Source organism: Muntiacus reevesi, chromosome 3, assembly GCF_963930625.1.
Source record: "Muntiacus reevesi chromosome 3, mMunRee1.1, whole genome shotgun sequence".
Classification (NCBI taxonomy): domain Eukaryota; kingdom Metazoa; phylum Chordata; class Mammalia; order Artiodactyla; family Cervidae; genus Muntiacus; species Muntiacus reevesi.
Window position 1 is genome coordinate 156,189,825 of NC_089251.1, and position 142,855 is coordinate 156,332,679.

Below are 142,855 nucleotides of genomic sequence, written 5' to 3' on the forward strand. Positions count from 1 at the left end.
TGTGTACAGATGAACTTGCAGCAACTGGCCCCTCCACGACACGGGCTCCAGCCCGAGTGCACAGGCGCTGCTCTCTGTCCCTGTTTCTCATCGCTCCCTAACCACAGCATCAGATAGTTTATCTTTTTTTTTATGCTATGATAAATGAAGCCTTTTTTCTTTCTATCACAGTTCCCAGTGGTTTCCAGACAGGGAGGCTGCTGGTTAACTACTTTGTCAAATTCTCTTTTATTTTGTACATTTTTTCCAGCTGCTTCTCTGTGGTTTTCTAGATATACAATGAAATGATATATAAGAAATCACTTTATCTCAGCCTTTCCCATTGTGGTACTTTGTTTCTTTCTTTTGACTAAACTGCAGGAGCTGGAGCCACCGCAACAGTGTGAGGGTGGCCATTGCATTGTGTGGGCCTGCCTTCTTTCCGATGTTGGGGGGGTGCTGTTTCCAGGGTCCCCAGGGTGCAAGCGTTCAAGCTGAGACAGCATTGATGACACTAAAGATATGCTCATCAACCTCTATTTTATTAGGAGCATTTTAAAAGCACAGAGTGTGTGTGTTTGTCAGCATCTACAGAGACATTATTTTTATCTTTTGCTCCACTAAATGGTGATTTATATCTAAAGACCTAGTATTGACCCATTCCTACTTCATTGGGAAAAAACACTTAGTCACTCACTAGTATATAATCCTCTTAACACACTGCTGGATTCTGTTCTCTGATTATTTATTTAGGATTTTCACACTGCTACTTATACATTAGCTGACAGCTTTCCTTTTGTTGATCTCTTTGGTGTCAATACTCTGTTTGCTTTCTTCCTATGTCTGCGATGGCTTAAACACTGTTGGAACAGACGGGCAAGTGGCACGTTGGGAGTTACCCTTTTCCACCCTGTACCCAAGTAACCTGGAAATGGGTCTTCTATGTGCAGATTTGGACATCAGAAGGTACAAAAACTATGACAAAGAAATTTCTATTTTTAAAAGCAGGTGAGATAATAAAGTCTAAATAGGAGTTTTGCTTTTGGTAAAATTCCAAGTTTGACTTGCTCATAAGGTCATTTGGTATCCAGCAATATTTGTTGATTAATTTGGAAGCTGAAGGCCAGATTTTAATTTTATTTAAATAACACTATGCTCTCAAGCTGCAATGGTGAATGGCCAAGAAAATGTAATTTATAAGCAGCCAAGCACCCGCTTTCCTGTGTCCAGAAAGCTGTAGGACTTGCCTGCTGTCGAGCACCGGGTAGTGCGTGTGTTGTGGACTTTGGAGAAGTCGGGTCATCGGAGGTTGAAGGGAGGCGAGAAGGAGACAGCTGGGGGCTGAGTCAAAGTGCGGCCAGTGAGCCCTGGTGGGCCGTGTGATGGGGAGGCCAGGCTGATGAAGCAACCGTGGGACTGAGAACTCGCAGTGACACCAATGACACCAAGCCCCTGGGTCTCAGAGGATGAAACATCCTAGAGCCACAAGTGAACATTTACAGCAGATTCTGTGAAACTCTGGGGGCCCTGCCCCCAGCTCCTGGTGCACACCAGGTAGCCCAGGGCTTGATGCTGGGCAGGCACTTCGGGAGGGGCTTGGGGATGACTCCGGCCACGAGGAGATCACTCATCCCAGAGGTGGCTTCTCCTTAGCCCATGTGGACTCTCTTGGGGGCCCTGACTTCCCAGTGACTCACGAGATGCCCCAGGGCTTGCCTGGGCATCCACTCCTGCCCACACAAAGCACTGAAGGGCCCCAGAAATCCCAGCGTGGACCTCGTGCAGCCCTTCTGCCTGGTCCTGGCTCTGAGTGGTTCCACCAACACAGAGAATATGAGGGAGGGGCTGCCACGCTCTGCCCTCTTCTGATAAACCTGGGTCGGGGGTGGGGGGGCTCCACATGCAGGTCTGAGCAGGGCCAGTGGCAGCACCTTGGACACACATGCCCGTCCTGATGGACACAAGCAGCCCGAGGCCAGAGCTGGTATCTCCAAAGAGAACCAGTAGGAGAAACAAGCAACTCAGTGTCCCTCATTTCTTCGGGCTCAAAGAAGGAAGTAACTAAGCAGACAGGGTGGGCTTCCCAGGTGGCACTGCTGGTAAAGAACCCTCTTGCCAGTGCAGGCAGATGTAAGAGATGCGGGTTCAATCCGGGGATCGGAAAGATCCCCTGGAGAAGGAAACGGCAACCCACTCCAGTATTCTTGCCTGGAGAACCCCATGGACAGAGAAGTCTGGGGGGCTACAGTCCTTAGGGTCACTAAGAGTCAGACACGACTGAAGTGATTTAGCATGCATGCACAAGCAGATAAGGCAGGGATCCCTGGAGAAAGAACCAGGCATGGCTTTCTCACATAAGAAGCCATTTTTGGCCCAAGTCTTTTGTGATCTGAGTCTGGACACAGTGCCTGCCTTCGAACGGTCTCAGTATTTAATGATCTTCATGAAGGTGGGGAACGCAGAAACAAAGGGAAAGCAGCCAAGAAGCAACAGTTCAGATAAAACAGTCCATTCCTCCTGTGGGATATAAGGGACAACCTGATACAGGCTTTGAACTGCTCTGCAGGAACCGAGGCCCCCACCCTGGAGCACTGAGGGATGATGCTGACCCTCCCGACCTCAGTCAGCCGAAGCTTTGTCCCAGAGCTGTGCTGGACCCTCCTCTGCTCCAGCTGCGTCATGAAGGTGCATGGGCACTTAGCTCAAAGCTCCCCGATTCTGCTGCTTTGGGAAGGATCCCTGGTGTTTTCCTGACTTGGTGCAAATAATAAATCCTTCCTTATTTTCTGGCACAATGCTCACCCGGAAAGGAACCCAGTTTGGGGGACTTAACAGAGGTCTGGTTTTGCTTCAGACCCCTCCTTCCCGCTGGGGGCTCTCGTCCAGGCACCAACACCCGGAGGAGGGCCGTGCCTCCTGTGGGGCCTGGGACCCCCTCCCTCCCTTCAGCAGCGTCTTAGTTCCACCTGACAGTACCAACTCTCTCAGGAGGATCGCAGCTGTGCCCCCAGGGAACCCCCTCTGGAGGGATGTGGCCCCACGACGGGGCCTGTGAAATGGTCCTTCTAACGGCTGACGAAGCCCACCCGTTCGTCTCATTAAGCCAGCTCCCTGAACTGCGCGGGTGGCAGACGTTCCCTGGCCGAGGGGCAGTGCCCTCGCAGTTGGCGCTCTCCCTGCGGGCAAAGACGCACCCTCAGACACCAGCCTGAAATCTGGGCAACGGTCCACTCTGGAGTCACCTGCCAGGGGCCAGGTGAACAAAAGCACGCCGCCACCCAGCTCTGATTCGTTAACTCCCAACTGTAGCTGCTCCACACGGGGTGGGACGGGGGAGGCACTGAGGGAGGGGGCCGGGACCGGGAGGAGGCCTGACCCCTCCCAGCCCCATTCCAGAGCACAGATAAAAGTGAAACCTGAGCCGGGAGTGTTTGTGTTGCCACCGCCAATCAAGGCCTCTGTCGTCATGGTAACAGGGACACTTCGGCAACTCGAACAGATGGTCAGTGAGCAACAGGCAGCATATGCCCCGCAGGCCGGCCGCGGCACAGATGGAGGCTGGGGGGCACTCCTCGGTAACCTGGCGTTTCCTCCTCTGCTCCCCGTCACGGGGATTAGCGCCGTGTGTGCAGCTGGGCCTCAGCTAGCAGAGCCGGGACGCTGGGCGGCCAGGGCCGGGAGCTGAGTTAACAGTCCTGCCCCTCCTGGACTGGTTCCTGCGGCCTTTCGAGATGGGGTGTGGGGACAGACTAAACAACTCCTGAAGCACTTCCAGGGCGGGGGTGGGGCAGACAGGTGCTTGTGGGGACTTTTTAAACTCAAGGTTGTGAAGCATGTGGTCAGCCACTTGGCCACTAGCTAGTGCGTGACCCTGAGATTCTGTGTCTTCTGCTGTTTGTAAACATTCACTGCATTTGGTTATTAAACCTCCTTTCTGGGAGGTTTAAGTATCAGCCTCCACCCTGGCCTACAGAATACCCCTGTGCCGGGGAGAAAGGGCCTCAGAATGGCTGGTGATGACCAGCATTGCGTTACAGCAATTGCTCTTCAGGGCGTACTGGCTACACCCAGACGCTGGAGATGCCTTGGGCCACCTGAGGCAGAGGCGAAGCTGGGATGGCCATGCGGGCCCCAGGGCTTAGGGTTACGGGGCACGTCCTCCTGGACAGCTCCCTGGGGCCCTCTCCACCAGGCCTGGGCAGCAGTCACACTGTCACCTGGCCCCGGGTCTCATCTCCTGCAGCCCCAGCATGGGGCGCACAGTAGCTGCTCATCTGTTGTTGTTTAAGTCTGACCCTGCGACCCCACAGACTGTAGCCTGTCAGGTTCTTCTGTCCATGGGATTCGCCCGGCAAGAACACTGGAGTGGGCTGCTATTTCCTTCTCTAGGGATCAAACCCGTGTCTCCTACAGTGGCAGGCATTATGACTGAATGAACAAGTGACCATCCTCACGGCTCCTAGAGCTATGCTTCAGGTAAAATTTGTGCAGATGATACTGAATTGAAAACGACGATCACCAAGAGAGACGTGCTGTGACTGAAGTAAAAGTTGTGGAAAGCAGACATAACTCAGGCATCCCAGCCACCGCTGTGAACCCACTGGGACTAGAACTCTGCATGGGCCAGAGGCAGGGGAACAGCAGCCGTCAGAAGGCCTGAGCGCTGCCGGCTAGAAAAATAAATGATAACATTTATTCCACGTAAAGAGGAGGCATGTGTGGTCCCCACGGAGGGAGGCTCACACAAAGAGACAGAGAGACAGGAGACAGGAGGGAGCTGAACACCCACCAGGCAATCAGGGAGCGTCCATCAACACGTGCTTGTAATACGCCTCCGTGTCAGTGATTTCAGTAAACTCCATCATACTAAAGCTTGACTTTAAAAGCATGCTATAAACTACTATATATTGGATGATAAACAAGATCCTACTGTATTGCACAGTGAACTATATTCAATATCCTGTGGTAAAGCGTAATGGAGAATGTGAAAAAAAATTCATATAAACATCTAACAGTCACTTTGCTGTATACCAGAAACTAACATCATTGTGAATCACCTACACTTAAATTAGGAGGAAAAAAAAGCATGTGTTGCTTTCTTACTGGTTTGTTTTAAATGGTTATTAGGCTTTGCAAACAAAAAAAAAGAGCCCACAAAATTTTACTAATATTCATTCATAAAAATGATGCAAATAAAATGCTTTGAACTCAGCAGCATGCGGGAGGAAGCAATCTTGGTGTGGCTGGCACTGGGGCGAAAGGTGGACAATTTCCCAGTTGCCACAGGGCCTATGTGGAGGGGAGCATGGCCCTCCACAACCAGACAGAATATCTGCCCCAGGGCGAGCTCTCCAAGCAGAAGTGAGGGCCGAGCAGGGCAGCAAAACCAGATGGATCTAAGGGCTGGGCTGTCATGGTTGATGTGCTTTTTTAGCAACAAACTTACCTGCATAAAAGTCTGAAGTCATAGGTGGTTCTGAATCAGTTGCCCTGGATCTCTCATGTAAACTGACCCATTGGGTCAGCCCATCAAAGGTCCCCGAGCTTGAGCTGCATTTACTCCAACTCGACGTGACCAGAAGACAGAGGGAGCCGCTGCACAGGACGATCACCTTCTGAGAACAGACCAGAGCTCATGTCCCACCTCCTTCCTCAGCTCCTGTGGTTGAGGTCGCTGCTGGCGAGGTTTTGGGGATGCCTTTTGTCTCCTTCTCTGCAGTGAACTGCTTGCTCCTCCCTTGCCCTCAGTTCTGATGCTTTCTGACCACAGGAGCCACGGAACAGCCTCATGCGCTGTGGGCTGTCAGGGCCGAAGGGAAAGAGCCGACCCCTCACAGCAGCCCTGCGGCAGCACGTGGCCTCTGCGGACATGGCCCCCAGCAGTCACCGACTTCTACAGGCCCTCCCGAGTCTGCCCGGTGGCTGACGGGCCTCGAGTGCAGAGGGGATGTGCGGCCGCAGGCCAGGTTCAGAGGCAAGTCCCCTGGAAACTCCTGGTGGCCCCAGCACCTGCAGGGCGAGTGGAGATAAAACCTGACCCCAGCAGCCCCATCTCAAGGGGCTCCGACACCTTTGCTGCTCAGATAGCGTTTCTAAGATTCAACTCTCCTGAGAAACTCTAGACAGCTGAGAGCCCAGGTCTCAAGCATCAGGGCTCCAAGGTCAGGCGTCAGCAGCCACCCTTCCAACGGCGCCCTGGAAGCAGAACACACCACACATTCCTCTGTTCCAGTTACTCTGAACACGTCCTGAGCCCCAGGTCGGACACTCCCTTCTCTCGGGCTACCTGGCTCAGAAGCAGCTTTGCACAGGCAGGAGGAGAGTCAATTCTTACCTGGACCCTGGGGACAGGGTCTCCCACACCAGTGTCACGGCGGCGTGGCTGCCCACAGAACAGCTGCACCACGCGTGTGGCCCGCCGTGGTCCTGCGCCCTGGGGCTCCGACCCCTCCATGCAGCCTCCTCCAGGCTGCCCTGCATTCGCTTTTGGACCGTTTGTTACAATTTATACCCTATAACTCTTCCCACGGTTCCATCTCTAGAGGTGCTAAAGTTGTCATTTCAGGAAAGCAATACAAAAACAGTTTTGTTGCCAACAATGAAATTTGAGATTTCAAGCAAAAATCAGAGTTTGGAGTTCTTGTGAGAGCCACAGCTGCCAGAGGCTGTCTACATGGAAGAGACCTCAGATGGGGCTGCCGACAATGCGGCCGGTGTGATTTGTGAGGGAGCACGCTGGCGTTTGGAGCCGCGGGACTCAGCGAGCCATGTTTTCCATGTGACCAAGCAGGTCACACACCTGTGCGCCCAAAGGGCAGGGCAGACCAGCGGCTGCCACACGCACTCACCGAGGTCCTTAGGGGGTTTGGGTTCCATGGCAGTTGCCTCCAGAGAACTGCCGCCTGCAGAGTTTGGGGCAGTTTCCAGGAAGGCTGTCGACACGTCTCTGAATAGGCCACAAGGGCCACCTGTCCTGAGCCACAGGCGTGCGGCTGGCCCTCCCCTCGGGGAGCAGCACGCTCCTGCAGACCAGTGGCCGTCTTTCCTAAACCCAGACACTAAGTGCGTCTGCAGAAGAGCAACTGCTGCTCCTCTAATCTTGGGGGGCAACACAGGGGTTCCACTGGGAATAAAACATGTTCTCATGTAGTTGGCGTATTGCTATTTTTAAATGAATTAATAAATACACATTTAAAGTTTTTATCGTTTTAAATTTCTAATACGTTAACCGAGAGTCCTCCAGTTTCCAGATGTAAAGGGGTCTAAGACCAGCAAGAAGAACTGCCCCTAAGGGGATGAGGGGCATGTTTCCCATGATCTCCATGCACTGGCTGGGGTCCAGTGAACCTGGGAGCCCACCGTGATGACAGCTGCTACTCTGTGAATGAGAAAGCTGTCAGTATCTGAACACAAGGTAACTCTGACACCTGTCCACACAAGCTCAGAAACACTGTCTGACAGCCAGCTCTTCATAATGTGCTGTGAGCACGTTCATGAGAGTCAGACTGAACCTCACTACACATCAGCCTGGATAAAAGCAACTTTAAATCAGCTTTAAGCCTTCGAAAGGTCCAATTTTTAGAAGGAATTATGCTGAAACCTAGAATATCAGAAACGAGCAAAGAAGAGAAGGATTTCTGAGGGGGAAAAAAGGGTATGACTCTTCGTGGAAGCCTTTTCAGAATGAAATAAAATTCTATAACCTTAAGTTGGTGATTGTCCTTTAGGACGTAAAAAATACTGCTGAGTCACAGCCCCTTCAGCCACTGCAGCACTGTCTTCTCAGAGGCAGCTTGTCTCGGGGCTAACACCAAAGCTTCTGAAGACGTCCCTTCTTTGGAGACGAACGTGCACCCCCCTCCCCTGGGCACACGTGACCTGCCACCTTGCTGCGCCTGGGACAGGAAGGTTGAAGTCACACCAGACGCAGATCAGCGGCTCAGACTGTCAATATCTCGTCACAATCGAAAGGCTTTTATCTTCATTTGGATCTGAAGTTAAGGGCTATGGCTTGATTCAAGCCACAGACAGATTGGTGGCCTAAATTAATCAAATTATCTGCTTTTCCTGTATTTCAACAACTACACAGATCAGAAAAGGAGAGTATATCTCATGCCATTTTACACAAACTTATGAGTCAGCTGCTAACACAGAGGGCTGACAGGATGATTCAAACCAAGAAACAGGTCTTGGACAGTGTTTCACTCTCGATGCTAGACGTGCCTCAAAGAACACAGGTTTAGAAGACAAGACGGTAGAAACAGCCAGTGATAAAGCCCATCAAACCTGCCCTGGACTATGAGTTTTACTGAATTCAGCAGCTCTAGTGGAGACCAGGGCCCACGTTTGAAGCTGCGGCCAGGGGGCCCGCCCCCTTCCCCTCACACCCCTTTGCCTCCAGCTCCCATCTCCAGGCAGAGGTGAGCTCCGACCTGCTGTCTGTGGAGGCCAGTGGTCAGCACTGGCATGTGGACCCTTCATGACCACCCCGTGTCTGGTGGGCCTCTGATCTAGATCTCCAGGAGAGGCTTTCCAGGAACCATGGACAGGGAGACCAATCTGGTTTGCAGAGGTGGCTGCTTCTCCTTCTTCTTAGAACATATGACTTACCCAACAGAGAAGGCTCAGGGTAGTTTCCCATCTAACCTCTAATGAAGCCGGCATTCACGATCTGCTTTCTCTAACCTCTAATGAAGCCGGCGTTCACTGTTTCTCTAACCTCTGACAAAGCCGGCTTTCACTATCTGCTTTCTCACTGAGAACTACACACCCCCTGCAGACCAGCGCTATTTCCTCAGGAGGCAGGCTTAGCTGGAGGCTGCTGGGCCCTGGGGACAAGGCACGAATCCCCGTCTGGAGTGTCACCAGAGACTGTGAACCACCTTTCTAACAACACAGGACCTCCTTGTGCACGTGGCTCACGCGAGGGAATGTTTGCCAACTGTAGGCTCGGTCACTTTCGTGTGATGGGGCTTCACACTAACTCTGCAGAGCCAGCCTCCAGGCCTTAACACTTCCCAAAGGGCTGCCAGAATGTCTGGGAGATGAAGCCATGGAAGAAGAGACATGAGTCAGCTTTTGCTAAAGTAACAGGGAGGCAGCCAGCTTGGCTGTCGGTCATGCTGGCATCAAATAGGAAGAGGTCACCGCCGGGCCCCCGAACACACCTGGCGGGCAGACTGGGTTCGCTCTGCCCACACGGAGCTGCAGCTTTCCCAGGGATGCAGCTCCTTGTCTGACATCACGGTCTGCACGGCCTTGAGCCTGCTCCAAGCTGGCGGGATGGGTGGGGTGAGGAATCCACCGGGCACCAAGCCACGCAGACACTGAGGACCTGGTGAGGATGTCTGGCCACCTGCGTGTTGCCTGCTGAAGCTTCGGCACTACAGATAAAACATAGACTCGCCTCACATGTGCTTTGTTTTCCTTTTGCAACTTTTTTTTTTTTTTTTTTTGTGAACCAGGAAATATTGGTTCCTACTTATTTTTCTTCTTAAGTAGTGACAGAGGCCTGGAAGAGCTTTAAACTTTAAACAAGAAGTTCAAAGAATGGGAAAAAAATGAACATAACCAAGTTTTGGTTCTGAAACCTGAAATCAGATTTATTAAATCCAAATAATGAGTATTTTGGGCTTCTCTGGTGGCTCAGCAGTAAAAGAATCCACCTGCAATGCAGAAGGTGAAGAGACGTGGTTGGATTGCGGGGTCAGGAAGATTCCCTGGAGGAGAGGAAATGGCAACCCACTCGTGTTCTTGCCTGGAGAATCCCATGGACAGGGGAGCTTGGCGGGCTACATGGGGTCACAAAGAATCAAGACATGACTGAGGGACACCACCCCGATGAGTACTTTAGAAATACACACTTTAACTGAGATGGACACAGCATCCCTGCCCCTCAAGTTCCACATGCACCTGCCGCAGAGGCTTTCGCCGCACGGCTCCGGGAGAAGCCCTTCTGAAACCCGGGCCCCAAGCTCTCCAGTTCAAGGAAGAAGCAACGAGGCCGCAGCCCGGGTGCTGAGGGGACGAAGTGAGGACGGCCCAGCACCCCAGCTGCAGGGAGCACGGCCGCTGGGCAAGGTCAACCCAGCCCCCGTCCTGGCACCACGGCTGAGCCTTGCTCCCTGCAAGGCCCTGACCCCCCAGTGCTGCCCATGTGGCCCCTGCACGAAGCTGACCATGCCGTTCCATAAAAGCCCTCCCCCGAGTACGGCCTGCGGAGAGCTGCCGGGGTTGTGACACTGCCTGCTTCGTAGTTCCCTTCCACACATAGGATGTCTCAGACAGAAAGCTGCTGAGGGAAGAGCTGCTGAGCCTAGAGAGTCTAATGTGTGTCTGCAAGTGTTCAAATAATGCTAGAACAATAAATTGGCACAGGAATCACCTTTTACTGCTTAAGGAAGAACACGTGACTTACAATTCTCTCCAACGGTGACAGAAGAGGCAGGTGTTGACCAGACCACCTGGAACACAAGCGGAGTGAGTCTCCCTGGCACCTGCATCTTCTGGGGCTGCTGGCCCTTCCTGCCAGGGCCTGATGGCTTCCTAAGTGGGAGGGCCTGGGCGTGTAGGGGGTGGGCGGGACAGGAGGGACGGAGGGTGAGGAGGCTGCAGCTCCTCCTCCAGGAGCATCACACTCGAGGGTGCGATCCACGTGTCTGCACATGTGCTTCCTGTGTCTGTGTGTGCTGTGCACATCTGCGCATGTGCTGCGTGTCTGCTCCACGTCTGTGCTTCATGTGTCTGTGCATGTGCTGTGCACGTGTCTGCATGCGCTACATGTCAGTGTGTGCTATGCATGTGTGTGCGCTGCACACATGCATGTGCTGTGCACGTCTCCATGTGGGCTGCATGTCTGTATGTGTGGTGTCTGCATGTGTGCTGCACATCTGCGTGTGCTACGCGTCTCTGTGTGCTATGCACGTGTGCGCTACACACATCTGTGCATATGCTGTGCATGTGTCTGCGTGTCCAGGCGCATGCCCACACCCTCCTACTCCACATCTTGCCTGACATCACTCTCCTCCCATGAATTGTGGAATGTAGTATTTTCATCATTTCTAAAAGTCATTTTGCTTTTTATTTCCTCAATAAAAATGTACTTGCCCTTCAAAGAGGGCGTGTGTGTACAGAATGTACAGCAAGCAGAGTTGTCACCTGTGCCTGGGATCAGGGAGCATGGGGAGCTAAGCAGAGAGGCCCGGGAGACCATGTGGCTGGTGGGGCCCGGGGCCAAATTCCTTGAGGCCGGTGAGCACCGAGTGTATGGTAGGGCTGGCAAGGGCCACACAAAGTGAGCGCGAGGGACTAACATTAGGCTGCTGGATGGACTATCGAGTCAAGGCTGTTCAAATCATGCCAAGAGTCACACTGGGAAGACTGAGCCAGGAGCCCACATCTGGAGAACCTGAAGGGCAACAGGAAGCGTGGTGGTGGGGTAGATGACATGAGAGCTCATTGGTTTTTCGGGGGGCGGGGGGAGGGGATGCTCTGTTCAGGAGACTGTTTCCACAAATGGTCACAGCAATACTCCTGTCTCCTATGCTCTTCCAGAAGCCCACTCCTTTCCCACTGAAAGTCTACTTCATCTCCACCTGAAGCTAGATGCCTTTCTGGCTACTTTATTGGACAGAATATGTCAGAAGAGCATGACTTACTAGGTTATAAAAGGTGATGTGGCTTCTGCCCGTTCTTTAGCTCATGGGGCACTTACCTTGGTATCCAGTTGCCATGCTGGGAAGAAGCCCAAACAAGCCCTGTTTGTGCACATGTCTGCATGTGTGTTGCATGTGCCTGCATGTCTGTGTGCCGCACGTCTGCCTGCACACTGTGCACGTGTTGGTATGTTGCATGTGTCTGCGTGTGTGCTGCACGTGTCTGCCTGTGTGCTGTGCATGTGTCTGTGTGCTGCATGTGTCTGCATGTCTGTGTGCCACACGTCTGCCTGCATGCTGTGCACGTGTTGGTATGTTGCATGTGTCTGCATGTGTGCTGCATGTGCCTGCATGTCTGTGTGCCACACGTCTGCCTGCACACTGTGCACGTGTTGGTATGTTGCATGTGTCTGCATGTGTGCTGCATGTGTCTGCATGTCTGTGTGCCGCACGTCTGCCTGCACGCTGTGCACGTGTCTGTATGCTGCATGTGTCTGCATGTGTGTTGCATGTGCCTGCATGTCTGTGTGCCGCACGTCTGCCTGCACACTGTGCACGTGTTGGTATGTTGCATGTGTCTGCATGTGTGCTGCATGTGTCTGCATGTCTGTGTGCCGCACGTCTGCCTGCATGCTGTGCACGTGTCTGTATGCTGCATGTGTCTGCGTGTGTGCTGCATGTGTCTGCTGCACGTGTCTGCATGTATGCTGCACATGTCTTGCTGCACGTGTCTGCCTGTGTGCGGTGCACATGTCTGTGTGCTCTGTGTCTGCCTGTGTGCTGCGCATATGTCTGTGTGCTGCATGTGTCTGCATGTCTGTGTGCCGCACGTCTGCCTGCACGCTGTGCACGTGTTGGTATGCTGCATGTGTCTGCGTGTGTGCTGCATGTGTCTGCTGCACGTGTCTGCCTGTGTGCTGTGCACATGTCTGTGTGCTCTGTGTCTGCCTGTGTGCTGCGCATGTGTCTGTGTGCTGCACATGTCTGTGCATGTGCTGAACCGTCACTTCACATAGCTATCATTTGTGTGTGTGTAGGGGGAGTGAGAACACTCTATTAGCAAATTTCAAGTATATATTATTATCAACACGGTTGCTGTGCTACACATCACATCCCAGGAACTCATTCATCTCATAACAGAAAGTTGTTCATTTTGACGTATACCTTCCCATTTCCCCAACCCTCCAGACCCTGGCAACCACCATTCTATTCTCTTTACAAGTTCAACTTTTTTAGATTCTACATGTAAGTGGTATTTGTCTTTTTGTTTGGCTTATTTCACTTAGCATAATGACCTAAAAGTTTATCGACACTGCCACAAATAACAGAATTTCCTTTTTTTAAAAAAGCTGGATAATATTCCTTTCATATATACACACACCATAATTTATTCATTCATTCATAAAATGAATGAATAAAGGACGCTTAGGTTGTTTCCATAACTTGGTTCTTGTGAATAGTGTGGAAATGAACGCTGGAATGGAGATGTCTCTTTGCAATACTGATTTAGTTTCCTTTGGATATGTACAGCAGAATTGTGACTTCTGGGTCATATGGTAGTTCTATCTTTAATTTTTTGAGGAAACCTCTATACTGCTTTCTATAGTAGCTGTACCATTTTACATCAACAACAGTGTACAAGATTCCCTTCTCTCTACATCTTCACTGACATCTGTTGTCTTGTCTTTTTGATGACAGCCATTCTCACAGTTTTAAGGTTGTATCTCCTTGTGGATTTGATCTGCATTTTCCTGATGATTAATAATACTGAACATCTTTTCATATACCTGTTGTCCATTTGTATGTCTCCTTTTGATAAATGTCTACTCAATTCCTTTGTCCATTTCTTCAATTATTTGCTTTCTTGCTAATGAGTTATAAGAGTTCCTTATATATTTTGGATATTACCTCCTTACTAGGTATGGTTTGCAAATACTCCAAACCATTCTGTAGGGTGGGTTTTCATTTTCTTCATTATTCCTTCAGCTTTTGTTTGATGTACTTCCACTTGTTTATTTTTACTTTTGCTGCCTGTGCTTTTTGGTGTCATATCCAAAAGAAAAAAAAATATGTCAAGATGAATGTCAAAGTAATTACCTACATTTTCTTCTAAGAATTTCAAAATTTTAGGCTATTTAAGTCTTTAATCCATCTTTGAATTGATTTTTGTGTATGGTGTAAGGGTTCAATTTCACTGTTTCATTATGTGACTATCCAGTTTTCCCAACATCATTTATTGATGAGACTTCTTGGAGACCTTGTGGAAATTAGTTGATCATGTATGAGGGTTTATTTGAGGGCTTTTTATTTTGTTCTACTGATCTATATGTCAGCTTTTATACCAAAACTGTAGTTTTGGTTACTTTAGCTCTGTAATATAGTTTGAAATCAGGAAATGTGACCCTCCAAGCTTTATTCTTATTTCTCAATATTGCTTTGACTATTTGGGGTATTTTGTGGTTCCATGCAAATTTTAGGATTGTTTGTTCTATTTCTGTAAAATGCCATTGGAATTTTGGTAGAGACTGCATTGAATCTGTAAATCACTCTGGGTAGAATGGACATTTTAACAATATTAATTCTTATAATCCATGAACATGGGCTATCTTTCCATTTATTTGTGTCCTCTTCAATTTCTTTCATCACTGTTTTATAATTTTCAGTAAACAGATCTGCTACCTCTTGGTTAAACTTACTTCTAAGTACTTCATTCTTTTTGATGCTATTATAAATAGAATCATTTTCTTAACTTCTTTTTTTGATACTCTGCTGTTGTCTTTCAGTTGATAAGTTGTGTCTGACTCTTTGCAACCCCATGGACTGCAGCACACCAGGTTCCTCTCTCCTCCTCCACTATCTCCCAGAGTTTGCTCAAATTCATGCCCATTGAGTCAGTGATGCTATCCAACCATTTCATTCTCTGCTGCCCCCTTTCTCCTTTTGTCTTCAATCTTTCCCATAATCATGGGTCTTTCCCAACGAGTGTCGGCTCTTCACAACAGGTGGCCAAAGTACTGGAGCTTCAGCTTCAGCATCAGTCCTTCCAATGAATATTCAGGGGTGATTTCCTTTAGGACTGACTGGTTTGATCTCCATGTAGCCCAAAAGACTCTCTAGAGTCTTCTCCAGCACCACAATTTGAAAGCATCAATTACTTGGCACTTGACGTTCTTTACAGTCCCATTCTGTTGTCAGTGTACAGAAATGCAACTGTTTTTTTTTGTATGCTGATTTTATATCCTACAATCATTTACTAGTTCTACTAGTTCTAACACTTCTTTTTATTTTATTTCTTGGGGGGGGGGATTTTTTTTTTTTTTTTCATTTATTTCTATTAGTTGGAGGCTAATTACTTTACAATATTGTAGTGGTTTTTGCCATACACTGACATGAATCAGCCATGGATTTACATGTGTTCCCCATCCTGAACCCCCCTCCCGCCTCCCTCCCCATCCCATCCCTCTGGGTCTTTCCAGTGCTCCAGCCCTGAGCACTTGTCTCATGCATCCAACCTGGGCTGGTGATCTGTTTCACCCTTCATAGTATACTTGTTTCAGTGCTATTCTCTCAGAACATCCCACCCTCGCCTTCTCCCACAGAGTCCCAAAGTCTGTTCTGTACCTCTGTGTCTCCTTTTCTGTTTTGCACATAGGGTTATCGTTACCATCTTTTTAAATTCCATATATATGCGTTAGTATACTGTATTGGTCTTTATCTCTCTGGCTTACTTCACTCTGTATAATGGGCTCCAGTTTGTTTGGTGGAGTCTTTAAGGTTTTCTATATATGACATCATGACATATGCAAACAGGTTTTACTTCCTCCTTTCCGATGTAGATGTCTTTTATTTCTTTTTCTTGCCTAACCACTCTGGCTAGAATTTCTAGTACTCTGTCGCATAGAAATAGTGACAGTGGACACCCTTGTCACGTTCCTGGTCTTAGAGGAAAAGCCTTCAACCAGTCACCATTATGTTTGATGCTAGCTGTGGGTTTGTCATATATGGCCTTTATTATGTTGAGGTACACTCCTTTTATACTTAATTTGTTGAAAGTTTTTATCATGAAAGGATGTTAAAATGGACATGTATGAATATAAATGTATAAATGTAAATATATAAGGAAAATATTAACAAAACTAAAGAGAGAGACAGATAGCAATGTAATAATAGCATAATATTAGTACTGACAATAACAATTGCTTTTAACAATGGGTAGTAGAATCATCCAGAAAGAAAACCAATAAACACTGAACTTGAACTGTTTTATATCAAGTGGGCTTAACAGACATATGTAGAACATTTTCATCCAATAGCAGAATATACAGTCTTCTTAGGTAAAAACAATATAATATTCACTAGGACAGATATGTTAGTCCACAAAACAAAACTTAAAAATTTAAGGCTAATGTTACATCAAGTGTATTTTCTGATAACAATGGTTGTTGTTGCTCAGTCACTAAGTCATGTCCGACTCTTCATAATTCCATGGACTGCAGCATACCAGGCTTCCTTATCCCTCACCATCTCCTGGAATTTGCCCAAGGAAAACAATGGTATGAAACTAGAAATCAGTAAGAGGAGGAAAACTGGAAAATTCACAAATCTGTGGAAATTAACACATTCTTGACCAAGCAATAAGTCAAGGACGAAATCAAAAGGAAAATCAAAATGTATCTTCAGGCAAGCAAAAATGGAAATACAACATATAAAAACTTAACGCAATAAAAGCAGTTCTAAGACTGAAGTTTATAGCAATAAATCCCTATATTAAAAAAGAAAGACCTCAAACCATGTAATGTTACACTTGAAGGAACGAGGAAAAGAACATACTAAGTCCAAAGACAGCAGAGCATGTGTGTGTGCACTGTTTCAGTGATGTCCGACTCTGTGCAACCCCATGGACTGTAGCCGCCAGGCTCCTCTGTCCACGGGATTCTCCAGGCAAGAGTGCCAGAGTGGGTTGCCATGCACTTCTCCAGGGGATCTTACCGACCAGGGGAAGTATTGGCAGGTGGATTCTTTACCACTGTGCCACCTGGGAAGTCCTCAACAAAGTTATTATGTTGGTGCTGAAGTAATCGTGGTTTTGCATTGTTGAACTTTGCCATTTGATACTGGAATATGTTCTTTAAATAAATGTGGTTATGTTATACATCATTTTAATGTGCATTTCTCACTTCATATTTTTTGCTAATGACTTATTACTTGCTGTTTATAGCAAAAACCACTACAATATTGTAAAGTATTTTATACTTATTTTAGACTATAGAAATGATGCTAGACATAAAGCAAATTTGAGCAATTTTTAGTTCAAAATGGCTCACAAAGCAGGGCAGAGAACTCGCCACAGCAACTCATTTGGCCCAGGAACTGATAAGGACTGGACAGTGCAGCAGTGATGCAAGGAGTCTGCAAAGGAGACGAGAGCCCTGAAGATGAGGAGCGCAGGGGCCGGCCACTGGGAGTTGACCATGACCAACTGAGAGCCACCACGGAAGCTGACCTTCTTACAGCTACACAAGCAGTTGCTGAAGAACTCAACATCGACCATTCTACAGTCATTTGGCATTAAGCAAATAGGGATGGTGAAAAACACGATAAATGGGTACCTCATGAGCTGACCGAAAATTTAAAAATCGTCATTTTGAAGTGTCATCTTCTCTTATTCTGCACAACAATGAACCATTTCTTGGTTGGATTGTGATGTGCGATGAAAAGCAGATTTTATACCACAACTGGTGATGTGCTTCACAAAGCCAAACTTGTACCAAAAAAAGGTCATGGTAACTGTGGTCAGCATTTACTATAGTGGTCTGCTGCTGCACTGATCCACTACAGTTTTCTGAATCCCGCTGAAACTATTACGTCTGAGAAGTATGCTCAGCAAATTGAAGAGATGCACCAAAAACTGCAATGCCTGCAGCACACACTAGTCAACACAAAGGGCCCGATTCTTCTCCACAACAATGCCCGACTGCATGTTGCACAAACAACATTTCAAAAGTTGAAAGAACTGGGTTATGAAGTTTTGCCTTACCCTCCATGTTCATAGCAGGTGAATATCAACCAACCACCACTTCTTCAAGCATCTCAACAATGTTTTGCAGGCGAAACACTTCCACAGTCAGTAGGAGGCAGAAAATGCATTCCAAGAGTGTCAAATCCCAAAGTGTGGAATTTTATGCTACAGAAATAAGCTTATTTCTCACTGGTAGAAATGTATTGATTGTAATGGCTCCTATTTTGATTAATAAAGATGTGTTTGAGCCTAGTTATAATGATTTAAAATTCATGGTCCAAAACCACAGTTACTTTTTCCATCAACCTAATATTAGCAAACTGAATTCAACAGTACGTTAAAAAGACTATACACCTTGGGCACCTGGAACTTATCCCAGGGATGCAGGGATGGTTCAACATTCCCAAATCAATCAACATGATATACCACATTAACAAAATGAAAATGAAAAATTATATGATTATCTCAATAGATGCAGAAAAAGCATCTGACAAAATTTAACATCCTTTTTCTTCACAAAGATCCCAATATGTTGGATGGTAAAATGCCTTCCAAATAATTTTTTTAAAGTGAATTACATTTCCTTATGAATAATAATACTTTTATTTTCATTTTAAAACTGATATGTGGAAACTTCATCAGAAGACTTAATTGCAGAGATAATATAACACCAAAATTAGAAAAAAAATCACTGCACTGGTTTTCCAAATGTAGTAAAGATTTTATCAACTCAATGGCTTTACTTAAGCTTGCTAAATGAACATAAACATTTTTTTATTAACATAAACATTTTACTGACAAGTTAGAATTTACTTATGACGGGGGAAATGATATTCATGGAAGTCTACTCTTCTAGTCTAAGGAATGAGAGATTTATTTTAAAGTTATGCAAATAAGCAACAAAGAAATGAAACTTCTAGAAGCAGTAGTGGTCTCAAATTAGCAAAAACAAAATGAACAGAATGTTAAAAATTCAGACAGGAAACCTACATATAAAAAAATCTATTTCCAAAACTGGGAAATAAGGCTATCCTACATGACTGCATGAAAAGTGACTAGGCATGCAGACGTCCTGAAAGAGGACCTGTAGGAAGTGAATGAGAGACTATATTTCTTTTTGGTGCATATTACCAATCGGGATTCTAAAACAAAGTAAGGAGCCTGCACACAGAGCTGTCAGTCAGGCTAGAGCATCAAGTGCAAAGATACAAACTGCACTGCAGTTCGTTTAGGGTTTATTTTGTTTTAATGACATCAGCTGGAGGACATGTCTCGTGAGTGCCAGCAAGCACGACTCAAGAGGCTCTCCTGGGTATGGGCGCAGCTTGAAAGTCACAGCAGCTCCAGGCCAAAGGGAGACAGCTGCTAACCTAATCCCTAATCTAGATTATTTTCAATTATCAAAATACCCAGGGGCTGAGGTCAGGACAATTTGGGGCTTAAAACTTCAATTCTTAGATTATGTGAAAATTCTTTCATGAAAAGAATGTCTCTGAAGTTGGATTCATTTAGAATATTTTTTAACAACAAGAGCCCTTCAGGGCTCACAGATAAAGAGCAACAGATGTCCTACTTGTTAGCGGCATCATAAATTAGGCTTCCTGACACTCAACTACTGCCTCTCTCTACAGTTTGCAGGCTTCCTGTCTGATGCCTAACGTGTGCTGAATCCAGGTGTGTCTTCACAGGCACAGGCTCTGGGCTGGAGCAAATTCTAAATGAAAGGGTGACCCATGCGTCACATGCAATGTCAAGACCATGCAGCCACCTCTCCCACCAAAAGGGTGAGAAGGAAGCTGGTACATCTTTCTCTGTGAAGACACAGTTGGAAACTTTACTTCTGGTTATAATTCATAATTAGTAAATAATTCCTGGAAAATGATATAGCTTATTAGACATCATGTCTTGAAAGATAAGATCATCTGGGAAATGCCCTCACAATCTAGTATTAAAGAAAGTGGGACATAATAAGATTCCAATTCTTTAAAAGAATCAACAGATGCAGACTGGCATGAAGATGTTAACCATGGCTGTTTGGGACGTGGAGTCAGGATGACATCTACAAGTAAGCCAGCAAAGGCATTTTGGAAGAAGGCTGAAACAGACACTTTTCCTCTTGATGTGAGTCTGGGTCTGGAACCCCCAGAGAGCCTCTCTTCAGATGACATAACTCTGAAGGATGGTCCAGAGGGTCCAGAGGCTTCACTCTGGTTTGACAGCCAGGCTCTGCGGCTTCTGCTTCTGTGCACACTGTTTCTGGAGGAAGCAAACTTACCTTGAAACCAAGTTGGGAGGTTTTAACATCTGAATTCTTTGGTACTTGATGTGAAAGATTTATGTTATAAAGACAGATGTTTTACTTCAATCTTTATAGAACTGATTTATACTGAAGATGTTAAGTGGTGGACTTACCAGAAGATGACTAATATCTTCTCCACTGGTCAGGCTCATACTGTCTACTTCCTGCACCAAACAGATAACAAAACAAAAAATAAGAATTAAATTTCTCTAAAAATAAAACAGAAAAAAAAGACGCATTTTTAAGTACGTACGAAAACAACATCTGAGTTGTATTTGGGCCAGAACTTTATTCTCTTTTTAGCTGTGGCCACCTGTCATTAAAATTTTGTTCCATAATTATTCATTAAAGTAGGAAGCAATTAATTAAGAGGCAGTTCTGTTGGTGGAAGGAAGCACTGTCAGAGCTGCTCCCCTCAACTCCAGGGCCACCGTCTGCACGGCGTCTACATGGCCACTGCTGCCAGGGATGTTTGCAAATGGCCCTTCCTGTGCAGATGGCGCCTGGGATGTTCTGCCAAGAGCAGGAAAGCGTGAGGGTGGCTCCCTCTGCAGCAGAGCCCAAGGCTTCCCCATCCCCGCCCTCGGGACTGCTGCCCACTTTCTGGCATCGCTAAGGTCAGAAAAGAACCATTCTACAAGTAAAACAGGTGATGGCTTTTCACATTTAAAATGTAACACTTCTCCAGCAAAAGGGATGGGCAGCCTTGTCACCTGCACCCCCCAGGAGGGTGACAAGAGAGGGTCACAGCAGTGGCCAGAATGAGGTTTCCAGGCAGCATCCTTGTTATCACAGATGAACAGAGGCAGCTTTACAACAGCCCAGGCCTCCTAGGAATCACGGAGAAGTGAAAATCTGAAGAAATCACAGGCAAATTTGTAGCTACTAACTGTGGAATTTAACACATCATTTCTCACCAACAGCACGTAGAGGTTAAACATTCTCACTTTAGCTGCCGGCTAGCATTTTAAAAGTTCCGAAAGCTTTGATGTTCACCCCTTGGTGAATAGAGGTTCACACCTCTGCTGGTCCCAGGTCCCCACCCCTGTCTCATTGGCTCCCAGCCCAAATGGAGCGGCTCACCTCTCACCAGGTCAGGGGGCCTGGGGGCGGCCATGGGAAACCTGCTTGTTAACTCTGTCCTGAAAATAGTGACAACATTCTGCTTGGACTGCTTGAGTATCTCCAAAAAATACTATAAAAGGGGCTCAAAAGTAGATAAAACACAGCAAAAAATGAGCTGGCTAAGTAAAGATGACATAATTCAACCACAGAAAGGAGATAAAAAATGGATTACCTGACCTGAAAAAACATGTTCCTGTTCTAACAAAAGACTTAATGTACACATGCGTGCATGTTTAATATTCTGTGTGGAAACATATGTGCACTGCAAACATTTTTTGAGCACCTTCCGCATCAGGCAACATGCAAGGACACACAGTCTGCTCGCTTGTATGTGTCCTGTCAGACCTTCCGGTTTCTTGTCCATCCCAACTCCTGAATTCCCAAGTCCGACACCAACGTAGCACTCACCACCTCACTCTGCCTCCAACCTGAGGCCCCAGAGAAGTGTTTCAGCTCCAAACCCTCTGGCACCAGCACCCCTGGACTTTGGAGGGGCTCCTGCAGCCCCCACAGAGCAGGGGTTTCCTCAGAGACCGCCTAGCAACCGCCTGCCCTGAGCCTGCAGGGAAGGCTCCCCAGGGTGGCGGCCAGCTCAGGGCCACCGGCACCCGACGTCCGGCCTCGCTCGCCGAGCTGATGGTCCCTCCAGAGGCTCGGCAGCGGGACCCACGCGGCCCAGGGCTCAGGTCACCAGCGGTGTGGAAGGACCGGGGAGGCAGCACGTTCTCCCCAGGACCTCTGCTCCGCCAGCGTGCTCGATGCCCGTGAGTGGGCTGGACGGCTCACCAGACACACAGGCCTTGCTGGCACGCGTCCTCGAACCCTCTCGTCAGCCCGAAGTGGTGGCGGCCCTGGCCTTGTGCTCCTGCAGGTGACACCTCCTTCCCTGCCTCCCAGACCTACTCCTTCCCAGAACCTCAGACCCTGCCAGACCGACAGGGAGATCAGCAGGCCCCAGCTGCCTGCCTGTCCTCTGGTCCAGGCCCAGGGGGACACCAGGCCCTCAGCGCGACCTGCTCACTCTGACTTGCATCACTGACAGCACTCACCTGACCTCAGCCTCCACGGGGCCTTGGCCATACACGCAGGACACGGTACACGGGAAGACGCTGGGGCTCCGCATGGCCAGCTGCTCCCCAAGGGGCCGGCCATCTAGTTACGAGGGCTCTGAGAGAAGACCCCCGCCATCTAGTTATGAGGGCTCTCAAGAGAAGACCCCTGCCCAGGGAGCCAGGGCTGACGTGAGGGTCTGCTCTTCAACCCTAAGGAAGTGTCTGTTTTCTAATTCGCATGAGGAGAGATTTCCTAGACACCACCGTCTGCCAACAGAATCTGAAGAGACTGTTCACTGTAGATCCAAGGAAAACAGTTCCTCCTTCGATGTTAACATGCCCCTGACAGCTCTGCCATCACAGGGAAGTAAGGCGGAAGCCAATATTCACGCCTCTTCTTCCTTGGCCAGTGACCAGAGGAAACTCTGGCCAGGCTGAGGACAAGGGCCTGGGGAGGGCTTGGTGTTGAAGCGATGGCTTCTGGTCGCGTGCTCAGTGACGGCCGAAACCACACAGGCCAAGCCTGCAGTCAGTGTGCTGTTTCCTGCTTTACTTTAAGATTAAAAAACAGCTTTCACTGAGGTATAACTGACTTCGCTTTTTAACAGGAAAAACTCTAACAGGACAGGTCAGTGTGAGAATATTAAGAGAAACTCTAGAATCAATGCAGGGGAAGCGTGAGATCAAAGAGGGACGACAGTGACCTGTGGGCCCAGGATATCAGTCTCTTCCCTCCACGTCAGAGGTCAGGGAGAGTTGGGGGGGAGGGGCTGCCTTTGCGGGATCGGAGGCAGCATCTACTTGTCTGGACTCGAGTGAAGTAAGAAAAGAAAGCCTGTAGCATGTACTGTTCTACAGGCTTCAAATTCAAGGCCCACCGGGTCCAAGTCCAACGGTGCAGGCAGCACAAGGCCTGCTCCTGACAGTGTGTCCCCAGGACACGGCCTGGCCCCACGCCCACCCTGCAGGCCCATGTCCGGGTGCAGAAGAGCAGCAGCGGAGACCTTGGGGCTCGGAGCAGAAGGGCCCCAGGGCACCAGGCTGACGCCCGTGAGGGCACCCAGGGCGGCACAGGAGTGGGCTGAGGGTCGGCCACGCGCGCCCACAGGCACTGCGGGTCACGGGGGTGCGTGCCCCCCGCAGGCACAGCCTTGCCCATCTGTGCCTGTCTCGGCCTGCAGCCTCCCCACGGGGCTTTCTGGAAGCCGGAGCCAAGGAGCGAGGAAGGTGGCTGCTCTCACCCACTCCTGGCCACTACGGGGAGACGGCCAGGCAGGCGCTCTGGGCGGCCTTCCCTTTGCCTGGGACGCGGAGGTGCGGGCTCTGGAGAAGGGCCGAGCCAGCCACATCGGGCCGGGCAGCGGAAGATGACCGCGTCTCCGCGCGCTGCACCGCAGGCTCTAGGCGTGACTGACCACCGCCTCTCCCTCGTCTGCTTGGGGCCCACAGCAGCCGTGGCCCGCCCCCGCCCGTCTCCTCAGAGCCTCGTAAGGTGCCGGAGGCCAGGGTGAGTCCCGCCTTTCTCCTTCCGGGCCTACACGTCTCCAGGTCCCTCTTTCTCTCAGAAACACCTTCCCCAGACTTCCCTGCTGGTCCGGCGGTTAAGAATCTGCCCGCCGACCCAGGGACGCAGATTCGGCCCCTAGTCTGGGAAGACCCCACGAACCGCGACTCCTGGGCCTGTGCACTGGAGCCCGCGCTCCGCATCAAGAGACGCCACGCAGCTCGCCGCAACTAGAGGAAGCCCTCTCTCAGCCACGGCGACCTCATGGAGCCAAAAATAGATAAATACAATTCAAAACCAAAATGAAAGCCACCCTGCCCTGTCCTCCCTGAGGAGGGCTGTCAGCCTTTAAAGAGTTACCAGCTGAGACTCTCCACGCACCACCGCCCAGCTGGGGGCCATGTCCCCACACGCGTGCGGGTCTGACAGACAGACAGTGACCCCCTTCCGCCCCCACCCCCATGTCTGAGGGACTTGCCCTCAACTGTGAGTCCACAGCACCGGGGCCCCTCTGACTCCAGGGTGGACACAGACCTGCCTACATGCGGGGGCCCTGTCTGTGGCTTAGTCCAGTTAACCTCAGACCCTTCTCAACTGGAAACCCCCTCAGACACACTGGGAACCATGGGAAAGCTGGTATTTCCCGACTCTCGGTGACACTGCCCTACCCAACTGTTCAGACTACTTGGCTGGCACTGGGGGGCGGGGGGACCCACACTTGCCCCGGACGGTGGCTCCTCAGGTGTGGGCACCCCCGACTGCTCACCCAGCCCGCCTGGAGGCCTCAGGGGGCACTGGGAGGCGTGATTGGGGAGCAGAGGCTGCAGGGGAAGTGGGGTGGAAGGAACAGCTGCAGCAACTGTGACTAACTGTGGGGGCTTCTCTCTCCTCCGGGGGTGGGGCCTCAGGGAACCCTGCTGGGACCCCAAATATCTGCTAAGTGTGCAGGTCCTTCGAGAACCAGCAGAGGAACACAGCCTCACAGGCCACCCGCGGGACCAAGGTCACACCGGGAGTCCTGGGTCACGCCGCCATGATGACCGGCAGCAGTCATGCACAGCAATGAGAAGCCGGTGCAGGGCATGCATCTCACAGGTTGCAAAAGTAACAGGAAAATTACAGGTGTTTGCATTTGGAAAGGTAAAATTAGAAACCTTAGGTAATTCAAAAGTCTATGCAGTTTGGCTCTCAAAACTGCAGAGAATCTGAATTTAAATACTAGTATGAGGTTTTTGGTGTATAAATTATTATATACAAAATTCATCCTCATGTTTTAAACCAGGCGTCGGTATCACACATGCAGGAAAAGACTCACCATGCTTCCCAGGTCACATGCTGAGGCTGCTGGGTTCCTCACAGGACGTAAGGAAATGCTGATACTGGCAGAATGCTACTTTGTGCGTTATTTCATTAGAAGGATGTACCTGTATATAGGGGTTTCCCAGGTAATGCTAGTGGTAGAGAACCCATCTGCCAATGCAGGAGACTCGGGTTCCATCCCTGAGCCAGGAAGATCCCCGGGAGGAGGACACGGCAGTCCACTCCAGTATTCCTGCTGGAGAGTCCCATGGACAGAGGAGCCTGGCGGGCTACAGTCCATGGGGTCACAAAGAGTCGGACACGACTGCAGTGACTTAGCACGCACGCAGGCACATGTGTATGTAACCTTCACAGGAGCTTTCTTCTCAGTAAATTACGAAGCTGAGTCTTGGGCAGCTGAACGAACTGACAGAAGATGAATCAGGCGCAGGTCAGCGCCCGGCACGGCGACTGCCTCTGCACTTGAGCAGGCGGGGCTCCCAGCCCTGTGTATTTTCCTGCTCACTTGCTCGCAAACATAAAACCTACTCCCAAGCAGCCACGAGGCAGGCCCAGAACGCCGCGGGCCTCTTACCTGGCCCCTGGTCCCTCCAGTGCTGTCTGTGGCCAGCCCGGCTGCACCCGGAGCTTGTCCCGTGGGAGCTGGATCCCGGTCGGCCCCACCGTCCTGTGGGGACACGTGACGGCATGTCAGCAGCTACACGCGCCTGATCCCAGCTGGCAGCTGTTCTCAGGAGTGAGCAAGGTGGCCCTGGCTGGTGGCCTTCAAACACCTGGCATCCCTCCCATCAGAGGGAAAGCCCATGAGAAACACAGGCTCTGGGGCTGGCCCATGAGAGTCTGTGCTGGGGCCGAGCAGGGTGCTCTGTCAGGTGCCTCCAAGCAGGGTCTCCTCGGTCAGCTGCCCTGGGCAGGGGACCAGACACTGCTGTGCCCGGAGCCAGAAGCCCAGGCCCGCACCGCTGGCCACCAGCACGCAGCTCTGGGACATAGTCGGCAGGCCTGACCAGGCCACCCTCTCCCAGTGCTTCATGAACTTCATCGGCGCGTACCCACTCACTCTCGCTTCCTCTCCTGAAGTCCTAAACCCTGAGGCCCTCTGTTTGTCTCTACTGGAACGCAGCACGAGCAAGTCTAGGTACAAATTTAAATGTGACTTTAAGCAGCATCTTGGTGCTTCCTGCTGCTCTATAAAGAAAGGAGGCCGAGTCTGCCCAGTACTGGCCCCAGGGTGAACCAGCACTTGGTGGACACAGGCAGGCAGCCCCTCGCTGGCCCAGCACTGTGACCCCTGCCCTCCACACACACTCTGAGCCGGGCGCTGCCTGGAAGGTACCAGGACCAGTGTCACTGGCACAGCCCTGTCCAGGAGGAGGGGGCAGCATTTGGTACAGGTGACCGAGGATGCTGGGCTGGGTTCAGGGGGCTGAGTTCTGCCACCAAGAACCTACATGGTGTTGGTAAGTCACTGGGGCCCAGGGGACTGAACCAAAGAACCTCAGGCTGTTAAGAGTTTCCTCCATAACTGGGGATAACAGGACAGGCCCGCCCTGGTCTGCCATCTGTACAGACACTTCACCAGAGAGCAGTCACAGCTTCCTGTCCCTACCAGGAGACAATGGATGGCAGCTTTAATACACCTGACATCTGAGAGACCACAGGCTGTCTTAGGACCTTAAACAAAACCTGTCCCACATGTGGTCCTCCTGGGTCTGAGCACCCGACTCTGACATGCAGAAAGAGCTTCAGGAGTTCGCCTCCCTGCGACCACCGCGGCTGAAGCAGGCTGCACCCTGCCGTCTGCATGTCTGTAGCCAGCCCGTCCCTGCTCTGCGGACAACGGCACCACTGACGGGAATCCTGCGCCAGGGCTCGCAGGGCACCTGCTCTGAGTGATGCCGCCAAGAGATGCGGGGAACAGGTGGTGCAGAGAGAACGCTGCCTATTTATTTTGCAAGGAAAAAACTTCTGCTTTGCTCCAGGCGGCAGGAGAAAGGTAACGGACGGCGAGAGGGTGAGGCCAGGGGGGTCTGTCTCACAGGAGCCAGGAGGGGCTGAAGCCGCTGCCCATGGCGCTGACCGGCAGGAGCAGGACTCGACCCTAGTAGGCCTTCCTTACTGACCTCAGGGCACAACATCTCTCGGAGAGAAATGTGCAAGGCTGGTGTGAGAACCAGGACAATCTGGGGGGAAGGAATTTGGGGTAATTCTCTAATTCCGTCACTACAGCACCAGGACTGCTACAGTGACAGTTACAGATCCTACCCAAATGAGAACATGGGAACATGATTAAACCGAACTCATTAACACAAGTTACTGAACAAGATGCCTGACTTCACTGATAAACAAAGCAGCACCCAGTGAAGGAGATAGGCTTTTTCATCTATCAAATTAGTGAGAAAAGCAAATGTAAGTAATGTCAAGGATGCACCCAATGGACACTCTTAATCCTGCTGGTGAAGGCGTGAAGTGACCATGTGCTTTTAAGAAAACAAGTTGGCAATGTGAATCTAAAACCTGATTATGTCTGGATCTGTAATTCTGTGAACAATGGAACTCTACTCTAAGGAACACAAAACCATCATGCGTAAAACCATCATGCGTAAAACCATCATGCGTAAAAAGAGAAAACCGGAAGCTTGAGGCGGGGAAGCTATTAGGCGAACGCAACACGTGCAGAGGTGGGCATTCTGTTAAGGGGAGCCTGAGCACCGTGACTATGGACTGGAAGGCGAGTGCCCTGGAGCAGAGGACACACACCGGGTACACTCGCAATGAGATAAACACAGAGAGACGCTGTCAACAGCAAACATCTGTTACCTTCAGGGACAGGTTTAAAGGTTTCAGTTTCAATATAATTAAAACAAACCTTTTTAGTTATGTTCTTTGTATTCTGAGTTCTCCTCGTATCATGAGAAAAAATAAACCCAAAACCTTTGTCAAATAAAGACCCATCAACCCAGTGGTGCACACTCTAGGGCCTCCTGGAGAGCCACTGAAGCCCCAGGGCAGGGCCCACAGCCTGCACCCTCTGCAGACTCTCTCCTGCGGGGCCAGAACCTAACCGCTCAGCAGTGCACGAGCACCTCAGTTCCGCTGCTTCTTCCCGCTGCGCCAGCCTCCCTGAAGCTGCACGCAGGGTACAGGGGCCAGGACCCACCTGCATGGTGTGGACGCCAGTGCCGCCTGCTGACGATCGGTCTGCTCTCCTTCCCACAGGCTTTACACACGACTGACTTCAGGGTGTGGAATCTGGTGACGTGGGACCTCTGCAGACAGACGCGACGGCAGAGCAGCGTCAGACACAGCAGGCGCTCAGGAGACGCAGTGACGGGGAGGGCAGCAGTCTGGGGCCGCAGGGCCGTGGGGAGTGAGACTGCGCCTGCCCGCACACCGCAGCCGGCAGGAGTCCCAGAAGCTGGTCCTCGCCTGCACAACCTGACAGTGACAGCGGCGACACCTCTGTGTCTGCAGTGAGACAAGTGTCTGCAGAAGGGCCTCAGGTCTGCAGCGGCGTCTACGCCCTACCACCGACTGCACCGAGGACACCCCTGCTGGTGACGTTGTCACTTCAGTCCCAGCCAGCTCCAAGACAGCAGGCAGGCAGAGAGATGCCGCCGACAGTGCAGGGACGGGTGACCTTCCTAGCTGCCTCTGGACGGCTGGGTGCTCGCTCCGCCTGTCGGCGCCTGTCGTGGAGTAGTAAGTGTAGCCCCTGACCGTCTGCACTGGCTCCAGACACGAGGCGAGTCTGCGGGGGTGACGTGCAGGCAGTGGCATGAGCCCGGCCTATGGTTACCTCTCACTGACTCAGTACTAAAGCCACGGTCATGGGACATTCTCGCCAGTACTCTGCTTTTGCTGACTGTGCCTAATTTTGACTGCTTCTAAATTCTGAACACTACACTCCTGTGACACCCTGAATTGTCTCTGTGCATGAAACAGTGATGCCAACACAAACGTTTTCTGTCTGACGTGTAAGGTGTGGAGTGCCACCCCGTCATTGACCAGTCAGCTCTCGCCCATCACAGGGTCCCGTGGGTACTGATACTTGTTCCAAATGAGCCAGGCTGCAGCCTGACTTGGAAATCTTCCAGGAACCATGCAGCAACTGTACTTACAGAGCCAGGGTGGTGGCGACCAGCCCCACTAAACTGCTGGCCTTCAGGGAATGATTCAAGGAACACATCACCACCACGCCGACTGAATCAGCCTGACACCTGCAGAGCGGGTCTGCAGGGAGTGCACGCTCTTCACCCAAATGGGGAAAAGGAAAAAAGGCGCTCGGAAATATAGAATGTGTAAGACAGTGGGATGCTGTGGCCTGCCTCCACTTTTGTGGAGCTCAGGGGAGCTCGCAATGCTGGGGGCACAGCCGGACTTGGGCGGCCACCAGCAGCCTCGCCGATTTCTGGGTCAGTCTCAGAACTCCTCAGTGCGGGTTTCTGGGGTCTGCCCCTGAAGGAGTGACTGTGAGGACAGATAGTGCTGCTGACCCCTGTGACCTCCAGCCAAGGACCTTGAGTTTTCATGATGCATTTTAACAACTGACTTCAAACCTACTAACTTCTCTAATGTGAAGAAGACTGTGGACTCACGTTCTGCTCCACGAGCACCTCTGCGGTGTACCCTTTCTCGGACTGCAGGTACTTCTGATGAAACAGCTTCCCATCGAACAGGTGCCAGGGCATGAAGTCGGCCATCTCCCAGGGGGAGCCACAGGCACCGTTGACCAACACCAAGGTAGTGAGACCACGCACCAGGAGGGTAGCCAGCTGCACAGCTCTGGGGTCAATGTGGTCAAGCTGCAGAGGCAAGATGTAGGGAGAAGGTGAGGAGGCAGCCCTCGCACGGGGAACCAGAGCTCCCCCCAGCGTGGCTGGTGGCTCAGGTACTGCGCCCACAAGGTCAGGACCACCTCTCCACACAGACGCCCTCGGGGCAGCAAAGCTCCATCCTGCCAGGAAGGTGACGGGATCACAGCCTCAGGCCCACCGGGAATATTTCTTTAAAAGCAAAGGCAGGAACTTCCCTGGTGGTATAGAGGCCGCCTGCCAATGCAGGCAACGTGGGTTCAATTCCTGGTCAAGGAGAGTCCACATGCTGCGGAACAACTCAGCCAGAGCCCCTCACCATGAATGAAGAAAACCTGTGCACAGCAATGAAGACCCGGCACTGCCAAAAATAAACACAAAAAGATAGCAAACTTTGCAAGGGGAAAATAAAAAAAAGGAAAGGCGGAGAGGCCAAGACAGAGTCATTATGGACACTGATGAGTCAGAGGTCTAACCGTGAGCATTACTATAAAAATTTCACATAAATGTCTGTCATTTAAGAACAAAATAGCTTATTATTGCACAGGGTTGATGGGCTGGTTCAGTTCAGTCACTCAGTCGCGTCCGACTTTGCAGCCCCATGGACTGCAGCACGCCAGGCCTCCCTGTCCATCACCAATTCCCGGAGTTTACTCAAACTCACGTCCATTGAGTCAGTGATGCCATCCAACAATCTCATCCTCTGTCGTCCCCTTCTCCTCTTGCCTTCAATCTTTCCCAACATCAGGGTCTTTTCTAATGAGTCAGTTCTTTGCATCAGGTAGCCAAAGTACTAGAGTTTCAGCTTCAGCATCAGTCCTTCCAATCAATATTCAAGACTGATCTCCTTTAGGATGGACTGGTTGGATCTCCTTGCAGTCCAAGGGACTCTCAAGAGTCTTCTCCAACACCACAGTTCAAAAGCATCAATTCTTCAGTACCCAGCTTTCTTTATAGTCCAACTCTCATAAACATACATGAATATTGGGAAAACCACAGCTTTGACTAGATGGATCTTTGTTGGCAAAGATGGGTTGGTACTTCTTACAAATTAACGTCACACCCACACAAAATTTTAATTTTGTTGTCAAACCTCCTTCCTGTTCTTGGACACTGTGGGGGCTCCATATGGTAGGAAGCTGCAGAGACATCTTTCGCCTCAGTCGCTCGTGTTTTTGGCATTTGTGGCCTGTGCTGACCATAAACAGTGAACTGACCACAAGCAAGTGTCCACAGGGTTTTGTTAATACAGGAAGTTCCACTCAGTATGTCAGCATCAGGTGGATCTATGTTGCGCAAAATAAATAGCAGTGATTTTCAACATCACATAGCTCACAAAACTGAAATAAACCAGGAAAAGGACCGACGTTTCATCCCTTTTCTAAGTCACGTTTCATTTCCCTATTGAAAGAAACGTGGTTGCGACGTTGGACTGGGGCTGCACCAGGCTACCCAGCCCTTGCTGCCATCAGCACTCTGCCCCCACCACCTACTTCCAGCCACGGGGCCCCGCCCTGTGTGCCCACACACGGCACTGTCCGGCTCGAAAGGCACCGCCCAGGCCAGCAGTAGGGCCCCAGGTGGGGCTTGAATTTAAGTGCAGTAAGGTTAACTGCACCGTTTCTCAGATGCCCCAGCCATTTCAAGTGTTCAGAGGCCTGCCTGGCCCTGCGGGACGGCTGTGGTCTTGGGCTCCTCTCTCTCCACCGCCTTCAGCCCTTGCAGTGCCCAGCCTCGAGGCGGCACCGTGGGCTCCAGGTCAGCGCACCCACCAAGGCTGCTAAAGGTCCGCTGAACCGATGCAGATGTTACGTGCTTACTGAGGGCTGGGGGCAATTCTCCCATGAAGTAGGCTTTCCTGTAAGAGAGTCAATTTCTTCATTTCTTATACACTTCTCTGTTACTTTTAAAGTGAATTTTAATAGAAGTAAACCACCTCCCAAAGCAGATATCCTCTGCAGACCATCTAAATTTTCAAACAAACCAGGTGACAAGCACCTGGGCCACAAAGCAAGTGTCATCAGCACCGCAGAAGTTCCAGTATCCCCACAGCCTGAAGATGGTGCTACAGACTACTCAAATGTGGACGGGCCTGCTCACCATCGAGGGACGAAAGAACTACAGCACACGCAGGCTCGGGCTTCTCTGGGCTGAAACTGGGGTTTCTCTGGCTGTTCACCCTCAGCCCTGTTATACACCACTGTATGCAGGGCTGGGGTTTCTACACTGTTCACCCTCTGCGCTGTTATACACCACTGTATGCAGTGCTGGGGTTTCTACACTGTTCACCCTCTGCGCTGTTATACACCACTGTATGCAGGGCTGGGGTTTCTACACTGTTCACCCTCTGTGCTGTTATATACCACTGTATGCAGGGCTGGGGTTTCTACACTGTTCACCCTCTGCGCTGTTATACACCACTGTATGCAGGGCTGGGGTTTCTACACTGTTCACCCACTGCGCTGTTATACACCACTGTATGCAGGGCTGGGGTTTCTACACTGTTCACCCTCAGCCCTGTTATACACCACTGTATGCAGGGCTGGGGTTTCTACACTGTTCACCCTCTGCACTGTTATATCCTGCTGCATGCAGTGCTGGCTGGGGCACTCTTATCGTGTAATCACTCAGGAGACAGCAGCACCTTTCAACAGGTAGCCTGTTCTCACACAGAAGTGCATTCTATCAACACAGCTTTATGGCTCTCAGAGGGGATTCTGTCCAACTGCTCCTTTTTCTAAATGTTTCACATTTTTCCTTGTATGTTAAGTGTAAACGCAGCAAATGTGGTGGTTAGCTTTACTTGTTTCTGTGTTTGTAGAATATATTTGAATTATGCATGTCGACTCTGCACCATCCGGTGATGAATCTGTGTAGTGAGTCTAATTGTTGCTCTGTAGATTTGGATTCCCATAAACACAATCACACCACCTATCAATAATGATAGTTTTATTCTATTCTTTCAGTGTAAGGAAAGTTGGTGAAAGAAGGCACCCCTGACTCACGCACACCATAGTGGAAAAACTTCCACTATTTTAGTATGAAGTCTGATTTCTGTTGTAGACACTCCTTCTTAGATTAAGAAAACTCTCTTCTAGTCCTAGTCTGCTGAGACTGTTCACCACAAACAATAACTGAATTCAACTAATACTTTCTCTACAACATGCATGGTGCTAATGAAGGCAATCACACACTGGTTTTCAAATGTTAAACTAAGCCTGTATTTGAAAAATAAACACTTGATTGTGTCAAAAGAGCAGAATGAAAACATGAGGCTCGAGGGCCTCTCCCAGCACCTGGGAGAGTCACCCAGCAGCTCTTCTTCCTGGAAGAAGCGGGATTTGGGGACAAGTCAGTGTGGCGGAAGGCTGGCCCTCAATCCCGAGTCAGAGTCGCTGGTAAGCATGGCTAACTCCATGTGGCTAAGGTAAGGCTTCACCAATAAAATGATAAGAGGATGTGATAAGAGCATGTCTTCATGCTTTGGAATGAAGACAGGATGGAGCTGATTCCTGAGCACTTCCTGCTGAGGTGATGGACATAGAAACCAGAAAAGCCAGTTCTACTGCTGCAAAGCCTCAGGGTGAATACTGAACAGTAAACACTCCACTGTCTGGTGTTTATCACAACTGGGGCTCATTTTGTATACACTGAAGCTGAAGCCCCTAAGTCAGCCGTTTCAGGCATTGGTTCACCAGAGCGACTATCTTAAAAGCAGGTGGAATCCCAGGCAGGGAGAGGAGAGTACTGCAGACATTGGACCACTCACCAGAAAAGCAAACAAGAGCAAACTCTTGAGTTTTCCTGGTCTGAAAGGCCGGTTAGACTTTGGAGGTTCTACACCAAAGTTCTCTGTGGCTGTGGTTGGGCACGACTGTCCCACACAAGCCCGAGGAGGCCTGAACCTCACCAGGCAGGCTCATGAGTAGCAGCGGCTGCTCCCAGCCCTCTGGACTGGACAGGGTCCCACAGCTTCTGAGGTCAGAAGCCACCCATCCACCGAGCTCCTCCCCTGGAGGTTTCCCATGTTGTACCTGTCCCTTCTCCTTATACTTTTCATTCCCCAAAGAAAGCTTTTATTTGCTGAAGGACACTGTCTGGCACATGCCCACCTGTGTGAGTCACACTCAGACCCTCAGACACTCTTGTCTTCAACAGCGGGCACACGGGCTAGAAAATACTGCTGGCTTGAATCAAAGACTGGTATTCTCCTGGAGCCCAGCAGCTCCCTAACTTAGACTTTCAAACCTCCCATCCCTGTCCGGGGCCACCCCCTGCCAGGAAACGGGATGTGACACGGTGAGAGAGTGGCGTGCACAGCGGGAGGAGGCGGTCTGGAAGCCGTGGGGCCAGTGGCAGGTGTCTGAACTCCAGTCACACAGCCATGGCCTAGCACGCATCCTCAGGACAGGGAGAGCTGTGGGCCAACAGGTAGGTGTGTGAACACGCAGGAGACAGGCTCATCTGCGTGCCATGTGATGAGTGTGTAGGGGAGGAAGACAGGAGCCATCGGAGCAGAGCCCGTGTCTGTGCCGAGGACCTGGACATGATGTGGTGGGCCCAGGACAGCCATGTGACTGTGAGTGGAGATAACTCACCCGCGTCTGCTGACACACCAGCCTCTAAGAACACAGCGGGGCAAACGCATCAGCCAGGTCCCTGCGGGGGGCGGGGGGGGGGGGGCGCCCACACAGTGGGCACTAAAAACAGCTGTTGGGTTCAGATGCAAGTAAGCGACACGTGAAGGCTGTGTGGGGAAACCCCGTCTGATCCTGTCTCAGGGGGAAAAAGAAATCAGATCGAGGTTTGGCTTAGCAAAGAACCCAGCAGGAGCGCATCCAGAAATCTCTTCTTCCTCACAAGGCACCGGGGTAGGGCTGGGTGTGGTGAACACGGCGCCTCCATGAAGGACAGGCGCTGCCATGAGAACGCTGAGGCCTGGGCGGGCGAGCGCCTGTTACGCGGCTCCTGCCCCCAGAGAGCAAAATAAAAACCAGCTCTCCTCTGCGCGGTTCGTTCCCATCCAAGGTCACTTTTATGCTTCACCTTTAACCCAGGTAAACACAAACTGTGCTGAGATACACCTCTAGAATTTAAATGGATACTTTCGAGGAACAAGAGGAGAGGGTAAAATGAAGTAAGAGACACACTGGCAAGGGCTGCCTGTCATAGACTGAGCTGGCTGCTGCACCCTGAAAGATCACCACAATACCACAGTCCCAGCGGAAACAGCTGCAAGTTTTCTGAACTCACCATACACAGCAACAAAATCTCCCCCCAGCCAAAGTCAGTGGCTGTCTCAGGCGAGCTGGGTCTACCAGGACTGACAGGCCTCCCAACCGTAACTGTCTTATCTGCAGCCTGATGGTGCAGGACACTGAGGAGGCAGCCTCTGAACACACATGACTTCCAACTTAGTCCTGACCCACGTCTGAAGTTCAGAATGGAGGACCCTGGACAATAAACAAGAAAAACAACTTCTACTGGAGTGTCTGCCAGCTTATAGAAAGAACCCAGGAACACAGGAAAGAAGAGAGTGTGCAGCTTGGCCTGAAGTCAAATGTCTTCCTCATGAAAAACGACATGAAAGAGGAAATAACTCGGGAGCAGCAAAGTCCATGCATGTCCTGCAGCGTGAAGCCTGCCCTCCTAACCATCTCCTCAGCCCACCTCTGACTCAGTCACCTGAACACACAGCGTCCTAGGGCTTCAGAGCGGGACTCACCTTCTCCATCACCTCATCCCAGGCAGCTCTTCTAGCCTCACATGCACCTGTCAGAAGGAAGGGTAACCTAGGGCCATGACCACCATGAGATCTACCATTAGGTTTACAAGTAGAGAGTTGCAGAAAGGATCCAGGATTTAAAGGATGGCAAAAGGCAAATCTTTACAAAAAACATAGTAAGATCAAACCTGAACCACTAACCATAATCCCACCCTTCTCCCCTCTCTGTAGTCACCTAAGACTTGGTCCCCATCAATAAACACATGGGGACAGGAGAAGGTAAAACCGTCAAGTTCTGACCTCTGAGTTTCAAAAGCCTCACCACTGGGAGAACCTGAGATACCTCAGACCTGCCCCAGGTGTGAAGAGTCTGAGCAAAGGGCAGGGGTAGGAGCACATGGAGCTCCGAGCTCAGAACAGCAAGACCAGGCAGCCAGCGAGCTCTACTTCCAGCCCTGGAGCTGAGAAGAGGCTCTGTACATGGCTTTGCTGCCCAGTTGGCCTGGGAGCGGGCATTCCACAGGGGCGGGGGCTAGGCAACAGGCTCCCCCAAGCACAGCGAGCAGGGGATGGAGTCTTGGGATGCCCAGCCGCCCAACCCAGGACACATACCACAACCTATGGGAGAGTGTTTGTAAAAGAAACAAGTGAGGATACCTCAAGCTAAAATGCTCCTGCAGATTAAAAGATACAAAAAAAAAAAAAAAGATACGAACTACTATGTACAAAAATAAATAGGCTACAAGGATATATTGTACAATACAGGGAATAAAGCCAATGTTTTACAGTAACTATAAAAGCTATAAATGGAGTATAACCTTTAAAACTGTGAATCACTGTGGTGTATACCTGTAACTTACATAATATTGTACATCAACTATACCTCATAAAAACGGAAAGGAGAAAAGGAAAAAAAGGCTTCTGCACAGCAAAGGAAACCATCAACAAAATGAGAAGAAAATGCACTGAATGGGAGAAATTATTTGCAAAACATTTGTCCTTATCAAGGCGTACATACTCAAAATACATAAATAACTCATACAACTCAATAACCAAAAAACCGAACAATCTGATTTAAATTGAGCAGAAGACCTATGGTCAACAAGCAAATGAAAAGATGGTCAACAAGCAAATGAAAAGATGTTCAACGCTGCTAATCATCAGAGAAATGCAGATCAAAACCACAGTGAGCTGTTACCTCACATCTGTTAGAATCACCATCATCAAAACGACAAGAAATAACAAATGTTGGAGAGAATGTGGAGAAAAGGGAAGCCTTATGCACTGTAGGTGGGAACACAAATTGGTGAGGTCAACGTGGAAAACAGTATGGAGGCTCTTAAAATCAGAAATACTATATGATCCAGTAATTCCACTCCTGGGATTTATCTGCAAAAAATGAAAATACTACCTCAAGGAGATATGCATTCCCATGTTCACTACAGCACTATTTACAATAGCCAAGACAAGGAAGAAAACCTAAGTGTCCATCAATGAGTGCAATGGATAAAGAAATTATCATGTGCATGTACACAGGTGTGTGCATGTGCACACGTGCGCACGCACACACACACACACACACACGATAGAATGTTACTCGGCCATAAAAAATGAAACCTTGTTATTCGTGACTACATGAATTTTGAGGGCATGATGCTATGGGAAATAAGTCAGAGAAAGACAAATGACACGCTTTCACTTCTATGTGGAATTTGAAAACAAAACAAAAAACAAACAAAAAAAAACACAAACTCACAGATACAAAGAAGAGAGTGGTGGTTGCCAGAGGGAGGGGTAGGAGGTGGGCCAAATGGGTCAAGGGGATCAGAAGGCAAACTTTCCAGTTACAAAGTGAGTGAATCATGGAAACTTTCCTGTGAAACAACAACCAAGTATGCCGCCCCTGTGGTCAGGCGGGCAGTCCCCAGGGTGTTGGCAGTCAGTACCTGCAAGTCTGCAAGCTCCACGGTGGGCTTTCCTTGGAGGCACAGGGCCTGTGCAATGAAGGCGTGCAAATCCTCCAGACAGAGAGTGTCGACCTGCATGGAGAGAGAGCGCCAGCATCAGCCCTGGGAGAACACAGGCACATACACATACATGCACGCACGCCTAGCAGCAAAGTGCACACACATACCAGGGCTGCATGTGCACATGCACACACACACACGCGCGCGCACACCCAGGGCAGCTCACACAGAGGACAGTGCATGCACATGTACAAACACATACATGTGTGCACGCTCAGGGTAGCAATGTGCACACAGGACAGCATGTGCACACGTACACACACACACACATATCCAGGCACACATACACATACATATATGCATGCTCAGGGCAGCAAAGTGCACGCACACACAGGACAGCATGTGTGCACCTACACATATACACATGTGCATGCACATGCAAACACACACACACACACACGCATGTGCACCCATACCATGTGTGCATACTCAGGGCAGCAAAGTGCAAACAGAGGGCAGTGCACGCACACATACACACACACACACACACACACACACACAGATACATGCACATGTGCACATGCTCGGGGCAGTAAAGTGCACACATATACACACACACTACAGCATGTACCCACGTGCACACAAACATGCACACTCAGGGTGGCAAAGCACACACTGGCTCTGGACAGCACATGGGTGCACACACATACGTGTGCACATGCTCAGAGCAGCAAAGCAAACACACCTCCCTGGGGCAGCAAGGCACACACACACTCTCACATGAGCAGCCGAGCACACACACACACACGATGGGAGACGCAAAGCACACACACGCTCGGGGCAGCAAAGCACACACACAGGCACAGCAGAGTGCACTGAACATATGTGTGTACACACACACACACACATCTGGGGCAGGAGAACACACACATGACCATACACACACACACACACACACATCCGGGGCAGTAGAGCACACACACACTCACTCACACACACACACATGCCTGGGGCAGCAGAGGACACACACTCTCATATACACACACTCGCACCCAGGGCAGAAGAGACATCCCTGAAGGTAGGCGGGGTCTTTTCTCCCCCCATCCACAGTCCCTGGTGTATAAATCTTCACGTCAACCACAGCCAGGCTGGGAAGCAGAACCTGGTGCTCATGAGCAAGGCAGAACGCTCCAGAACGCCTGTGGGAAGCCTGAGCTATGGTGAAATCTGAGCCGTGGAGCAACGCAGGTCAAGTGTTAACACAAATTTCCAGAGACAACAATTGCGGGGGTTTGCAGACAGAAAGCACCCACAGCTAGCCTGAGCTAGGGTGATCAGAGCTGGGACAAACACCCACCCTTGCAAGCCCAACTGTGTCTTTGGATCCCCATTTAAAAGAAACCAGGATTCCCCAAATATGCATCTCCTCCCATCCTTTGTGGAATCAAAAAGTCCAACCAAAGTGTGAGTGAGAAGCAAGGAAAGACAGAGACGCAGAGAGACAGAGCCTAGGTGGGTGGCACCGTGTCCCGGCAGCACCTCCATGCCCTCCTCACAGGGTCGGGGCTCAGCCACCAAACGCTGCACTGGTCCCATCACATCCATCTCCACCTTTATTCCAAAGTAGTTGTTGCCTTTGTATAAATGAAGCTATAATTATGTCACAGAAAAAGCAAGAAATCTACAAATGCGCAGCACTCATGACCAAGAAAAAAGATCTCAACCTACAAAAGCAAGACCAAGCAGAGAATATTTTGTTTTAAACTCATAAGCCCTCACCTCTCTCTTAGACAGGTTTGTTGGCATATAGTTAGTTCTACTTCTTGCCATTAGCATCTTTTGCAGAAAGCTGATTTTAAAAAAACAGCCTACAAAAAAAGAATCACTACTGGACTTCCCTGGTGATCCATTGGTTAAGACTCTGTGCTAGCACTGCAGGGGACATGGGTTTGATCCCTGGTCGGGGAACTAAGATCCTGCATGCCAACAATGCAGCCAAAAAATAAAATAAAAACAACAACATTTCATCATACTTTTTCAGTTTATCGATTTCATACTCTGCCACCATCTTTGTAACTAGCAAATATACGCTTACTCCTTGGCAGGAAAGTTATGACCAACCTAGACAGCATATTAAAAGGCAGAGACATTACTTTGCCAACAAAGGTCCATCTAGTCAAAGCTATGGTTTTTCCAGTAGTCATGTATGGATGTGAGAGTTGGACTATAAAGAAAGCTGAGTGTCGAAGGACTGATGCTTTGGAACTGTGGTGTTGGAGAAGACTCCTGAGAGTTTGTTGGACAGCAGGGAGATCCAACCAGTCCATCCTAAAGGCGATCAGTCCTGAGTGTTCATTGGAAGGACTGATGTTGAAGCTGAAACTCCAATACTTTGGCCACCTGATGTGAAGAGCTGACTCATTTGGAAAGACCCTGATGCTGGGAATGATTGAAGGCAAGAGGAGAAGGGGGTGACAGAGGATGAGATTGTTGGATGGCATCACCAACTCAATGGACATGAGTTTGGGTAAACTCCAGAAGTTGGTGATGGACAGGGAGGCCTGATGTGCTGCAGTCCATGGGGTCGCAAAGAGTTGGACACGACTGAACAACTGAACTGAACTGAACTGAACTGATAACAGAGGAGACAAGATTCTTAGTAATACCAATTTTTAAAAACTTCACATAGTGGAGATTATTGTGATAAAGTATTTGCTCTACCATAATTATAAAAAATATGCAAACTTTCTATGATGCAAAATTACCTTTCCAGCAAAGTTTCTCAAATAAACCTCTAATAAAAAATGTTAACTTCGAGGTTGGACTCCAAGTGAAAAATGAGTTACCCAAGACTCAAAAGTTAACAAATGAGGGTTTTGTTTCTTTGTATGCTTTGTACACTAAACAGTATGCATTAATGCTGTGTGGCACCTAATTTAAGCTTAACTATACAAAAGTATACTATTTTAGTCTTATTAATCTAAAGAGAGAATAGTTATCCTTATGAATAACAACACAGTACAGTACCTTTTAATCTAAGGGATAACACTGATGCATTGACTTGTTTTCTATTTTAAAAGTTCCAATTTGAATGTATCCTTTAAAGTCAACCAACAATGAGTCTATCTCATGCTGACTTATACTAAAAAGATTTCATTTAAAAGCTATTTACTAGTAGTAAGAAGGTAAAAGTGGAAATTTTCCTTCTGATGCTTGTCTAGCCTCAGGTTTCTATAAATACGTGAGATGTAAAGTGACTATTTTGTGATTTGGGATATTTTCCTGCTGGAAGTGGACTTTCATAGCCAACGGTCACTTGCACAGATGACAAGAAAGCAGAGCTGTGTCAAGTGACGACGAATGGGCTCAAGGACCTATCTCTCCCGCTGGAAAAAGAAATGCAAGATGTAGTCCTAAGAGTGCTAACACAAGGCTCTCCAAAGATCTATCCATATTCCTATATTCACACACAGTCCTGAGAAGAAAACCGCTTATTCTCCTAGAGGAGAAAACTCAGCTGCTGGTCATCGACCAGCTCCCAACTCCCAATATGTCCATCTTAGCCACCTGCAGATTCATAAACAAGGGAAAGAAAGCATTAACTGATAATACATGCATGCACATTTAGTAAAAGTAGCAAAAGAAATGTATTTTTCATTTAAACATTAATTAATCCTGCTACCATTTACTGATTTATACTTTGCTGAGTCTGGTACAAATAAACGAAAAGTTCTACTCAAAACAAAAGTTCGTCCTGGTGCATGTGAAACCAGTGAGGAGACAGTAAAATGAAAACTCACTAAGGGTGGCTTAACTACACCATGTTTGTGGTAGCCACCATCCAAACAGGGACACAGGACAGTCCACGCTCTACAAAGCTGGGCAATCGTGAGAAAGTGTACCAGGGCCTGGACCTGTCAGACACCTCAAGCTTCTATCACAGGTAGGTGTAGAGCCCACTTCTACACTGGCAGCCGACAGGGCTCCTCAAATGTACAGCCACACAGAACCCTCACTTTCTATGAAACAGACACTGGGCAGAGATGGGGCAGGGGACCAACCCTCACACCTCACCCCAGACCACCACATCCCCCAAAAGGTGAGGGCCAGGAGCAAGGGGTGACTGCAGCAGCAACAGCCAGGAGTGAGGTTACCTGCACAAACAGGTAGACCAGGAGGCAGCACAGTGCTTGAAAGGGGCTCTCAACTGCCTGCAGTTCTTCTCGCGAGGATGAAAGGTCAAAGCAGGCCAGGAGTGTGTCCAAGCGCTGGGCCTGGATTCCTGGCTCTTGGCTCAGCCACAGTTGTCTCAAATTAGGCGTTCCCCCTAGTTTAAAAAAAAAGTTCATTTACCATTATTCTTTGTACTACCAAGTTATAACACGCTTCTCAGAAACAAAGTAAAGAAGCAAAGGGCACTGACCTCCTTGCTGACTTCCTTGGGCCTTTACACTTAAAGCAACTGGAAGGCAACACTAACAGAACTTCCTGGTTTAAGCAAGCAGAAGTCCTAATAAAAGGTCAGCATATATGTATTTCACTGAAAACACTCCTCTTTCTTTAAACGGCTATACTGTGCGGGAAAGGGAGGGTTTTCTCCTGCTGTGCTCAGCTATGCTGTCCGAGGGTGTGAGACAGACACAGCTGTGATGGGGTGCTTGGCGAAAACACCACTGGTCTACTCAGGTAGTTGGCTCTCTTATTTTCCTGGACTAATGGTTTTCAAAGTACACTGTGCAAAAGAAACAGCTGCCAAAATTGTGTAAGATACATTTTCCTGGGTTTTATACGCAGAAATTATGAATGGATGATTTTCACATTTTGAAATAGTCAAAACCAGCAAAATGAAAACATTTCACAGTATGAGAAAATTGCATGACTCTGCCAGAAAGGATCAAGGGTGGGCCCCACACTTGACCCAGAGTCCCGTGGGCAGCTGAGATTTCGTCTATAGGTCCCAAATGCATTGTTTCTGAAACATAACAGCTTCAAAAGTCAAATTATGTCACTTGGCAAAGGCTTCTGTGTGAATTTACGGACAGGAAAGTCTCAGAGCTTCTCAGAAATGAGCAAGCTCCAGAGTGCTGCCCAGAGAAACAGGGAAGGAGGTAATTTCTGTGAATGACAACTTGTTTCATTTTATAAAACAATCGTCTAAGAGGATCTGCAAGGTGCTGGTGAGTCATGTCTTTATACAGTGAAGAAATACTAAGCTTACTCTCAGATTCTTGAATGCTTTAAAAATCATTCCAGATGGACAAACTACCAGTTAGATGTGTGCAATCAGCTTTCCTAGGTTTATAAAATAAGGATATGCTTAAAATGACCAAAAAGAGGCTCTGCGAAGACAGAAAAAATCAACTACATGTTGCCTAAAGAAGAATCTCCAGTTTTGGAGATAAAAAGCTATGTCAGACGCTTGCCTGCTGTGTGGTCCGAGACTTGCAGCACAAAACGCAGCATGTTAGTAAGGGAGGCAGCTGAGGATGACGCACAGACGCAGGGACCCTGTAAAGGGGCAGGTCGGGGGAAAGGAAGCTAAATTTCAAGGTACACCCTTCCAAAGGCCTGCGGAAAGCAAGGATCAAGCAGCAGGAGTCCACTGCTCTTAACATACACATTGTCAGGGTGATGGAAGACCATGAGATAGGCACCTGGATGATCCAGCTTCCAAATGAGTCTAAAAACTACCCGGCATTTTTCCTCATGGACATAGAGATGATTTATATATAAAAATCCTATCGTTTTCTATCGCTATTAACATAAGTGTGAACAGAGCCATTCATCTGAATCACCTGCAACATAAGTTCAAGACCCCACTTCCAAGGTCCTAGTGATGGCAGACGCGTGCCCGCCCTCTGCCAGTGGGTGGGGCTCCAGCTGCTTCTGGAAGCACAGGCCCCGTGTGCAGAGCTCAGCAGTGCCAGCAGCCCGTGTCACAAGCCTCAGAAGCAGCCTCTCCAACAACTGAGTGAACTTCAGAGTTTATGAAAACCTTATATCGAGTGACCTCTAAAATTAACTCATGATATAATAATGAAAGGCCAAATATTCCCTTTCTACATTATTTCTGGAACGATCCTATAAAATGAAAATTACATATATATATAAACACTTCTGGGAAATGATTTTGGGTATTCTTTAAAAGTACTTCTTGCTGTAAAATGTGTCAATTCATCTTAAATTGTTTTTGTGTTAAGTACCTTTAGGTTTGAAATACTAAAATACTAATATTTAGGTTTAAGTATATCACTTACCAACTGAGCGAATAAGGAAATACTCCCTCAACGTCTCTCCTTGTACAATTCCACTTATAAGAAACATGTTTCACAATGTTTCTTATTTGGTAAATTATAGGCTTGAGTGACAGAACACAATAGTGACTTGAGAGAATTTAAAGCATATAAAAATGGAATATAAATATTTTGGAGAAGTGTTTTGTGAAACAATAAGAAAGGCCACTAAAATAAGCCCTAAACTGTCCTCTCTTCAAGTGTCTGTGTGCAGAACACTGTCTCCTACAGTCAAACATGCTTGCCTTCTTCAGATACTAAGAACTCACAGGAAGAATTTACTTCAACTAATTTTTAGGAGAACTCTGTCTTCTTCCCTCCCACTATGTGTTTTAAGATATGGCCCTTGAAAAAAACTTATTTTTACAGTTAAACACTTTCCTTCACCTCCTCTTCCCAGTTCATCAAGCCCACTTTCAATCGTGGAAGCAAGACAAGAATCGACCCAAGCAGAGCGGCAAGAATGCAACTGTGTTAATTCGCAGCTGCTTACTCAGGGATCCAGGTTTCCTTCTCCCCCTGGCATGACCTTGGGCAGTAGGCAGGGTGATTCAGCAGACTGGGCCTGGGGAGGTCTGTATAATGCCCTTTCCTCTGTTGTATTAGAACTTCATTATGTACACTGCTCTTGGACCCATGGTAGAAATGAAAATCAGTGTGTGTGCAGTTCTGGAAAAGTATGTTTCCACAGAGATCATTATTGCATCATGTGGTGTTACTCTGACATTTAATCAAGGCAGTCTGTACCTGGAATGTTCATCTGTAGAGGCCTGACGAGGTCCGGCTGCCTCAGTGGGTTCCCGGAGTACACAAACCACTCCTTGACAGCGGGGCCGGTGCTGAAACCACCTGAGTGAAGACAGCTGCATCAGTGGACGTGCGTACCAATCCATCACCAACACTGCACGAGAGCCCCTCGGCCAGACCGATTCCACGCTGGAGAGCCCAGTGAGTTCTCACATCAAAGGTCACCGAGGGGCCTCGGGCATCCAGCTGTGGATCTCCTACCCTCTGATCGGATGGTCATCCATCCATTCCTACCAGAACGATGACCTTGGGTGGAGGGTGGCAGGACAACCTGGGCAGGTGATCACTGGGGGCAGAGGTGACCTCTCGGTCACCACCGAGACGGCTCCTGTAGAATCCTGCTTTCCTTCCCCACCACCCTCATGCCGTTCCAGAGAACATTTAAGGAGCAGGAATATGACAGTCCTTTCTGCTTTTAAATTCAGTACTTTACACAACTATTAAGACTAGTGTTAAGTCAGACGAATCAGAAAGCTGGTAGGAATAGTCTAGAATAAAGGCACTTCTGTCTGTTGCTAGATTACTAACTGCTATGGAAGTTCAGGTGGCCCAGTCAGCTGCAGTGCTCCACTCAGCCGCACAATCACCGTGCCCTTCCCCACCTCTGCGTTTGGCCACGCTCTGCTCTGCTCCTGCTCCCCTCCACCACTCCCCCAGCCCACCGCAGACGCCCACCTCCTGTGCCCACACTTGGCAAGCCCCCGTCCCTCCCTCTCAGCTGAGCCTCCCACGCTCCCCAAGCACTGCAGCTCACTCAGCCAGCACTCTGGCTTGAGTCCCGAAAAACTGAGCTCCCTAGAGCAAAAACCATTCTCCATAAAACACAAGGCCCAGAGCAAATGCTCATTAACTGCAGGTTTAGGAGCAAGTTTATCTTAGCCTAAATTTCATACACACAGAAAAAATTTAAAAAAAGAAAGAAGATCTGAGTATTCTTAATGTTGTTAAAAATAAAACAACCCAATTTCTATGTAATCCTCTTGGCCAAGGTTTTCATTGCATTAAAAAATAGCCAACTGAGTGAATGCTGCCCTGCTCATGCCAAGAGACAAACGTTACTAGGTTCTGTACTCCTACTCAACCACTGCTATTAAGGGACCTAGCCTGCCAAGTGACTCCTTGGGAATCACTAAAACATTCACAAAACCACATCTGACATTGCGTGGAAGTGACCACCTTTTATCTAAGACTGTTCACAGCATTCTAGAGGTTCAAAGGCCATGTCTCAGAGTTTTAACTCTAAGTGACACACAAAGACAGCGAGGCTCAGGTGGGCACCTGAGCCTAAACACACCCGACAGGCCTCCTCGCTCTCCGCTGTCAGGGCCGAGGGAAGCAGTCTTTGGACCAATATTCCAAGAGACACACAGCATCATCTCAGTTCAATTCAGTCGCTCAGTCATGTCTGACTCCTTGCGACCCCATGGACTTCAGCACCCCAGGCCTCCCTGTCCATCACCAATTCCCGAAGCTTGCTCAAACTCATGTCCATTGAGTCCGTGATGCCATCCAACCATCTCATCCTCTGTCGTCCCCTTCTCCTCCTGCTCTCAATCTTTCCCAGCATCAGGGTCTTTTCCAATGAGTCTGTTCTTCGCATCAGGTGGTGAGAGTATTAGAGCTTCAGCTTCAGCATCAGTACTCCCAATGAATAGTCAGGACTGATTTCCTTTAGGATTAACTGGTTTGATCTCCTTGAAGTCCAAGGAACCCTCAAGAGTCTTTTCCAACACCACAGTTCAAAAGCATCAATTCTTCAACACTCAGCTTCCTGTATGGTCCAACTCTCACATCAATACATGACTACTATAAAAACCATAGTTTTGACTAGACAGATCTTTGTCAGCTAAGTAATGTCTCTGCTTTTTATTATGCTGTCTAGGTTGGTCATAGCTTTTCTTCCAATAAAAAAGTGTTTTTGATTTCATGGCTGCAGTCAGCATCTGCAGTGATTTTGGAGCAAAAGAAAATAAAGTCTGTCACTGTTTCCATTGTTCCCCCATCTATTTGCCAGGAAGTGATGGGACTGGATGCCATGATTTTCGTTTTTTGAATGCTGAGTTTTAAGCCAGCTCTTTCACTCCCCTCTTTCACTTTCATCAAGAAGCTCTTTAGTTCCTCTTCACTTTCTGTGACAAGGGTGGTGTCATATGTACATCTGAAGTTATTGATATTTCTTCCAGCCATCTGATTCCAGCTTGTGCTTCATCCAGTCCAGCATTTCTCATGATGTATTCTGCATATAAGTTAAATAAGCAAGGTGACAATATACAACCATGACGTACTCCTTTCCCAATTTTGAATCAGCCCTTTGTTCCATGCCCAGTTCTAACAGTTGCTTCTTGACCTCCAGACTTCTCAGGAGGCAGGTAAGGTGGTACAGTATTCCCATCTCTCTAAGAATTTTGCACAGGTTGTTGTGATCCAAACAGCTAAAGGTTTTAGCATAGTCAATGAAGAAGAGGTAGATGTTTTTCTGGAATTCTCTTGCTTTTTCTATGATCCAATGGATGCTGGCAATTTGATCTCTGGTTCCTCTGCCATTTCTAAATCCAGCTTGAACATCTGGAAGTTCTCAATTAACATAATATTGAAGCCTCGCTTGGAGAATTTTTAGCATTACTTTGCTAGCATGTGAGATAACTGTGTGGTAGTTTGAATGCCCTTTGGCATTTGGGATAGGAATGAAAACTGACCTTTTCCAGTCCTGTGGCCACTGCTGAGTTTTCCAAATTTGCTGGCATACTGAGTGCAGCCCTCTCACAGAATCATCTTTTAGGACTTGAAATAGCTCAGTTGGAATTCCATCACCTCCACTACCTTTGTTTGTAGTGATGTTTCCTAAGGCCCACTTGACTTCACACTCCAGGATGTCTGGCTCGAGGTGAGTGATCACACCATCGTGGTTATCCGGGTCATTAAGATCTGTTTTTGTATGGTTCTGTGTATTCTTGCCACCTCTTCTTAATATCTTCTGCTTCTGTTAGGTCCATACCATTTCTGTCCTTTATTGTGCCCATCTTTGCATGAAATGCTCCCTTAGTATCTCTAATTTTCTTGACGAGATCTCTAGTCTTTCCCATTCTATTGTTTTTCTCTATTTCTTTGCATTGATCACTTAGGAAGGCTTTCTTATCTCTCCTTGCTATTCTTTGGAACTCAGCATTCAGATGGATTTATCTTTCCCGTTACTCCTTTGCCTTTCACTTCTTTTCTTAGCTATCTGTAAGGCCTCCACATACAACCATTTTGCCTTTTTGCATTTTTTCTTCTTGGGGATGGTTTTGATCATCATCTCCTGTACAATGTTACAAACCTCTGTCTATAGTTCTTCAGACACTCTATCTATTAGACCTAATACCTTGAATCTATTTGCTACTTCCTCTGTATAATCATAAGGGATTTGATTTAGGTCATACTTGAAATGGTCTAGTGGTTTTCCCTACTTTCTTCAACTTAAGCCTGAATTTTGCAATGAGGAGCTCATGCTCTGAGCCACAGTCAGCTCCTGGTCTTGTTTTTGCTGACTGTACAGAGCATCTCCATCTTCGTCTGCAAAGAACATAAACAATCAGATTTCAGTGTTGACAGTCTTGTTATGTCCATGTGTAGAGTTGTATCTTGTGTTGTTGGAAGAGGCTGTTTGCTCTGACCAGTGCGTTCTCTTGGCAAAACTCTGTTAGCCTTTGCCCTGCTTCATTTTGTACCCCAAGGCCAAACTTGCCCATTACTCCAGGTATCTCTTGACTCCCTACTTTTGCATTCCAGTCCCCTATGATGAAAAGGACATCTTTTTTTGGTGTTAGTTCTAGAAGGTCTTGTTGGTCTTCACAGAACCATTCAACTTCAGCTTCTTTGACATTAGTGATTGGGGCATAGACTTGGATTACTGTGATATTGAATGATTTGCCTTGGAAACGAACAGAGATCATTCTGTCGTTTTTGAGACTGCCCCTAAGTACTGAGTTTTGGACTCTTGTTGACTATGAGGGCTGCTCCATTTCTTCTAAGGGATTCTTGCCCACAGTAGTAGATATAATGGTCATCTGAATGAAATTCGCCCATTCCAGTCCATTTTAGTTCACCGATTCCTAAAATGTTGATGTTCACTCTGGCCATCTCCTGTTTGACCACTTCCAATTTACCTTGATTCACGGACCTAACATTCCAGGTTCCTATGAAGTACTGTTCTCTACAACTTTGGAGTTGGTGCTTCTATCACCAGTCACATCCACAACTGGGCATTGTTTTTGTTTTGGCTCAGCCTCTTCATTCTTTCTGGATTTATTTCTCCACTCTTCTCCAGTTGCCTATCGGGCACCTACTGACCAGTGGAGTTCATCTTTCAGTGTCAAATCTTTTTGCCTTTTCATGGGGTTCTCAAGGCAAGAATACTGAAGTGGTTTGCCATTTCCTTCTCTGGTGGACTACGTTTACTGAGAACTCTCCACCATGACCCATCCATCTTGGGTGGCCCTACATGGCATGGCTCATAGTTCCACTGAGTTAGGCAAGGCACCTCAGCATTATCTGCCCAGCTACAATCCAGGAGGACGGCACTGCCCATGGAGATGAGTCCAACAGGAGCGGCAGGCCTAGGCAGAGAAAATAGGTTCAAGACCAGCACCAACACCAGGGGCTCTTCTCTCAAAATTTAGACTAGCACATAAACCTGATCCCCTCTTTCCTCACTATGCAGACCAGCACTGATGCCAAACTCCCTCTTTTCTCCATAACTTGGACAACAGAGGGTTTATTTTCTTGGGCTCCAAAATCACTGCAGATGGTGACTGCAGTCATGAAATTAAAAGACATTTGCTCCTTGGAAGGAAAGTTATGACCAACCTAGACAGCATATTAAAAAGTAGAGACATTACTTTGCCAACAAAGGTCTGTCTAGTCAAAGCTATGCTTTTTCCAGTGGTCATGCATGGGTGTGAGACTTGGACCATAAAGGAAGTTGAGTATGGAAGAATTGATGCTTTTGAACTGTGGTGTTGAAAAAGACTCTTGAGAGTCCCTTGGACTGCAAGGAGATCCAACCAGTCCATCCTAAAGGAGATCAGTTCTGAATATTCATTGGAAGGACTGATGCTGAAGCTGAAACTCCAATACTCTGGCCACCTGATGAGAAGAGCTGACTCATTAGAAAAGATCTTTTTTTTTTTTTTACTTTACAGTATTGTATTGGCTTTGCCATACATTGACTAGAAAAGATCTTGATGCTGGGAAAGATTGAAGGCAGGAGGAGAAGGGGATGACAGAGGATGAGATGGTTGGATGGCATCACCAACTTGATGGACATGAGTTTGAGAAAGCTCCAGGAGCTGGTGATGGCCAAGGAGGCCTGGTGTGCTACAGTCCATGGGGTCGCAAAGAGTCAAATACAACTGAGCGACTGAACTGAACTGGGGGTTAAGTGCATATTAATTCCAAAGTATTTCTTAATTAACAAACTAAGAAAAGCTTGTGCTTTTTAAAATGATTAACTGAACACCTGATGAGTTCAACTGACCAGAACACAAGTGAACTTTGCTGCATAAACTGTAGCACTTACAGCTATTTACTTACAGAGCCTTGAAGAGGAAACTCTTATCTTTCAAATAAAATTAGCTAGCCAGAAGATGAAAGTTCAGTTGGAACTGCTAATCTTAATTTTCATTCCCTAAACAAAATTTTATCAGAAACTGTGGGGAAGGATACAGGAAAAGAGACACAAATGAGCATCTTCTCTGAAGTGGAGGCCAGGTGTCTGCAAGCTCTTCTGCGTCCTGCCACTCCCCTGGTGAGCAGGCAGGTGACAGGGACCCTCAGGATGCCTGTTTCCTCCTTCTGCCAGAAGAGGGTAAAGGGCAGCACAAAGTGGCCAGAAAAGCCTATCAACATGCAAAGAATAAGTCTTTAGTCTGAATGAGGTCTCTGTCCAAACCAAAACATTCACTTGGAAGCATTTTCTCTGTTAATCCAGATTATCCCTACCATAGACACAGTTACAGCTCCCTGCTGCTTCCAAAAGCCACGACTAGATGCAAAATATTACCTGAAATCTTCTTAAAATAAATGCATTTTGCTGGAAAATTAGCCCATTCTCTGGTTGCTGTTGTTCAGTCACTAAGTGAAGTCTGACTCTTGCAACCCCTTGGACTGCAGCACACCAAGCGTCCGCCAGGAGTTTGCTCAAGCTCATTTCCAGAGTCGGTGATGCCATCTATCCATCTCATCCTCTGCTGCCACCTTCTCCTTCTGCCTTCAAACTTTCCCAGCATCAGGGTTCAATGAGTCGGCTCTTCAGATCAAGTGGCCAAAGTATTGGAGCTTCAGCTTTTGCATCAGTCTTTCCAATGAATATTCAAAGTTGATTTCCTTTAGGATTGACTGGTTTGATCTTGCAGTCCAAGGGACTCTCAAGAGTCTTCTTTGGCACCACAATTCAAAAGCATCAATTCTTTGGCACTCATCCTTCTTTATGGTCCAACCCTCACATCTGTACATGACTGCTGGAGAAACCACAGATTTGACTCTATGGACCTTTGCCGGCAAAGTGATGTCTCTGCTTTTTAATATGGTGTCTAGGTTGGTCATACCTTTCTTTCCAAGGAGCAAGTGTCTTTTAATTTCATGGCTACAGTCATTTTTTGGGGGAGCCCCAAAAAAGAAAATCTGTCACTGCTTCTACTTATTCACCTTCTATTTGTCATGAAGGGATGGAACCAGATGCCATGATCTTAGTTTTCTGAATGTAGAGTTTCAAGCTAGCTTTTTCACTCTCCTTTTTCACCCTCATCAAGATGCTCTTTAGTTCCTCTTTGTTTTCTGCCATTAGAGTGGTATTATCTACATATCTGAGGTTGTTGCTATTTCTTCCAGCAATCTTGATTCCAGCTTATGATTCATCTAGCCCAGTATTTAGCATGAAGTATTCTGCAGAGAAGTTAAATAAGTAGGGTGATGGTATACAACCTTGTCACTTTGTACTCCTTTCCCCATTTTGACCAGTCAGTTGTTCCATGTCCAGTTCTAACTGTGGCTTCTTGACCTGCATACAGGTTTCTCAGGAGGCAGGTCAGGTGGTCTGGCATTCCCTTCTCTTTAATGATGGATTTTCCAGTTTGTAGTGATCTACACAGTCAAAGGCTTTAGTGTAGTCAATGAACCAGTTGATGTTTTTCAGTCAGTCAGTCGTTTCTGAATTTTGTGACCTCATGGACTACAGCATGCCAGGCTTCCCTGTCCTTCACTACTCCCGGAGTCCACGGGAGAAGGGAATGGCAAACGACTTCAGCATTCTTGCCTTGACGATCCTATGAAGAGTATGAACAGACAACGAGGCAGAAGTAGATGTTTTTCCAGTCCTCCCTTGCTTTCTCCATGACCCAACAAATATTAGCAATTTGATCTCTGGTTCCTCTGCCTTTTCTAAACCCAGCTTATACATCTGGAAGTTCTTGGTTCATGTACTGCGAAAGCCTAACTTGAAGGATTTTGAGCATGATACTTGCTAGTATGTGAAATGACTGCAACTGTACAGTAGCTGGAACATTCCTTGGCAATGCCCTTCTTTGGAAATGAAATGAAAATTGACCTTTTCCAGTCCTGTAGCCACTGCTGAGCTTTCTCTGAGGTACCACATATTTTCAGAGGTTTAATCTGGCATGTATTTTGAAATAGCAGAAATGTTTGCAATAATCTAGTTTGTCTGAATTAAAATAAAATCATCTTCTTAGATGCCTACATATGAAGAAAAAGAGAAGAGGGGATTGAGTTTGATAATTCCTAAAAGGAAAGCTTGATTTTCTCATTTGAACTTTCGATTTGCTGGTTTCCGAGTTCAAGGAGCAAAGTAAAACTCAAGTGAAAGTTCTTTGTTAGTTTTACTCTCTAGTCACACTATAACATTTTATATGAAAAACAAAAAAATAACAATCAAAGTTGTTCTTCTGCTATTTCCACATTATACCATTTATAAAAGCTTCTGTGTATAAACAAGAAGTGTTACCCTGGGAGCAAAAATGTGGGTCTGTCTACATGTCCAACCTTTCTCCCATTAAAAACTCTTGATTATTCCAACACACAAAGCCTCAAAAGTGCCCACTCCTCTCACACAATCTGGCAGGTCTGTGAGCACTGGGAAGGGAAGAGAATGAGCAGAAGCAATGTCAACTATAATCTCTCAATCACGGGGATTTTCAAGTTTGATAACAACTCTCCAGGCTTTAAAAAGTATATATTTAAAAAATAATAATAAAAAAAATAAAAAGTATATATTTTTCTTTATGATCCTACATTTTTTATATTGCTGGATTAATATTTAATTATGTGTGGCATTAGTGCTTAAAAAATAGAAAATTCCCCCAAACTTTCTTTTTTGTATATATATTTGGGAAAAAAGGATTACTTTTTAGGTCAACCTCTCGGACTCGGAGGAGCTGATGCCCTTGCAGGCGCTTTGCAAAGGTGCCCGTCACAAGTCTTATCAGCCTCCTGCAACTCCCATTGGATTCCTGGAATGTCTGCATGGTGAAAATGAGGGGAAAGTGACAAGGAAAAAGGACAGTTAATATTAACTGTTAAAGGGGGCCACAGGCGTGGGCTATTCTGAGCCGTGAACCAGTGAGATGGGAGGGGGAAAACAGACAGAGTCTGCCTTCTTGCACCTTTTTGAGTTTCTTTTATTTCTTAAAATGCATGAAGCTTCCTGATGATTTTATCTAATCTTATCACTAGGGAGACTAAAAAACAGACAGTGTTAAAATCAGTGGTAAGAACAGGCATGAAGCCAAGGACGGGCTGAGGACTGAGTGACTTTAGGGTTTCTCCCCTGTTTTGGCCATGATGCCACTGAGCTGTCTAAACACCATATGCTCCACTGTATACATATGGGGAGGAGCGCAGTGACCAAGCACTCCCTGAAGAGGCACCCTCCAACATTCCAGATGAACTAGAGCATCCAACAGATCTGTTATCCAAATCCTGCCCATAATTAGGGACTTTGAGGGATGAAGTCATCAATTTGGTGCCATGCTTTGGCTCAGACCTCCAGTGTCCACAGCTGCACACCTGCAGGAGCTCTGGTGCGGAGAGTCAGTGACTGCGGAGCTAAAGGCACCTTTGATTCTAAACCTCACTCCAAACAAGTAGCTCCCTGCCTGCCCATTAGAGAGGGTTTAGAGACAGCTGCTCGTGTAGCAGCGTTTGAGGGACCATCGCTCTCCCTTGGTGTCTGAAATTAAACCATCAGAGTAACCCTTTTCAAGGAATGCCTTGCTAAATGCAAGCACTTCTGAAGAGGCAGTATTTTAAACACACATATAGGTCACTAACTCACGCTGAGACATCTGCCAGGTGCAGCAGGACGCCCCTGACCAGGCCCTGCTCAGCCCAGTGGGGAGGTGGCCACGGACGACGCGCACGGGCAAGTACAAACAGTAATGCGCTGAAGAATGAAGAGTGCACGGTGCCCATAGAGAGGAAATTACTTCTTTCCAGGGAGGGAGAGGAGACACTGGGTCAGTGGCCCTCTGGGGCACCTCCTTCCTCCCCCGCTTCCCCCGCCCAACCACCCCTCTCCCACAGGCAAGATGGTCCCTGTGACAGGAAATCACTTTTGATGAAGGAAGAAGGGAGGAATCCAGGGGAGTTAGTGTTTAAGGGCCTGAGGAATAAAGAGAACTGATCAGAAGGATGGCTTGAGTTGGGAAATGCATTTTGTATCTGTCAACATGGATTTGATTCTTAAAGCAATGCAAGTGAAAGCAAGCACGTGGGTAGAAAGGGAGCAGCCTCCCACCAGCGAGGTTCAAGGCTTCCGGCAGGAATTCCACTTCACTGGAGAAGTGTCAGGAAGACGAGTGAGGTCTCAAAGGAGAGAGAAATGAGACAGGAAGGAGAGAGGGAAACCTCTCAAAGAGCTGAAAATGAAGTGGTGAAATGTTCCCCAAAAGCAGGAAAATCAAACCAGGAAGGAAGGATGAAGAAACAAAACATCAGCCCAGGAGGTTCAGCATCATCTCTGAGCAGCTCCAACAACGGACAATAGACATATGGATGGGAGAAAAATGTACCAACATGCAGGACAGAACTCTCCAAGGGCAAAGAAAAGCCACAAAAAAGGTACAAGCACCACACCAGCACTCACCTCCACCGGCACCTACAACAGGAGAGGAGGGTGGGTGTGGCCGAGACAGGGACTGCAGAGAAGCCCTGGCACCCTCAAGCGGACAGTTCTACCCCAGGGCGCCATGCAGATGGCAGCCAAGGCTGTGAGAGCCCAGCAGAGCAAGAGAGGAGAGAGGAGCTGAGCGGGGAGGGGAGCGGGGCGGGGGGAGGGGGCGAGCGGGGAGGGGAGCGGAGTGGAGCGGGGGGAGTGGAGGGGAGGGGAGCGGGGAGGGGAAGGGAGCGGAGCGGGGCGGGGAGGGGAGGGGTGCGGGGAGGCGAGCGGAGCGGGGAGGGGTGCGGGGAGGCGAGCGGAGCGGGGAGGGGAGCGGGGAGGTGAGCGGAGCGGGGAGGGGAGCGGAGCGGGGCGGGGGGAGTGGAGCGGGGAGGGGAAGGGAGCGGAGCGGGGCGGGGCGGGGAGGGGAGCGCAGAGGGGAGGGGAGCGGAGAGGGGAGGGGAGCGGGGAGGCGAGGGGAGCGGGGAGGGGAGGGGAGCGGGGCGGAGCGGGGAGGGGAGGGGAGCGGGGAGGGGAGGAGAGCGGGGAGGGGAGGGGAGCGGGGCGGAGCGGGGAGGGGAGGGGAGCGGGGAGGGGAGGGGAGCGGGGAGGCGAGCGGGGAGGGGAGGGGAGCGGGGAGGCGAGCGGGGAGGGGAGCGGGGAGGGGAGCGGCGCGGGGCGGGGAGCAGAGCAGGGCAAAGCAGGGCTCGGAGAGGACAGGCTGTCCCAGCGGCAGGGCTGCACGCAGAACCGCAGAACCGGAGCCCGCACCGTGCAGAGGAGCACCCTGAGGCCCTGAGGGGCGGAGCGCCGCAGGTCCGGGGCGAGGCTGAACGAGGATGTGCGACCCTGAGGCCACACGTGCAGGGGCTGGGCTGCGTCAGACGCCGCACTCGGTGACAGCCCAGGAAGCCCCAGCCTCAGGAACAGGGCCCCTCTATCTCCTGAGGTTCCCCAGACCACCTAAGGAGACTTCAGGCAAACCCTGCAAGGATCAGGTAAACGACCCCTAGAGGACAAAAGGCAAGACCCTTCACAGATCCAAAACCTTTTCGAAAGAGTAAAATACTGGACACGAGAATAGCAGAAACACGTGGACCCGCCAGAAGGAGAAAAGACAAGAAACAGGCCCAGCAATGACAGGATGATGGGATTAGTAGACAAGGACTTGAAAACAGGTACTGCAAACAAGTTTAAGGATTTAAAGGAAAACATGAAGACAGGGAAGAAAGAAATGGAAGACTTTTTTACATGCTAAAAACACAATATCTGAAATGACCATTTCACTGGATAGGCTAGTAGCAGACTAGACACTGCAGAAGAAAGGCTCTGTAAATGTAAAATCAGAGCAACAAGAGGGATCCAAATTGAAGCACAGAGAAGAGGCTTAAAAATGAGTTTTGGTGCCTGAGGGGCACTGTGAGGTGTGAACCAGGTATGTGATAGGGGCCTAAAGCAACAGAGAGACACAGAAAAGTGTTCAATGAAATGGTGCTCTATTCTGCCGCCAGCAGAATTACATTTCTACAATAAAGAGCACCAGAAACGGCACACACAGCAATCAACTCACCGATTAACTCCTTTCCAAAACAACCAAAAGCACAGCTCATAGGCCAAATCTGGCTGGCTTGCTTTTATTCTGTCTGAAAGCTAATAATACTTTTCATATTGCTTTAAATGATTAGAAAATTAATGAAAGAAGAATATTCTGTGACACAGACCAATGACATACAATTCAAACTTTGCGACATGGGAAAACTAGACAGAGCTTCAGTGGCACAACCATGCCCTTCTGGATCTGTGTCTAGGGCAACGCCTCAGCAGAGCTCATTAGCTGTTACTGACTGTGGGGCCCTCAAAGCCTAAAATATTTATCATCTGGTCCTTCACAAAAATTTTTGCCAACAGCTTAAAGTAAAAATAAGAATCACATATTTATGCTTAAAACATATGCATAAATCTCAAAAGGTTACCTACTATGTTTCCATTTAAGTGGCACTCTCAAAATGACCGAGGTGTTGCGCTGGAGGACGGACCAGTGTTCACCAGGGGCTAGGGACAGAAGGCGGGCACCAAGAGGCAGCAGAGGGAGAGCCCCTGCGGCCACAGAACACGCCTGGGTCTGGGATGGTAATACATCCATATCTGTACATGGGTATCCGTACATCCACGCCTGGGTCTGGGATGGTAATACATCCGTATCTGTACATGGGTATCCGTACATCCACGCCTGGATCTGGGACGGGTAATACATCCATATCTGTACATGGGTATCTGTATATCCACGCCTGTATCTTGTATGGATAATACATCCATATCTGTACATGGACATCTGTACATCCACGCCTGTATCTTGTATGGATAATACATCCATATCTGTACATGGATATCTGTACATCCACGCCTGTATCTTGTATGGATAATACATCCATTCTGTACATGGATATCTGTACATCCACGCCTGTATCTTGTATGGATAATACATCCACATCTGTACATGGATATCTGTACATCCACGCCTGTATCTTGTATGGATAATACATCCACATCTGTACATGGATATCTGTACATCCACGCCTGTATCTTGTATGGATAATACTGCACAGAATTATACACATACACAAACGAACGGGTATAAAAAATCCTGAAAAGTGAGTAACATCTATAGTCTGCTTCACAGCATTGTACTGATGTCAAGTTCCTGGCTTTGATATTATACTTTATTATATACAATGTCATCTTATAAAGGGTAAATGAAATCTTATATGCTATTTTTTGCAACTCCCTTGACTATATAATTATTTCAAAATTAAATATTTAAAATATACTGAATAGCAAAAATGATGGGGGAATGGAAGTATACTGTTGTAAGGTTTTTACAGCATGCCTTAACATGGTATAATACTGAAGCCAAATTCTGACAAGTTAAAGATACACACTATAAACCCTAGAGCAACTGCTAAAAAAACAAGCAAACACATAGAAACAAGTAACCCTAATAATTCAAGTCCAATAGTAAGCCAATATAAAGCAAAATACTAATAATTAGTCAACTATTCCAAAAGAAGTCAGAAAAGGGGAAAATAGGGAAAAGAGGACAGAGCAAAGAGCACAATGAAGACTTATTAAACCCAGTCATGTCAGTCAGCACAGTAAATGTAAAGAGCCCAGACAATCGAACTAAAGGACAGAGGCTGAAAGACTGACACGCTGCTTAAAAGAGAAATGCTTCAAATATTAAGAAATAGTTTAAAAGGAACATAGAAAGATATACCATAATCATAAGAAACTGTCTTCTAATAACAGACACACCCTACATTACACTTCTACAGGAGGAAAGGGTTTCCAAATTTTTTAAAAAGCACAAATCCTTTTAAGGAATAAAAATACAACACTTTACAACAGAAAAAATGCACTCTCTTTCAATGAACTCTGGTCAACTGCTTGCTAACCGGATATATAGACATCCCATGCGATCACCCTTAATCCCACACAGGCGTGAGTGGCATTTTCCATTTCAGACTTTACAGAGAAACAAATCCCGAGTCCTGAAAGCAGGCACTTGTCCCATCTGGCCAGCTCTCAGGATCAGCTCCAGCGGCAGGCCCTGGAGACCAGACTCACCTGCGCCGGCCCCCAGCAGGAGGGAGTAGACGCGCTGCCGCACAGGCCGGTAGACGAAGGCCTGGCTGGGCAGCGCCTGGTCCGTGGCGTCCTCCAGGCTGTTGCTGCACTCCACCTCGCCGCTGCTCATCACGCCGTACACCAGGTAGCTCTCCGCCTGGACGTGCTGTGCTCTGGCGACCTGCCCAACGGTTAAATGCAACTGGTTTCTCCTTGAAACAATACCATGACCTTCAGCAGGAAATCCAAGGCCTTCTAGGGCTGAGAGGTACAGTAAATGTCACTCAAACTCAGGACGTCAAGCTGGCCTCTGTGTTTGCAGCTCAGAACTTTCTAGTACCGCTTTCCTCCTCCAATTTCCACCTCCCAACCAGACTTGTGACTAACCTCTGCCGTCACTCAGCATCCTGTCCACCCGACAGGGACAGAGGCTGCCCAGCGTTCCAGCCGCCCCGCTCCAGGCTGTCCAACCCACCCTTCACCCCAGCGACACTGTCTTCCTGGAAACAGAGGCCCAGTCACTGCACTCAGCCCAGCTACCAGACTCTTCAGCCTGAGTTGAAGAAGCTCTGTGAAGACCTCCATCTCCTCCCGTGCACCCCTTGTGGACACCCTGGGGCCCAACCTCCATGATGGAAACTGACCTCTTCCAGCCCTTCCCAAAAGCCCCTTCTCAGTCTCTGCCCCATGAGGTTCCCCTGGTGTGTCATCTCTCCAGAACCCTGTCGTCCTCTTTGAACAAGAACTCACCTCCCCGACCTGAGGGGCTCAACTCACGTTTACCGTCCACTCGTTACCTTGCCTCATCTCTATTAAACCATAAATTCCCTGGGATTAGAAACTGCATCACCTTCATTCACCTGTTCAGTACTGTTTTACTGAGCAGAAACTGTGCCCGAGCACTCGCTTCTTTCTGCTCTGAATGCAGTGCAGTGTCAGCACTGGGAGGTGACGAGATGGACGATGTAAATGGATGCCACGCTGCCATTCAATGAGGAGTTGAGATCAGATGGTCTGTAATAACCGACATACAGGTTTCATGTTTCTGCAAAGAACACTCTTACCACTGCAGGATTACTCTTCATAATTTAAATCCAGCCTACGCCTGATTGCATGTAAAATGTGCTCTGACAACCTGCAGGATTACCCTTCATAATTTAAATCTACCCTACCCCTGATGGCATGTAAAATGAGCTCTGACAACAGCCTGGAGCATCAAAAACTCTGCACGTCAGTGTCCTGCTACTAACGCAGGTGACCCGCTCGGTCACGCCCATTCACTCTGGTGACTTGAGTCTTAACACCTTCAGCACCTGCCTCCTTCACATGTAAAATAGGTTTAACAAAGGTGCTGTCTTCACAGAACTATCCATGAGGATTAAATGAGCCAATACAGAGGCTGGCAAATAGTGCATGGCCAACAGGTGGCCATGACTGCTCTCTGGCTGGACATACTCCAGGGTCTATTTCATGGCTAAATGCTTCTTTAAATCAGGATGGCAGAGAAGCCAGCAGCTTTAAAGTCAGCAAGGATCCCAAAAGAGTTATTACTTGATGCTCTAACCAATCAAAGATCATTAGAAGTAACATATTTCTCTGTAATGCCCCTTTTGATACAGAATCTATCAGAAACAATATGGTTAGATATTTCATGATTCTTTTAAGGTACAAGACCCTCTAAGGTATTTTCCTATACCTTCTTACATTTGTTACTCTTTTTTTATTTCAAAAGAGTTAGAATTTTGACAAATTTATCTATAAAGTGATAACAAATTGTATATTCACTGTATCAAAAAATTTTCAATTTTGGCAACTATAAAGAGTTGAGATGTAACATTCTTTTCTGGGTGTACACAGGGTTTTCAGAGAAGTTTTCTACAATTATAATATTAATTCATTAACTAGCTCATCACCTCAGCATCTTTTATCTCTGCCCTTAGTGCAGATATTATATAGCATTCCACACTTGGAAAAACTTTAACATATTCACCTAATCTGAAAATTCTAAAGCAAGAATTCAGTTTATCCAATTGCTGGAGGAAAACAGCAATGGTTGTGTGCATGCACCCAGGTAATTGCTACTTTCAGCTACTTGGCAGGGAAGGACTTCTAGGGTAACCACATGTGGCCAAAATGCAGGTTTGAATTCTGGTTATCTATTGTCAGTGCTGGAAGATGCCACTGCAAAAAAAAATTTTAAGGAATTTTTAAGGGGAATATAAGAAACTTCCAAGTTATTTTCGAAGCGACCTCTAAGCTCAAGAAGTCTGGGTGTCACTGACACAGGACACACTCTGTCCCCCCCCCCCCCCACCTCCCCGCTCACAGGCCCAGGAGGCTCTGCTGGGCTTTTTCCGCCAGCCTTCCAGAAAGAGCAACCCCATCCTCAGCTTCTGCCTTTTTTGCCTCCAAATTGCCACCAAATTCCTGTAAACTGACCTCCACCAAGCCCATGGTGACCACAGCTCTGTAGGCCCCCCAATCCTCCCACGTGCCAATCCTGACAACCTGAGACCTGTTCATGGCCGCTGCGGCAGCGGGCAGACCCACCTCCCTTCTCACCCGTGAACCTGCCTCCCTGGGCCCTTGTCAGGTTACTCTCACCTCGCTCTCCTCCCCCTCGGACACCCTTCACCCCTCGGGCATCACTGCTTCTACCTGGAGGGTCTCCACTACACACACAGCACACATCTTAAGCCTCAGAGGGTCCCTGTGAGGCCTTCGTTCTGTTCCGCTCAGGCCAAGCCTCACCCCAACAGCCTGAGCACAGGAGCGTCACCTGCACAGCAGGGTTCTCTTCTGGAACACTGCCTGAGTTGCTTCTTTTACTCCAGTTCCATTTCCCTAATTCCAGCTCATAGCCACACCGGTCCATTCTCTGCTGTGTTTCAGAACCTCCACTTGCTATCCCATGCCTCCTAAAAAAGGATAAGAACTAAGTTCTGAACTCTCTCAGCACACACATGCTTGCCCTCTGTGGCTGGACCTAACTTTTCTGGACTTCCCTTGGAGGAAACTGGGTGAGACGCCAGGCTGCCCGTGAACACAGTGGACGCCCAGTGGGTATGGGGCAGGCACAGGGAACGCAGTCAGGGTGCGTGAGGCAGAGCCCAGAAGGGACAGGTGCGAGGCACACAGACGGAAGTGAGATCTGGGGACCGGCAGGAACCAGAGCAAAACAGAAGCGAGCCTGGAGCGGTGCTGGAGGTGTGGCATGGGAGTTCTCTGAGTCCTGGGCTGGACAAAAAGCAGATACCACCCAAGTCTTGAGTAAGACTCTGAGCAGGGCGGCTCCCTTTCAGACTCTTCTGTTCTCCTGCTTCCCAACTTCTGACCACAACGTGTCCCTCTCCCAGTGCCCACAGACTTTCAGACCCCAGGGAAGGTGGGTTCGATCTTGTGAAGCGTGGAAGGCTTGGGCTCAAACTCGGGGTCTACAAGAATTAGCTGTGTGATCACTGCAGACATGTCATTTAGCCTTGGCACACCCACGGCCTCACGTGAGCAGGAGACCAGGGCGTCCAGCAACAGAGCTGTGTTAGTGGAGACAGTGAGGAACGGCTCGAGCACCAGGAACAGCTATGCAGAGGCGTGTCACTGGAGAGCCAGCGGCGTAACCAAACTGAGAACCGAGGCCGAACGCCTTCCTCTCCCTTCTCCGTGGGCTGTGCTGAGGCCCTCCTGTCTCCAGGCCGTCACGTCCCACCGCCCACTGCTTGTCGGGACCTCCACATGCGGGTCCACCGCCAACCTTCCCTGAGTGGTCACTCACATTCTTTTCCCTCTAAAAGGCAGTTAAGAATGTTCCAGGTAGAATAAATTTCTTAATACTTTTTCATGTATAACTCTCTTGAAACATGCGTCACATTCTACCTCTCACTGTAATTTCCTATGATGAGAAGCTACCCTGTCTGTTACAAGGCATGTGACAGAGAGAGGGGACCACTGCTTGCAGCTGTACAGGAGGGAGGGGAGAAGTCCCTGAGAGAGAGCGCAGAGGCACAAGAGGCAGAGGACACTCCCTGAGACACGGCAGGGCAGGACACGAGCTTGGAGCGACAAAAACAGACAAGGCCAGGCCCTCACAGAACCGCCCGGTCTGGAAGGAAAGACCTGAGCCAGAGAAGACATTCTGGGGCACCTGCGGCAAACATCAGCCACTCACACAGGGTGGGCAGCCTCTCTGGGTGTGTGACGGGAAAGCCCAGCAGGCACTGACCAGCGGAGGGGCCGGAGGGCTGTCCAGGAGAGGGGCAGGTACGGCTGGAGCAGCTGGGGACAGGCCAGCTCTGTGCAGGTCACCACTTCCCTCTGAAGAGCTAGGAGATGCCAATCAAGGCTTTACTTCTGCGTGCAGCAAGACAAAGGGGCTGCAAGGGCCAAAGTCTGTTTAGGAAGGGTTCTCAGATGTCTACAGTCATCCACGCAGGGCGGTGAGAGCCCAGGGTGGCAAGAGCCACTGAAGAGATCAAAGTAACAAGACTTGAGAGACTGGTTATGAAAATGGGAGAGATGTTCCCAGGTTTTTAACTGTGAAAGATGGCGGCCCTCAATGCAACAACAATGAAAAGCTGTAAGTAAAGTCCTGTTTGGCTCTGCACTTGCTGAGAAGCCTCAGGGCGTTAGTGTCCACACGCACTTTCTCTGTAACCTAAGGATAAGAGAGGTTTCAATAAGATAATAGATACACTGCAAGTAGACAGAACTTACACAGAGCAGGCAGTTCATGAACAGTGGCCCTCCTTCAAAAACTATCAAGGCTCTGTATCACTTTCAGGATGACCTTCAAATCCCTAGGGTGGCAAGCAGGAATATCCACCATCTGGCTGCATCTGTGCTTCCCAGTTATATTCTTACTTAGCCCTTCACACCCCAGGCCTCAGCTACTTGTCCCAGGGCTCTGCTGAGGGCACAGGTCCCATCTCTGCCTGTTCACAGCAAACCTCGGGAGTAGGAAGGCCTGGCTCCCGTTGTAACACCTCTGGGGACTTCTCTCTGTCTTTAACCCACAGTGATCACACTCTTTCAAGTCCCTAGCACTCTGTAACAGCCATGGAACAACACGAGATGGAGTTCACAACGTAGGTTTTCACATATATTGTGAAGCTCCTAGCTAAACTCAAGGGTTTGGCTCTGCGGCCCCCACTGTGTCTTAACCACTGCAGGCAGTCAATAAATATTCACTGACAAATCCATCACTGGGTACATTTTCAATCATGACATATTAGATTTGGGTGGGCATGTGCACCTACCTTTAAGATTTCAGGATCTGTAACCATAGCTACTTGATGCTTGGCTTCAGGCCCCGTATTTACAGGGTCTTCTTGTTTAACTTCAGTGTTTGTACACATGGGTGCTTCTAAGTTGAATTCAGGGTCTGTACCTACAGGTAATTTCTCCTTGGATTCAGGGTCCATACACATGGGAACTTCCTGCTTAGATTCAGGATCTGAACTCATGGACAGTATCTGCTTGTCCAAAGTTACTACATCTTTAGGTTTTTGGATAAACCATGGAGATTTCTGTCCTGGCAAAAGATACGATGCTACTCCTTTATAAAAAAGAGCTTTGTTTGGTCCCAAAGGTAGCATCTCTTCCAGCTTTTTCTCACCTTGATGCAACCGAAGAACCTTAGATATGTGGTCTGCTACAGCTAAGATAATGTTACCTCTTCTATCACAGTTCTCTTTCACAGAGGTATAGGACGTCAAGCACTTGTACCGAAAGCTCTCGAACATGCCTTCGGGGACGACGTCGTTGCCAAGCAGGCAGGCCAGCAGGGGCAAGTCGGCCAGGCTGAGCCCGAGACTCTGACAGAGCTTCTCCCGGCAGAGCATGACGGTGTCCAGGCTGTCCAGGGAGAGCTCACTGATGGAGAAGTAGGGACAGGTGTCATAGATTAAGTAGTCAGTGTCTTCTCCAAGAATCCCAAGACAGTTGTTCTGGAAGCCATAGGAGGCCACCTCGTAGTCAGCCTCCTGTAACGAGCACAGAGTTTCCTGACCCAGGGCCTTCAAAGCAAACCGCGTAAATATGGCCAGCCCCGAGGGGATGAAGAACATGTTTCTGCCCGGCTGCTCCCTGTGGGACTTGATGTAGTGGAAGATCTTGGCTATCTCCCTATTGTTTTTGAGTCTGCGTTTCACCCACTCATCTCTCTTGGACTGCTCCACCATGCCATCAAAGAAGAAGATCAGCTTGATGCCAACAGCGGTAAAAGTTCTCACGAATTCTCGCAGAGAAGAATAGTATTCCCTCCACTGTCCACCACAGATCCAAGACTCCGGCGTGTACCAGTACCGGAGGCAGCACATGGCATCGACCACGATGGTAGGGGTCCCTCCGGGGTGCTGGCGTCGGTGGCGTTCCGCCAGCTCCTTGAAATTTACCACCGCACACACATGCGGGCAGCTACTTGCCACAAACCCATGCAAACCTCTCACACCCATGATGGGACTCCTGGGAAGGCCCTAAAAAGGGAAAGGAGTGAGTGAATATGGTGTCACCATCAGACACATGGCACCTTTCAAAGCAAACACAAAGTTTCACATTCCCTCTGTTCTCATCATAACATAGAGCATGGCATGCTCTCAGGAGCCCGAAAGCCCTCCTCGCACATACCCGCAGGACTGCGCCTGAGTGAGGCGCTGACTCGGACTTCTATCAGGACAGAGCAGGGCAGGGCTCTTACGATTTTCACTATGACTATTATTCAAGAGATTTCTCAACAAAGTTTGAAAACAGGTTAATAGTTTCAAAGAAGTAATGCTTCGCATCTAGGAGTGCAAATAGAAGTTAATTTTGAAAACTTAAAATGTAAAACTGGAAAAAAAAAATGTAAAACTGGTACATGCAACGCTGATGTTTCTCAAAATAATTTTGCTGAGTGAAGGAAGCTGGACCAAGGCGTGCACGCTGCTGTCAGCGCCTAGCCGCCTGAGCGCCGAGCTGTCGCAGGGGCCAGAGCCCTGGGGTCGTCTGCGGTGGGGCAGGAGGGGGTACAGACACCGCGGAGGCAAAGTATGGACATGTTCACTACCTTGGCTATGGGGCGGTCTCACAGGTGAACACAGGCTTGAAGTTTCCCGCACATCAATATACCTCAATAAAGCCGTTAAAAAGACTACGTGAAAATTCTCTAGGCCAAATATCCGCAACATTTGAGATGATGACTGACTGACGTTAGATGAAAAACTATCTGTTCTAAAACGTAAAAACACACAACAAAATAGTTCAAAGAGTTGGAATTCACAATCTGGAAAAAAAAATTAAGCAGAGTCCTTTATATGAGTATGATGTCCTTGCACATAATAAAAGACACCCATCGTGGTCAGACATCCTTAATCTTAACAGCCTATTCTTCTCATCAAGGCTTCCTGTCCTCTGATAAAACAAAACAAAAGAATCCTTATCATGCAAAGAGCAGCAGAGAGGAGACGGGCCCTCTCCCAGGCCAGGGGCTGAGGGCGGCCGCCGCAGCTACCTCCACACAACAGAACCAGCTCCTGCCCACCGTCTGCCAGACAGCACTGGGCATTCAAAACACACGTCTCTACTCTTCAAAACCACTCTGGTGGGTAAAAATTACAAGCCCTATTTCGCAAATGAAGAAATTATAAGCAAATTACTAGGCTGGGAAAAGGCCCCCTGTGGATTCCCTGCTGAGAAGGTACACCTGATAATGGACAGCTGCCTCTGACAGAATTTAAAGCTATCGACGTAACTGCTGCTAATAATATAATAAACACAGGGCTTCCCCGGTGGCTCAGACAGTAAAGAACCCACCTGCAATATAGAAGACGTGGGTTCAATCCTTGGGTTGGGAAGATCCTCTGGAGAGGGGAATGGCTACCCACTCCAGTATTCTTGCCTTGCCTGGAGAATTCCATGGGCAGAGCAGCATGGTGGGCTACCGTCCACAGGGTCGCCAAGAGTCGGCCATGACTGAGCGACTAACACTTCCACTTTTCACTGGTGGCTCAGCAGTAAAGAATCTGCCTGCCAATGCAGGAGGCACGGGTTCAAACCCTGGGTCAGGAAGATACCCTAGAGATGTAAATGGCAACCCACTCCAGTATTCTTATCTGGAAAATCCCATAGACAGACGAGACTGGCAGGCTATAGTCCACGGGGTCACAAAGAGGCAGACATGACTTAGTGACTACACAACAATAATAAAGAATATCTAAAAACCAAGTGGACACAAATAGCACATTTAAGCTGAAACTGAGTGAGGCCATCTCAGTAAGCTGTCAGACATGATGGGCCCACATATCCCAAACCACTGCAGACCTCCTGCTGGCACTGGGCTGGCCTGGGAAGGTGTGTGTTTCTGATGCAGAAGATGGACTTCACAGAACAACCACCTCAACCACAAGGCAGTTCCCCAGGAAGGGCCCTGGGCCAGGGGGGAAAGCGGATATGATTCAGAACACAAAGAAGGGCTGTCAGACTGGACAAAAACCAAGCTGGAATTTTTTTTTAAAAAAGGAAAGGTTTGTGGAAGATGAGAGGACCCAAGGCAGACCTTACCCAGCGAGAGTTTGACTCTTCCTCTACTGTGAAAGGAGATCTGCTTCTTCCTTGGCCCGTGTGGGGCCTGGGGACCCTCCCGCCAAGCCCGCAAGGAGACGCTCTCCTCTCCCACCCACAGACGCAGCCCGTTTGTCCGCAGCCCTGCCTCGTTTGCCTTGGCTGCCTTCCCTCACTAATAGAAAGACTATTTTGTTTCAAGCATTTTTCTACTAAAACTGCAAGTGACAACACTGAGTTTCTTGAAACACTCTCCTCTTTATTTTGCAAGAAGTCTGGCTCAGCCTCTGCTTTGATTTCATTCAAATGATTTTCCTCCTCGTTTACCCCAGTAGTAAAAACTCACTATTTTTTAAACAGGTACTGGTTTTTCCTGTATTTTACACTGCCAATTTCTCATAGTTTGAATCACAAATTACCTCAGGAATGAGCTCTTCTAAGGTATTTACAAAGAAAATTTTGGATAGGCAAAGATTTGGGAACTTGGGACATTAGAGGATGCCTTCTGGCATTTCAGGTCTCCAAAGCGTGACTGCAGTGTTAACCTGCCATCAATGCAGTGTGTGGTGTGAAAAGAAATGCTTAAAAAGAGAATCTGTGAATATTACCTTGTTAAATAACTTTCTTCTTCAGGATTTATATTCTTTAAAGGTAGTTTTTAAGATGACTGCAAATAAATATATAAAATACACATTGCAAAATTACATATATATACACACATACACGTATATAAAGTTTTACTTACTCTACCTGCAAAGTATACAGGAAACTGCCATTACCTAGATAACTACTGTTTGGAAAGAAAACAAAAGTTAGTCTCGTCAGGGAAGAGTCTTACTGCCCAAAGCAGAATCTGGGGCTCCCGCCCATCAGTGCAGGCCTCGGGGCAGGTGTCACCCCATTATCCCTAGCACCCAGCAGAGGTAGGTACATGAGGCCTGGCAAGCATCTGTGAAGAAACAGACAGATGAAGGCATCACAGGGCAGGTATATAAAGAGAAACCAGGAACCAGCAGGTTTACAGACTTCAGCTGTGGGCAAAGAAAGACTGCAAACCAGAGTCTGACTTGGAGAGAAGGAGTCAGGGCAGGAGAGTTCAGGAAGGAGCCACGCGGTGCACAAGCGGAGCAGGGTGGGGGCCGCAAAGGGGGACCAGGGGGGCGCCTTCCTCTGCTCACGCCCAGCTCAGTCCCAAAGTCCTGGGTGACAGCTAACTGAGGCCTGGAGAGAAGAGGCGAGAAACCCAGAAACTCCTTTATTTACCATCTTTCTACTGACAACACTTAGGAGAAATGGAGAGGCAGGCCTCACCAAACAACACATACACCCCTACCTGCTACTGAGAGATCAAAGGTGACATATGAAGGGTCACTCAGAGCACAGGGCAGTGGGCCCACGACAGCCCTGGGCACACTCCCCACGGACCACGGACAGCCCCGGGCACACCCCCATGGACCACAGATAGCCCTGGGCACACTCCCCACGGACCACAGACAGCCCTGGGCACACCCCCACGGACCACAGACAGCCCGAGGCACACTCCCCATGGACCACGGACAGTCCAGGGCACATAAATAAAACCATAACCTCTCGATAGATCTATATCAGACAAAAATACTGTCTCTACAAGACAAAAATATACACATTAACATGTAACATCATGATATTAAGGTGGTGGTGAAAAAATACCACAACTTTGATATTCCAAAGGGAATGACTGGCATCTGGAGATACCTAACTAATGCCTACAGTAGGGATGAGTTCACCAACACCTGCCCAGTGATAAGGAGGTTGAAATAGCATACAGTGACGTAGCCAAAAGACTTAATAGGTAAAAGAGCACTTACGAGAGAAATGTCTTCACATCTTCCCCTAACTAATAACATACTTATCCTAACAGACTGCTCCTCTTCCTAGAAAGTAAAAACTTTATTTGGTACGAACATGCAGTTATTCCAGATTAGGATAAAGGACAGACAAGGTATAGTAGCTGTCTTGAAATAAATATACTCCTAAGCAGTATTATTTTAAAATTCCTTTACCCTGCCTATATCCCCTAGCCCGTATCCTCCTCTCCTCCAATTTGGAGACACTCCATCACAAACTTTCACTTTAAAGATAGTTTGCCATCTCTCTTGAGCCTTCAACACTGGAGTCCATTCACTGTGTATCGATGACAGAACTTTTGAGGTGTACTGTTCAACTGTTAAAATAGTAACTGTAAAAAAATTTAAAAAATAAATAAAATAGTAACCCCTTCAATCAGGCCCAAACTGGTGCATAATACATGGTACCAGGAATATTTATGTATTTTTGGAATTTTATAATATTTAGTAAGAGTATATGAAAGGATTGCTACTGTATCAAAATACTCTCTTTCAGTTTAGTCTATCCTGGATATGTACTAAAGGATGTTACCACCTGAGAAGAGTGCTTTTACAGAAAGTCAGTGCAGATTTTGTTATTTTACTTTGTACATGGGTTTTTACTTTTGCCTGAAAGCATTTTTCTTTCATACTAATGATAACATCTGACACTACTTAGAAGCTGAAAGTTTAGAGGGAAGGATGGTATTTTCAAGATTTTCTCAAGCATATTATGAATATGACAGAAACCAGTGGGCACCTGATATGCTCAGTCTAAATATGTTACTGGTTATATGTATTTTGTCCAGTGCCATTCATTTGGAATATTATTGCTTTCTTCCTTTATTTTAAAAGTGCTCTTTTTTAAGGTAAGCATCAGCCTTGCTGTCTGTAGATCTTTTGAGCAACACTACATAAACTGATATTTAGTTCATTTAGCTCTAGCAGTACAGTGATTAGTAAAGGTTAACCTAAGGAATATTGCATGGGTTTGTCAAAATATCAAGCATATTTAATGTGGATAATCTAAAGAGTGCAGCATAAATCCTATATTAAAAACAAGATAAAACAGGTTATTACTCCACCCCATTTACTGTTAGACTTCAGGTAGAGGATGGTTCACTCCTTTTGGACTAAACTATAGTTGTGATGGTGACTTCATATTTACTGCAGTTTTGCCTAATCGCAATCATTGCATTTCCTTCAATTAAATTTTTCTGAAGCTACACTGAGGAATAGCACTCCGCATGTTTGTTTCTTAAACTGACGTCCTAAACCAGGAATTTTTTGTGTGTTGTAACAAGGGAGGATAAACTTGATGAAAATAAAAGTTTGTTAAGTATTTATTCACTTAAAAGAAGAAAAAAATGACTTTCTGAGTACTACTCCAAAGACTGTGGTTGTGACTGTAGTTAATGTTTTTGGTCATTTTTATACCTAACTTGTTTAAGAAGTGCTATTTCTCATAGGCTGTTTTTGGAAATTTTAAGTATATTGCTTTAATATGGCAATGTTTTTTGCCCTATGATATGCTAACATTTAGCAAACACTGGCTTTAAGGAAGTAGCCTGATTTTTTATAAGCATTATGCACTTATTTAAATCTATCAGTAATTAGCTTGGTGTAGAAAGATAAGACGGAGAAGGCAATGCACCCCACTCCAGTACTCTTGCCTGGAAAATCCCACGGACAGAGGAGGCTGGTAGGCTGCAGTCCATGGGATAGCTAAGAGTCTGACACGACTGAGCAACTTCACTTTCACTTTTCACTTTCATGCATTGGAGAAGGAAATGGCAACCCACTCCAGTGTTCTTGCCTGGAGAATCCCAGGGACAGGGGAGCCTGGTGGGCTTGTCTATGGGGTCCCACAGAGTCGGACACAACTGAAGTGACTTAGCAGCAGCATCATGATATTTGGGCTGCATCAAGAGTAAACAGCAAATTAAAACAGAGATGGACATTCTCTTAGAAAACTGAATTATCTCGGGTGTAACTCTTGGAAATGGCCTAGGATTCGGGGAAGGATGCACAGCCCTCCTTTGCCCTGGCTTGTGCCTGAGTCTTGAGTAACTGCTCTCAGCAGGAGCCTGCTGCCTGGGCCCCCAGAGCTTGAAGTGCAGGATCTGAGGTCCACTCTCTCCTCTTCTCTCCGTGAGCCCCAGCTAAAAAGAGGAACTTATAGGGACCCTTACTACACAGCAGGATTTGAGAAAAAGGACTGAAAATTCAGAGATGAAAATGTGTCCCAGGCCAGCACAAGACACGGCAACTGCTCAGCTTTCACCGGAATTCAGCAGTGCAGCCTCTGGGGAGTGGGCGGGCCCAGGGCAGCCCCGGGCGGCGGCTCCCAGGTGGGTCCCCGCGTCCGAGGCCCCACAGAGGGCACGGCACTCCCGGCCAAGCCAGCGGCCCTGTGACCACTCCAGCGGACGTGACTGACCGAGAGAGACCAAGACAGACGGGGCCCTGCCCTCAGCAGCTTACACTCCAGCAGGAAAACCCCCAACAAGCGGTCGTCACTGGGGCATCACTTCAGAGCAGATAAAGCAGACAGTGTGCGGGATGGTCAGCAGGAAGACTCAATCCATCCTGGGATCCGCAAGGGCCACCTGGGGAAGGGCGTGCCACCTGGGGAAGGGGACGCCACCTGAGGAAGGGGACGCCACCTGGGGAAGGGGACGCCACCTGGGGAAGGGGACGCCACCTGGGAAAGGGGACGCCACCTGGGGAAGGGGACGCCACCTGGGGAAGGCGACGCCACCTGGGGAAGGGCGTGCCACCTGAGGAAGGGGACGCCACCTGAGGAAGGGGACGCCACCTGGTGAAGGGGACGCCACCTGGTGAAGGGGACGCCACCTGAGGAAGAGCGTGCCACCTGGGGAAGGGGACGCCACCTGGGGAAGGGGACGCCACCTGAGGAAGGGGACGCCACCTGAGGAAGGGGATGCCACCTGAGGAAGGGGATGCACTTGCAATTCCAATGTAGGGGGCCCAGGTTCAGTCTCTGTTTCGGGAACTAAAATCCCATAAGCTACATAGTGTGGCAAAAAAAAAAAAAAAATTTTTTTTAAAGAAAGCAGGCAAATCCTCTATTTTAGAAAGATTTCCATCCTAAATGTGAGATTTTTCTGCTTAATGGGCAAAATCCGAAAATTAAATTACCCAGAAAACTCTGCTGTTTAGAGCTACTAGCCCCTTGTCCAGATGGCCGACCACTTTACCATACACGACTTAAAGTAACTTACAAGAATCTGTACTGGGTTAATTATCTGAGCTAAAGTACTGGCATGGAGAGCATCCATCGCTGCCGTGTACCTTCCAGAGCCCAGCGTGCATGCGGGCATGCAGCTGGCCAGGTGTGTGTTGAGAGCAGGTGTTCTACAGCAAGAGCTGACATCAACGGACTCCTTGAGTAACACTTGTTTATAAGGAAAAGGGTGCAGAGGACGTGGCTTTTTAGCTAGTAATGGCCCTGACTTACTTGCTGACTGAAGAGAAATCACTGACTCTTTGTATACCACTGACTTCTTTATTTGCACAAATAAGACAATGGTTTACCTCTCAATTTGGCAGATTTTAAACTAGTACTACAAAATCCTTTAGTAGTTTATATTATTATATGTATAAACATAATTTAAACCTTAAATAACATGTTTTAATTCTCTGAAAACTTTTCCAACAGAACATCTTACAAAGAAATAGAAATTTACTTATAAAAGCAAATGAAAAAACATTCTGCCCCCTGGGCTCAGCTGTCAATCTCTGGCCTCGTTCTTCCTGATGCAAGAGAAAACTAAAGCCACGTGACAACAGCAGTGTGACCAGCCCCACTCATTCATGTTTTCTTTTTGGCATCATTCAGTTGCTAAGTCACGTCTGACTCTCTGCCACCCCATGGACTGTAGCACACTGTCCTTCACCATTTTCCGGAGTTTGCTCAAAATCATGTTCACTGAGCCAGTGATGCTATCGATCCATCTCACCCTCTGCCTCCCCCTTCTTTTGCTTTAAATCTTTCCAGGCATCAGGGTCTTTTCCAATGATTTTGCTCTTTACATCAGGTAGCCAAAGTATTGGAGTTTCAGCTTCAGTCCTTCCAATAAATATTCAGAACTGATTTCCTTCAGGCTTGAATGGTTTGATCTCCATGCAATACAAAGGACTCTCAAGACTCTTGGCACACACCACAGTTTGAAAACACCAATTCTTCAAAGAAGGTGCTCAGCTTTCTTTACAGTCTAACTTTCATATCCATACATGACTGCTAGAAAAACCACAGCTTTGACTATACAGGCTTCTCTGGCAATGTCTCTGCTTTTTAATACACCGTCTAGGCTTGTAATACCCTTCCTTCAAAGGAGCAAGCATTTTTTAATTTCATGGCTGCAGTCACCATCTACAGTGATTTGGAAGCCCAAGAAAATAAAATCTACCACTGTTTCCATTGTTTCCCCATCTATTTGCCAGGACGTGACGGGACTGGATGACATGATCTTAGTTTTTTGAGTGTTGAGTTTTAAACCAGCTTTTCCACTCTCCTCTTTCACTTTCTCTCTCCACTTTCACTTTCTGCCATAAGGGTGGTGTCACTACATATCTGAGGTTATTGGTATTTCTCCCGGCAATCTTGATTCCAGCTTGTGCTTCATCCAGCATGGCATTTTGTATGATGTACTCTGTATATAAGTTAAATAAGCAAGGTGACAATTACAGCCTTGACATACTCCTTGCCCAATTTGGAACCAGTCTGCTGTTTCATGTCCAGTTCTAACGGTTGCTTCCTGACCTGCATACATGTTTCCTAAGAGGCAGGTAAGGTGGTCTGGTATTTCCATGTCTCTAAGAATTTTCAAGTTTTTGGTGATCCACACCATCAAATGTTTTAGCATAGTCAAAGAAGCGGATGTTTTTTCTGGAATTCTCTTGCTTTTTCTACGATCCAACAAATGTTGGCAACTAGATTTCTGGTTCCTCTGCCTTTTCTAAATCCAGCTTGAACATCTGGAAGTTCTTGGTTCATGTACTGATGAAGCCTGGCTTGGAGAATTTTGAGCATTACTTTGCTAGCATGTGAGATGAGTGCAATTGTGCGGTAGTCTGAACAGTCTTTGGCATTGCCTTTCTTTGGGGCTTCCCTTGAGGCTCAGCTGGTAAAGAATCCACCTGCAATGCAGGAGACCTGGTTTTGATCCCTGGGTTAGGAAGATACACTACAGAAGGGAAATGTTACCCACTCCAGTATTCTGGCCTGGAGAATTCAATGGACTGTATAGTCTATGGGGTCACAAAGAGTTAGACACGACTGACTGAGTTTCATTCACTTCTTTGGGACTGGAATGAAAACTGACCTTTTCCAGTCCTGTGGCCACTGCTGAGTTTTCCAAATTTCCTGGCATAATTGAGTGCAGCCCTTTCACAGCATCATCTTTTAGGATTTGAAATAGTTCAGTTAGAATTCCATCACCTCCACTACATTTGTTTGTAGTGATGTTTCCTAAGGCTCACTTGACTTCGCACTCCAGGATGTCTGGCTCTAGGTGAATGATCACACCATCATGGTTATCTGGGTCATTAAGATCTTTTATGTGTAGGTCTTCTGTGTATTCTTGCCAACTTTTCTTAATATCTTTTGGTTTTATCTTAATATCTTCTCCATTTCTGTCCTTTATTGTGCCCATCTTTGCAGGAAATGTTCCCTTGTATCTCTAGGTTTCTTGAAGAGATCTCTAGCCTTTTCCATTCCATTGTTTTCCTCTATTTCTTTACACTGATCACTTAGGAACACTTTATCTGTCCTCCCTATTCTTTGGAACTCTGCATTCAGATTAATATATCTTTCCTTTTCTCCTTTGCCTTTCACTTCTTTTCTTTTCTCAGCTACATGTAAGGCCTCCTCAGACAACCATTTTGCCTTTTTGCATTTTTGTTTCTTGGGGATGGTTTGATCAATGCCTCGTGTGCAATGTTACAAACCTCCATACATTGTTCTTCATGCACTCTATCAGATCTAATCCCTTGAATCTACTTGTTACTTCCACTGTATAATCGTAAGGGATTGGATTTAGGTCATACCTGAATGGCCTAGTAGTTTTCCCTACTTTCTTTAATTTAAGCCTGAATTTTGCAATAAGGAGCTCATGATCTGAGCCACAGTCAGCTCCCATTCTTGTTTTTGCTGACTGTATAGAGCTTCTCCCTCTTCAGCTGCAAAGAATAAAATCAATCTGATTTTGGTACTGACTATCTTGTGATGTCCATGTGTAGAGTTGTAGCTTGTGTTGTTGGAAGAGGATGTTTGCTCTCACCAGTGCATTCTCTTGGCAAAACTGTGTTAGCCTTTGCCCTGCTTCATTCTGTACTCCAAGGCCAAACTTGCCCGTTATTCTGGGAATCTCTTGACTTTCTACTTTTGCATTCCAGTCCCCTATGATGAAAAGGACATCTTTTTTTTGGTGTTAGTTCTAGAAGGTCTTGTAGGTCTTCATAGAACCGTTCAACTTCAGCTTCTTTGGCATTAGTGGTTGGGGCATAGACTTGGATTACTGTGAAATTGAATGATGTGCCTTGGGAGCTGAACAGGGAGTATACCGTCATTTTTGAGATTGCACCCAAGTACTGCATTTTGGATTCTTTTGACTATGAGAGCCACCCCATTTCTTCTAAGGGATTCTTGCCCATAGTAGTAGATATAATGGCCATCTGAATGAAATTCGCCCATTTTGGTCCATTTTAGTTCACCTATTCCTAAAATGTTGATGTTCACTCTTGCCATCTCCTGACCACTTCCAATTTACCTTGATTCACGGACCTAACATTCCAGGTTCCTATGCAATACTGTTCTTTACAGCATCGGACTTTACTTCCATCACCAGTCACATCCATCCACAACTGGGCTGTTTTTGCTTTGGCTCAGCCTCTTCATTCTTTCTGGATTTATTTCTCCACTATTCTCCAGTTGATATTGGGCACCTACCGACCAGGGGAGTTCACGTTTTAGTGTCGTATCTTTTTGCCTTTCATTCTATTCATGGGGTTCTCAAGGCAAGAACACTGAAGTGGTGTGCCATTCCCTACTCCAGTAGACCGCATTTAGTCAGAACTCTCCACCATGACCCATCTTTCCTGGGTGGCCCTATACAGCACAGCTCATAGTTTCACTGAGTTAGACAAGGCTGTGATCCATGTGATCAGTTTGGTTAGCTTTCTGTGACTGTGGTTTTCAGTCTGTCTATCCTCTGATGGAGAAGGTAAGAGTCTTGTGATGCTCCCTGATGGGAGGGACTGGCTGTGGGGGAGTCTTGGTCCTGCTCTGATGGGCAGAGCCACGCTCAGTAAATCTTAACCCAATTTCTGTTGACAGGTGGGGCTGTGTCTCTCCCTGTGGTTTGTCCTGAGGCCAAGCTATGGTAGGGGTAATGGCAACCTCCTTCAAAAGGACCCATGTCAGCATGCCAGGACTCCCAGGACTGTTGTATTCAGTGCCCCTGACCCTGCAGCAGGCCACTGTCCACCCACACCTCTGCCGGAGACTCCTGGACACCCACAGGCAAGTCTGGCTTAGTCTCTTGTGGGGTCACTGCTCCTTTCTCCTGGGTCCTCGTGTGCACAAGGTTTTGTTTGTGTCCGCCAAGAGTCTGCTTCCTGAGTTCTGTGGAAGTTCTGTAATCAAATCCCACTGGTCTTTAAAGTCAAATTCCCTGGGGGCTCTCAGTCCCTTTGCAGGATCCCCAGCTTGGGAAATCTGTTGTGGTCCCTAGAACTTTGGCAACAGTGCAAGAACTTCTTTGGTATAATTGTTCTCCAAGTTGTGGGTCGTCTGCCCAGTGGCTCTGTGGTGGGGCTAATGGCAACCTCCTCCAAGAAGACTTAAGTCACAAGCTGCACCGCCCAGGTCTGCTGCAGCCAGAGCCCCTGTCCCTGTGGAAAGCTTGCTGATCTGTGCCTTCACCGGAGACACTCAAACACTCAAAGGCAGGACTGGCTCAGTCCTATGTGGCTCACAAGGTTTTGTTTGAGCCCTTTGAGTATCTCTGGTGGGTATGCAGTTTGATTCTAAATGTGATTTCGCCCCTCCTACCGTCTTGTTGAGGCTTCTCCTTTGCCCTTGGATATAGAGGGTTTTTGTTTTTTTTTTTTTTTTTTTTTTGTGAGATCCAACATTCTCGTCAATGGCTCTTCAGCAGCTAGTGGCAATTTCGGAGTTCTCACAGAAGATGAGCGCACATCTTTCTACTCTGCTATCTTGAGAGTATCTGAGCCACTAAGGAAGCCCCCAATGAAGCAGAAATAGATGATTTTCTGGAATTCCCTTTCTTTCTCCATATTCCAAGGAATGTTGGCAATTTCCGGTTCCTCTGCCTTTTCTAAATCCAGCTTGTATATCTGGAAGCTCTCAGTTCACATACTGATGAGGCCTAGCTTGAAGGATTTTGATCACAGACTTCAGTCAGTTCAGTCGCTCAGTCGTGTCCGACTCTTTTCAACCCCATGAATTGCAGCACACCAGGCCTCCCTGTCCATCACCAACTCCCGGAGTCTACCCAAACCCATGCCCATCAAGTCGGTGATGCCATCCAGCCATCTCATCCTCTGTTGTCCCCTTCTCCTCCTGCCCCCAACCCCTCCCAGCATCAGGGTCTTTTCCAATGAGTCAACTCTTCACATGAGGTGACCAAAGTACTGGAGTTTCAGCTTCAACATCAGTCCTACCAATGAACACCCAGGACTGATCTCCTTTAGGATGGACTGGTTGGATCTCCTTGCAGTCCAAGGGACTCTCAAGAGTCTTCTCCAACACCACAGTTCAAAAGCATCAATTTTTTGGCATTCAGCTTTCTTCACACTCCAACTCTCACATCCATACATGACCACTGGAAAAACCATAGCCTTGACCAGACGGACCTTTGTTGGCAAAGTAATATCTCTGCTTTTTAATATGCTATCTAGGTTGGTCATAACTTTTTTTCCAAGGACTAAGCATCTTTTAATTTCATGGCTGTAGTCACCATCTGCAGTGATTTTGGAACCCCCCCCAAATAAAGTCTGACACTGTTTCCACTGTCTCCCCATCTATTTACCATGAGGTGATGGGACCAGATGCCATGATCTTAGTTTTCTGAATGTTGAGCTTTAAGCCAACTTTTTCACTCTCATCTTTTACTTTCATCAAGAGGCTTTTTAGTTCCTCTTCACTTTCTGCCATAAGGGTGGTGTCATCTGCATATCTGAGGTTGTGATATTTCTCCTGGCAATGTTGATTCCAGCTTGTGCGTCATCCAGCCCAGTGTTTCTCATGATGTACTCTGCATATAAGTTAAATAAGCAGGGTGACAATATACAGCCTTGACGTACTCCTTTTCCTATTTGGAATCAGTCTGTTGTTCCATGTTCAGTTCTAACTGTTGCTTCCTGACCTGCATACAGGTTTCTCAAGAGGCAGGTCAGGTGGTCTGATATTCCCATCTCTTTCAGAATTTTCCAGTTTATTGTGATCCAAACAGTCGAAGGCTTTGGCGTAGTCAATGAAGCAGAAATAGATGTTTTTCTGGAACTCTCTTGCTTTCTCAATGATCCAGCAGGTATTGGCAATTTGATTTGGTTCCTCTGCCTTTTCTAAAACAAGCTTGAACATCTGGAAGTTCACGGTTCACGTATTGCTGAAACCTGGCTTGGAGAATTTTGAGTATTACTTTACTAGCGTGTGAAATGAGTGCAATTGTGCGGTAGTTTTGAGCATTCTTTGGGATTGCCTCTCTTAGGGATTGGAATGAAAACTGACCATATCCAGTCCTGCGGCCACTGCTGAGTTTTCCAAATTTGCTGGCATATTGAGTGCAGCACTTTCACAGCATCATCTTTCAGGATTTGAAATAGTTCAACTGGAATTCCATCACATCCACTAGCTTTGTTCGTAGTAATGCTTTCTAAGGCCCATTTGACTTCACATTCCAGGATGTCTGGCTCTAGGTGATCATAGCCTTACTAGCATGCAAAATGAGCGCAACTGAACAGTACTTGAAACATTATTTCGCATTGCCCTTCTTTGAGTCTGGAATGAAAGCTGACCTTGTCCAGTTCTGTGACCACTGCTGTTTTCCAAATTTGCTGATATATTGATGCAGCACTTTAACAGTACCCTCCTTCAGGATTTTACTAGTAAACAGCTCAACTGGAATTTAATCACCTCCACTAGCTTTGTTTGTAGTAATGCTTCCTGAGGTCCACTTGACTTCATTCTCTAGGATGTCTGGCTCTAGGTGAGTGACCACACTATCATGGCTATCCGGGTCATAATACCTTTCTTGTTTCAGTCTTCTGTGTAATCTTGCCACCTCTTCTTAATCTCTTCTATTTCTGTTAGGTCCTTAGTGTTCCTGTCCTTTATCATGCCCATCCTTGAGTAACACGTTCCCCTGACACCTTCAAATTTCTTGAAGAGACCTCTAGTTTTTCGTATTTTCTATTGTTTTCCTCCATTTCTTTGCATTGTTCATCTATGAAAGTCTTCTTATCTCTCCTTGCTATTCTCTGGAACTCGGCATTTAGTTGGGTATATCGTTCCCTTTCTCTTCTCATCTTTTCTCAGCTATTTGTAAGGCCTCCTCACATAACTGCTTTGACTTCTTGCATTTCTTTTTCTGGGGGTGGTTTTGGTCACTGCTTCGTGTACAGTATTATGATGTTCCATCCATAGTTCTTCAGGCACTCTGTCTACCAGATTTAATCCCTTGAATCAATTTGTCACTTCCACTGTATAATCACAAGTGATTTGATTTAGGTCATACCTGAGTAGCCTAGTGGTTTTCCCTACTTTCTTCAATTTAAGCCTGAATTTTGCAATAAGGAGTTCATGATCTGAGTCACAGTCAGTTTCAGGTCTTATTTTTGCTGACTGTATAGAGTTTCTCCATATTTGGGCACAAAGAATATAATCCAATTTTGTAATCGACCATTTGGTGATGTCCATGTGTAGAATCGTCTCTTGTGTTGCTGGAAAAGGGTGTTTGCTATGACCAGTGGCTTCTCTCTAAGCCTCAATAAGAAGCACACACAAGGAGGAATGGGAGGTGGGGAAGGGAAGGTAAAGGACAGGAACACAAAACCAAGACAATAGGAGGTAACTAAAGGAATCCAAGCACTGTGGGGGGCTGAAACTTAATAATTTGAGGCCCTTCTTTAAAACACACACACACACACACACACACACACAATTATAAACTAAAGACCACTGAGGCCCTTCCCAGTGCCTTGGAAGGGGCCTGTGAAAGTGAGAACGCTGAAGTCTGAACTTTATTAGCTTTACAGTAAAATCTGCCCTATGAATGCCACTGATTCAGGCTCGGGGAGTAGGCAGAACCTCAGAATAACAACTGAAGGTGACCTCAGCCATCACCTACTTCAGTCTTCTCGTTTCTCAGGTGAGAAATCTGTCGGCCAGAAGTGATTAGATATTTTTGTGTCTGGAAGGCTGAGTGGTTAGAAGTTACACAAAGAAACTGGGAGGTAAGGTGGTCAGAAGGAACGTGTGGAGGTGAGCAGTGTGACACAACCAAGGCGTTCTCACTGCTTTCCACAAACACAACACACTAAGGAAGGTTCTGCTAGATTTCTGAGTGAGGAGTGGCCAGGTTGGGAGAAAGCCACTCCAGTGAGCGGAGAGATGGCAGATGCTGGGGAAATCAATACACAAGGAATGTGTGAAGCTGCGGTGGGGCAGGGGGTAGCTCCCAACAGCAAGGTCCAAACACACGCAGGTCAAACAGCACATGATGCTGGGAGGCCATGGTTCAGAAACAACAGCAACAAAGCACAAGGATCACACTAGATGCCAAGGACTCACAGAGCACAATACCTTTGGGAGGTGAGAGGTGAGGAGCCTGATGCTGCAGACCTGCCTCCCATTCTCTGTATTACCTCAAGTGCTCAAGTCAAAAATGTGGAAGTCACTTGAAATACCACCTCACTTTTCCCCACATCAAACTCACTTCCAAGTTCTCCCCAATACTATTTCCAAATTTTCAGTCCTAAAACTTCTCTTCCGTAAATGACTGTAAATGCCATCTTATCACCCGTAGACATCCCAGACCACCATCAGTACACCTGCCAGATGACTCTTTTAATACCAAGATCTAATCACTTATTTGATCACATCTCTTGTTGTTCCTAGTTCTCCCAAAGGGGCTTCCCTGGTGGCTTAGTGATAAAGAATCCACCTGCAACGCAGGAGACTCAAGAGACAAGGGTTTGATCCCTGGGTTGGGAAGATCCCTTGGAGGAGAAAATAGTAACCCACTCCAGTCTTCTTGCGGGAGAAATCCCATGGCTAGAGGAGCCTGGCTGCCGGGAATATCCCATGGACAGAGGAACCTGGCAGGCCATAGTCCATAAAGTCGCAGTCAGACAAGGTTGAGTGAACACAATTCTTTCAAGCTTCCTGCCAACCCCAACTCTAAGCAAATATTTTCCAGAATATGTCCGACAGTCTCAAACCTGCATGTGGTAAGCACCGTTTCTGCTGCAGTAATGAATGGCTTCTTGCCCACAGCACCTCTCAACTTCTACTTATTCGAAGCTCAGCTGGAATCCCCCCTCCAGTACAGAGACTTCTGTCCCCTCCTTGGCCGTCTAGGATACACCATGTTCTCAGCCACCTAAGCGTCATCCCGCCGGCCTTTCTTCCCCCGAGGGCATGGTGCTTGCTGGGTGCTGGAGCCCCAGCTCAGGACTGAAGGGCGACTGGGGAGAGGCGCCCAAGTTCGGAGGAGCACGTGCAGAGGTCAGAGGACGCCTCCCCGAGAGACGGCGGACAGGGTCACCGGGGACACGGAACCACACGCTCTTTCGTGAGAGGGATCGGGCCAGGGTGGCGCCGGGGGGAAGCAGGCAGGGCGCACAGCTGTGGGATCGAGTGGTCAGAGAGACGCGGCTCAGGGACCGCGACGGCGCCGAATCGCGAGTGCACCCTCAGCGCCAAGGCGACAGCCCCGCAGGCCCAGCCCTACCTAGAGATGCGCCAGGACACCGGAGACGCCCGCGCAGCCGTCGGCCCTCAGCAGCGGTCCGCACTTCCGTTTCCCGTCGCGAGACCGCCCCGCCCGCACGGGGGCGGGGCCTGCGCGGCCGGGAGGCGACGGGAGCGCCACGCGCAGGCGCCTGAGAGCGCGTGGCGGCGCCGGGTCTGCGCCCGTTGCCTCGGAAACCGCGCTGTGCTTCCGAGGTCGGGGTCACGACTCGCTCGGCTTCCGCAGGCTTCCAGTTGGTGCTGTGGGCGGCGCGGCTGTGGTACGCTAGGTTGGGGTCCTACGCCTTAGTTTTGCATGAGCGCGCTGAGAGGGTGGGGTGAGCTGCCGGGAGACGGCAAGCTGGACCTGAGCCCCGGGCCCGGAGGAGCAGATCCTGAACGGGTGGACTTTCAGGCTTGGCGCTCTGTCCGCCTTGCCATCTGTCCGATTGGGAGGAGGCCGGCGCGTCCCAGCTGGGGCTGAGCAAGGACACGGTGGAGCACAGCAAGCCCTAGGTAGAGAGGAGCCACGCTAACATGGCTGTGACGGCGACTGCCCCCCGAACTATTCTGGAGCCTACGGCTCTTCATAGGCAGACCTGCGGTCTGGAATGGGGCGAGAGCCCAGGGCGGCCGCCAGGGCAGGGGAGGAAGCGAGGATGCGTCTCACGTTAAGGAATTTGGACTCTGGAAGCCATGTTGTTTAGTCCTACTCTGTGACCCCATGAACTGCAGCCGGCCCGGCTTCCGTGTCCTTCACCGTGTCCTGGGAGTTTGCTCAAACTCATGGCCATTGAGTCAGTGATGCCATCCAACCATCTCACCCTCTGTCTCCCCCTTCTCTTGCCCGCAGTCTTTTCCAGCATCAGGGTCTTTCCCAATGAGATGGCTCTTCCGGAGCCAGTGGCCAGAGTATTAGAGCTTCAGCATCAGTCCGTAAAGAAGGCTGAGTGCTGAAGAACTGATGCTTTTGAATTGCGGTGCTGGAAAAGACTCTTGAGAGTCCTTTGGACTGCATGAAAGTCAAACCAGTCAACCCTAAAGGAAATCAACCCTGAATGTTCATTGGAAAGAAGCCGCCATCTCGACATTGTTTTGGCAGCTGCTTTGAGGCCAGTAAGGTTCATGTTAAGGACATGCTTCCCTGGGTTGGGAGATAAGCAGCCTTCAGATTATACACGATTCGCATTCCTCCAGTCACAAAGCCAATCTTTTATTTACAACCAAGAGAACATCTTGGTAGCTAAGTGTGATGACAGAATAACTTTGAAACCAATCTAATTTATTTTTAAATACTTGCCAAACTTCATTTAATAATATCAAGTTATTTAAGGTGCATTTCAAAACCTATCTTTACACAAGGCATATCTCAGGAGGGCTGCTGCAAGCCCCAGAGAGCTTACTTTTCCTCTGGAAAGTAAGATGGTCAGATATTGTTCCTGCAGAGTCTCTTGCAGATCAAGCAGTCAAAAAACATTAACAAATTAATGGGGCTTCCTTCGTGATCCAGTGGTTCGTCCTCTGCTTCTACTGCAGGGGGCACAGGTTGGATCCTTGGTCAGGGAACTAAGATCCCAAATGCTGTGGCATGGCCAAAAAAAAAAAAATTACCAAATTGAAGTAACACCATATGTATGTATTAAACAGTTCAGGAAGGGCTCTCCATTCCGTCTACAAGACTTTCATCTTTGTTGGTATTTTTTTCTAAAATCAAACAGTACTCAGCACCTTGTACTGGTTGGGTGCCACAGGCTCAGACAAACAGTATGTGAGATAGTCTCTAGTCATGAGTGCATGTGTAGCTGAGGAGACAAGCACTTCAAATATCAGAACAAGCAAAACAGAGTGGGTTTTATAGCATGTGGATGAAGAAGGCAGGGAGGAGACAAGGTGAGAATTGAACCTGGAAGGGAGGGTAGGATCTGAGGCTGGATGAGAAGAGGAAGGACTTATAGGCAGAAAGAGCAAACCTAGGAAAGAGATGGAGGTAGGGATTCAGGTGTTGTGAGGGAGCAGCCAGGCATCCCAGACTTTAGGAGCAGGAAACACACATAGTACAGACACGGGGCCAGATTATGGAGGCCGAGGCAGCAAGCTGACCAAAGCTCCCTCCCATTGCCCTGTGTCAGTCCTTACGACTTAGCAGCACTTGGTTCTACCCCACAGAACTTCAAATAAACACCTCTGCCTCCCTCCTAATACAGATGATCAAGGGTCAACAGACATTTGAGAAAGACGGGAAGGAAAAAGGAAAAAACAAATCTGGAAGAGGAAAAAATATTAAAAACTTTATTATCTGTGCTTTTGGAGATAATTTATCAGTGAAAGAAAAAGAAAAAGTATATCAAAGAGCATTCAGAAAATAAGAGCTCTTGAGAATTTTTTAAAAAAGCAATAAGTTAAATGTTAAAAATTGATTAAAGAGAAGATAAATTTGATGATGACTCTTGGATAATAGAACAAAAGGAAAAAGAGATAGAGAAAGAGGAAAACATAAGGAGACCCAGCAATGCCCAGCACAACAAACCTATGAAGATTCACAGGATGGCACAGGATCACTAAATGTCAGGACACCAGGGACGAAGGGCCTTAAAGAGTTTCCATAAGGAAAAACAGGATACATTTAGGGATTGGAAGCCAGGATGGCATGGAAAGTCTGAACAGAATTCCAGGAAACTGAAATTCAGTGGAGCACTAAGTTTCGAAATTCTGAAGAAAATAAAACATGGAATTCTACTCAAAATCAGAATATTAGTTATAAGTGTGGGGGTAAAGATTTTTTCAGATACACAGTTCAAAAATATTATCTACCAAATACTTTATCTCAGATACCTGCTGGAGGATACTCTCCAAAATTTTAAGAGGACAAGAAAAAGGAATATTTAGGATCCAGACAGTAGGGAATCCAAGTGAAGAGAGGTGGGAAACCTCAGGACAAAATCTAGACACACATCTCCAGGAAAAGTCAGTTCATAGAATGCTTGGGGTGTTTGAGTATTTTAAGAGGAGATCTACAGAGTTTGGTGACAATATGTAATAGATACATAGAAAAGTCAATAAGCAAATTAGGCAATTGTTGAATCCAGTAAAGACAAATTGTACAAAGAAGAAAATGTAATCATAGCATATGCCTCAGCTGTGAATAATGATTCCATAATTTTAATGAGGTAAGTAATGGTAACCTAGTGAAAAGGGTGCTGTAACTTTTTGAAAAAATGAGAGGTGATCATCTATGGATTCGTAACTGTGTGTGTCTAGGAAATCCTATGGAAGTGTTAAACCTTCAGTTTCTAGAATTGGAAGTTTATAGACTGTACACAACTGAAAAAGATACAGCATTAGAAAATTTATTTTAAAGAAATATGAGTAAATTTCAAACAAAATAGCTATGAGGTAAACAGAAAGGAAAAAATTGAGAGTGGGAATGCATGGTGTAGGAAATTCCTATGTTTTTGTTGTAAATCTAGAAGTACTATTTGAATTTTAAAATCCGTAGACATATTAAAAGGAAATATATAATTAAAAGGAAATTACAGTGTTTTAAAAAGTAAGTTGCATGTACAGTGATAGTAAGTTGCACAATTATTACTCAAATCTGTCTAAATTCTAAAAGTTTCTTAAAATTTTCTATGGCTGTAATACATTACAGTGAAGGGGAGGAGAAGCCAAAGATTATTTCCATGTTTCTTCCCTGGGATATTAAAAGAAAAATTGTACATAGAAACCAGTTGTAAAAGGAGCACATTTACATGTGACTGTTCGCATCCTTTTCCCCGCCTTCTGCGTCATCCCACCTATAAACACTTTCCTGTGCCCTATTGTACACATCAGATTTATCAGTTTGGGAAGAATCTAAAAACAGAGGATGAAGGATTTACATAAAAGAGAAAAACAGGAGAAAAAGGAAGGAAAAAACTGCAGGTTGAAAATAGGGAGAAGTTAAGGGAGAGTATAATGTTTCCAAAAATTTGGGCAAGAAAAAAGGCCACAACCTTGAAAACAATTCTACATAGGTGATCGATGTTAAATATAGAATTGCTTTACCGCTGAAAAAGAGTGTCACTTCCTCTACCAGCTATCCTCATGTCTGTTTATGACTGCTTGGATCCTTAAAGACTTCATGTGGTCACAAAAGAGAGCTCATCCATGTTGGAAGCCAGCAAGACAGGAAAGGTGGAGCAGACAGACGGGGGTACTCTGTGCCTTGACGATGTGGTTGAGCCAAACTTTAACTCAGACCACTCTACCTCCTTATCCTATGAGATGAAGTCTTTTCCTTACAGTTAAGAATATTGAATTAGAGTTTTCTGTTACCTGCAGCCCAAAGTACTGTTAACTGTTCCAGCTCTGTCCATGAAGGAATAAGTCCTACATAACTCCTTCCACTCTAAACAACTAGAAAACTAGATAAAAATATGTGAAATTACAATTTTCAGACACTAGGCAATAGGAAGTGAAAGATGAAGATTCTTGAAGACTGATCTTTGATAAGATTGATTAAACTGATAAACCTTTAGCTAAATTGATCATGATAGAAAGGAGACATGGGTTACCCATAATAAGGATGGGAGATGGTATCACAGATTTACTAACACTGAAGAGGTTAAAAGGAAGCTATCTGAATACCTTTAGATGAGATGAAGAAATTCCTTGAACCAAACGAATTACCAAACCTGACAAAAGAACAAATAGAAAATCTGGGTAACTTTGTATCTCTATCTCTTAATCCCTATATTTATTAAGTTGAATTTGTAAGTAAAAATATTCCAACAAAGAAAATTCCAGACCCTGGTGGTCTCAACTGGTGAATTCTATTCAAACATTGAAGACATTAATCCTACACAAACTTTCTGAAAATCAAAGACCAGGGAACATTTCTATCCTTGTACCATTCATCTAGTGGCAGAAAGCAGGTCAGATTTCACTTTAGACCTCCAGTCCCCTGAACGGTGAGTGGGTGAATGAATAAATGACTGAATTGTCCTTCTCATTGCCATGTGCTTTGGGTCTGAGAGTAGCCCCATCTGTGAACAAGGTGATTGAGATAAGCCAGTCGTGGTTTCCCATGTGCCTTGACTGTCTTTGGTTCAGTGGTGACCTATGACTTTGTTTAAACCCATGAGAAATGCAGGTGGTGGTGGTGGGTCATTCCCTAATGTACTCAAGCTGTTATTTGACCTGAAAACACCTACATTTCTTGCTTCAATTAACCTACCTATGTTAATAGGAACAGTTTCAACTACACAAGAACAATTTATAGTTTATGATTGTTCCCTAAGTATTGAGACTCGCCAACCATACTGCTACGTACCTGGCAACACCTCCGTGCATCCCTTTGGAGAGCAGTTGACAATCACAGTGATGATTATTGAGAAACAGCCCTGGGCCCCATCCTATTTTCCTGCGACAAAACAGAATTTTGAAAACGGATCTTGATGGTGAGCCAGTGCTGTCCCCACTCCGTGTTTCCTGTGAGGTGGGGGAGGGGAGGGAGCAAGAATTAAAATGACAAGCAGGAAGGAAACTGTTGAAAAGCTTGAAAGTGTGTCTTACATTTGGAGATTAGGAAATGTGCTGATGTGAAGGTGAAGGAACATTTGCCTAAATTTGTCCCCCTTTTTTCTCCAGTACTTAGGCTGTTTATTGGGGTCCCTTTCTCTCCAGCCCATTTACTGGAGTAGGGCTTTGCAAAGCTGTTTCCTAGCAGCAGAGTGCAGAAGGCCCGTTCACAGTACAATGGACGGGAGAGGAAAGAAAGAGCTCCGTTTGTTTAAACTGCCTCTGTCTTCATTCACAGCCTGATGTCCCTCTGCATTGTGACACCCACAATGGCACTAAGGGAATCATTGTGACCGAAAACAAACCAAAACAGAATACGAGATGCTGAAATAAAAGAGTCCTACAACAATATTGCTAAAAGGAATCTAAGTCATACATCTGAGATTTACGTTCGCTTTTGGCTAGGTGGCCTATTGGCCGGTGTTTATAATAACCATTAGAGCTTAATAAACAAAAAGGTAAACGGGAACTTGTACATTTTTAAGTTGCTTCCACAGAGAGGATGAATATGCTGAAGGCTGTTTAATAATCACTGTTCTTTGTTTGCACAACATTCGTGAGCCGCCCTCGCACGCTGTGTTTATTTTCCTTCTGATACTCGTGCCCTGGCGGTGCCCATGTCGCCCAGCACCGTCGCTCGCACAGTCGCCCCGCCAGCTCCCACCCCCACCGCCACCCCCAGCCCGGACCGACATCAGACGTTGCAGGAACCCACGCCCAGTTCAGCAGGCAACAGGTGGAAGGTTGAATAGCTTCACACGTTTTTCGGGAGGGGGTGGGGAGAAAGAGGAGAAAAGGGGGGCGGGAGAGCAGGCTTTTGGGAGCCGATTTAAGGATTAGATCAGATGTTATTGCTAGTGAAAAATTAAACAGCCCGGTGCTCTGGGGAGTGCAGATTAATATATTTAGTGACTGTGCGCACAAAGGCCGCTCATTGTGGCCACGTCTGAATGCCTGTGAATAGGATGGAACATATGCGGCCTGTCACCGCAGGTGCCCACATCTGTTCCTTTGCGGGCAGATGCTCGCAGAAAGGAGGTGGGAGGCCGGGTAGGACGGCGCAGCCGCGCGGAGCCGCTCGGGTCCGGCGGGGACAAGCGGGCGGGGCGGAGTCCGGGCGGTTCCGGCCCAGCCTGCGCCCCGCCCCGCCGGCCGGTGATTGACGGGCGCCGGGAACGGCGACAGGTGCCCGCGACCTCCGGGCGGGGCGTGTCCCGGATCGAGACCCCGGGCGGGCCCGGGTCGCTCTCGCCGCCCTTCCTTTCCCACCCGCATTGTCTGTCGCGGCCTCGGGCCAGCGACTCCAAGGTGGGGCCGCGCCTCGGTGCAGGTGACCGTGTGCGCCCCAGTGCCGCGCGCCCGGGGACCAGGGCTGGCCCATCGACCTCGCCCTCCCAACCCTCGCGCGTGCCCTGGCGGCGGGTGCCCGCCCTGCCGCCGCCACCCACTCCAAGCCGCTCTCTGGAGCGCCCACCGGCGCCGCACCCCCTCCAGGCAGTCCTCCGGAGCGCCTGGCCCGGCGCGTTCAGTCGGGGGCCGCTCGGGCGGGAGCGCGGAGCAGCTGCGCGGTCATCTGATCCGGACAAAGGCGCCCGGAGCCGCGCCAGGTAAACAGCGCTTTGTCATGGAGATGAGCGCGGACCGCCGGGCAGATGATCCCGGGGTCGGAGGAGCGGCCTCCGCGCCGCCAGCTGAGCCACGCGACCGCCTTTCTCATGCAAACCAGCGCATGCCTCCGCAACCCCGGCCCGCGCTGCGCCCCTGGGCATGGGGGTCCCCGCTCCGGACCACGTGGCCGAGCCGTCCTTCCACACTCGCCGCGGGTGGAAGGGAGGGGGGAGGGGAGGCCTCAAGTCCACTGGGTTTTCCCTGGGCTCTGTCCTCGTGGCCTCTGCCCCGCGCCAACCTGCTGACCACAGGTCACGGTCCTGGGTGTCTGCGGGCCGCCCCTCCTCCGAGGGACATGCTCCTGCGAGGGCAGGGGAGGCCGAGCTGCGGGGCCTCCCTGGGTGTGCTGTGTACATTCTTATCCTCAGCGAGAGGGAAGCCTGGGAGCCTAAGTATAAACTAGATCGGCCCCTCTTTCCCGCACTGGACCAACGGACGGCTCGGGTTACCGTGTATCTTCTGTAGAGTGATCCAGACGCAACGGAGTGATCAGGTGCGAACGCCGTGCTACATTCGAGTCAGTGTGTCTTGTAAATGTCCATGCGCCTCTGGGGTTCAGTCCTTAAGAAGTAAGGAAATATCCCTAATAGCTACCGGGCACGGGTGAGGTTTTACACACAGATATCTGTAAGAGCTCCCTGGATGCCCAGCAAGCAGGCCAGTTCTCTGTTCCCTAAGGGCTGGACAATTCCAAACCTGTGACTGATGGAGACTGGGCAGAGGGCGTGTTGGTGGAGATGTGATACTAATACCAATTAAATTTGCTTTAGGTTCCCTTCGTCATCTTCATCTTCTTCTTTTTCAAGTAAGCTGGCATGTTTGATCAACACCAGATTTGCTGCCTGGAAGTTTTTCATTTTCTTGTTCTGAACAAGGACCCTAATTCATCTTAGGAATAACAGAACTTGTCTGTTGGGTATACAGTATTCAGTTGGCCTAAGAAAACACAAACCCCCTCAAGTCTCCAGACTTGTTTACACAGAAAACTGAACCTGGGTCTGGCCTAGAGTCTGGAGCCTATTCTGGGCATTGTTCACTGCAATCTGCCCAGACCCTCCTCCCCAGCCACAACCTCCATCACACATGTTCTGCAGGAACAGAACCTTTCTTTGGGCAAAGGAGATGGAAACAGGATTGGGTGACCGCAGTGTCAGCTCACACACTGCTGAGAGTGGCATATTTAATTTGATAAAATGATGGTCATAAGCTTTTATTCCCATGAGGCCTAGTAAATGGTGGGTAAAATAATCAGGGTCTCCAACAAATAGATAACTCAGTTGCAGTTGTTGTAGCCGTGGTTCTGATTATACAACTGAACCTACCCTGGTCACTGGGGTCATTCAGGCTACAAGCTATGCATGCCTGGCAAAAATAAAACACCAACACCAGGCGGCAAATCCCTCTCTCCACTCCTGTGTCTGATATATTGGGTGCCTTCTAAGCCCTAATGAGCCTCACTTTGTACAGTAAATTTGCTGAGACATCAAAAAGTATTTAAAAGAAAGTTTTCTGCTTTTTCCTAATGAGCTAGGTGAGGATTTATGGAGTGTGGGGGAGGAGGGAATCTGGCTGCTACAGCCAACACGGGGCAAATCTATTTAACATAGTCAAGCTTAAGCTCCCTCCTGCATTTAGGGGGTTCAGAGCACTTAGTTGCGGGAGTATACAGACATGCAGTTAGGGAGTGAAAAAACGCCATTTGGTTCGGAGCAGATGGCTGGCTAGGGGGCTGATGGCGTCTAAAGGCGTGTCATCCCCCTTCAGCCTGAATCCCTAAGGGCTCCCCTTGTCTTCCCAATCAATGAAAATTAAAGAGCAAAGAAAGGGTGAATAGTTGGACCTCGAGTCTCTCTTTTGTTCATCTCAGCTACTGGTGTGCAGGAGTTAAACTACAACAGACTCCTATAGAAACACTGAAGTTAAACAGTCTCCCGTTAGCTCTGCTTTGAAAGGAAGAGGGGGAGAGTGACCAACGTGGGAGGGGGGAGAGAAGGAGAAGAAGATAGAGAGAGAACGGGAGGAAGAAAGTGGAGGAAAGAAGAGCAAGAAGAAGAGAAAGGACAAGAAAAGGGCTTTCTGCTTGATTTCCCCAATACAGAATCGCGTGGCATAAATTAAGCTGGAAAAGAATGAACGCTTTGGGCAGGATTCTGATGGATTTTACGATGCCTTTCAGTTCCGCTTTGCCGCTGTAATCGAGAAATCTGTGCCATGTCAATTTAACAAATACTTGATACTGAGGGGGGTTTGTTAAAGATTTGGGGCAAGTCTTCCCCCCCACCCCACGGTTTAAGCCCTTGCTCGTGGAACTTTTTATTTCCAGTTTTCTAAACAGTTATTCAAATGAGCCTGTTTCTCACTTCCATTTTCTAATTAAAAGGTTCCTGATATTTCATTTCTTACTGAAATCTACTCTCAGTCTGAAAGCACAGAGGACTTAGATCTCATGTTCCTTTCCTTGGCCCCCTCCTGCTCCCGGAACCCTCTCAGCTCTCCCCACCCACCTCTCTCCCTCTCCCTCTCCTCTCTCTCTCTCTCCCTCTCTCTCTCGCGCGTAAACACACCAGCTTCCATGCATTAGGGAGCAGAGTTCTGAGAAATTAGCTTTCAGAGGAAACATGGATGTAGTGAAAAAAGGATGCTGACACTAGGTGGCAAGATTAAATTAGGATTCGCGCTGGTCCAGCCCAGTGGTGATGCAGTGAGTCCTCAAAAAGTCCCCAGTGGGTGGCCACACTGGGGTTGCCACCATCATGGGGCCACAAGAAGGTTTGAAGTCTCCATTTGTTCTGAGCCAAACTGTAGGGGGTTCTGGTGGGGTCCAAGCCTGCCTTTCTCACCTCAGCCTTGGATTACATTACTTTTGATTAATTCTTTGCTTTCTCTGGCAACAGTGGAAAACCTAAAATCTGTCCTGAAACTTGATAGGTATTTGGGAGCCTGTTGCCTAACAGCTGGAGGGATGACCATGGAGGACTTCAGCTTGGTCTTTGAAGATTTTCCCTCTCCCCGGGCGTTATGTGATCTCAACATCTGCCTCAATGAAAGCCACATTTTGCCAGGACAGTGCAGTCCCTACCAATAAGCCGGCTGCAGCACACCTCTGGCGAGGCCCGTAGTGACCGGGCGCCCTGCGCGGTACTGCTCATCAACGTGACCTTTACTCCGCGCTCACACCTTTCACCCTGGATGACGCTGCGCGGGTGTTGGGGGTTGGGGAGACGGAACGAGGAGCAAATTGGGGTGGGATAGAGACCTCAACCTGAGCCCTGCGCGAGGCTGGATGCCAGATTGGGAGTCCCTGCCCAACCTTAATTCTGCACTGTGCCCGCAAGCTTGAAAGCAACTTAGATAGCGCGTTGTGAGTTAACGTGCGTTCTTGGCCCTCCCAATAAACTCATTTCCCTTTAAAAAAAAAAAAAAAAAAGAAAACAAAAGTTCTAGTGTCTGATGGACGCGTAAAAACCTAATAAGGTGATGGTTGTGCGAAGGTGGCGGGCTGGGGGGGCCATGCTGGAGAGGCTTTAGAACATGTGCCGGACATTGTTGCAGAGGCCGCCGCGCGCGCGGAGGGGAGCTCTTTCTCTCTGCATTGTGCGGGGAGCAGGTGCGGTCTGCATTACCATACAGCTGAGCGCACAAAGAGCCACTGATTCAGCCGCGCACAATAACAGACTGCCTTAATGACAGCCACGCGAACGACACACACCAAACTCACTTTTTACCAAGCAGAGGGAGGCCGAGGGGGGAATACCCAGGAGAGAGGGGCCGGAGACCCAGGAAAGGTGGCGGAGGCCGCGAATCGCTCCCAGAAGGGTGTGTGTGTGTGTGTGTGTGTGTGTTGGGGGCGGAGGGGGGGGCGGCGGTTGGAGACGTCAGGATCCCGGCGCTACCCGGACCCCGCCCCCAGCGGTGGCCGACTCGTGCGAGGACACCCCGAGCTCGAGGAAACGGGGTCCCCGAGGGCGCCGCCCTCACCTCTGCGTTTCGAGACGCAGAGTCGCTGTCCGGGAGGCGTCTGGGTGTCAGAGCTTTCCAAACTTCCCGAAACTGCCGCTGCCCTTTGGCCACCGTCTGCCCACTGCTCACACCCTCCCCTCCCTGCGCCCCGGTCCCCCGCCCCAGAGACTCCTCCTTAGGAAGAGGCTGCCCGGGCGGAGGGGCGGCCCACTGGGGACTGGGCTTCCGACTTACCCGCCTCCCCCCACACCCCAGGACCCGGCCGCGGCCGGAGAGGGGACGGAGGCGGGCGCCGCGGCGACCGGAGGGTTCCCAAGGCCGGACGCGGCCTCACCCGCCCGGCGGCTCTCGGCCGGGCCAGGGCACAGCGCCGCCCCCGCGCGTCCCGGGCCTCTGCGGGCCTGCGGCCGGAGGGCAGCGCCAAGGAGCCCGGGCGGCGGCACCCGCCTCGGGCGCAGAGGGGATTCTTGCGGTGAACGTTTTGCAGGAATGTAAATGAGTGCGTTTCGGGCGGCGGGGGCTGGGGGCGGGGGCAGGGGAGGACCGGGGGCGGGGAGGGTGGGGGCGGGGAGGAGGGTTGCACATTTTACAGCTCACTGACCATTTGGCGATCCATTGAGAGGAGGGTTTGGAAAAGTGGCTCCTTTGTGACAGCTCTCGCCAGATTGGGGGGCTGCTCATTTGCATCTCATTAGCCATGCGGGCGGCCAGCGGGATATAAGGCGGCGGCGCCGGGAGAGCCCGAGCCCCTTCGCGCCCGCGGAACCCCGGCCGGCGCCGCACTGGACGCACAGCCAGGCGCGCAGCTTCCGCCTCGACCCGGTCCGGGACCCCGGGCGTTGACCTGGATGGCATTGGCTGGGTCCCTGGGAAAGCCTCGGGTTCAGGGCGCTCCCGGGACCGCCGCCCCCGAGTGAGCCGGCCGGGCCGCTCCCGCTCCACGGCCCCGGATTACTGCCTCGTGCGTGGGATTTCCAGACCGCAGCTCGATAAACGGACTCGCGGGGAGCCCTGCAGCTCGTTGGGAATCGGGCTGAATATCTGGACGCTTTCTCTCCCCTCTTTCTTTCTTTTTTTTTCCCCCTGCCAACAACGTTGAGACAAAACCAGGAAGCAGACGACCCCTACCTACTCGCTCTTTGGAAGAAAGAGGGGAAAACCGAAAGTTGCCGCGCCAGGAGCTGTCTTTCCGGAGAGACTCCCCTTTTTCTCTCGCGCATCCCCGGGGCCGCTGTCGCCTCCTCAAGGAGGACCTAAGGAACCTCGGCCTCCGAAAGAGCCGGAGCCGGACCCTTCAGGAGAGAAGTCCGGATTATCTCGGCTCGAGGCAGAGCGGCGGCGCTCTCCTGCCCGAGCTCCCGGGGACACCTTCCTTGCTCCAGCGTCCCCTGACCACTTCGGAAGACAAGGCGGGGGGACGCGAGGGGGGCCAGCGCCGCGGGCGGTGCACCATGGGCGGGCGGTGCGCCCTGGCCCTCGCCGTTCTCTCGGCTCTGCTGTGTCAGGTCAGCTGCCGCGCGGGGCCCCGGGGCCGCGCCGTCGGGTGGGCAGTCAGCCGGGCGCCCCGGCGGCCTGTGGCGTCGGGGGGGGGGGGACCCCGGGGAGCGGGTCGCGCGGGGGCCAGCGCCCAGGGAAGGACGCGGCCGGGCGGGATCCCCGCGCCAGGCGCCCCACGCGTTCGGCTCGCCCGCAGGTCTGGAGCTCCGGGGTGTTCGAGCTGAAGCTGCAGGAGTTCGTCAACAAGAAGGGGCTGCTGGGGAACCGCAACTGCTGCCGCGGGGGCGCGGGGCCGCCGCCGTGCGCCTGCAGGACCTTCTTCCGCGTGTGCCTCAAGCACTACCAGGCCAGCGTGTCCCCCGAGCCGCCCTGCACCTACGGCAGCGCCGTCACCCCGGTGCTGGGCACCGACTCCTTCAGCCTCCCCGACGGCGCGGGCGCGGACCCCGCCTTCAGCAACCCCATCCGCTTCCCCTTTGGCTTCACCTGGCCGGTGAGCGCCGCACCTGAGGGCGCGGGGCGGGCGGGGAGGACCGGGAGGCCGGGGCGCGGCTGCGGGGGTGCCCGGGCCGGCGGGCGCCACGCTCTGCGGGGCCCTGGGGCTCCGCCTCCACGCCCGGGTGGCTTACAGGCGGTGGCAGCGGCGAGGGGGTGGTGCGCGGGGTGACAGCCAGGGTAGAGTGAGGCGGAGAGGCCGAGGTCCTGGGGCATTTCCGTGTCCGGTCTGCGCGCCGAGCCGCGGAGTTGAAAGGACCCCTTCACGTGGGAGAATCCCAGTTCCGCAGCTCCTGGACCGGCCGGTTGTCAGTCGCCCTCGCAGCCTGGCCGCCCCCAGCGCCTCTCCCTGGCTCCTTCCCCAGAAGACTGCACACAAGCCCCTCCAGCCCCGCCTGCTCCGCGGTCTTCTTTCTTTCTTTCAAACGCGATATCCTGTATTAACAGGCTGAAAAAACATGTCAGGAAACCACTCTTGAAAGTTGTTCCATATCCTTAAGGAAAGTGAAATCAGGCAAGAGAGGTACACAGACCCTCCCCAGGACACGCTGCGCACGGATCTGCAGCCACTGGGTTACCCGGGATCCTTTGATTCTTTTGTAAACAGTTCTGGTTTGTCTTCTGTCTTTCTGCCCTTCCTCCAGGGAACCTTCTCTCTGATCATTGAAGCTCTCCACACAGATTCTCCTGATGACCTTGCAACAGGTACAAACAATCCCCCCAAACTCCCAAACTATGTGAACTGCTTCCCTAGTTAGAATGTATTTGACTTCAAATCTTCCTGGAAACAAGTGTCTACGCCTTTCATTCTGCCAGTTCCTCTGGGAGGTCCAGGAGAAGGTTAAGCCTCCCTGCCTGGCATCCTTTTCTTCTCCCCAATTCCCCAAGCTTCGGGGTTCTCAGTCAGAACCAACGGGGCATCCTCTTTCTACAGAGAACCCAGAAAGACTTATCAGCCGCCTGGCCACGCAGAGGCACCTGACGGTCGGTGAGGAGTGGTCCCAGGACCTGCACAGCAGCGGCCGCACAGACCTCAAGTACTCCTATCGCTTTGTGTGTGATGAGCACTACTTCGGGGAAGGCTGCTCCGTCTTCTGCCGCCCCCGAGATGACGCCTTCGGCCACTTCACCTGCGGGGAGAGAGGGGAGAAAGTCTGCAACCCTGGCTGGAAGGGCCAGTACTGCACAGAGCGTGAGTCCCAGGGAGGGAGGCCACCGCCCTCAGCTTGTTCCCCCAGGCCTGCACTCCTGAGCAGGGGGGCATATTCTCAGGGCTGCTGGGATCTTGTGATTTTAGCCACAGGGAGACGTTCTGGGGGGTGGAAACTGGTCCAGGGAGCCAGAGAGATTAGTTGAGACCTCATAGTCAGCCAGAGGCGGGTTGGGGTCGACTCAGACGTTGTAACTTCCGCAATGGGAAGCTGCCTTTCTTAATCAGGGAGGATTTTGGACACAGGGCCAGGGGTCAGGAAGTAAGCCAAAGGGAAGGGAGGGAGGAAGGAAGGGAGGAACAGAGAGGAGGCTGTGTGCAGGGCATGCTTTTACCAAAGGAGTTCTCTTTGCGAGACAGCGTCTCATTGAAGAGAGCTTCATTCTCTCCAGAGTTGGTGTGCTGGCCTCTCTGCAGAGCCAGTGTATTTAGACACATCCCACTGTTTGTGACAGTTTCCCTTGTGGGGGACGTGAGTCTGCCAGCTCTGGCTGGGGAGGGGCTCGCTTGCCCTGTTGTGGGGTGCTCACATCACCCCACCCGGGAAGGAAATGCCTTCACAGGAGTGACTCCGGCCCTGCCTGCCCGCAGCTCTGTGTTTTCACAGGTGCAGGCTGCGGGACCCGGCTGGCTCCTGGGCCTAGTTCAGCTGGACCCAGGTGCCTCATTGGCCCCCGCCTCACTCCAGGTCTCCCCAGAGTCCGGTGGGGAGCCTCCCCCAGAAAGCCCAGGGTGCCTCCTCCTGCCCAGAGCCCAGGAACCTTCTCCCGTAGGGTAGAACCCCTCGCTGGGAGGGGCGCTTTCTCAGGTCTGATTTGGTCCTGCCTCCAGAGTCACGGTTGCTCAGCCCGTTCAGCTTTCGGCTCCTTTGAGCTTGCCTTGGCCCGAGCTGGCTCTGTTGTCCTGAAAACTTGTGGGGCGGCTCGTTAATGAGTCTCCTCGCCAGGAGAAGGAAGCCAGCCCAGAGCCTCAGCCTCCAGCACCGCCCCCTCTCCCCCCACCCCGCCTCCGGGACCTCAGGCTTGCCTGCTGCCTCCCTCCTGGCTACCCGCCCTCTCCTTCGCCATGGGGTAGCCATAAACTTAAACTTTTTTCTTCTTATTCAAACACTGGAGTCTCTCCCTGCCCCCAGCTCGCGCGTGCCATCGATTAGATCTCTCCGGGGATAGGCGGCTGGGACGCACGCCTGTTCCCATTGGTGGAAAGGGTGCACGTGTGTGTGTGTGTGTGTGTGTGTGTGTGTGTGTGTGTGTACATGCTAGGGGTGTGTGTGAGGGGTGGGGGCATGGGGTGTGAGGGGGAGGCCGGTATTGTTGCACTGGGGCAGCTGCTGGGAGAGAACAGACAATAGAGCAGCTGTCTTGCCCTGGTACTCTGCATACCAGCTGTCCACCCTTATCTACACACACACTTTCTGGGTATTAAGAGGTGGAGCTTTGTGCATAGAATTGGGAAGTGGGGGAGGAGGAGGGGGAAGGACTTCTGACCCTCTCTTAGAAGAAAAGGGGCCTGTGGGGGTGGGGGCTTCCGCGCTCTTTTGTCCTTGAGCTGCTGTGTTAAGAAGAATGCTCCTCTCGCTGAGTAAAGTCCGGTGCCAGGGCCGGGGGCTCGCTGGCCCGCTGGGCACGGCTCACAGCTCCCTCGTGCTGGAGCGCTCTGGAGGGCTTGACCCCGTGCCTTTCCTCTTGCAGCCATCTGTTTGCCAGGGTGCGATGAGCAGCATGGGTTTTGTGACAAGCCAGGGGAATGCAAGTAAGTTTGCAAAAGTTGCTTCTTTCTTTTTCTTGTTGTCCTTTTACACCTAGTGTATTAGCAAAGTGTCTCTAGATGATCCTTTGAAAAACTCAGGTAAGATTAGCTGTTTGCGGGGTGGGGGAGCTTTTTGTTCTGGTGTTCTACTTAATACATACCTGGACAGTTGTTGGATCAAGGCGGTCATTTACCTCAGCTACTCAGTGGCTGTGGAACTTACAGATGAGATTTTAAAAGAATTGGCAGAGAAAAGGAGAGTGTTTAGTAGGTTAGAATCACCTAGAGATGCTGCCCTGGTTGACCCTCATGCCGAATCAGACCCTCTGAGGCAGGACTGAGCTGTCCTTGGGGTTTAAAGATCCTGAGGACCGCCCAAGCCTCATGAGGACCAGCAGTGCTGGTGCTGTTGGTAGTGACATCTTGTGCTCAGGGAAGGTGTTGCTGTGAACCCAGCAGCAGCGTCCACTGACTGTCCTCTCTCCTAAGGTGCAGAGTGGGCTGGCAGGGCCGGTACTGCGACCAGTGCATTCGGTACCCAGGCTGTCTCCACGGCACCTGCCAGCAGCCCTGGCAATGCAACTGCCAGGAAGGCTGGGGGGGCCTTTTCTGCAACCAGGGTAAGCCTCCGCCCCCGCAGCCTTCCTGCCTGGGCTCGGTCACAGGCGAGGACGTCTCCCGCATCTCTCCTCCTCACCCCGTCTCCACCCTTGCAGACCTCAACTACTGCACGCACCACAAGCCCTGCAGGAACGGGGCCACCTGCACCAACACGGGCCAAGGGAGCTACACGTGCTCTTGCCGGCCTGGGTACACGGGGGCCAACTGTGAGACGGAGGTGGACGAGTGCAGCGCTGGGCCTTGCAGGAACGGAGGGAGCTGCACGGTGAGTCCAGCCACCACCGGCTCTCCCGTCGAGCCGGGAGCCCTGGTTTGAGGCAGACTGTGTGAGCCGGGAGCCCTGGTTTGAGGCAGATCGTGTGGCTCCTTGGGAGCAACTCGGAAAGCTTTCTGTCTTCTCCATTACCCAGGACCTTGAGAACAGCTACTCCTGCACCTGCCCACCCGGCTTCTACGGCAGGGTCTGCGAGCTGAGTGCCATGGTGTGTGCCGATGGCCCCTGCTTCAATGGGGGCCGGTGCTCCGACAACCCCGAGGGAGGGTACACCTGCCGCTGCGCTGCGGGCTTCTCTGGCTTTAATTGTGAGAAGAAGATGGATTCCTGCAGCTCCTTGCCTTGTTCCAATGGTAAGGGGGCTGCCTGACCCACCTGAGACTTTGTCTGGGGGTCCACATTGATGAGAAGCATGTGGGTTTAGTTTCAAGCTGAGTTCATCACTATGAGCTGCCTTGAGTCTCAGAAGCCTTTTTATCTGAACAATGAGAAACTTCAGAGAAGTCTTATCCTTGAGTCTGGAAACACCCAGGGAGCTAGAAAGGCAGGCAGGAGTGTCCCTTCCCTGCAGGACCGGCTTGGGCGGAGATGCAGTGACTCGCTTGCAGTCCTGCGGCTCCTAAGGGGCTCGAGACCCCAGTGTCGGTGGGTCCACCCTCTCAACAGCCCAGCCGCTGCATGTTTAGGGGCCAGCCCAACTCTGCTCGGTCAGCAAGCAGAGTCGGCTGGTGAGACTGTGTGGTCTCCACGAGTGGGCGGGATGCCCCACAGAAACCCACGGGCAGGGGCAGCTGGGCCCAGACAGTCCGGACTGTCTTGGGTGCTTCTGTGCTGAACATGATCGTGGACAAGAGAGGAATCACCCTGCTTTGCTCTCCATGTGCTCTACAGGCAGCCCTGGGGTCAAGCTCTTTCTCCGGTTTGTTTCCAGCCATTGAACCAATAGAGCATTGGATGCTTAATCTTTAGAGAGGAAAAATAAGGAGGGTTAGCAGACTTGACTCTGGAAGGACAAAGACCCATCCCTAGCCCCCTCCCTTCCTTTCTTCTTTTCTCTTTCTTTCTGATTCAATTCTTGCTCTTCACTAACTGAAACCACAGCAAGCGCATCATCTTCTTTAAGCCTTGGTTTCCTCATCTGTGAACTGGGTCCTCTGCTGGCTTGCTGTGAAGATGAATTCAGCAGTGCAGGCAAAGCGCTTTGCTTGGGGCATGTCAGGAGGTGTCAGCCTGTATTTTTTATGTAATTTGCGGTTTGGGCCCAGAACCCTGCCCCCTGCCCACCCCTGCCACGGGCTGGCATGTGACGCGTGTTGTCTCAGTGCTGGCCTCTCTCTGGCCCGCCTCTCTCTGCTTTGGTGTGCGGCCCGGTGGCAGAGGCAGCAGATGCCCCAGGACGTTTCCCAGGTGACAAGCCGCCGCCCTGTCTATGTCCCAGGTGCGCAGTGCGTGGACCTCGGTGACACGTACGTCTGCCGCTGCCAGGCCGGCTTCTCCGGGAGGCACTGTGACGACAATGTGGATGACTGTGCCTCCTCCCCGTGTGCCCACGGGGGCACCTGCCGGGACGGCGTGAACGAATACTCCTGCACCTGCCCCCCCGGGTACACGGGCAGGAACTGCAGTGCCCCCGTCAGCAGGTGTGAGCACGCACCCTGCCACAACGGGGCCACCTGCCACGAGCGGGCCTTTCGCTACCTGTGTGAGTGTGCCCGGGGCTACGGGGGCCCCAACTGCCAGTTCCTGCTCCCCGAGCCGCCCCCAGGCCCCGTGGTGGTGGACCTCACGGAGAAGTACGTGGAGGGCCAGGCCGGCCCGTTCCCCTGGGTGGCCGTCGGGGCGGGTGTGGTGCTGGTCCTCACACTGCTGCTGGGCTGTGCTGCCACGGTGGTCTGCGTGCGGCTGAGGCTGCAGAAGCGCCGGCCCCCCACAGACCCCTGCCGGGGGGAGACGGAGACCATGAACAATCTGGCCAACCGCCAGCGGGAGAAGGACATCTCTGTTAGCGTCATCGGGGCCACGCAGATCAAGAACACCAACAAAAAGGCAGACTTTCACGCCGAGCCCGGCGCGGAGAAAAACGGCCTCAAGGCTCGAGACCCCGCCGTGGGCTACAACCTGCTGCAGGGCCCCAAGGGTGCCGCAGCCACGGCGGACCCCCACAGCAAGCGTGATGCCAAGTGCCAGCCCCAGGGCTCTGCAGGGGAGGAGAAGGACACCCCGACACTCAGAGGGTGAGTGCTTCGGTCTGGAGGGGGCACATGGGGAGGCCAGCTGGGCAGGGGGCCAGCTGGAGAGGGTGCCCCGACACCCGAGGGGTGTGCAGGACAGGCTGGGCAGGGGGCCAGCTGGGGTGGGTGCCCCGACACCCGAGGGGTGTGCAGGACAGACTGGGCGGGGGGGCCAGCCGGGGAGGACACCCTGAAACCCGAGGGATGGGCAGGAAAGCCTGGGCAGGAGAGCCAGCTGAAGAGGGCGCCCCGACACTCAAGGAATGTGCAGGATAGGCTGGGCAGGGGGGCCAGTTGGGTGTGTTCCTCCAAGCTCTGGTCATTTTCCTGTTTAAAAATGTTTTCGTGTGTTGACTGTGGCTCTTTCATTTTCCCTCTAGTGGAGAAGCATCTGAAAGAAAAAGGCCGGACTCTGTGTACTCTGCTTCAAAAGACACAAAGTACCAGTCAGTGTATGTCATATCCGAGGAGCAGGACGAGTGTGTCATCGCCACTGAGGTCAGAGAGGGCTTGCGGGGCCCGCCTGCAGCCGGGGAGCCAGAACGGAGCCTCCGGCCTGCGCTAACCGCCCCTGTCTCCTGGGCCCTCTAGGTGTGACGTGGAGGTGACGGGGCAAGTTCCGTTTCTGCAGAACAAGGTGTTGGCCCCGACGATGCTGCTGGGAGGAGCGGGCATGCTCCTGACTGCTGCTGGAAGCCAGGTCCTCTTCCTGCCAGGGTGGCGGGCGCTCCCGCGGCTGCTGCTCTGCCTCTAGGACGTTTCCATTGCACTATGGACAGTTGCTTTTAAAAAATATATATTTAAATGAATGGACTTGATCACTACGTAAGAAGCACGCACTGCCTGAAGTGTATATTTTGGATTCTTATGAGCCAGTCTTCTCTTGAATTAGAATCACAAACACTGCCTTTATTGTCCTTTTTGATACTAAAATGTGTTTTTCTAGGTGGAAAAAATGTGCGTTATTTTTTGGACTTGTAAAAATATTTTTCATGATATCTGTAAAGCTTGAGTATTTTGTGATGTTCATTTTTTATAATTTAAATTTTTGGTAAATATGTACAAAGGCACTTCGGGTCAATGTGACTATATTTTTTGTATATAAATGTATTTATGGAATATTGTGCAAATGTTATTTGAGTTTTTTACTGTTTTGTTAATGAAGAAATTCCTTTTTAAAATATTTTTCCAAAATAAATATTATGAATAACATCCAGAGATGTGCTTACTCACCCCTCCTCTGAGTACACTCATCTAAGACCCTGAGGACAGACGCGGCCTCTGCTGTTTGCGTAGTTTCGTTGAATTGATGACGAGCAACTTCCCTTGCTCCTCTGCCCCTCAAAGAGCCCTCCGGGAGTTGCCATCAGGATGAAGAAGGGGCAGGTGCCTTGCTGTGGACTGTCTTGCTCCTAAGCAGCCCCTGGACTCCAGGGCAACACGAGGCCCGAGCCCCTGCACCTCCTGTCTGGTCGGAGCCGAGAACCCTGGAGCTGGTCACCTTCCTCTGAGCCTTACTTTCATCAGGATTGGAACAAGCCTCATTTTGGATTAAATACCTGTGAAGCACTTCAGTGTTGCCATGGCAAAAGCTTTTGGTCCTAGAATACTACTTATCCATCCATTCGTTTATGGGTTTATTTGTAGCGAATTCAGCCACAGGACAAACAGCAAGGACAGAAATCCTGTCTTCCTGAGTGGTTGGTCACTACCTGCCAGGTGCCTGCTCCTCCCGAATTGTCTCATGGATCCCCCAAGAGCTCCGTTGTGGCTTCCTTGTATGGCCGAGGAGACGGAGGCTTGGGGTGCGGAGTTACTCGGGGCTGGTCAGGGGCGAAGTCGGTTCAGATCTGGGCATCTGGCTCCAGACCCGAGTGCCATCATTGTTTGTCACAAACGCAGCTTCTTGTTGAGAATGAGATGGGAGTTAACAGACCCCCACCGCTGGAGCAGTTTGGTGGTTCTGAAGGATCTGTGTGGATGGTCAGCTCTCTAAGACAAGTTGGTGTTGGGGAGAAGTGGTTTATTTCTGGGGTTGGAGGGAACAGTCAGAGGAAAGAGGTTGCCTTTGCCCAGTGCCCATGATGAATTTATTTCTGGACTCTTCCTGCGGAGGATGGTCAGTCTTCAAGCCCACCTGCGTGTGCATAGAGGATGGAGACCAGGAAGCTACATCAGGCCAGACAGTACCCAGAAGTCACCTGGCTGGGGCTCCTGCCTCCGAGACACAACCCCATCCATCCCGTCGCTCTGGCTGGCTGTTGTGGAATAACTGCTCAGGGAGGGACTCCAGCAGAGTGACCTCATCCATGGAGAGATATCAGCATCAGGCCCGAGCGTGGCCAGGGAAGACTTAGGCTTTGAGACCTCCTCTGCCTTCGAACTGCCCCCTGCCTCCTCTAAGGGGTAGCAGCATATTCTGTAATAAGTGAGGTTTCTTTCAACAGTCTACAGGATCTGGTGAAAAAGTGGGGTAAACTCAGTCCCGTTGACTCTTGTTAACCTGGAGTCATTAATAGCTTCCTCTCCTTCAGAAGTGACCTGACTTGGATAATAAATGCATATCTATTTTCAAGAATATGGAATTTTCTGGGATTCTTGTGAAGTCCATTCAATGAAAGAACCTCCATGTACTTAAAAATAATCTCACTTTCATCTTCCCCACCTTCTAGTAAAATCAGGGAATAAATTCATCTTTCATCTGGGCAAACAAGTAACCTGACTGAGAGCGAACTGGAGACTTAAAGATTCAGCTTTGGAATTGCCAGCTGTCTGGGCACGTGCTTCCCAAGGTCCCTTCTGAGACTGACGTTTTAATTTGACATTTAACCAGATGGTCCCTCAGCTTTCAGGGTTTATGTCATTTGCAATGGGAAATTTAGGTACATTGATGAAAAACATCCATATAAACACATGGGTATTTATAGACCAGCTGTGATCCACCACACAAGCGACGCCCAGCATGATCAGCCTTGGGGCACGTCCTCCAAGGAGCCCGCTGGGATCCAGGCAGGCAGGAGCAGTGATGACTGAGACGAGGAGGTGAAAAGGCGGGTCCCTGCGGCAGGGGTGAAGCTGGTGCTGGACCTGGCGCTCGAGTTCTGAGGAACACCCGAGCGTGGGTGACCCCCGCCCAGGGGCCCGCCTGCAGACCTCAACCCCATGTTCCACATGCCACCTTCTGGGGCTGTAGTGAGACCAGTAAGTGAGGTGAGGCTCACATCCTTTTCCTTAGGCCTTTTCCTTTAACTTTTCACATGGACATACGGACATACTTTTGGACTTACGGAAATGTTGTGAGTGTAGTGCAGAGAGTTCTCATTATGACGATGGTTGTCACATCCATCCTCCTTCCATCCTACCGGGTCGGCCTCTGCAGTGATGAGTGAGCCCTTCCTATCCTCAGTGTAGGGAGAATAACTGCTGTTATTCTTATTCAGAGGCTCATGGGCCGTTGCTGCCCAGGGTGGGGTGGTTCCCGTTCCTGCCGGCTCCTCGGCTGAACCCACGTTCCCGGGTGTGTCTTACTTTCAGGCTCACAAACCCTCCTGGCTCGGCCCTGGAACCAGCTCCTCTCAGTAACCCTGGTTTCTCATTTGCGTGTTTGTGAACCTGAAAGCAGTCAGTGGCTGAGACGTAAACAGTATGACCTGTGCTCCAACCCCAAACAGGCCCAGGAGAGAGCGAAACCCACACACCTGCTCTGTGTCGTTGAGCAGCCAGCCAGCAACACCCTTGTTCAGTCGCTCAGCTGTGTCCAACTCTTTGTGACCCCATGAACAGCAGCACGCCAGGCTTCCCTGTCCTTCACTATCTCCCGGAGTTTGCTCAAGTTCACGACCCCTGAGTCGGTGATGCCATCTAACCGTCTCATCCTCTGCCACCCCTTTCTTCTTCTCCTCTTGCCCTCAATCTTTCCCAGCATCAGGATCTTCTCCAATGAGTTGGTTCTTTGTATCAGGTGACCAAAGTATTGGAGCTACAGCTTCAGTATCAGTCCTTTCTTCTAGTGAATATTCAGGTTTGATTTCCTTTAGGATTGACTGGTTTGATCTCCTTACTGTCAAGGTACTCTCAAAATTCTTCTCCAACTCCATAGGTCAAAAACATTAATTCTTCAATGCTCAACATTCTTTATGGTTCAGCTTTCACATCTGTACATGACCACTGGAAAAACCATAGCTTTGACTATAAGGACCTTTGTTGGCAAAGTGATGTCTCTGCTTTTTAATACATTGTCTGGGTTTGTCATAGCTTTTCTTCCAAGGAGCAAGTGTCTTTTAATTTTGTGGCTGTGGTCACCATCTGCAGTGATTTGGGAGCCCAAGAAAATAAAATCTGCCATGTTTCTACTTTTTCTCCTTCTATTTGCCATGAAATGATGGGACCAGATGTCATGATCTTAAGTTTTTTGAATGTTGAGTTTTAAGCCAGCTTTTTCACTCTCCTCTTTCACCTTCATCAAGAGGCTCTTTAGTTCTTCTTCACTTTCTGCCATAAGGGTGGCATCATCTGCATACTTGAGGTTATTGATATTTCTCCCTACAATCTTGATTCCAGCTTGTGCTTCATCTAGCCTGACATTTTGCATGATGTACTCTGCATAAAATTTAAATAAGCAGAGTGACAATATACAGCCTTGACGTACTCCTTTCCCAATTTTTAATCAGTCCATCATTCCATGTCCGGTTCTAACTGTTGCTTCTTGACCTGCATACAGGTTTCTCAGGAGACAGGTAAGATAGTCTGGTATTCCCATTGCTTTAAGAATTTCCATATTTTGTTGTGATCCACAGAGTCAAAGGCTTTAGTGTACCAATGAAGTAGTGGTAGATTTTTTTTTTTTAATTCCCTTGCTTTATTTATAACCAAATGGATGTTGGCAATTTGATCTCTGGTTCCTCTGCCTTTTCTAAACCCAGCTTGTACATCTGGAAGTTCTTAGTTCATGTACTGTTGAAACCTAGCTTGAAGGATTCTGAGCATTACTTTGCCAGCATGTGAAATGAGCCCAACTATGTGCTAGTTTGAACATTCTTTGCATTGCCCTCCTTTGAGATTGGGATGAAAACTGAACCTTTCCAGTCCTGTAGCCACTGCTGAGTTTTCCAAATTTTCTGGCATATTGATTGCAACACTTTCACAGCATCATCTTTTAGGATTTGAAATAGCTCAGCTGGGATTCCATCACTTTCACTAGCTTTGTTCATAGTGATGCTTCCTAAGGCCCACTTGACTTTGAACTCCAGGATGTCTGGCTCTAGGTGAGTGACCATGGTTATCCGGGTCATTAAGACCTTTTATGTATAGGTCTTTTTCAACACCATTGAGGAAGTAGTTTGTCAAGAAAACTGAACTTGAATCTGACCAGACGTCTTTATCTAGTTACCAGTTTACAGGAGTTCAGGGGGCTGAGGACACAGTCAGGACATCACTAGGATCTACTTGGCAAAAGGAGAAGGACCAGGGAACCCACAGATTAGAAGCAACTTGGTTAAAAAACAGTTTAAAAAATTCACAAGCCACCTGGATGAATGTAAATGCTGATTGGGCGTTTTAATGATATTAAATAGCATTTGTAAATTACTGCTACATTGAACAGAGAAGGGTACTTAACTTTTAAAGAAAGCTCTGAAATATTATGAATGAAATAATACTGTGTCTGGAATTTGCTTAAAGACAACGAGAAAGGTTGCTGGCAATGGGTGGGGAGCCCGTGAAATGAGAAGCCTGGCAGCTGGCAGCAGTGGAGCGGAGGGGGTGGGTGTGGGGCTGCACCGTCCTCTCCTCCTGTGCACGGGCAGAAACTTACCGTAAGGGAAGCGTCACGATGACACGCTCACTGGTGTGTGTGCCAGGCTGTCTCTCGTAGAAGTGCGTGCACCACACAGTGGTCTTCAGGGAGCCTTTCTGTCTCTGACAAGAAGCCTTGTGAGACCAAACGACCGAATCCAACAGATAGAGATGCAACGGGTTTGCTCAGGGCTTTCAGGCTAGATCCAGGCTCTGCCCTCACTGGCTGGGCTCGGAGACAGCCTGTACTGCTGAACAGTGATGCTCTTCCTCGGGCAGTTCTGCAGGACCCTGCTCTCTATGCACCTCCGGAGGCTCCCAAAGCACAGACCAAGAGCGTTGCTCCTGCTAAAACCAGCTAATGTCTTCCGGCTGCTTTTAGCATAATATGAACAGACCTACCTTGGTCTGTCATCTCAGTGTGACTCAGCTCCTGACGGTCTTTCTGCCTCCCTTTGTATTGTCCTCCCCACGGTCCATTCGGCTCGAAGCTCTGGCCACTCCGGTGGCTGGACGTGGCTCTGCACCACTCCCACCCCCGCCCAGTCCCAAGCCTCCACCGCCACCTACCACCTGCGGGCCCTCTAGGCCCTCGGCCTGGCAGAGCCTGTGGGCAGCGAGAACCCAACCGGGCCTTCTGCCAAGGCACCTGGGCTGGCCCAGCGCTGCCCTCCAGCTGGCCTGCAGCTGAGGTGTGTGAGCAGTGATTGTGGACAGTGTGTGTCCCTGGGACCAGCCAGGGCTCTCACTGCCTCCAGGCCCACCCTGGAGCTTAAGCGAGTGCTGTCGTGGGTGTGCACACTCAGCTGCATGGAAGGGAAGTGTGTCTGAGTTTGTGAGGACTGGTCATGACAGAGGTTTTATTCCTCCTACTGTCACTGGTACTTGGGAACCACAGTATGAAGCCAAGCATAGGTATTATCTGAGGAGGAGGCTATATTCCTTTGTTTTTATATAAATAAATGGTCACCTAGACACAAATGTGCTATGAGGATATTTGTTTGGTATCCAGCAAACAAAGCCATATGCATTTAGTAATTTCTCAGGGTATGAATTTTGTAGAAAACCTGTAGGCAAGTTAAGTGTTTTTCCTAAAGGGCAGCTGGGTGTCTATAGAAACATCAAGAAGAGTGGGATTGGCACTTGGGCTGAGATGGGGCCTCGGATGTGGGACGTACAGGCTGTGCTTCTGTTGACATCAAGCCTCTCGTGACAAGTGTAGACACCCCAGTACATTTGACAATGTTAGGTATTGGTCGTTTGGAAGTAATTCAGAGGTAAACTTCTTAAAGATGGTATGTGTCCAGGCAGAATATTAGCATTTCCCCCAGAACTACCTTTAATGACATCCATTTGCTTGAGTAAACATTTCCATTTTGGAGACACTTATCTGACTGGCATCACCCTGGGAGGTGCAGTTGATGTCATTCTTGCCTTTTTTTGCTAAAAATAACTTGAAAAACAACACTCTCTCTTTCTCATCTTTCTCGTTTCTTAAGGAAACATCCACTGCCCCGCATCTGGCTTCTCCAATTCCATATTCTGGAGATTACAGTCCTAAAAGAAATGAGAATGGGGTCCCTGAAGGTGCCAGCCTGATGCAGTGCTTAAAAAGTACAGCAACACAGACTCAGGGTCTTCCTTTTCTAATGCACACAAAGAAACAACAAAGTGTCAGTAACAGCACTCCTGACATGGGAACTGGGTCAGGGTAAGAGGAGAGAGTCCAAAGCGGCCCGGATATTTGTGTGGGATCGGAAGACTGGCTGGCCTGGCAGCAGGTTGTTGGGGTGACTGCATTTCCTTGTGATGTGACCTCTGAAAACCCCGGAAATGTCGAGTGGGAAGAAGTATGAAGACCTAGAACGCTATGAGGTCAGGTTTGAATTCTCTGCCATCAACTTCTGCTGGTGACATCTGTGCTGTGTACATACTGGGCTTTACCTCTCACATGCTCACATCAATATTAGCAAAATGTTAGTAAATTTTTAAGTTAACTTGAATTTTAACATGACTGGATCAGAAGGGAGAATGTGTTCGTCTTGGGCACTTGACAAAAGCCATCATGACTGTGAACTCACCTTTGGAGACGGAACCGGCTGAGGGTTTCTGCCTCTTCAGGGCACAGCAGTGCCGCGTGTGGCTTTGGCCAGATGTCTCAAGTCACCTGCACTTGCACAGAAGTGACCTGTGATGTGCTCTCACGGCATTAGTGACGTTTCCACAGTCCCCTCGGGCTGAGCTCCTGCATCTCAAGTGGGAGGAAGCGCCTTCTGTGTGTGCCACTCACAGACGCATGGCCTGTGCATGTGACTCCAAGAATCAGAGTGGACGCCCGGGACTTGCCGCTTTCAGCCTTTCCTTAGAAGCTTAGAAACAACTTGGTAATAAGAAGTCAAGTTAAATGCAGTATTTTAAAGGGCATGCTTATGAGTGGAAAACATCTGAAATTCAGGAGGAGTTTCAGTTGAGATGAAAAAGGCAGGTGAGGTTCCTTTCTGTTTCTCTTGACCCAGGAAAGGGAAGGAGGCTGGTGAGCCTTTGCACTGCTGTCTGGGCCAACAGAGGGAAGGGTCCCAACTGCACAATCCTGGCCCAGCAGAATCATGGGCGCTGGGCTGTAGGGGACGGTCTGACCAGGAGACGCAGGGCGAGGGGTGGGTCCCCTCTGAATGCAGCAACAGCCCTTCTTGGCCACTTCTGCCTTCCTGGAGGAGGCGCTGCCCTTGGTCCCAGTTTTCAGGCCTCTCTGCTGACTCTCACCCTGTTCTGATGGCATAAACTTGCTTCCCAGCCCCAATCGGACTCTGTGGAAGGTAGGGCTGTTCCATGTGACTGAGAAAGGGAGGTGGGCTCTGTCCTCCACAGCTCGTGGTGAAACCACCTGTGAGTCAGTCCTGGTGGCTGCGTTTCCCTGAATGGATTTGGTATGTCCCCAGGTGAACACACTGATACTAACAAACCGACCCAAACAGAACTTGGAGGTTATGTGTTCACCTTTCTTCCCTTCCTGCTCATTCCAAAGCCAAGGATGCTATTTTTATGTATCTACTGTTTCAGGTGATCTTTGGGTGGCTCTCTTTTGACGGCCCGGGAGGTGTCCCTTGGGGTGTGAGGCAGCTGGACCCTCCTGGTCTCCGAGGCTTTCTTCTGTCCTCAGTGGGATGAGCCTGGCAGTTGGAGGAAGACTGTTCTACTCCTTAGCTGTGCCCTCATATATTTGCTCTACCCTGTTTGTAGACATTTGATAGCTGTCAGTCTAAATAATCTTTCATTGAACATCTTTGTGCATAAATGCTTGTGATTGTGTCATTTATTCATTATGATAAATTTCTAGAATTGAAATTCATTTGCCAAAGAAAATAAACATTTAAAGACTCTATCCATTTATAAATTTCCACTAGAAAATTTGTACCAATTTATAATCCCGCCAGTTCTTCAGCAACAAAATGAATCATGATTAAGAAATTAATTCCCCAGTTTGATTAGTGAAAATAGTGATCGGAATTAATCTACTTTATCTATTCAGTGGTGGCACCTGGCACCTGCTCTCTACAGGGAGGACCCACTGTGTGTTGGATGTTTCATAGACATTTTAAAGGGTGGAATAGTTCCTTCCTTTCCCCATGACACAGAAAGGTCACGGGTTCAGTGAAGGACCTGGCAGGCCAGCCGCTGAGGAGTGAGGGCTGGCGTCCCGAGACAATATCCCTTCCGCAGACCCTCTCAGCGTGTCTACAGTCTGCAGTCTGTGTGGCTTGCATTTTCTTCATAGGTGGGTGTACTTTTGTCTTAATTTTTCTAAACAACTATACTTGCAGTATAATCAATATGTGATATGGCACACACATGGTAAACCCTCTGTTGCATGAGTATTGAGAAATGTGCACATTCACGAGAACAGCTGCACAGTCAAGATGGAGGACCCATACTCCCATCACCCCAAAGGCTCTGTGCATAACCTCTGCTTTGGGTCAGCTGACTCCAATAACAGAGGTGCTGGGAGTTCACGCATGTGGACCCTTCCTACTGTGCTGGGTTTGTCTCTGCTCACATGTATTGTATGTCTCTTTTCCTTGTTTAGAAATTTTGTAAGAATTTTTTCACCCAAGCCTCCCACCTGGGGGAGGTAAAAGGACTCCTGCTTTACCTATGCCCATGTGGAAATTGGCCACTGCATAGTTTGTCCTTGGCCAGCCTGGCCACCGACTCGGTTGGCTCAGAGAAGCTGCACGCAACATGGATGCTGGCCCCTGGTATGGGTGCTGGTCCCTGGTGTGGACGCTGGTCTCTTGGTATGGACACTGCCCCCGGAATGGACGCTGATCCTTTGTATGGTTGCTGGTCCCTGGCATGGACGCTAGTCCCCAGTGTGGACGCTAATCTCTGGAATGGATGCTGATCCCCAGTACGGATGCTGATTCCTGGTATGCACATTGGTCACTGGTCTGGACGCTGGTTCTTAGTATGGTTGCTGGTCCTTGGTTTGGGTGCTGATCCTTGGTATGGATGCTGGTCCTTGTCTTGGATGCTGGTCTCTGGCATGGACGCTAATCCCTGGACACTGATCCCTGGTATGGATGCTAATGGCTTGTTTCAGCTTTCTTTTCCCATCCATGACTGCTCCCGGGGGCCTGTCTGTGGCTGCCATCAGTACCTTGCCTATTGGGCCCCTTCTGCTTCTGAAGCCAGCTCCCTCTCTCTGTTGAGGGCCAGCCTTTGGTGGAAGCAGGGTTTCTGGTGCAGTTGGGAGAATAGGACAGGAGCGGCCGAGGAAGTGGCCTCTTCTAAGCACTTCACAGAGGGATTAGGAAGCAGGCGTGGCACCTCTGCTGGTCCTCATGGTGTCTGGGTAAATCTTCATCAGTTGGCACCTGGAACAGGGTCATGGGGTGAATGGTTGGGAAATGGTTGGGGGGTAGGATGAGGGCTCCAGCTGAGGGCATCAGGGCCAGTGGAAGGCCCAGAGGGCAGTTTTCTTTGGGTGAAATAAATGACGTTCTACAAATCAGCCAGCTCCCCACCTGCTCCCACCCCCCGCCCTCCTGGTTGTTAGCAGAGAAGATATACAGCCACCCCTGCAGCATAAAGCAGCTCAGTTCTGGGTAGCAATCCCAGAGAGTTTCTCCCAATAGTGATGCCTCACCCTTCCTGGCCTTGCTCCACGCACCTCATATCCTCGGGAATTTACAGTTTTTGAGACATAAAGTCGCCTGTTTAGACAGACCATCTGGTGAAAGAAGAGTTCTGCCCTGGTTCATTTCATCTGAATTCAGTTTGCATCAGAGTTCTTGGGCTCCCCTGCCCCTCCCGCCGGGGCCCAAAGCTCTGGACACCTCACTGCAGGCAGCAAGGGTCGGCCGTGAGGCTGCCTCTGGGCCTCAGACCCGGTATCGCTTCACTGTGGTTTTTAGGGTTCCGCTGTAAGCATAGGCTCAGAGTCACAGCCTGGTCCTCCCATGGACCTTGAGCCCGGCTGCTCTGGGCTTTGCCGACCCCAGGCAAGCACAGAAGACAAGCCCCTGGCCCCTGGTGGCATCAGAGCTCCTGGCTTGTGGCTTTTGCCAGCTGACGTTGCGACGCAGGGCTAGATCTTCTTCGCTGGAGTGTCAGCAACAGGAGAGCTTGGAAATACTCGCTGGACAGAGAAACAAGTGAGATTTGGTAGCCTGTCATCTTACCTGGGCCTGGATGGCAGTTAGATGGCAGTTTTGTCTTTTGGTCAGAAAAGGAGCAAACCTGGGGGCCAGGAGTCCTGTTCTAGCAGCGCTGGCCACCCAGTCACCCCTTCTGAGAAGCCCTCGCATGCGGGATGAGGGAAGCATCTCACCGCCCCTGCAGCTGGGGCGGCGGGCAGACGTCGAGCCTACACCAGGAGCCCAGAGGAGCTACCAGGTGGGCTCACGAGCCTAGGATGGCTGTGGCACCGGCCGCACGTGAGGTGGGGACATTGGTCACTCTCACGGGATGCTGGCTTGAGTTCTGGTATACTGAACACCTGCCCCCAGGTCATTTGCACCTGATACAGTGAGATGCAGTTTGAACAATTCTTCATGCACGATTATGGTTCAAAACATCTGACCACACTAATTATTAATAAATTTGGCTGTTATCACAAACCACCTTTTGATGTTGTGCCGTGAAGCCCCACACAAGTAAAGCGTTACTATGCAGAAATAGAAGATTCAGGAGCGGGCACTGAAACCTGCACAGAAGTCTAGCTGTGCTTTGACAGGTGTCTGTGGTCAGAGGGAAGCGGTTTCAGAATGACAGTGACTGTCAGCACCGGGACCAGAAGTGAAAGTGGCAGGAGCTGCTGCAGCGTCAGCGAGAGGAGGGTCAGCTGCTCGGCGGCAGCTTCCTGCCCACCGTCCCGAGCTCAGTGAGTGCACAGGGGTGATGCCGAGGGCCCCGCCTGGGGCCAGGGCCTCCCTGCCGCCCTTTGAGGATCGAGCCTCCAACCTGCCCTTCACACAGCCACCCAGAGCCAGGGTCCCTGCTCTGCACCGAGTGCATTTCATTTAATCCTTATTCTCACCTGTGGAGGTTGAAGTCCAAGGTCCCAGTGCCAAAGAGACCAAATCCCAGAGGTTTCTGAGCCTCCCTCACCACACAGCTTCCTGGTGGCCAGGGATAGTGTTTAAATAAACACCTTTCCAGAAGGATTTGGATGCAAGGCCATAGTTCTCAGATTCTAAGAGGGGGACACGGTTTCCACGCCATCAACAAGGAAACAGGACTGGTCCGCCCGCCCCTGTCCGTGGTGACTGCCTGGCCCCTGACGGCCCCACTCATCTGCAGACCACCCCCATCTGGATGGAGCGGCCCAGGGGAGCTGCCACTTTGTAACTTGTGCAGCCGGTCTCCCCTCCCCAGGCCTGGCCTCTCTGAAAAGCGCTCTCTGGTGTCGGTCTGATCCTAAAGAGAGGAAGAAGGGGTCTGGAGCGAGGCCAGGATACGGGCTGATGGGAACTGCTTCCCTCCCACTGCAGCCCCAGCCTCTGTGCTGCCTCACGGGCAGCGAGAGGTTACTACTGGTCCCTGCTTAGTTAGTCACTACTGGTCCCTCTGTGCTAAGTGCTCCACCTGTTAGGTGTGCTGAGTGCAATGCATTTTCAGGCTAGTCTTCTCAGCAAGTCTTCCTTCCAGCATCAAAGCCCCTTGGGTCCTGGGATTAACCTCCTGGAAAGGTCCAGACTTTACCTGGAGTAACAATAGCTCTTGCCCTGGGCTGCGCTGGGCTGGTACTCGGCCCTGGGTTAAGGGCTTTATAGATGAAAAATTGAGGTGCACGGGGGTTCAATCACCAGGTTTCGCAGCTCATGAGTGTCAGGCGGTCACGAGACCCAGGCCCTCCAGACTTGACTGGGAACCACACGCGCGGGCGCTGAGACGCCGTGATGATCCCGGTCGTTGGCTGTATACTCCATGCTGACAGCCTGCCGTCTCCACAGGAAATCCAACAACCTCTAGAAAGTTGGGAAATTCTAGGAAGTAGGTTTTGACCTCTTGTTATACTTTCACTTTCTCGCTTTGGTTTACTGAGGAAGTGAAAATCCCAAATTAGCATGTGACACTCATTCAGATCATTGGGGTTTGTGTTTGTGCATTTTCCCACAAAACTGGCAAGAAAAGACAACTCACAGGAAACTTTATTGCTCCAGGCTCACTTCGGGGGAAGGACATGCGCCCCAGGAGACTCCATCCAAGTGGCTGGACTAGACACAGCAAGAGGGCCTCCCGGTGGCCATTTGCTATTCTGCCCGCCTGTGACCTCGTGACCGCCCATGGTACTGGTCACCCTGAACTTGGCGTCTTCCATGGTGGGTGCTCAGCAACAACTGGCAGAATGATGCAGGTGGGACAGACTCCTTCCCGCCATCCTTTCCACCTCCCAGCATCCTAGAATTAGAACCCAGCGAACAGTCAGGTGAAGGGCATCAGCTTCATGGATGATAGAAACTGAGGCAATTCAAAGAGATCATTAAAAAATTACCTAGATCAAGGATGTGGTGGACAGAAGAAGGCCCAGAGTTGTCGGCCTCCGGAGCCCCCGAACTTTTGAACATGCTGCTTCCTGTGGCAGCAGGACCTGCCCTTGTGATCAGCTGAGAACATCGGGATGGGAGGTAATGCTGGGTCACTGGGTGGCTCAACGTAATCAGTTCAGTTCAGTTCAGTCCCTCAGTCGTATCCGACTCTTTGTGATCCCATGGACTGCAGTATGCCAGGCCTCCCTGTCCATCACCAGCTCCCGGAGTTTACTCAAACTCATGTCCATTGAGTTGGTGATGCCATCCAACCATCTCATCCTCTGTCATCCCCTTCTCCTCCTGCCTTCAATCTTTCCCAGCATCAGGGTCTTTTCAAATGTGTCAGCTCTTTGCAACAGGTGGCCAAAGGCTTGCAGTTTCAGCTTCAGCATCAGTTCTTCCAATGAATATTCAGGACTGATTTCCTTTAGGATGGACTGGTTGGATCTCCTTGCTGTCCAAGGAACTCTCAGGAGCCTTCTCTAACACCACAGTTCAAAAGCATCAATTCTTTAGTGCTCAGCTTTCTTTATAGTCCAACTCTCACATCCATACATGGCTACTGGAAAAGCCATAGCTTTGACTAGACAAAACTGTCAGCAAAGTAATGTCTCTGCTTTTTACTATACTGTCTCATTTGGTCATAACTTTGCTTCCAAGGAGAGAGCGTCTTTTAATTTCATGGTTGCAGTCACCATCTGCAGTGATTTTTGAGCCTGAGAAAATAAAGTCTGTCACTGTTTCCACTGTTTCCCCATCTATTTGTCATGAAGTGATGGGACCAGATGCCATGATCTTAGTTTTCTGAATGTTGAGTTTTAAGCCAACTTTTTCACTTTCATCAAGAGGCTTTTTAGTTCTTCGCTTTCTGCCATAAGGGTGGTGTCATCTACATATCTGAGGTTATTGATATTTCTCCTGGGCATCTTGATTCCAGCTTGTGCTGCATCCAGTCCAGCATTTCTCATGATGTATTCTGCATATAAGTTAAAAAATTAGGGTGACAATATACAGCCTTGATGTACTCCTTTCCTGATTTGGAACCAGTCTGTTGTTCCATGTCCAGTTCTAACTGTTCCTTCTTGACTTGCATTCAGATTTCTCAGGAGGCAGATGAGGTGGTTTGGTATTCTCATCTCTTGAAGAATTTTCCACAGTTTTTTGTGATCCACACAGTCAAAGACTTTAGAATAGTCAATAAAGCAGAAACAGATGTTTTTCTGGAACTCTCTTGCTTTTTCAATGATACAATGGATGTTGGCAATCTGATCTCTGGTTCCTCTGCCTTTTCTAAATCCAGCTTGAACATCTGGAAGTTCATGGTTCATGTACTGTTGAAGCCTGGCTTGGAGAATTTTAAGCATTACTTTGCTAGTGTGTGAGATGAGTGCAACTGTGCGGTAGTTCGAGCATTCTTTGGCATTGCCTTTCTTTGGGATTGGAATGAAAACTGACCTTTTCCAGTCCTGTGGCCACTGCTGAGTTTTCCAAATGGGCTGGTATATTGAGTGCAACACTTTTACAGCATCATCTTTTAGGATTTGAAATAGCTCAGCTGGAATTCCATCACCTCCACCTGCATTGCTCTTTGTAGTGATGCTTCCTAAGGCTCACTTGACTTTGCATTCCAGGATGTCTGGCTCTAGGTGAGTGATCACACCATCATGTTTATCTGGGTCATGAAGATCTTTTTTGTATAGTTCTCTGTGTATTCTTGCCACCTCTTCTTAATATCTTCTGCTTCTGTTAGGTCCATACTGTATCTGTCTTTCATTGTGCCCATCTTTGCATAAAACACTCCCTTGGTATCTCTAATTTTCTTGAAGAGATATCTAGTCTTTCCCATTTTATTGTTTTCCTCTATTTCTTTGCCTTGATCACCGAGGAAGGCTTTCTTATCTGTCCTTGCTATTCTTTGGAACTCTGCATTCAAATGATCATATCTTTCCTTTTCTCCTTTGCCTTTCACTTTTCTTCTTTTCTCAGCAATTTCTAAGGCCTCCTCAGACAACCATTTTGCCTTTTTGAATTTCTTTTTCTGGGGGATAGTCTTGATCTCTGCCTCCTGTACAATGTCACGAACCTCCATCCACAGTTCATCAGGCACTCTGTCTTTCAGCTCTAATCCCTTGAATCTATTCATCACTTACAGTGTATAATGATAAGGGATTTGATTTAGGTCATACCTGAATGGTCTAGTGGTTTTCCCTACTTTCTTCAATTTAAGTCTGAATTTGGCAGCAAGGAGCTCATGATCTGAGCCACAGTCAGCTCCCAGTCTTGTTTTTGCTGACTGTACAGAGCATCTCCATCTTTGGTTGAAAAGAACACAATCAGTCTGATTTTGGTGTCAGCCATGTGGTGACGTCCATGTGTACAATTGTATCTTGTGTTGTTGGAAGAGGGTGTTTGCTATGACCACTGCGTTCTGTTGGCATAGCTCTAGAGGGCCCTAATACAGGAGGAGGGGGGCAGGGGGTCAGTCAGGAGGCGGATGTGACTGTGGTAGCGGAGGTCAGGACAAGGGATGGGACGATGGAGGGGGGCCAGGAGCCAAGCCAAAAGTGGCCTCTCGGAGCTGGAGGAGCAGGAAGGACTGGGCCCTGGAGGCCCCTGAAGACCTGCCCTGCGGAGAGTGGGCCTTAGCCTAGGGGCCTGTCTCTGCCCTTCACAAGTGTGGTATGAGGCTTTGTTTGTTTGGAGCCATTTGTTACAGCAGCAAGAGGAAGTGAGTACAGGCTTCTGCTGGGGGCTGCAGACAGACAGGGGAGGTGAACCTGGCCCCCCCCTCGCTCTGGCCTCACCAGCAGCCAGTGTCTGAGTTTGGACCCTCAGAGTGTATGTCCAGTGCCCCGGAGACCCTCACTCCAGACACCCTCTGGCAGGGAGAACTGCAGATAGGTCCACTTTAGTCTTTGCAGGAGCAGGCCTGGAGCAGGGCAGGGAAGCCAGAGGGCTGCGGGAGGGGGGCTGGCTCGGGGCTGGGCTCTGCTGGCCGCGGGGAGGCTGGCCCTGCTCAGACGTCCCAGGAGCCTTTGTCTCCACAGCAGTCGGATGCAACCAAGCACACGCTCCAAAACCCAGAGCTTTTCTGCAGGAAAATGCTCAGTTCTTTCCAAAATGCCACGAGAACACTAATGATGGGAATAAATAACAGGTGCAGGGAGCAGCTGCTACTGATTCATGACACTTCTTTAAATATGTTTTCTGTAGAGGAACCAAGGGCTTTCAGAAGCATTTTGCTCTGAAATATTCAAGGAATGTTTCTTGCTTTTCCTTATGACAGCGAGAGTTTTAGTATTTGTAAGCTGACTCATGAGACCTGCAGCAGAGCCAGAGAGGTGACAAGCTGGGGGCAGCAGGCCGCGCGGCTCCTGCAGTTGCTGTGAAGTGGCATCTGGCCCTTCACGGCATCTTTCTGAGATGGCAGTTGCCTCCTCTACAAGCCTAGGCTGAAACCACTGCCCTGAGCCACGTACACTGTGTGGGAGACACGTGTGGGTGTGGCCGGGTGACTTGGAGGCAGGTCTTGGTCTGGAGGTTCAGGCATGGTGTGCCTGGCTCCTGAGATGCTCCCCTCCAGCCTGCATTTCTGGAGGGGTCTGTCCTGAGGGAGGGTGGGCTGCAGGCAGCACCCTCTCCCTGCCCACCAGCAGGGCCCTTTGTGTGGGCACTGGATGCGCAGAGCCAACAGCTCTCTGTGCTCCTGGCAGAGATTTACGGCCATGAGGCAGCTGCGAAGGGCCCTGCACTCCCCGCATGGAGACGACAGGCCGCAGTGTCCGCTGAGCTGGTCCCTGTGATCAGCTGGGTTCTGTACTCTTAGACGCTGAGCTACCAAGTGCCAAGAATTTCTACAAAATTTTCTCATTCACTTTTTTGTACCTCCTGGAAGTGTGGTTAAGATACTGATTAAGTTCTTTGGTGTGAAGACTGTGAACAGGGCCCCGGCCCTGCCCGCGTTCAGAGTGAGGGCCGCACACACCCTCCTGGCGAGTCCTAGGCCGGCTCTCCAGGTTTGCAACAGCAGGGCTGGCTGCCTGCTCACTGCGGGTTCTAACCTGCTCAGAGCCGCGGGCTCGAATGCTTGAGACAGCGCCAGGAGCGTGCTCACCCCGGGGAGTTCACGCGCCAGGCACCTCGGGCCTCCACGCCGTGTTGTGCAGATAATAACCAGCGGCCAAGTCTCCGACTTTGAGTCAACACCTCCGCGCTTCCTCGCTGTGGCGAGCAGAGTCTAGTCTTGCCCTTGTCTGCTGTTTATCAGCTCAGTGTGAAACGGGAGGCTCTCTCGTTTGTTCAAGCCACAGAGTCCCCCGTTCCCGCCGAGGCCGTGTCCCTCTGGGGCCCAGGTAGTCCCGCGGGCTCCCCTCATCGAGCCCACTCGGCTTGTGCCCAAGGCAACTCACAGGGCAGTCCACAGGGGGACAGCGTCCTGGGGCCCTGGGCAGAGAGGCCTGGCTGCAGGGTTTCCGGGGGAGGGCGCGGCCTGAGGGCCATTCTGGAAGTGACTCTAAGACGCTGGTGCGTCGCAGGCTCTCGCCTTGGGGCAGCTGCCCTCCTTAGAACTGACTTGACGCTTTTCCCCTCCTGGGTCCTGGACCGAGTCCTGGGGCCGCCAGAGCACGCCCCTCGAGCCGGGCAGGTTTAAACGACAGCGGCATGGTCTCCCACCATTCTGCAGCCAGAGCCCAGTGTCAGGGTTGCCAGTGAGCGCGGTCCCCCTGGAGGCTCCGAGGGCTTCTGTGCGGGCCCCCCACCCTGGCACCTGGGGCTCTGGGCTCGGGTGTCGTCACCTTGGCCTCTGCTCTGGCTCCATCTCCTCAGGGCCCTTCCCTGTGTGCCTCTCCTGCAGCTGTGAGGACACTAGTCTCTGGGTCGAGGGCCATCCAGGGGGTGTGGGCCCCCTCCATTCCGAATTGTCTGTAAAGACCCACTTTTTGCACAAGGTCAGGCTCTGAAGTGCTGGACTTGAAGGGAGATCATTTAATTTACTGTAGATGTTGTCATTAGGATTGATGAAATGGCTTTGAAAAAAAGAGTTTCTGCTTTGAGGGCTTCCCAGGTGGCTCAGTGGTAAAGAAGCCGCCTGCCAATGCAGGAGACGTAGGAAACTTGGGTTCGATCCCTGGGTTGGGAAGATCCCCTGGAGTAGGAAATGGCAGCCCACTCCAGTATTCTTGCCTGGGAAATCTCATGGACAGAAGGAGCCTGGCAGGGTACAGTCCATGGGGCAGCACAGAGTCAGACACAACTGAGCGTGCATGCCACGAGATCTGCTTCAGATTTTCCTCACTGTTTTCTGAGAACCTATTTGTCCGAAGCCCCCAGGGAGTGGAGATGTAATAGAAAGCAGTGCCTGAAAAAACAAGATGTACATGCTGTTCATGAAACCAGGAACACATCCCAAGACAGTCTATGTGTTCAGACGCATGATAGAAGTTTCTACTGGACACCAACAGAGCAGCAACGACTGGGAGCTTCTAAATTGTAAGATGGGTTTTATACAGATAAAAACCCCGCAACGGAACAGGCAGTGACAGCGGTCCTCAGCTCTGCTCTGCTGAAGGACCCACTGGTTGCTGTGGGATTCGTCCAGGGAAACCCCCCCGCCGCCCCCATCACAGGCGGGAGGCGGGAGCGGTCCTCCAGTCTTGGGCCCACATGCAGGGAGCAGGGAACAAAGTCACCTTCTCTTGGTCTAGAAGAATCCATCCCACAGCTTTCCCCAGCCCTTACTGACAAACAGGATTTTAAACCCCTTTATGTGCAGACAAACAGAAAGTGTGTGCTTGCAGCGAGGGGAACAACCTGAGCTCATGCTCTTACCAGCTGTTAGGGGACACATGCAAAAAAAAACTCAGCGGCGTCTGGTCAGCGCCGATACTTTGTGACAGAAGTATTCTTTTCCTGGGGGTATTTTCTAAGAAACCACATTTCAGAATCCCAGTCTCTTCAGCCCCCGGCCCCCGACCTTTGACCTCTTTGAAAAACAAAGAGGAAAGTGATCGTGTTGACCTGAGCCCCTGGGCTCAACCCGAGCTGGTCGCTGGGTGGGGGCGGCAGGGCAGCCGGGAGAGGGCCCAGCGCTTCCCGGAGGTCTTGCTGCTCCTGGAGGGGTGCAGCGAAGCCCCGGGTACCACACGCTGAGGTGTCTCCCCCACTCCAGGGGGCCTCTCTCCCTCCTCTGCCCTCCCAACACTTACGTTCTGGGGGTTTAGGCTTTCACTTTTTTAAAGTAAATAATGTCCAGTAGATGCATTCATTAACACTGAATTTTCTTCTGTGAAATTGTCTTCTTGGTCAGATTTTTCCAAGAATGCCAAAGGACCCAGGCCAGTTTTGAAAGGGGGGTTTACGAGAAGGCACTGCTTCCAGGCTGGAGAGCTCCCCTCCCCAGAGCTGGGCCCTCGCAGACCCGTTGTTGGGGGCGGTAAGGGTATGAACTTTGCTGGGAGGGTAGCTCTGGGGGGCCAGGCAGCCCCTCGGGGACTGGGGTCCCCTTTTAGAGGGCCCCCTACCTGCCTCTCACTTCTTTCCACCGCTCAGAGGTCCTCGTGGCGGCCATGGCCTGCAGAGCCCCTGCCCTGAGCTCTGGCTGGGTCTTTGCACGGAAGGGCAGAGGCCGCTTGGTGGATGGCAGAAACCATGGAAAGAGCTCCTGCCTGGGGTCAGCACAGGACAGGAGAAGAGCTGGCGATGACTTCAGCAACACAGAAGAGAGAGACACGAACCTCCGCCCACCGACAGTTTCCAAGTCCTGGTTGCAGGCGCTGGGGAAATGGGGAAAAGTAAACAAGCCAACATTTCTGCCTTGTTACCTGGGGCAGCCTGGCAGCTGAGCGACTGCTAACATCAGGTGGCTTGGAAAATGGCGATGGCCCCGGGCCTCTGCTGGCGCTGCTGCTGGAAGCCAGCCCCCAGGCAGTGGCTGGGTGGGCCCTGCGTCCTCCCTCCGTCCCCCACTGCCAACTCTGTCCCCGGAAAGGGCTCCTTGTCTCCCCTTCTGCCACTGCAGACCCCCTAAAATGCCCCGATGGAGCTTGGCGAAGCGACGTGAGCTCTGTGTGTGGGGACCTGAGAGAGGGCGTCACATAAAGAGGTTCAGATTCTGAAAGAGGCCCCTTGCCCTCAGGATTTTGCTGCGAAGATGGAGCCGTGGGCTCTTGCTCTGAAACAGATGGTACAGACGATGCACAGTGGGAATAAAGCTCCTGCCTCATGTACCGGCAGGCAGGAGCAGAAACGGGGGTGCAGTGGTCCCAGAGCTGCAACGCTGGGACCCCGTGTGCCAGGGAGGCGCCTGCTGGCAGCTCGTTGGGAAGATCTGCTGCTCTTGTTGCTGCAGCTCTTGAAGCTATGACCTCTGATGACTTGAAGCTTCTCTGAAGGTGTGACTTCGCTGTCAGGGCTGGAGTGTGGCGGGCGGACATGTGAGGGAAAACGTGCAGGCCTCTGCCGGGATGAGGCCACCCTCGCTGTTAGGAAGGTGCGATGGTGGGGGTGGGCCCCACGGCATGCGAAAGCTCTGCCCCTGGCTACATCCTGGGAAGACGGCAGAGTCCATCTTCAGGTGTTGTTTCCGGCTCAGGAGCAATGCTCAGTCTGGAGTTTCACGTTGAATGTGTGCTGTAGCTGACTCCGTGCCTCGAGCCGCGACGGCGCCCCGAGCTCTCGATCGGCACCTCTTGCTCCTGCAGGGCCGTGGCCATCCGCCCGCCGTGGGGAGCCCTCACCCCTCCCGCTTGCCTGGGCCTGGGCGGGGGGGACCCTCAGACACCCGCTCTCCCTGCACACCCTGGTCCTGAGAATCCCAGAGAGAGCCAGGCTCCGTCCCACCCCTGGGGCAAATCGCCGATGTCTTCCAGGAGCTTGTGTTTCCACACTCCTGTCTGGTCGTCCTTTAACTGCTTTCCTCCAGGCTTTGCCCAGGTTTTAGCAGAGACAAGTGCCTAATTCCGGCCTGTGGAGCCTCCTCTGTCCCAGCGACAGGACACAGACAGCTGGGTGAACCTGTGACGCCGGAGTCTTTCTGTTGGACCTGGGAGCGGCCTGTGTCCCTGGGACCTGGGGTCCAGCAGCAGTGACCTGTGCGTGTCTTAGTGTCCAGAGTCAGTTTCGTCTTGCTTTGCTTTTTATGAATCACTTTGGGCTTCCCTGGTAGCTCAGACGGTAAAGCGTCTGCCTACAAGGCAGGAGACCTGGGTTTGATCCCTGGGTCGGGAAGATCCCCTGGAGAAGGAAATGGCAACCCTCTCTAGTATTCTTGCCTGGAAAATCCCATGGACTGAGGATCCTGGTAGGCTACAGTCCATGGGGTCGCAAAGAGTCGGACACGACTGAGCGACTTCACTTTCACTTTCTGCATATTTTATCTCATCAAGCTCAGGAAAACCAGGGTCTTCAAAATCAAAAAGAGCCGATTTCTGGGGTGAGGCGGGGCGGGGGCGGGTAGAGGGAGATGTAAGCATAGGAAACGTGTTTCTACAGACATTTGAGTTGGTGAATTTTGGGGAGAAGTTACAGAAAAAGGTCTTGTATTATTTTTTGCTTATAACCGTCACTGTGAAAAGAGGTGTTGTTTTATGGAGTGATATAAATTTGAAAAAATAGTTATGATGAAGAAGATAAATGCAGCTCTGAATTGTAGGTCGAATGTTGTTCAACCTGGTGGACTGTGTGGGCAGTTTTTCAACAAGGCTTTCAGTTGTAGGCAAAACGAATCAGTTTTATAATGGCTTTTTCTAGGTGCTGTATTTGTATTATGTACTCTTTATTTTCTCTTATCATGATGTTTTTGAAGGTGCTGCTTACTTCTGGTCCTCAAGCAGAGGGGGTGTCCTCTGGAGGGGGTGTCTCTGAAGCCCCGTCTGGAGGGGCTGCTAGGTGTCACCTGGCGTCCCGCCGGGAGCCGCTGGGCCAGCCGGGAGCCAGTGTGCGGCCCTGGCTTGGAACCATCTCTCGGCACTACCGAGAGGGAAAGCCAAGACGCCCTTCTGTTGTAAGAAGTAATTTTAGTTGGAAAGTCTGAACTGATAAAGCCAAGGTACAACTTTGGTAAAATGACTTAGTCCTAGCACCCATGTCATTTGCTGTGTTTTCTCATCTCTCTCCTAGTGTACTTTATGTACACTTGTAATCACACTCTGAGAACAATTTTATATCCTCTATCTTTAGTCAAGTTTATAAGCAATCTCTCTGTTACTACATAGTCTTAAAACCATACTTTTAACAGGCTGCTTAACTCTCTATGAAATGTTTATTTGGAAAATTCTCACTGGCCAACAGCTCCTGCCACCTGCCATACAGACCCGCATAGCAGAACCTGAGCTGGTCCTGTTCTCAGAACTCTCACCAAACTTGAGTCTCTTCCCCCAGACGGAACCAGTTTCCATGCCCTTGACGGATGAGATGCCTGTTGTACCACAGTTTATCATGGATGTTTTACAACAAAATGGGTCGGCAATCATTTTCATTACACAATTTGACCATGAGCAAGGTGGGTTATCCTCTCATTGAGTTATCATTTTCTTTCACCTTCATCTAGTAGAATAGTAGTGGTTTTCCTATCAATTTGACTGATCTCACTACACGATGAGATTCCTCAGCTTCTCTGGGGTACCAGAACTTAGCAAGAACAGTGATACTCCCAATCTTTCTATTATCAAAGATTTTTTTTATTGTTTTCCCCATAAAGCCTATGCTCATTTGTACTTTGATGCATTTTACCACTTTATTAATCAAAGGCATATTTAATTGCCAAAGAGCAGCTGGTGAGTGTTGAATGAGTTGATGTAATTCCACCAAAAGTAAAGACTGTTTTAGCTGACTTGTGTAGTCTAGATGATTGCTTGGGGGTCCCCATGACAATTCCCACTTCTCAGATGGTCTGAACCTGCGTCACCTTCTTCCTGAAATCATGGCAGGCCCCAGACCCTGCTGGTGTGCCAGCTTCCTGGGAATGGGGGTTACAGAGAGGAGGTGTCTGTTCATCTACCCTGCTTCCCAGGGCCTCAGGCACCTCGAGCTCATCCACTTTTACAAAGTCACATTAGGATTCAGAGCTCTGAGGAACTCACAGAGATTCTCCATATGACGAGACGGGTGGGATCACAGCTGGTTTTCTGCGGGTGGTGGCCAGATCTCCACAGTGTGATATCTTTGGTTTGTGATATTCCCGTGGGCCCAGCCTTTAGCAGTTGAAGTGCTTTATTTTGCTTAGGTGTTGGGCCTGGACCCACAAGAATCAGAATTTAATGACAGTGGTAGCAGGTGGGCCAGACTGGCACGTATGCTGATGGCCTGCCTGTAGCGGGGGCCCTGGACCAGGCAGACCTGCTCTGGGCATGGCTGCACCTCAGTCAGGGTATTCAGATTCTCTGACCGCATGTTCCCTTCTGCAGAAGGAGACAATAGCTCTCTCTTTAGAATTGCTGTGAGGTTAAATGAAATAGTGCTTCCTTGGTGGCTCAGAAGGTAAAGAATCCGCCTGCAGTGCAGGAAACCTGGGTTCAGTCCCTGGGTCAGGAAGATCCCCTGGAGAAGGAAACACAACCCACTCTAGTATCCTTGCCTGAAGAACTCCATGGATAGATGAGCCTAGAGACCTAAATGAAATAAACACTTATAAAAGTGCTCAGTAGAAGTATATGTAGTATTAATTCTTGGCAATTTTGTTTCTGCCATCCAGAGAAAAAGAGTTATCTGTTGAATCCAATTTTATAGATTTCTGAAGGCTCAGACCAAGGCAAATCCCAAGGGGTAACAAGTTTACAGGAAAGCTTGCTGACATCCCAGGTAGAAAATTTTCTGACTAAATCCTTCAGCAGTTACATCTGGCCTCACCCTGTCGGGTGCGTGTCTGTGTCTGCACTAACCAACAAGTCTAAGGCAGTGACTGTCAGCGCTTCCGAGAGACACAAGGCCTTCAGTGCAGGGGCTGGTCCTCTGTGTCCGTGCTCCGTGAGGTGGACGGCACACACACTGGCTCTCGTCCCACCTAGATTCTTGGGGGCTGGAAGAGGGCAGGACCAGGTGTTGGAGCACTTGTGTCAGCTGATTCTTTGTGTGGCAGCGATGAACCAAAAAAAGAAATTCTATTTTGATTTGGTCACTTATTGTCATGAGGTTTTATTTTTGCTGCGTTGTGGTGAACCAGACCACTGCTCTGTGCTTGCCCGGGGCACAGAAGCCCCACCGTGCCCGGGACCCAGGACAGGTGGGAGCAGCTGACTGTGTGGAGCCCAGAGCCAGTTTCCAGTCAGATGAAGTCACCACAAGCGTCCGCTGTTTGCAGCTAACATCACTGGACCTTAGAGTTGTGATAAGGAAAGCGCGAGGCACCTGTGAGGACCTGGGAGGGGTGTGGCGACCCTGCACACATCTTTGTGTGAACAGAGGAGAAGAAGGAAATAAGAGGAGGAGGAAGAGAAATCGAGAGTTAATAAAGGACTGGTGATTCCAGCTTCCAATCTTTCTCTTCTTTGAAATCAGTGTCCCTGGGGCCGCTGACCCCCTAGATGCCAGGATTTTCGTGAACAGGATGGCAGTTCTAGAATATAATGGATTCCACATATAATAGATAACCTACCTTCATCATTCTTCCAGCACATGTAAAGTATGCTGAAGATTACACCCCACGACCTTCATCCTCTTCGGTGATAATCAGGTAATAGGTGCTGCTCTTCTCAGCGTCTGCAAGGGGATGAGTATGAGCCAGCGGGGACACTTCACACTGACTGGCCCTCCTGGGGTGCCTGGGCCTGATTTCAGCAGTTCCCGAGGCTCTGGCACCTTCCCATGGTCGGGATCCACCTCCACTCCTAGTGCTGAGCTAGGGCAGGTACCAGGTCCTCTGTCCTCACCTGACATGCTGGAAGTAGGAGGCCTGGGGACCTTGTCAGTCTGTAGACTTTGGGTGGACTAACTTCAGGAGCACAGCAGGGAGCTTGCCTGACGTCGTCTTGTCCATTCTGGTGAGCTTTCCTCCCCTGGTGGCTGAGCTGCGGAGAGGTCCTTCTGCCCCTGGGCAGCAGTAGGTCATCAGGACACTGGGTGCTGGCCCCACTCTGGCCCCAGAAATGTGGCCAGCAAGAGCGTCTGACGCGGACCAGCAGGCCCGACGCGGACCGGCAGGCCCGGCGGGGACAAGCAGGCCTGACAGAGACAAGCAGGCCCGACGCGGACCGGCAGGCCCGGCGGGGACAAGCAGGCCTGACAGAGACAAGCAGGCCTGACGCAGACGAGCAGGCCCGATGCGGACCGGCAGGCCCCGCGGGGACAAGCAGGCCCGGCGGGGACAAGCAGGCCTGACAGAGACAAGCAGGCCCGACGGAGATGAGCAGGCCCGACGCGGACCGGCAGGCCCGGCGGGGACAAGCAGGCCCGACGGGGACCTGCAGGCCCGGCGGGGACAAGCAGGCCTGACGGAGACAAGCAGGCCTGACGGAGACAGAAGTGCTGTCTCTGCCAACGGGCCGGTGGGAGAGGAGGCCCCCAGAGCCTGCCACACATCCTCCGGGTGGAGGCGGCAGGGCGTTCTCAGCCCAGCGGCAGGAATCAGGAAGCGGTGACTGTGCTGTTTAGCTCAACTTCTTCCTCTAATTATTCCAGAGCAGCCACCCTAGAATAGAACAGCGAAAGTGAAAAGCATGGACAGTCACTCTGAGTGGCTTCCTGAGTGACCGCCCAGAGGATAGTCCTTGTGGACCCTGGGGACGAAGGTCCAGCCTGCGTCTGGTTCATGGTCTCTCTGGGGTAGATGCCTCCCGCTCCCCACCAGGACACCGAGTTGACCTCTGCCTGGCAGGGTCTGGTGGATGAGCCAAGTGTCGTGCTGGAAGCAACGGGGCCCTTGTGTCATGACACTTGGGTGAGCCAGCAGACGCTGGATGAAGAAGGACACGCACTGGCCCGGGAACTGGGGTGATTCTGCAGCTTGTGGCCATGTTGGGAGGGAAGTTGACAGGCAGCTGCTGGAGCCACAGAGGGCAGAAAGCAAGGGAGGCCCTGTGTAGCCCCAAGGCTCTCGGCATGGAGGCAGGGCCCTGAGTGCCCTGTGGTCTCGGGGGGTGGAGGGCAGGGGCTGGCCTGGCCATTCCTGGAACTGGCCTCCTCAAGTCTAGTGGCAAACAGCAGGGTGTGTGGCCGTTGCTCAGTCTGACGTCTGTTGCCCAGCGGGCTGACCCTCGCTTCCTGGCCTGGGTCCTGCCGATGTAGACAGCAGACCTTCCTGGCGTGAGCCATCTCCCTCACTGTGCGGCTTGCCATTTAGTAAAGGAGAAGGAACGCGGTGTCTTCGGGACCTGGCCCCGTGAAATCTCTGCGTCCAACCTGACCTGCAGGAGGGACCCCTGGACGCTGAGAATCAGTAAAGGCCTCGTGGGGCCGCGCTCCCAGGCAGAAAGAGGAGGCTCAGCTAAACCTGAATTTCAGATGGACTAGAAATTTTGTTACTAGAAAGTGTGACCTAGATATTGCATGGGATGAAGCTATGCTAAAAAATTCATTGTTTATTTGAAACTCACATTTAATTGTACATCTTGCACTTTTATTTGCTAAATCTGGCCACAATCCCGAGGGCCTTCTCTGAAGCTTCATTTTGGGAGAAAATGGCCCAGAACAGAAAGCTGGCCCCAGGGCTGGGGGCGGGGCGGGTGCAGTGACAGGTGACAGAGGCGCGTATAGCTCCAGCAGGCCTGGCCGTGATTTATCGTAACACAAGGGGAGGTATTTTCGGCGCCGGCCTCTGCCAGGGCTTAACTCGGGCTTCAGAAGTTTCTTCTCCGAAGCAGCTGGTCTATTTCTAGGGAGCGACTTGCTCGCGTCGTGAGGCTGCCTGTTACTTTTAAGGGTGTTGGGCGGACAGCAAGTAGCAGCAAGTGTCAGGACTCAGGGACGGCAGAGCGCTGGAGGCTCAGGCAGCGGCGTCAGGGCCAGTGGCCCATCCCACTCAGGAGGCTGGCCTCCCGGGCGGCTGCGCAGACTGGCACCTTTTGCTGACTTGGCAGGACCCGAGCAGGCGCTGGCTCTCCTCGGGTGTGGAGCCTACCAGACTCTGCGGAGCTTCTGCTCTGAACCTGTCCTGTGACAATCAGCTCCAGGAGAGGGTGCCGAGCGGGCCGATGGTCACAAATGCTGCGTTCACTGAGCGGAGCCTTTAGACGGCTGCATGTCCATCCTCGGGGAAAACTCACAGAGATGGTGGGAAGTCACAGACTAGAGACCCTAATCAAAGTCAGTGCCAGGACGCACGGCTGAGCCACAACAACAGCCTGCATCCAGTGATGTCTGTCCTATGGTGGAGAGACAGAGAGATAGAGAGAGACAGAGGCAGGGAGAGACAGGGAGATAGAGAGGGAGAGAGAGACAGAGAGACACGGAGAGAAGGAGACAGAGGGAGACAGGGAGAGGCGGAGAGAGGCAGAGACGGAGAGGCTGAGTGTGGGGGCGGAGAGTCCTCAGAACGCTGGGTGCCCCCAGCCGTTGCCCCTCAGACACCCCAGGCTCGGGTTGGCCCCCACTTCCTAGAGGGACCTGGCTATCCGAGGGCCCTGCCGGCCAGACTCTGAGTGAGGAGCATCCTGGGGGCTGAGCCCCCCACTTGCTCCCCCCAGGACCCTTCCAGCCAACCTCTCCGGGAGCCCCGGGCTCCTGACCCTGAAGCTTTCTGGTCTTGCCTTTACAGCACGCTTCCTGGGGTCTCTGAGGCTCAAGGCCCAGGAAGACCCCAGTTCACACTCCTAGGACCTCTTGGTCTGTCTGTCCTGGGGACGGCCCAGTTTGTCTGCTCAGAGGCCCATGTGGCTGCCCGCCTCCTGACGAGGTTCTTCTGGCCCTGAGCCCCCTTCCTCGTGAGATGATGATTTCTCCATGGGACTTAGTTATTTTCTGTGTTTAATCTCCAGTGTTCCCTGAAATGCTGACATATAGTAGGTGCTTAATAAATGCTGGTGGACTGAGTGCCCTCCGTGGCGCCCTCCTGCTAGGCTGCGTAGAGATGTGACTTAAGTGTCATGTGTGTCCAGACACTGTGTGTGCCGACGGGGCTGCAGGGAGGCCCTCAGCTCTGCGGGAGGGGTCGAGGCTCCAGAGGTGCCTCCCAGGGCCAGGGACAGGTTGGCCTCGGTCTGGAGCCACCCGATCTGAGGGCTGTTGTGGGGGGCAGGGGGCACAGAGGGTCAGGGGGGTGCTGAGGGCAGTTTTGGGGGCGGGGGGCACAGAGTCAGAGTTGGGGGGTGCCGAGAGCCATCGTGGGGGGCGGGGTGACAGAGACAGAGTCGGGGGGGCTGAGGGCAGTCCTGGGAGTGGGGTCACAGAATCAGCGTCAGGGAGGGGCCCGATGGCCATCGTGGGGGCAGGGGCACACAGACAGAGTCAGGGCAGGATGCCTTCTCAGCCTCCCAGGAGCAGCACTCAGCCTGCCGGCCCCTCCTGAGGCCCCTGGGAGCCGCTGGGGGCCCCGCTTCTGCACCTCTCAGGAGCAGTGCTCAGCCTGCCGGCCCCTCCTGAAGGCCCCTGGGAGCCTCTGGGGACCCCGCTTCTGCACCTCTCAGGAGCAGTGCTCAGCCTGCTGGCCCCTCCTGAAGCCCCCTGGGAGCCACTGGGGACCCTGCTTCTGTGCCACACACGCTTCCCTCCTACCTGGTGTTTACTCTCCAGGACAGGAGGGGGGCAGCCGTGCAGGTCCACATCTGCCCACTTGTGCTTGAGGATTCATTCAAAGGGAATTTTGCCAAACCTCATTAGGTCTGTTAGTTGGAGGAAGACTGTGGCAAACTGCTGAGAAGCTAAATAGCTTGACATAAAATATATATTTAAGAAAAAGCAGTTTATTATTTCAGGTATTGTAGAAGCAGGTAAAAGAATGTTTTAAGAAAATTAATGTGATTTCAAAAGGAACAGTAGGTGATACTTGGAGTGTCACTTATTGGCACATTGGTGTCAATACTTCTACAGCTGACTTTCCCAGAAAGAGTACACTTGTGCTTTGCTTTTCCAGGGAAAATCCGAGTAAGAGTCCACCTGCCATGCTGGGTGGGTCATCTCCCTTCAGGTGCGTCACGGCCTCACCGGCAGAAGGAGGAAACCATGTCCCCCTGGTCTGTCCTTTCCTCTCACTCTATCCACTGTTCTATCACTCTATCACTCTATTCAGTGATACTGAATACAACTCGCACCTCATGGAAAACTTCTACTCATCCTTCAGGGCACAGATCACAGCACCTCCTCCAGGAAGACCTGACTCCTCTGGAGTCTGCCTCCTCTCCAGTCTGCAGTCTTCACTGGGGTTGGCGTGTCTTTCATCTCTTTCGTCTGCTTCTAGCACATTCCTGGCACATGTTAGGTACTTATTGAATTTACATGTGGTCAATAAGTTTAGAAATGTAAAGAACTGAATTTGTATTTGCATCAGCTTTTCTCTGTATCCAATTTACTGGATTCACGACCTCTGTCAGGTACAGCAGAACGATGGCTGACTTTGTAAGACACGCGCCACCCTTGTCTAACTTCCTGTCTCCCAGGGCCCATGTGGCGGGCAAACAGCGGGAAAATGCTGTTTCCGCTGAGCTTCTTTGCTGGAATCACTAGCCCAGCATCATCCGCTGGGTGAGGGCGGGTCCTGGCCGGCCACCTTCCCTCCGCCACAGATGACAGTGGTCCCCGCACGTCCCCTTGATAGTCACAGTTCTGCCTCCTGACGCTGGCTGAGAGCCAGGGCGGGGGAGGCTGGAAGCTGGCCCCGCCCTGCAGTTTTCTTGTGTCAGAATCTCATTGGCAAACAGGGGAGAGTACACTTTGTTTCTCTTGGAAATTTCAGCTAAGAATCTGTTAGTGTCTTACAAAGAGCATACTGGCCCAGGGAGGCAAATCATCACCTCGGGCTAGCTAGCTAGCTAGCTAGCTAAGTCACTTCAGTCGTGTCCGACTCTGTGTGACCCCTTAGACAGCAGCCCACCAGGCTCCCCTGTCCCTGGGATTCTCCAGGCAAGAACACTGGAGTGGGTTGCCATTTCCTTCTCCAATGCATGAAACTGAAAGTGAAAGTGAAGTCGCTCAGTCATGTCGACTCTTAGCGACCCCATGGACTGCAGCCTACCAAGCTCCTCTGTCCATGGGATTTTCCAGGCAAGAGTACTGGAGTGGGGTGCCATTGTCTTCTCGGGCAGAGTGACGCTTCTCAGGGTCACAGCGAAAGCCTGAGCTCCTGCTTCCCACTTACTCAAAGACCACTAGTCACGTGGACTTGATCTCCGCATGCCCCGGTGGCTTCGTCCCCCGAGAGAACAATCAGTCAGAAGGTGGACTGCCATGTCGTCCTTGAGAGGTTTACATCCTGGTGGCTTTTATGTTAGGCGGATTTGTTCTGTCCTTGGGTTGGGTCCTGTGGACCTGATAGCAGAGAGCCAGGCGAAGGGTGCTCTGTGCAAGCGGAGGGCTCACTCAGCACCAGGGGCCTGATCCAGCGTGGGTGTGATTCCACGTGGCCACCCATATTTCCTTCCTCCAAATCGTCTTTTGTTGCAGCTTAAACTTGCCCTTCAAAGGCTGGTGGTCTGGGGCTGTATATGCAGACTTTCAAGAAGTCTGTTTAGGGTCAAGTGGTCATTTTAAAAGAGATTCTGATACACACGCTAAACAATCAATGAGCTGACTAATGATGAGGATGGCAGTGTCGCCGGGGTGAACAAAGGTTGGAGAAAGGCCATCTTAAATGCGTGCGTGCGTTACATGTGTCTGTCACGTGTCACGGTTTGTTGTCAGTGGGGGCTGGGCTGCAGCTCCCCACCGGCCCACTCCAGCGATGCTCAGCCTCTGCCGGTATGTCCGCTCCCTGGTCGCGGGGAGAGGAAGGCCTCCTCAGGCACTCAAGAGAGCCATGGTAGGTGGTCCCAGCTTTCCCCACAGTGATCACCCGCCCCCCCACCCCGTGGGGTCCTGCTTCGCAGTAACGGGGCCGGATCTGAGAGCATGTCGGCTGTGCAGCACAAGCTCCTGGGCGCAGCGGCTTCCCCAGGAGCCCCCCTCACTGAGGGCCCCCTGGCTTGCTGCAGGGCGGGCCTCCCGCCCCATCCGACGTCTTCTGAGAGTCCATCCCGTGTTGGGGCCTCCCTCACGCGGCAGACTAGCCTGTCCCTGGGACACAGCCGTCCCTCCCGGGGAAGGGCCCTCCATCCCGGGCCCTGGAGCCCTGCCGGCTGCAAAGGCCACTGACAGATGGCCAGGACGGCCTCCAGGGCAGCAAGAGGCTCGACGAGGCCTTCCTGGTGGAGATGCCGTGGCTCATGTGATGACCGGACAGGACCCCGGGGCCCCACAGCGAGGACACCCTGCGCCTCTCCCGGCTCTTCTGGCTGCAGCCGGCCTGGTGCCTAGGTGGGCACGGCGAACGTGTCCCCACCTGCGTGGACGACGTGGGCCCCAGACTCACCGTGAAGCGACTTCTCCCGTTGGACACGTCTTGCCTCCGAGGGCCCCAGTTATATAAACCTGGAGAGGGTGGAGGCTCACACAGGAGGTGTTCCGCATGTTCTCCCCAGACAAATACTTCTGCTTCTTAGTGCCATCATGTCCTTTTCCAGATGAGAGGCATCCTTGGTGAGTCAGGAACGAAGAAGCTCCAGGAGCAGGAAGCCCAGGAGAGAAATAGCAATGGCGTCTGGACAGCAGACCCGGCTCAGCTGTAGGAACAAGCTGTCGTCTGGTCCCGATCCAGGCAGGGCCTGTTGGCTTCACTTTCATTTTAATTTTATTTGAAGCGAAGAGCTATCATTGGTGTCTGTTGGTCCAAGAAGCTCCCCGCGTTTCCTACTGGGGTTGAGCACTGCCAGCCCTGCCTCCAGGCCTCGTCCTTTCCTTCTCTTTCACCTGAGCGTTCGTACAGCCACGTCTGGAAAGAGGGTCAGAGCACAGGCCTCACTGTCATGGGAGGAGCTGTGAGGCTTTTAATTAAAAAGAATTGGGCTCGGAGAGGAAAGCCCCAGGGCGTCATGGCAACCAAGGATCTCCTTCCAGACTCAGTTAAAAGGCCGTGCAGCAGTCCCTCTGCATGTGGTCTTAGGAAATCTACCCGTCCTCTGGGCCGTTTCTCCCATTCAATATTGCTTTTATGAAGTAGTCTGCCTCCACACCTTGAGGGCCCTGGAACGGGTGGTGTCATTTTGACACGCGGCAGAGTCTAGCTAAGAGTCGGATGTGGTTTGTGCATCCTTGTTGGGGTTGCCCCGGCCCCTCCGACACCCTGAACCTTCCGCAGTTCTGGGCACGTGGTGGGCCTGCCCACTGCCCAAGGAGCACCAGCCCTAGGGCTGGTCTCTGAGCCTTTGGGTTTATGGCTCTCTGAGCTGTTTTCTTAAAAGTAAAGTGTGCCCAATGAGAGCATTTAAAAGATGAGTAAATAAGAATCATTTTTCTTTAGATAAGCCCTTAAGGAAAATGCAAAAGGCCCGTGGTCCGCAGACCAGGCCTTGGGGTGAGTGGTTGTACAGGGTCCTTCTGGAGCCCTGTCCGGGTGTCCCACCTGTGGTGGGCAGCTGAGGTCCCCCCCAGGGGAGGGTGTGACCGCTGTAGGTTCTGTGCCTCAGGGGTGACTCTGGCAAAGCTGCTGCTCTGTTGTGAGAGGCTCTTAGAGAAGCAAAGAGAGAATCTGCCTACATAGCACCCAGGACAGGCAACTCCCAGAGTAGAAAAGTGAAGCTCCAAGACTCTGCGACAGCCATGGCCGCTGCCCCGGTCCCCGACAAACAGGCGTCTCAAAGTCACAGCCGGGCGTCTCGGTGCGGCTGCCCCTCCTGAGCGCGGGCGTCCGTGAATGTTTGCACCAGAGGCGGTGAGTGTGGTGTGGTGGTCCTGCCTCAGGTCCCCCCAGCTATCTTGTCAAGAGCCATCTGAGCCCCTGTGACTCAGTCACTCTCAACTTCAAGGGAGGAGTGTATCTTCTGGGTGAGAAGCAAAACTTGAGTCAGAGGCTGAATTTTGGTCTGGGTTTGGGCTTGGCCTGTGTCTCTCGAGGTCTGACTGTAGTAGGGAATCTGTGTTTCTGGGTGGGGGGCATCCCACCGCGGGTCCAGTCAAGGGTGTTTAGTGGCCAGTGTAATTCAGGAGATGGGACTGGGGCCTGTCGAGAGTCTGGCGGAGGACGGGCCCCTCTGAGCCCTGGTGGTGTGACAGAGGCTGCCTTCCTGTGTCAGCTCCAAGCATCTCCTCCCCTCCAGGCTTAGAGGCTGATAGCCATGTCCCCAGCCCACGACCCCAGCCATGGTCCCGTCCACTCGATGGACGGCAGGGGGATGGGGCGCCTGAGAGGCTGTGCAGCAGCCCCTCTGCCCAGGGTCACCAGTGCAGGCCTGACTTGAGGACTGGTGGCCAGAGCAGCAGGGGGTGGGCTCAGAACCTCCTGGCCAGCCTTCCTCATCCTCTGCACCCCACCTCTTCCCTCCCCCTCTGGGGGCCAAAGGGAGAAGATACCCAGGCAATTAAAGGTGAGAAGGAGTGACGGGCAGGAGGAGGTGCCTGGGGGTGTGCTCTGCACTGGGAAGGTCCAAGCCCAGGTCTGGGGGGTTGGCTGCCCCCCAACATCGACACTAGAGGAGAGAGTGCATGTGACCGTGAGTAAGCGAGTGTGTGAATACAGGGAGTGGGGACAGGGGGGTGGGGGCAGCAGGGAGTAGGGGGAGGTTCTGGGTGTGAGGAGTGAGAAAACTGACAGAGACGGCAAGCGCTCAGTGGGGTGAGGCCCCCGGTGGGCAGGGCTGGGCAGCGTCAGGCCTGCTCCCTGAGAGGAGGAAGCCAGCCCTCTGCTCCCAGCTCCCCCACCTCGCTTGTCCCACCTGCCGTCAGCCACGGTGGCCTCGGCTCAACCTGACTCAGGGTGGAGTGTGTGCCCCCCGCCCCCCAGGGCTGCAGGGAGCCTGTGGGTGCAGTAGCATTGCCAGAAGTAGGACTTGGCCCCTCCAGCCTGGGTCAGGTGAACGCGGCCTCACGGATGGACGGGCAGCTGTGCCGCGTCCCTGCACAACCGCCACAGCCCTGGCCCCACCTGCAGACCCCAGCCCTGAAGCCTGCTGTGTGCCAGGCAGCCGGACGCCCCCAACGAGCCCCAAACACGACCCCCACACAGGCTGCCCGAGGCTCCCGCACAGCGCAGGGCGGCCCGGCTGTCTTGGGCAGCGTGGAGACGGGAGAGTCAGCGCAGGACTTGGGTGCACACCGCAGGCGGACCGTCTTTCCTGGGAATTCGTATCTGACTTTTCTGTTCCTTTCTGTCCAGAAGACATGTGGAGTCACCAAGACAGGAGCAAGGAGGGCAGGGAGTGCAGGATCTGCGAGTCCGCAGGCCCAGGGAGCGTCCTTCCCAGAGACCGAGACCCTCCTGGGCTCAGCCTGTCTTTCATTGGCAACAAGATGCCAGTGGGGACTGGGCATTTTGTAGCTAGTAACAGGAGAAGGGGTGATGACGCACCTGGGTTTGAGAGGTAAACCGCCGAACCGTGAAGGTGGCATCTCACCTGGGAGGGACGTACCCACTGCACAGGTCCCTCGCATGCTTGCGGGCACACTGGCCCCAGGCTGGGGGCTTACAGGGAGCGTGGACTGGGGCACAGGCAGAAGTCACTCCTGGAAATGGAGCCACACGGGGCAGCGCAGCCCAGACCCTCGAGGGTCGTTCCTGCTGTCTTATACGTCTGTAAGACAGTCTGAGAACACCCCAATCAGTTTGTCAGAGGACAGCCTCGTTCCTGCTTGCTGCTCCGTATGATCTAACCTGCTGCAATCTCCCTGAATTCTGTGGATTTGTTTTTTTCTCATCCATGTTTGCAGTCAAAGACTTTGAGGAGTAAGCTGGGTTCAGATGTGGTTCCCGACCCCGCTCCATCTCTTACAGGCACCCACGCTGGGCACGCCCCTCTCTTTACAAAGTGCCAGTTATTCGCAAACGTAGAGAATCCAGAATCACTGAGCTGACACTCAGTGTGGTAGTACTCAGGAACATTAAAAATGCTTTAACTTCAGGAAATCTACTGCTGCTCAGTTCTTTACAAATCTGATTCCTACAGGACCCTGCAGCCTAAAACAAAGGCCCACACAGGTGGCGGCGAGGGGGCCTTGGGGTGGCAGCAGCATGTCAGGCTGGATGAGCTCGCGCTGCACTGGGGACGCGGGACAGAGCAGAGGGGAGTGCGTGGGGGCCCACGGACGCCTGCTCTCCTCATCGCCCAGATAGGCTGAGGGAAAGAAGGGCGGGTCCCCGCGGAAGCCACCGACACGCGGGGTTGGACAGGACACGAGAGCTGACAGCTTAAGGCACCGCAAGCGCCAGGCTGCACCCCATTAGCAGGAGGTGCTTACGGAGCAGACACGCAAGTAGCAGCGTCCACACACATGTCTTATCACAGGGCTCAGTGGTACACCAGGACCAGGAGGAACACAAGGCATCTTTTCACAGCATCTTAAATTACAACATGAGAGAGAAGAAAGCTGCCTGTCAGAAAGCATCTCTGTTTCTCTGAGAGCGAGTGCTGTTTTGACAGCGCCCACTGGCTAGTGTCATCGGTGTCCTTGTAAACTTCCCTAGAAATGGGCCGTCCCTCCCACCCAACGGCCCTCCCTCTCAATCTGCTCCTCCTGCAGGGCTTAATTGAATGTCCTGATGCGGACGAAAAGGGTTAATGGCAGAGCCCAATCGCACAATATCTTGGATTACAGACAGCCAGCGAGCACAGGCCGGCAGCATGGCAACGGGCCGCACCGTGGGAACGCGGCCGACAATGATGGGATTGACAGTGAGCGTGGAGAGGCCACCTTTGGGAGAGATCGCATCCCACAGCGAGCGGGGGAAAGTGAGAAATAGTAGCAGATGCTGCGGGCAATGAGCAACAGATGCCTTCTGGCCGGGGCTGGCCAGCCAACCCGCTCCCACCGCCCGCAGGGAAGGGCCTCCCCGCCCCGCCTTTGTCGGAGGGAGGCAGCAAACACAAATATTGCAGAGGAATTAAAAACAGCAGATGGTGGCAGCAGGATTTGATGAGATCAGGGTCAGGTACGGCACACATTTGGTGGCAGCATTAATCGCTGCCCTGGGGGAGTGGGAAGTTCAGGCCCCGCCCGCGTTCAGCCACTCAGGTTTGCTTGCCCTCCCCCTCCCCACTCCTGCAGGCTGACCTCTGGACTGACTCTGAGTGTCCCATCAGGTTTAGCAGAGTTCAGAGAGAACATATGTTGATATTTTGTTAGTTCAATTTGTGTTTAAATAATTGATATCAGCCAGTTCCAAAGGGGAAAATGTAAAAGCCTCCTGAGTTTGGTTTGATACATTGTCTCCCACCCTGTCCTGTGCAGTGGGTTGTTTTCATCACAAGACAAACCTTTGCCCTGTTATCTCTGGCTGACCTGAGGGGCCTGCAGCCTGGCCTGCCCCCTGCCTGCTGCTGGCATTCAGGACCCCCAGAAAGTCTGGGCAGAGGGGATAGGCACCCACCTCGGAGGCCTCCTGTGGGGGTGGTGTGGCTCTGCGGGGCTCGCTGCATGCCCGCCGCCACGTGTGTGCAGGGCCGCACAGGCCGGAGCGGCTGGCGTGTGTGCCCGTGTTGTGTGAGGACATGTGGACACGCCACAACGTGCCTCACAAAACCCAGTTTGAAAAACTTTCAGAAACGAGTCAAGAGACCCTTTGAGCTCATATCCACGGTCCACAGTCAGCGGACCGCTCACAGGTTTGTCCAGTATTTCCTCCCCAAGCGGGGGCTCCGGGGGTGAAGGCCTGCGACTGTGCGAGCTGGGCGGGTCCTCAGGCCTCCTCCCTGGACGGTGCAGAGAGCGTGCAGAGGCTGAATCCTCGCCCAGGCAGAGAAAGCTTCTCTCCTTGAGGAAGGAAGCCTAGATATGGTTTTTACACTTAAAAATAAAAAGTATGGTTTGTTTCAATCCAAAAGTAGTAGCCCCTTACTTAGAAACAGAAGCAAGCGGGACACAGTTGGTGTTCACCATCCACAGACTGCCTTGGCCACATTGTGGTGTATGTTCTTTCCGCCTTTTTTCCCATGCACGTTTACTGCTTATAGATTGTGTATCGTTTTATGGTATGTACTGGATTATGATTTTATATCTTGATGTTTTGCTTTATGTTATGATGTAACTGCTTCTCTGCCCTTCAAGTATTATCTTGTTTGTATAATATTCCATTGTGTTGATAGACTTTTAAACATTTTCTCTTAAAAATATTTATTTGAATATTTGAATTAGAAAAATTATTTAGTTTTATAGATAATGCTGCCATGAATTTGTTTTGAAAATAGTCTTTTCTAGAGCTCAATTTATTTGTTTAGGCTAATTTCCCAGGAGTAGAAGAGGGTAGATGTACAAACATGAAAAAACTAGTTTCCCTTTATTCTTGTTCATAAAGGCAACACATATTCATTGGAAAGAAGAGAAAAACTTTAGATCAACAGGAAAAGGAGAGTGAGAAGCAAGCAGGCTCCCTTCGTGTTACATAAATTTTCATCAAAATTGGGGCTGTCCACTTTTGCACTCAATTTTTTAAAAGAATTGTGGCAAGCAGCCCGCATAATGTGAATTCACCCTCCCGATAATTTCCAAGTTGTGTCACCATACACACTGCAGCACAGTGAGCTTTTTAAGCACGTCTCAGGTCACTGACTCTTTTCTAAAGTGGGATTTTAAAAAGTCTACAGAGTATTCTTTTATACAGATGTTTTGTAATTTTTAGCTTACTCCCCTTTGGTTGGTTATTAATGTCCTATCTATTTATTAATATTACCAAGTAAAATCATAAAGAATGTCCTGGTATAGACATTGTTGTAAAACAACTTATTATTTCTTTGAGGTCCGTTTTAGGAAGTGGAATTAGTGGTTTAAAGCAGTATTGTGTTGTTTTATTGTCCTCCAAAATGCGAGCTTGTGTGTTTTTCCTAGCAGCGTTTGACAATGCGTATGTCCTATATTCTTGCTAATAATAAATATAGATACTTTAGATTTTTCCAAATTTGATACATATTCATTTCTATTTGTATTTTATTACTTACTTTCAAGTAGGACTATGAAAATGTCTGTTCATCATTCGCCCCTATTTCCTACTGTGAACTGCTGTTTCAGAACAACCTGAGACTCTGAACCCGTGACAATGTGTTTTCTCAGGAGCGTGGCCCGTTGTGCTCGGATGTGGGTGTGGAGGTTGTGGGGCGTGGGCTCTGCCTGGTTGTGCCTCAAGGAAGACTGTATTCTTCCCATGGGATCTGGCGCTTCAACCCAGGACTCCGAGGGTGACCCACTCACCCCCGTGTGTCCGGAGCGGCCATTCCTGTTCTCTTCTCTTGCCGGGAGAACCTGAGAATCTGGTGGGGAATTTTCGGGGAGGAGGGCTGGGGTCACCAACTCCCTCTTCCTCCCTAGTTCTGGAGTCAGAATCAATGGACAATTCTTCACACTGAGGCTTGGGGTCTGGTGGCACCAGGGTTCTGGGTCCACTTGTGTTGAGATCGACAGCATGGGGGTGAGGACGTCCGTGGTCTGAAAGGACCAGATGCCACTGACTGACACTGGCAATGTCCCCAAGGAACCCAGAGGCCGCGGGGTCCCCAGGCTTGGGTTTCCATGCTGCTGTGAACTCTTAAAACTGGGGTCAGAATAGCAGGAGCTTGCAAGCTCTTCTGGGGAGATGGTCAGTTTCTTTCCTCACTTGTCAAAGTGATTGTGTCTCTCAGGAAATTAGTCTTTGGCCTAAAGGGGAGAACAGTCCAAGAAGGCAGAGATGGTCCAGGCCCTTGGCCAGGCCAGGTACCAGGCTGGATAGCTGCTGCTACTGGCTTTGAATTCCTTTCAGACAGAGTCGGCTATCACGCAGAGGTTCTGTTTCTTAATCCCACCCACTTTTGTTGGACATTTCTGTTCTAGGTCTCTTTTGTTGTTATAAGTATATTTGTTACAGCTGAGTTCTCTTTATAAGACCTGGGATTTTGTGCTTTTCCTATAAGCAGTTCTCTTGACTTTTCGTATCAGTGTTTCCCCCAGGGGCTCCTGGATGCCTCCTGCACTGCCCGCTCCTGCTGCTTCAGGGGCTGAGGCTACCGCAGGTGCTGGGCTCATGTGGGGGATGCTCAGTCGGTTCTGACCTCCGTCTTTGGCCTCTGCTGCCCTGTTGCTTCCTGGAGGACTCTGTCCGGGTCTTCTTCTGAGGGACTTGCATCACCGAGAGTTTATGAAGAATTTTCTTCTCTGTCCTCCTCTTTGATGGTCCAAAAGTCCCAATGAAGTGCAGACACCTCAGAGCAGAAGGACCAGCAGAGAGAGGCATGTGGGGAGCTCGTCCTGAGGCCCCAGGGGCAGGGAGCCGCGGCCTTCCCCCCTCTCCCGGAGCAGGGCTCTCATGCTGGGAAGGCCATGCTGTGGCCAGGAGCCTGGTCTGAGGATGGCAGCAGCGGCGGGAAGGACCTTGAGAGGAAGACACCCAAGCCCAGGCTGAGCGGGTGGAGCCGACCAGCCAGAAGTCCAGAGCAGCCTCCCACTGTCTCCTTCCAGGCCGGAGGTGCTGTCTGAGCAGCTCCAATCTGGTCTGCAGTCAGGGCCATGCCCGCCCCTCAGCTGTTGCTGCAGGACGTGATCCTTTCCTGGCAGCTCCCGCCCCTCCCCAGGAGGGGGCTGCCTGTCTGGTGGCTCTGAGCGGTCGCTGACTGAGGAACCCGAGACCTAGCACACGCGGTGCAGTGTGAACTCACCGGGCCAGGTCGCTGTGCTGATCCTCTTCCCCGGGCGAGGTCCTGAGCCTGAGATCGTGCAGCAGGGCCCCTGTAAGCACCCCCTGGAGGTTCAGTCCATTGGAAGCGACCGGACGCCTCCCTCGGCTCTCACCGAGCTGAGGTAACTGTCTGTCCCCCAGTCTCCGGACGACTCTGCTCAGGCTTATAGACCCCGCTCTCAGCAGGACCAGAGTCTCCGCGGCCCTTTCTGCCTTAGATGGGCTCTGCTGTCAGCAGCCTCGCCCACACCTGGCGGAACCAGTGCGGGGTCCTCCCCACACTTTTCTCATTGGGCTGAACTAGGTTCAATCACTGTGTCCCCTTCACTCACTGCGCGCCCCCTTCAGTCACTGCGGGTTTCCTTCAGTCACTGCGCGTCCCCTTCACTCACTGCGCACCCCCTTCACTCACTGCGTGCCCCCTTCACTCACTGCGCGCCCCCTTCAGTCACTGCGGGTCCCCTTCACTCACTGCGCATCCCCTTCACTCACTGTGCGTCCCCTTCACTCACTGCGGGTCCCCTTCACTCACTTCACGTCCCCTTTACTCACTGCGCGTCCCCTTCACTCACTGCGCGCCCCCTTCACTCACTGCGCGCCCCCTTCAGCCACTGTGCGTCCCCTTCACTCACTGCGCGCCCCCTTCAGTCACTGCGGGTTTCTTTCAGTCACTGCGCGTCCCCTTCAGTCACTGCGCGCCCCCTTCACTCACTGCGGGTCCCCTTCAGTCACTGCGCGTCCCCTTCACTCACTGCGCGCCCCCTTCAGTCACTGCACGTCCCCATCATTCACTGCGCGTCCCCTTCAGTCACTGCGGGTCTCCTTCACTCACTGCGCGTCCCCTTCACTCACTGCGCATCCCCCATCACTCACCGCGCGTCCCCGTCACTCACCGCGCGTCCCCGTCACTCACTGCGCGCCCCCTTCAGTCACTGCGTGTCCCCGTCAGTCACTGCGTGTCCCCATCACTCACTGCGCGCCCCCTTTACTCACTGTGTGTCCCCTTCAGTCACTGCGGGTTTCCTTCACTCACTGCGCGTCCCCTTCACTCACTGCGCATCCCCATCACTCACTGCGCGTCCCCGTCACTCACTGCGCGTCCCCTTCAGTCACTGCGGGTTTCCTTCACTCACTGCGCGTCCCCATCACTCACTGCGCGTCCCCATCACTCACTCCGCCTCCCCTTCACTCACCGCGCGTTCCCGTCACTCACCGCGCGTCCCCTTCACTCACTGCGCGTCCCCTTCAGTCACTGCGCGTCCCCTTCACTCACTGCGCGTCCCCATCGCT

At 50.3% G+C, this 142,855-nt stretch overlaps 2 protein-coding genes across 12 annotated transcripts; one reads left to right on the forward strand and one right to left on the reverse strand.

The window, feature by feature from the left end:
• Positions 1 to 15,881: 15,881 nt before the first annotated feature.
• On the reverse strand, positions 15,882 to 93,684 carry FAM120B (family with sequence similarity 120 member B). 11 transcript variants are annotated; one of them, XM_065930948.1, is made up of 11 exons: positions 93,515 to 93,684; positions 63,582 to 64,799; positions 58,330 to 58,510; positions 44,499 to 44,600; positions 41,613 to 41,785; positions 37,438 to 37,530; positions 29,551 to 29,757; positions 28,113 to 28,221; positions 25,527 to 25,619; positions 20,065 to 20,115; positions 15,882 to 16,160 (listed from the first exon to the last, which is right to left on the reverse strand). In XM_065930948.1, the coding sequence occupies exons 1-10, from the start codon at positions 93,527 to 93,529 to the stop codon at positions 20,075 to 20,077; spliced, it is 2,232 nt and encodes a 743-aa protein (XP_065787020.1). In that variant the 5' UTR covers positions 93,530 to 93,684; the 3' UTR covers positions 15,882 to 16,160; positions 20,065 to 20,074. The 11 variants fall into 11 exon arrangements, with proteins under 11 accessions (XP_065787020.1, XP_065787021.1, XP_065787022.1 ...); XM_065930949.1 differs by having other exon boundaries at positions 15,882 to 19,908; XM_065930950.1 differs by having other exon boundaries at positions 15,882 to 19,927.
• DLL1 (delta like canonical Notch ligand 1) lies at positions 93,109 to 102,202 on the forward strand. The gene is made up of 12 exons (XM_065930946.1): positions 93,109 to 93,412; positions 94,024 to 94,418; positions 94,607 to 94,903; positions 95,550 to 95,610; positions 95,840 to 96,097; positions 97,807 to 97,867; positions 98,354 to 98,484; positions 98,581 to 98,750; positions 98,896 to 99,112; positions 100,198 to 100,993; positions 101,371 to 101,488; positions 101,582 to 102,202. The coding sequence occupies exons 1-12, from the start codon at positions 93,409 to 93,411 to the stop codon at positions 101,585 to 101,587; spliced, it is 2,514 nt and encodes an 837-aa protein (XP_065787018.1). The 5' UTR covers positions 93,109 to 93,408; the 3' UTR covers positions 101,588 to 102,202.
• Positions 102,203 to 142,855: the final 40,653 nt, after the last annotated feature.

Excerpts from the sequence above, each read along its gene's own strand:
- DLL1 (XM_065930946.1), top strand. Across the intron at positions 94,419-94,606 it reads TCTCGGCTCTGCTGTGTCAG|GTCTGGAGCTCCGGGGTGTT; the intron begins GTCAGCTGCCGC and ends GCTCGCCCGCAG. Across the intron at positions 97,868-98,353 it reads GACAAGCCAGGGGAATGCAA|GTGCAGAGTGGGCTGGCAGG; the intron begins GTAAGTTTGCAA and ends CTCTCTCCTAAG.
- FAM120B (XM_065930948.1), bottom strand. Across the intron at positions 44,601-58,329 it reads CCTGCTGGGGGCCGGCGCAG|GTGGTTTCAGCACCGGCCCC; the intron begins GTGAGTCTGGTC and ends GTCTTCACTCAG. Across the intron at positions 37,531-41,612 it reads TGGTCTACCTGTTTGTGCAG|GTCGACACTCTCTGTCTGGA; the intron begins GTAACCTCACTC and ends CTCTCCATGCAG.